Source organism: Camelina sativa, chromosome 5 (assembly GCF_030686135.1).
Source record: "Camelina sativa cultivar CO46 ecotype springtype chromosome 5, ASM3068613v1".
In the NCBI taxonomy this organism is placed as follows: Eukaryota; Viridiplantae; Streptophyta; class Magnoliopsida; order Brassicales; family Brassicaceae; genus Camelina; species Camelina sativa.
Window position 1 is genome coordinate 25,831,299 of NC_141884.1, and position 139,939 is coordinate 25,971,237.

Below are 139,939 nucleotides of genomic sequence, written 5' to 3' on the forward strand. Positions count from 1 at the left end.
TTTTTTCATACCTCAACTTTGATACCATGCAAATTATCGTCTCAACTCAAAATTAATTCAAATTTCCTATCTGAACTCCATCAAGAAAATGATTTTTTTTTCTTTAAATTTTTAAAGTGAGATCGAAGAAGAAGAAGGATGGAAGTGTTTTTATATATTTTTTTTTTACATTGACAGTTATTTTTTTTCTCTTTTATTTTTGTTATTAGTGATTTTTTAATTAAAATATCAAAATTAATCATATGTGGCACATTTCTATTGGTCAAGAGACTTGTGTTTTATAGTATAAAGGAAATGATGTATGAAATATACAAAATAGAACTTATATAAGACAAATTTAAGTAATAAAACTAAATATGAAAGAACAGTCAATTAACAAAATCAAATATATTAACAAATATGACATTTATTTATTGCTATATTGTACATACATGTGTATGTGAAAAGTGTATATATATACATTACATGTAAGGAGAATAAAATAAAATAACAAAGATGGGGAAAACTCTAATATGCTTTTTCTTCTTATTTTTCTTTTCTATCCAGAAAATAGACACTATTCTTGTATTTAGGAAATTTAATATTGCAATTTGGAATCATCTTTCAGGTAACAAAAAAACTTATGGTCAATTGTAGACAGGGCCAAGATGAAGCGTCCAACATTTTTTTTCTTCCCTCCAATGTTGAATGGACGATTTACTTCACTGTTTACCCAAGAACTTTGATATGGTGCAACATATGGAAGGTAATTCATTTTAAAGTTTATTTCTTTCACATTCTTCGTGTGTCTAATGTTGCTACAATATTTTCTTATTTAAAATACATATCATTCAGGACCCGCTTATGTGCAACATGCACATTTTAACGCATTTATCGGGAATGAAAGCTTTATACATGATGTATGTGGAGGTAGAAAGCCTAATTTATGTTTGTGGCAAACACAAGAAAATGGAGTATATTTACAAAATAATGCAGTCGGAAACTTTAAACTTATCTTTAAATGGGATACAAATAGTTCGACAAATATTTTATTCTAATTAAATATTTTTTCTTAAGAAATGTTATTAGTTTACCAATATCTCATATATTATATATATAATAAAATGCATTGAGAGTTTAAACAAAGTGCACCACTAATTATTTACCATATTTTACTTGGTTTTAAACAAAAACTGTCTCCTTTAAAAGAACTTTAATTACTTTATTTACATTTTTTTTTGGTATTCTTATTTACATTTTATTTGGTTCGTAAACAAAATGCACCACTATCAATAATTATGATGATTGGTAAAATGTGTTGTTGTTTGATGATAACTGTAACGTGAATAGCTAAAGCTCCTTACCTTATATGGGCTGCACCGCGCTGAATGATACTATATAATAAGAGTTGGTTAAGGCGAGAGCTACTTTCATCGCAACAACTTTTATGTGCTTACACAGTGTAAATGTGTTATTGTTTGATTGAGAATAAAACTTTATTTTATTCATGTTGAAAATAAAATAAAAATATAGAAAAATTAATGGACATTGAAATTTACATTATTTTATTTTCATGTCAGCAGATCCCTTTTCCACTTTCAGTCTATGAACCACCTTCTTTAACGAGCTTCACGTCATTTCACTAGGTCCGTGAGTCCACAAATACCTGACAGTCGATTTGCTACATTTGGAAAGCTTTAAAGTCTTATTTACCGTCCTAATTATATGACTAAAACACACAAAAAATAGCTAGGTAACATATGTATTTAATTTAACCAGAGACTAGATTTTAACCCGTGGTATACCAAGTGTATTAAATTTTAATTATTATATATATTTTATATTATTTTTTTTGTTAAATATTGGATGTTTTATAAATAAAAGAATAACTAAATTTCCCTACCGTTTGTGTGGCTAAATATTTTTATTAATATTTTAACCCGTCATATACTTCATGGTTATTTGTTTATTACATTTTTTTTTGTTTAGTACGTGTTGAGATTCTATTTTGATTTTTAATTATTATAACAAAAATAAGGGATCTAAATACATAGTAAGTCATTTATATGCTATAATTTTTTTTTAACTCTGGATTTATTATTATTGATTGCAAATTATGAGAACTATTACATATGATTCTACCATGAACAATTCCTCCGACCCTATTAGATTCACTACATATACTCTTGCTCTCCTGGCTCCATGTTCTTGATGAACACCTCCTCCTTCTCTATGCTCACCTTCAGTTGTATGTAGAATCACAGCGAACAGTGATAATTATGCATCACTGGAGATCGTCTGTAAATTTGCCTCCATTAATCTGCACAAATAATAAATCGCATTATCCGGGGCTAGACCCTCAGACCTCCTGGTGTAGAAGCATTAATGAACCCTAGGCCAACCATTGGGCCAAGGGGGTTTCCACAAACGCTATGATTAAGTCAAATTTTTTCCTAATGATTTAATTATTTTACGCAATCTTAGTTGGATCAATTTAATTTTTATATGTCAAATATTCTAATATTAATAGTATTGATAAATAATAAAATAAGGATTTAACCCGTGTTAGCATAAATGATATTTATTAATTCCAACATGTCCTTTTTATAATTCATCTACTATATAACCATATTATATAGTATTTGAAATTTTTTTAATTTTACATATTCGTAATATTTTAAAATTTTATTAAGTTTATATATATATATATATATGAATTATAATATTTAAATAAATATGAATCGAAGTTTTTCTTACGTTAAGAATCAAAGCTCACAGGTTTTGGAAAACAAAATAGAAATCAAATTGTTGTTTTCTTTGTTTGCAAAGGATTTAAAGATAATATCTTCAATACACAATAGAAGTTGTTGTTAAATATATCATAGTTTTTTTTTACATAATGATCCTGCTGTATTTTTTTAGTTGGAATGGTTTTTAAAATATTTAGAAAACAAAATCTGAATTAATGCTATTTTTGGAAAAAAAAAATTGAAATTAACTTTGTAAATAAGTTTTTAAATAAATACAAATAAAAAGATAAAACTCAAAACATACTTAAAAATGTATATATAGATAAACCGACCGGTAGCACGCCTCTCAGGAAAAATCCAGCCTTCGACTAACCGGTTAATGTGCAACAAAAGTAGTCTGCCTTGTGTTCGAAGCAATCAAAAATAATTATGTTGTATTCACCCATCTTCTTATAACTAAAAGAGAAGTACAAGTTAGAAAATGTCCAAAATCAGTAATTTTGTTACTGAAATTATTCCTTTTGACGAAATAATAAAATTTGTCTTAAAAAAAAATTGTTTTTATTTTCGGCAGGAGATTCCAACACCACTGCTCGATCCACCGGTGCAATCAACAGTGTTTGGATTCAGCAACAGTAACTAGATTATGTCCAAACTTCCTGAGCCACCAGAGTAAACACAAGCATTGCAACTTGTTTCAAGAAGTGATGTCGTTCTATATTTATCTTCTCCACCAACCACGGGCATAGCCACTCCTGGTTTCGCCGGATTCTTGAAATCCTCTCTGTACGTTCTTCCTAAAACACCCTCCGCGTTCTTGGACAACTTCAAGAACCGGAACTGAACCTCAAGATGAGCAAAACAGTCATTCTCCGGTGTCCCGTATTTATGGATTATGTTGTCTTCCTTTGTTACTGGAACCACGTTGACCCAAATCTCTGCAATGTCTTGTAACGTGACCAACACGGAGTTTATGTCTGAGGTTCTCTCGATCTTTATATAGTCTCCCGAAGGAATCCACACAGATGCATCTCCTTTTGGTAAAGAGATCTCTTTTCCCTCGAAGGAAAAACGGAGGCGGTCGACTTGGTCGTCCCATTTTGCAGCCTTTGTGGCCTCGAGTGAGAAGGTTTTGCTGTTGGAGCCGAAGATCAGACCCAAGGATTGGATCCATGTGAAGTCTCTGCTACGTCCAGAAGGTCGCAGACCAATGAAACGTGCATTGACTTGGAAGTCAACGTCGGAGACAAGTGCGAAATGCTCATCGCGTTGGCCGTGAAAGTAGAAGACAACACCATCTCCGCCGATGAAACGTGGGTCTAAGCATGCTGATCCTTTTCCATTGCAATTAGGTTTCCGATCTGTTACGGTAAATTAAATGATATTATACTTTCATCGTTTAAGTTAAGAAAATTTTATTACAAGTGGTGTTTTAGTTTTTTTTTTCACATGTTAAAATACTACGTAAATATCTACTGTATATTTTATATGTGTATTTGTCTTTCTAATTAATAAGCTAAAAAGTTTAGATTAATTTAAAAAATCTCTATTAGAAATATAGTGACTGTGAGAAAAAATGTCTTAAAATGGGACTTATTACGAAATGTTATGAGTATTGTTACATACTTCGGCAAGTAGCTTTGCATATAGGGTTAAAGCAATCGATGATGCAGGCCTTGGAGCTTCCTGCTGGAGGGGAAAACGAAGGGCATTGCTTTGGACAAGTTTGCTTCTTAAGGAAACATGGGCTCTTCCTTTGGAAACATGTCTTTGTTTCCGCCGCTGCTTCGAGTTGTACGTTGAACGTAAATGCATAGAGCGTCACCACCAATCCAACGTAAAACCCGGTTTTTAGATCTTCATTGTTTTACTTCTCTCTTGGGAAATTAATTTATTGTATCCCAAATGTGATCTCCTTTTATAGAAAGCATGCATGCTTGTCAAGTTGGAATTTTCATAGTTAGGAACAATTTAATTCATTTGAAAGTTTTATGTATACACACCGACACAAACACACACACGTTACTTTCTTCTAAACCAAATTTGAATATATTTATTGTAAAGTCAATCCTCTAAGATGTGTGTATTGTTTCGATGGTGGTGACAATACTACGTCGAGTGGTTATTTTATTTATTCAATATACTAGTAGATCCATCTAAACTTATACATTTTACAATTTTAATACTTTGATCTAATAATGTTATCATTTCATGTCGATCACTTTTGTGAATAGCGATAGATAAATCTTTTGGAATTGACAATCTTGAATCCCTTAACAAAAAACAATATTATTACGTTTCATTTTATTGGAGCACTTATCTTATTTTATCTGTTAATACGTGCAAATGACACGGCGTCATTGGGTAAGGTACTTCGCAACTATGCACATGTTCGTGTATGCGTAATCGCGGATCTAGGGTCAAAGATATTAGTTTACTATTGAAGTGGAACTACACCAAATCTAATTTAAGCACTTCTTTATTTGCTATTCCATATGTATAATAATCTTAAGATTTGATATATCTTAATCGTATAAGCCAAAGTTTAAATTAGAAAAATCAAACTCATAAAGTTTTAAAAGAGATATAGTCAAACATTCTAACGTATTGTTTACAACGTCGATTATTTTGTTGCAAAATTGATAACATAAATTTATTTTCGTATATCGGATTCAGAATCTGAATTTAAGTAGGGCAAGTGTATATATGTTATAGTTCCACTTACTTGGAGTCAATGTTTTTTTTCTTTTCAAAATGGCATGTGCTATTCTTGTTGACTATATATATATATTAAAGTTGATGGTTAAGTTAGACGTTTGGCAATCGTTTGACTCCCTTCATTGATTTTACGTCTCTCTTGCGAAATGAATAATTGTATTTGTATCCCAAATGAGATCTCCTTTTATAGAAAAGCATGTATGCTTGGCAAGTTGGAAATTTCTTATTTAAAAACAATTTAGTATTTTCGTCGTAAGTTAGATTTATGAATACACCGACACAAACACACACACGTTACTTTCTTCCAAACCAAAGTATCCCTATAAATTAATAGAAAAACATTTTGTTGAGAATGTTGATGTGTCGTTGCCAAAGCGATTTGAACATTTAATTGCAATTAAACATCTCAAAGTAAACATATTTATAAAAATAAATTTTCTAATTTATTAAATATATCATTAAAATATATAAGGAAATCTTTATTTTATTATTATTTACATAAATATATCATTAAAATATCTAAAGTAATGCTTTTTCTATTAGTTTTTTTAAATGAAAGACTTTATCAACTATTTAAAAAAGAAAATATAGTTAATAATTTAAATATCATTTTCATAACATATTTAATTAATAGTATAAATTACATTTCATAAACTATTAAAAAACTTATTCATCTATTTAACTTTTTGAAATACAAAATTTATTCTCCGATTTTAAAAAATTTGATGACTATTCAAGTATTTTCTTTGTTTAACAATAAGTGTCATTTTAACATATTTCATACAAATTAAGAAAATATTAAAATATACATATATGTCTTTATTTAATAAATGTTTAATTGGTTAATTTAGTCATAGATTAAGGGTAAAAATCTAATAAAAAATATACATTGAAAATATAAAATAGTGCACTGGGGAAATATAAAATAAAAATAAAATTCTAAAATAACAAGAAAGTATATATTAAAAATAAATTATGTAAATTGTGTTACAGTAATTCTGTATAATGTCGTTGTAATTACTCTTTAAAATTAATGGAAATCTGATTTACTGAAAAAAGATTAAAAATAAATTATTACAATAATCTTAAAAATAAATAACATTATCACAATTATCATAATAATTAACATTATTTACATAAAATAATTAAATATAAATTTAAATAAAATAAAAAATTATGTGTAAAATTATTAATATAACATTTTAAATTTCAAATAGTAATTTTACTTCTAATAATTTTATTTGGTCAATTTTTCCCGTATATAATGCAGATTGTTATCTAATAATATTGTAAAGTCAATTTTCTAAGATACGTGTATGTGTATCGTTTCGATGGTGGCGCTATTTCATCGAGTTAATTTTAAATATTTAATTTGCTAGTTGAATTAATGTACTTTAATATTAGGTATAAATTCTATAGGATAAACATGAACTATTAAATTATATAATAGTTTTTGAAAAATTCTATACATATTGAAATTGTGAAATCGAAATAATATATAATCATGTCTAAATTAATGCTATCTAAAGTGGGCATTAAATAGAAAGAAAAAAACGGTGAAGTGGGCATTTTCTCCGAATCAGATTCACAAAATTATCACACATTCGTGTGCCTCTTAGTCTTAGCTTGCCTTTTTATTTTGATTTGCATTTAGATTACCGGATTACGTACGCATTGTCAAAAGAAGTTTAGCTCACTAATCTTTCCTACTCGGTTTACACAATGTTGACCTTTTACTCGCATTAGACTATAGATAGACATACACACTAATCAATTAATGTAACTACAACAATGAGAGTTGTATCCAATGCAGTGTCGAAATTTTCCAAATCTCAAATATTAAACAATCAGTCAGCGGAGGAAACTGCTTTTTGGAGAAAACATTGTTGTAGTATGCAATGATCCCTACAACAAAATTATATGAAGTGAAGAACACGACGTGGGTATGACATTAATTGGATGCACAATCTCGCTCCTCTAAAGACGGACAACTTTAGTTTAAAAAATCAAATACACAATTGAATAGTTTGTGCTGTCACCATGTAAGATTTTTGGGGTCATCGACATGCCTATATAATTCATTTCTGTCTCGAGATAAGATATTGCAGGGTTCTATGCTTATAGAGGGGAAAGGCCCAAAGTACTATCGATGTGGAAGTCTTTATTACAAGATACTTTTGATAGTTCCACCATACTGACAAAAGGTCGTACTCGACACATTACTAACATATACATGACTTAACAAAAGGTCCCTAAACCCAAAACAACATTACAACTTTTGTCACCGTATGTAAGACCTTAAAACGTTTATAGACTGTAGTGTCTGTTCCACGCTTACGCATTCACCACAGCTCCTCCTACACAAACAAAACATCACAAACAATAAGTTGAAAGAAAGCTACCCACTTGCATAACCATCATATTTAAATATATAAATCTGTATATGGAGCTATACCGTTGGGGTGGAGAACTTGACCGGTGAAGTAGGAAGAGCAGTGGTTACAAGCCAAGAAAACATACGAAGGTGCAACCTCAACTGGCTGACCCGCTCGTTTCATCGGAACCTCAGACCCGAAATTCTTAATCTTTTCCTCATTGAAGGAGGCTGGGATAAGCGGAGTCCATATCGGACCAGGCGCCACACCATTGACACGGATTCCTTTCTCAGCAAGCTGAAGTGCAAGACCTCGAGTAAACGCCACAATGGCTCCTTTTGTAGCAGTGTAGTCCAGAAGTGAAGCGTTTCCCTTGTAGGCGTTCACTGATGTGGTGTTGATGATGCTACTTCCTTCCTTCATATGTTTTAACGCATGCCTAAAAAAAAAAAAAAAAAAAAAAATCAATTACCTTCACACGTATATGTGTCTTTATGAGAACCAAAACTTGCACGTGTTTGTTGCCTTGTGAGGAAGAAGTAAGAGAATATGTTTGTACGGAAGACTCGCTCAAGTCTAGGCTCATCAATCTCTTCGATCGAGCTGCTCTCGTACTGCTCTGCTGCGTTGTTAATCAAAACATCAATACGTCCAAAGGCGTTAACGACCTCATCAACGACCCTTTTGCAGTTCTCGTCGAATCCTAAGTCAGTGGGAATAGCGATTGGTTCCTTAGCATCCGATGTTTTTGCCTTCTTCAACATTTGTAAAGTCTCTTGCGCATCTTTCTCCTCTTGACCCTTCACATACGTGAAAGCTACAGTGGCACCTTCGAGTGCAAAACAGTATCCCACAGCTCGACCAATCCCGGAGTCTCCACCAGTTATCAACGCCACTTTTCCCTGATTGTACATTCATTTGTTATATAAATATGTATAAAATATATAATTATGAACATGGCTCTTATTAAAGAGTTACGAATATGTCATATTTTGATATCAAACTAATGAAACTATAGGTTATAAAGATAATTACACGAAGCTTGTTGGAGGGTTGGTAGTCTGAGCTAGAGAATTGTGGGGTTGTTTCCATGACGTGTTCCTTGCCAGGTTGGGCATGTTGTCTTTGTTTCTCAGACGCCATCGCTCTTACGCACAAAAGCTGAGGTAATCTTCTATTCTGAGGTAGAGGTTTCTTGGTTTTGTTTGGAATTTGAGCTAACAAAAGCGTAACGTTCGATGATAAGACTCTCGACGAAGTGAACACTCGACACAACCCGTTCATGGCCATATATACATGCACACACGTTACATGGAAGCTAGGATATATCTCAACATGGGTTATGACACGTAGCAGATTAAGGAACATGAACTGCCAGAGGATGATACACGTGTTGGTGAGTGGAACCGGATTTGTGGTAAACCATAAACGGTGATCCGTGTGACATGGACAAAAATTGTTTCTCATTCACACACTAATTTGTTAGAAATATTTATTTTATTTAATATGATCAGATTATATCTTACTAGTTCTTTTTTTTTTTGGGTAATTGTATTTGTTCTTTTGCATGCATGACACGTGAAGAGGATGTGCATTAATACACGTCGTCTTTTGGCAAAACGAAACCTCCTCTTTGCCAAGTGTTAGCGACTTTAACAGATCTTATCAAGAACGGCTAATTTTAGAGCTGAAGATACTATAAACAAATAGAGTACATGTCCAACAAAATTACATTCTCTTTGCCTTTACCTGATCTCTAACTCTCTACTTTTATTACCAGAAGAATAAGAATAAGAAATTGTGTGTGAAGAGGAATGGTCTTGATTACCAAGATGTCTATATCCATCTACATCATTCGTCTTCTCATTTTCTCCTTGATTTCCACATGTGTTATCTGCAACCGTAAACGCTCTTAACCTCTCTCTCTTAGTGTAGTTTATGTACTGTATAAACTTGTACTTGAAATTTATACGTGTTTAGACTTTACATATGTGTATAATAGTAGTTGGTTGGGTCATTGGTACTTGGTGATTAGAGTTCATGATATTGGAGTTACAATTGATGTAATCTTTCTCATATATGGATCCTTTTTTGTTGTGTTTGTGTTATTGTAGAGGCGGAGGATAATCTTCTTCAAGGCCTAAACAGCCACCGAACTGCTCAAAAAGTTCCACCTTTTACAAAGAACGAGAAGGCTGATTGTGTGGCCGATGAGATCGCCGACAAGCTCGAAGATCAACCATGCACAAACCACTCCACAGCAGGCACGGTTACTCCTGGCTCGGTCCCTCCGCAGTTAACTAACTACCAAGACATTCTTTCTGAGTGTAAAATCGACCCAAGCACTACCCGTGACGGATTGATCTTACCAGTTTGTATCCCTAACCGGATACCTACTCTGGCTTTAACTAATTACACACAAACCGGTTATGCTAAGTATCTGAACGATTCGAGGTATGTTGGGGCTGGTGTTGGGTCGGAGAAAGAGTGGATGGTGGTTGTGTTGACCACAAGCACTCCAAGTGGAAGTTTTACTGCTGGTAAGGCGAGCTCTGCTGGTAAGGCGACGTCTGTGAGAGTGATGACTGGTTTAGTACTAATTGGCTTGTTGTTTAGTTGCCTTGTTCTTTTCTAAGCGTACTGATGCTTGTGTTTTGTTTGAAGACTCTTTTTGTTTCTCTTTTACGCTTTGTGTTTTGAACGGATAGCATAAAACAACACATCGTATTTACAAATTACAAGGCATAACAAAATTAAGTCCATAACATGATGTCAAATTAAAAAATATATATATATATTTGCCTGGCAGAAGCTTTACTATGATGCCTGAACACTTGAACAGAACAACAATATAAAGCCAGTTTCATCGCAACTTAGAGTAATATGTTATTTTTGTGGTAAGTTAACAAGAAGATGAATCTTGTTGACAAGGTAGTTCTCCTATCTATGAAACAAAGATACCAGGTGGTAAATTCGGGGGTAAAGTTTTGGTTGATAGTGAATTTTGAAGATGCTATCACAGAACTTATGCCCCTCCAGAACCCAAACTTTTGAACAGTAAGTACAAGACAGTTTTGTCCCCAAGGCAATTCAATCGGCCGCAGCACAATACAAAGTAAAAACAGTCCAAATTTTTCCAACCATATCATATCTCCGATCTGTTTTTAATCAGGCATAATAATTAAGTTTCCAAGTTTACGAAGCAACATCAACTATTCAACAACTTTTCTAATGGCAATGAAGCTAACAACAAAAACAAAATCCTACATAACCTGCAATGATTCTAGCTTTACTTTAAAGCTCCAACAAATCCATCTCCATTTGTTATTTCTGTTTAGTCTTCGTAGTACAGCTTCTTCACTACACCCTCAAGTACACCATCTGCTCCAAAATTACCGTTAAATTCTTCATTGCTCACAGGACCCGGAAGCTGAAAGGAGATGGTGAAGTGGCCTGGAGGGCATAAGTTCTGTGTTAGCATTTTGAAGATCTGATTGTTTTTGCAAACTGTCATCTCCCCCGTAGTTGTTGTTCCCTTTATCTGAATCTTACCGTCTGGTTCTATTTCACAGCTGAAGTCCTCTGCATGTTCAACATGTCACATTCAGTAGAAGACAAGTAAAAGCACAAGATACATATACTCTTTGTTCATTCAGAACAAATATCTTTCACAAGATTCGAACTAGAAATCTAGAAACAATAATTTGGCATGTCAATTGTAAAGATATGGAAACACCAGGTAATGAAACACGAAGATGAGTTCAGACTTACTCTCATCTCTTGAAACACCAGGTAATGAAACACGAAAGTAGTACGAGTCCTCGGATTCAGCAATATCAACCAAACCAATCGTTGGTCCAATCTTCCCCATGGCTGCACTTCCCGTAAGAGCAACTCCGGTTTTCGTTTGACTGATAAGGCTATTAAACTCTGGAGTTGATTCAGAAGGCAGAAATATCATTGCTGGCCCTCCTACTCTCTCTACATTCTCATTCGCCCTGTTACTCGACATGGATGCATGAGTTACTGGACCGATGTAAGGCAAACTGTTCAATGGAGTCACTTCAAGAAACTGTGGGTTCCTTGTGTTTTCCGGGTAACTGTTGTTCTCTCTCATCCCGTTTTGACCACTTGAAGACCTGAAGAAACAACAATTCCTTTTATTATACACTAACACTAGACTCTGATCTGCTACCAAACATAACCAATTGCCAAAAACTACAAAAAATATATATATATATATATATATATATATAACAGTAGTTGCTGCTATTGACTAAAAAGGCTAAATCTTGAGGTATTATGAGGCTATTGAACCAAAGAAACAAGAGGTAAACAGAATCCGTAATGCTTAATGCTTACCAAACAATGGCAATGGTTAGATTCAATAGGCAAGTAAAGTCTTTGTGATCTATAACCACTATCCCTAATGCTTACTAGTATCCATAAAAACGAAACCTTTGTATACTTTTATGACCACAAACGAAGAGCCAACCTAATGTATAACAGGGGTTTAGCTAAGAACGAAGATCAGACATGAAGATTCTATAAAAAAAAAAAATCATACCTTTTTAGACTAAATTTCAAGTTTTGAATCTTAAATCTAAACAAGTTTGGTCAAAATTCCAATTTCGATGGTGTTGGCTGTCGGCCACACAAGCATTTCATCAAAGCTTAAGGCTTTGAGCCAAAAATAACCTAATCAGTTAAAATGGGACAAATCCCCTAAAGAAAATTTTAAATCTTTCACAAAGAACGAACCAAAATACAAAAATCTGGGTTATACACGAGCAAGAGCAGAAACTAAATTGACCAATTTTTTCAAAGAAAATTTTACCTCATCGGAGAGTGGTTTCAGAAGTTGCCGGAGAAGCTTTGTTGGGTTATTTTTTTTATAATTTTATTTTCTCTCTTTAAGAAGAAGAACCCAAAAAAGGGGAGAGAATAACCGGCACGTGGCCCAATCACAATTGAGTAAGTGAATTCCCAATTTACCCTTTTTTCTTGAAGAGTCCCTTTTACTTGAGAGTCGCTTTCTGTGTTCCTCTGATGAAAACAAATTCACTTAGTAGAACCCTAAATTACACTTCTGGTTAGTAACATTTTCATCTCAATTTCAGCTTGTTTACTTACAATTTGTGTTTCTACTGTTTCAATTTCTATAATCTCGTTAAAAGGTTTCGTGTTTTTTTCCATGATTCTTCCCTCATTATTTTGATGCGAATTTGGTTGCATGTTTAAAATTTTCAATTTCACTATTAAAGCTTCTATCTTTTTGATAGAACACTCATAAAGAATCAACCTTTTTTTTGATTTTCTATGTTGTTTCTTTAGGGTATGAGTGATACAATGTGTGAGTTAGCAGCTGGAAAACAAGAAGAAAGAGTGTTGATTTCACTTGACATTGAAGACGACAAGTTGTTTCTCTTACATTTCATCATTGGAACTTACTTCGGACCAGATTTAAGAAAACGTAAGCATCCAAAGCACCAATCAGCTTTTCAGATTCAAGCGTCTAAGATTCTCGTAGCAGCAGATGAGTTGAGTGGCTCACTTATGAAGAGGGCTGAGGTAGAACGTGTGTATTATCACATTCTCAGAAATGTTGATCAGTCTCTAGTGATAATGCCGAGAAAGATTCGTGATTATTTCAATGAAAAACGCAATGCTTCGAACGGGGATTACCCTCTTTTCGTGGATCTTTATCCGGAACAACTCCACCCTGAAACCCGTCTTAGGAATAGGTTTAAGTTTATTCCGAGCATTGTGTTCATTAATGATCCAGATACTTCTTGTATGAGACAAGAGTGTGTTGAACGGTTTAAGCGGCTTACGGGATTGGACAGCTTTGCTTTGAGCATTACTGTTGATGTAACTGAAACTAACAGCGATGTTGAAGCTAATGAGGTTGAGAATAAGATGGATGAGAGCTTGGAACCATTGAAAGAGGTTGAGCATGTTCTGGAAGTGCCTAAAACATGTAATGGCAATGATAAGGCGGGTACCTGCATCAGTGGCGAAGAAAGTGATGTTGCTGCAAAACCTGAGGCAATGTCTGAAGCTCAGGGTGGACTTATGGTGGGACTGATGGACATTGGTGAATGCGATGACGCTTATCTCTTCCGTGTATCTCTTCCCGGTGTGAAAAGAGATGAAAGTGAGTGACTCTACTGTCTTCTTTCTTTTGCTTATTTATGTAAAAGCACTCATCCCACTTAAACCAATTTATTGCAGGAGATTTTAGCTGTGCAGTAGAAGACAATGGCAAGGTACTAATCAGAGGAGTCACTACAACAGGCCAGAAGCAAGTTCAACGGTTTTCTCAGGTGTTTGAAATGCAAACACAGAATCTCTGCCTGCCCGGTCACTTCTCTGTCTCGTTCCGCCTCCCAGGTCCTGTCCATCCGCAGGAGTTTTCTGGCAACTTTGGAACAGATGGGATTCTTGAAGGAATTGTAATGAAAAAGTTGCAAAAGCAAACTGTGTAATCGTAGTAGTTATAGTAATCGTATGGTGTATTGGGTAGCGACGTAGCGTAGAGAACAGACTTGTAAAACTAAAGCTAAGCTGAACCAACTCATTTTGACAACCTTATGTGCAAGTATGGACTACTATGGTTACAATATCTCTGCAGCTGTGAACTTCTAAGTGATTCAACTTTTTATAAGTTCAGTTTTCAATTTCATAGTTTCTTGTTATACCATCTACTTATGTAATCCTTAAATTGACTGAAAAAAGATCAAGAAAAACCAAATTGTATAACAAGAAATATATCCATGGATCATAAAACATACATAAATTATTCCACTACACCAAAGTTTTATGTCTGAAAATTATCTATTAACATTCTTCTTCTTGGGTAGATCCACCGGATAGAGAGGTTCGAATTAGAAGGCTGCTGGCTCTGCAGAAAAACAAACAAGAAGAAATGATATCAAGTTTTGTTTCCATGAAAGGGATATATATATATATATATATATATAGCACAAATCAAAAACAAAAGACTCACAGTTTCATTAGGCAAAGTTAGTTGTCAGGATCCTGCTGCTCAGGTGCTTGCTGTTGCCACATTGGTTGACCCATATACGCGTTAGGCGGATATGCACCAGGGTTACCCATAACCATTCCAGGGTTCCCAATAGGAGCAGTTCCAGGAGGCAAGTAGCCATACGGGGGGTAACCCGAAGCAGTGGCGGCTTCAGCACCAACACCACCCAAGACTTCATCACGAAGATCCTCCCTAGGAACAATATCCACAAGGAAATCAAAGATATCAGTCCTAGTCACAGCAGCAGCGATATCGTTCTTCTGCAGCGTCCTCCTCTTGTTCTCCTCAGTGTGGTTCCACGACCTGAGGGTAAGCTCCAGGATAAACATCTCGCAGGCCCTGGCGAACACAACAGGCGCCTCAGCGGAGATCATCCTCACGTCCTCATCAGCTTTCATGATCTTCTTGATCCTGGCCAGGGGAAGGCTATGGTTCTTGAAATCAGTGGTCTTCTCAATCTCTTTGAATTGAGTCTCCCAGAAAGACTGGAGCTGTTGAGTGAGCTGCTGCTGCTGTTGCTGGTGGATCTGGTGGTACGCAGGATGGTCAGAACCAGCTGGTGCAGTGGTGGTCATTGGGTTGGTTTGGTATGGGTTAGAACCGTAGTTCATAGCTGATGATTGTCCTTGTTGATCCATTCTCTCTACCAAAATTCAAAAACAGACAACAATAACAAACCTAAAAGCTGATTTGGTGTTCATTCTCTACTTACATAAAATAATCAAACCAAAAATATCAAATTTGAACAAACATAACTTATTTACATGAAATCAGAGAAATAGGGTTTGATTCAAAACCTGATTTTGAATATAACCCAGAAAAATGTTGGGAAACTTAGAAAGTGAAATAGGTTACCTTGAGAATCTGGAGAGATTGATTGAGAAGAGGAGTGTGAGATTTTTGTGGAGAGCTTTTGATGGAGGATGGGAGAACTTTTGAGATCTGGACTTCTTATGGGTTTTATCGCCTTGGATGGATTTCTTTTTTTTTTTAGGGGTTTTGGTTTGGTTTACACTTTCCTCTAAAGTACTAGTATATAGTAATTGAATAATAATATAAGGAAATAGAAGACAGATGGCGTTATTAGCAAGAAGAGGAAAGGGTTTTAAAAGGTAAATAAAGATGTCTTTCTAGTTTCCAGTCTATTACAAAAATATATATATATATAAATAAATCATTTCAGCTTACGTCACATTACACCTTTTTGTTGTTTGTAAAGTATTATTGAAACCATTTTGTTTGTAAAGTATTATTGAAATCACAACGGCCCATTAAGTGACTAGCCCGTTGAGCAGACTTTTGATGTCCAAGAAGCTCAACTAAGGTAAGAGAGAGAGCTAGCTACTCATTCAGGGCCTACCAATGCCTTCAAATTTTGGCATTTCTCGAATTTTCAACCTACTACAATAATATCTCAGATTCATCTCCACTTGGCCTACCAATGCCTTCAAATTTCTCTCCTGAGAGTTTTCTACATCCTTTTTTTTTTTTTTTTTTTTTTGTCAGTACATGTAGCCTTACAATCAGAGATATGTTTTTGGATATCCGAGTGATCTTCCACAACAACACGACTCAATATATAGTCCCTGGATAGCAAGGCCAGCTGACGGCTGCTCCATCCAATTTACAGGATCATTTGAAGCAACCTCGGCCATCCTCCTGGCAAAATACGTAGGATGACAATACCGCATTGTTTCCAAGTTTGCCCAGTCTCCAAGTGATTCATCAGAATCCGAAACATAATCATCGTCTTCATCTCCATCTTCTAGAACAGCAACCCATTCCTCATCATCTTTGTCTTCTCTTTTATCTTCATCCCCCTTGGTTTTCATCCTCTACTTCACTTTCACCATCATCGATTTCTTCAATCTCGAAACCAATACCAGATGGACTGCTCAGCTCCATATCCTTAATCATCTCCATCGTATCAAACCTACTATTACTTGCATGCACATAATTGTTATCAGAAGCAACAACAGTTTGCATTTATGTCCTCATTTTCTTTTACTTGAAAGTATATATTTTCATGCTGATCTGTTACATAAGGTATATTCAGCCAGAGAATATTCTCATGAACTCCAATACCAAGTAAACCTGAAAGCATCAGGGTTCCTTTTTTTGTTCACCTAAACAAGACACACTCAATGATGGTTCTAGCAGTTTCAGGAGGTGAAAGCCTAGAATCTGCAGGATTCTCTGGCAAATATGCTCTGATATCTTTTGAAGGATGATAACTTGGCTTCCCAGTTGGCTTCTTAGGATTTGAAGTTGAACCCAAATACTCTACTATGGCTTGAGTTCTATTCTTCCGCAAATATTTTCTTGTAAAATAGTCACTGTTACACTTGAGAAATCCACTCCCAGAACAAGTGTTGAGGCGGTGAGGATGAAAGAATCGGCAAGGCGCGACATGGAAGCAGCCTCCTCCTCCCTCCTCTGTTTTCGATACATGACAATGCCGGAGAAGCGCCGTGGAAGAGAAGAATCCTGGTACGGCCATGAGCGAGACTGCGAGAGAGAGAGACACTCGAAGAAAGCTAAGGAGAGAGCACCTCCGAGGCCGAAGCAAATACTGGAGTCAAATTTTCCTTTTTTTGTACTGTGAAATATTGTAAAATCATCCAAAGTTTATCATAAAATCTCACAAAATCACATTTCATTTTCTTTCTTTTTTAATATAAAACTCTAAAAATAATCAAATCTTCTAAAAACTCATTAAAGTCTTCCAAAATTCTAAAATATTAAAATCCTACAAAATCATTTAAAAATCAAGTTCAATATCCCCTTCTAAGTAATTGTCACAAGACAACTATGTTTCTTGTTCTTCTTCTTTATGATCGTTGCAGACACGAGAGAGAATGATGGATGAAAGATTTGTAATCTAAGCCAATAAGCAAGGTACTTATATATTGGTATTATAGCTCATGGACTCATGGTTCACAGGAGCAAATTCCTAGAAATGTTAAGTCATATATGTCTTTGACAATTAAAAAATCAACATAGAGAAGTTCGCTTTATAAGGTGATTACACACTGGAGAAAAAAGATCACCGCGGATCTAGAGATTCATGGACTTCACGATGCATTGAAGGATGAAAAACAAGAGGTCTCAAATTAAAAAAAAAAAAAGAAAAGTGTTACTTTAGGTTTAAGAATCATTATAGTAGGTATACAAATGCTATCTCTCAAAAAAAAGAAAGGAAAGTTATATAATCTACCATATTTCTAAGTGTAGGTTGTGTGATATGTGATCATGTGTGTTAGAGAAAAGATATTGATTATTATAGAGAAGACTTGTTAGCATCTTAAAGAGCCTTGACTAGTGTAAGAAAAGCTGTATGGACTCCATAAATTTTACAAAGATAAATGGATTCATTTATCTATACAAAGATACAACAGTAAAGATGATCTCAACTTAAAAAGGGAATATAATTACATTAAAACAAAGTAGTGTCATGGCATAATATCATCAAATGACAAGCTTTCTCGACGGCTAGGAAACCGAGAAGAATCAGAACTTTTGTTGAAAGCTTTAACAAGGGGAATGAGCGAGTGAACAACGTCCGTCATCAACGGTCTGTAACTTGCTTCTGGTTGCACACACACTGCTGCTATGGCTGCTACCTGTTTTTATAAAAATCCATCACAACTCTTGCCCATACAGATATAGATATACAAATTAGCGTAACTTTCCATGTCACACAAACAATTTTAGTCCAATGGTTTCATAAATGTTGTGTTAGATCAATCAACTGTATGGTAGTCTAGTGAGTGAGATGTCACATCCACTATGCTTCCAAATTAATAACATTTAACACATTTAATAGCAAGAAAAATAGAAAGTAAGTGAAGAATTCACACCTGAATAAGATCTTTTTGTGAGTATTGACCTTTCATGGTTGGATCCACCATTTCACTAATTTTTTCTCTATTGGTTAGCCTTGGAAGAGCCTGAAATTATATGCCACATTTTCACTATGAATATCAAGCTATATAAGTAGTACTTCTAAACAATTGTAGGCAAGTTACACATGTTCTCGTGGAGGTATTGAGTAATTCAAATATATAATATGCTACTGAACATACCCATGAGACAAGGACATCTTGTCCTCGCGGACGCCTTGAATCGATCGGTGTACGACCCGTTAAGAGTTCTAGTAACACAATACCATAACTATAAACATCTGATTTTGTAGTAAGCTTTCCAGTAGAGGCGTACCTATCTCAACACAAATGATATGGTTATGTTTTGGCTCTATATAGAAATTTAGTGATCATAATCTTTCTAATTCATGAGTAGCACACTATGGGTAGACAAAAATTACTATCATATTCCATATTTGTAGGTGACATGGCATTTATTTTTCTTGGTTACAAATTGATTTTCGAACTCATAGGCCTAATGGATCAAGCCACTTTGTTATTACTTCTTTTTTTTTTTTTGGCAAAAGTATGAAAATAATTAATGTGAAATGTTACTTACTCTGGAGCAAGATATCCCGTGGTACCAAGTACTCTTGTTGAAATCTCACCATTTAGTTTATCAGATGCAGTTTTCGCCAACCCAAAATCCGAAACTTTAGCTCGATTATTTTGATCCAATAAAATGTTGGTACACTTGAAGTTCCGGTGGATCACAGTAGAGACTGTATTTTCGTGTAGAAACTCTAGAGCTCTGGCACAATCAAGAGCGATCCTAAGCCGGGTTCCCCAATCTAAAGGTTGAGATTGATCCTTTAGATTCTTACAACTGTGATCGTGGAGATGATGCTCCAATGTACCATTAGGCATATATTCAAATATTAGGATCCTGTGGTTTTGATCGGCACAATATCCAAGTAACTCCACCAAATATGGGCATTGTAATCGACTAAGAAGATCCACCTGCACCATTAAGAGATTACATTCGTTTATGTAATTGTAAACTTAAGGTCACAAGTCAACAAATGCTGATAATGTAGTTGTGACGTTTTAATTACTAGTTAATAAACAAATCCACTTGTTTATTTATTGACTATTCCACAAAATAGTATTGAATAGTGGTACTTTCTTTACTAAATATATAGGCACACGGACCAAATTCTTATATCAAATGATTTGAACTTTATAAATCCCAGCACATGGATGCCAATTGCCAAATAAAACAAAAAAAAATCTGAAAGGGGCATGTCAATTAGAGGAATCCGATTTCAATTGTTTTTTGTTTTTTTTTAGATTACGTTGTATTTTAGCAAATACAGATATTGGATAGGAAAATATTTAAAAAAATAATTTTTTTTTTTAAAAAAACAAAAAAGTTACAATCATGTGATCTATTTTAAAACTCTTAGTTATTGTTCTATAGAAATCTAAATCATGGATGGTAATTACCTGACTGTACAACACAGAGAGTTATTGGTCAACATATGTATTGTAAAAAAAAATTCTTTTTTTTTTCTGTCAAACATGTATTGTTGTATAATCCAGGAAAGGATATATGTATTACTATACGATCTATTGGATTTATAATAAAAACACGAACTTTCTCATCTATAAAATGTTGTTTACAATAAATCTTCTAAAATATTATTTTAAAAATTATATCATCAACTTTAAAAAAAAAAAATGCAAGTTTACCTTCAACTTCCAAAAATAAAAGCCTAAATGGAGAAGTCGAATTAAATCCGTAGTATCTCAAACGTATTTCGAAAAACCTTTACGGTAATTACCGTATTTTACATGAGGATTTAAAAAAATTATTATCTTATTATTTTATCGAATTTTGTTAATTTTTACACTGACCCGACTTGGGACCAGCAAAATTTATTAATTTATGGTGTTTATTAATTTATAGAGTATTAATTTATAGAGGTTTTACTGTATATTAAAAGTTTCAAAGATTTCAAAATTTACAATGCAACGGTAGATTATTCAAAATTTTCAATATATATACTTTTTATAATACCAGTATATTAATTTCATGTGTTGATAACATGGAAACAATAAATAAGCACAAAAAGGGTAGATAAGAAAGAATGGATAATAAATGAAGTGGGCACGGGAACGACTAACCTCAATCCTAAAGGACCGTTCTTCATGCTTTTGGTTACTAGCATTATCATTAAGCATATGAAGCTTTTTAATGGCCGCAAGAGTTCCGTCACTTAGTACTCCTTTGTACACATCTCCATATCCACCGCTTCCGATCTTCTTCTCTTCGCAGAAATTATTAGTTGCAATCTCTAGTTCCTTATATGTGTACGCTTCTACTCCTTCTGCTCGGCTTCTCCTACAACTTTTTGGCTGTGGTGGCAATTGTCTGAATGATGTTGGGTTTCTTGAATATAGACAATCTCTCTTGATGTCATCTAACAAGAAAATTAGAGTTCATTGGATGTGGAAGTGATTCTATACTAGTACAAAAATACAAGATTTTTCACTCATTGCTGATTGATTTTGAATTGAAAACTCACGAAGTTTGGAAAATTAAGGAATTAATGTGTATATATGTGTCTTACCAGGGCTAGATGTGTAGCTGTAGTTGGTTGAAGTTCCACCGTTGTTAATGTTACTAAAGCTCTCTTTGCAAGATAATTGTTGTGCTTTGTCTCTTGCGGATTTAAGCCGATGAAGTAAAAGGATTATAAGGAGAATTGCAAAAATTATGAAGAATGAGATGATGGAGATACCAATGATGATCATGGCATTTATTGAAATGAGGCCATGCTGGTTCTGCTCTTGGCTGCTCCGGGATGGTGGATGATGGATGTGGTGGTTGCTATGGCTTTTGTTTTCCATTTTTACAATGGAGTTGTTCATTTATGAGAGAGCTGATGGGAGGGGGAGAGGGGAGTGTAGGTTTGGGAAAGAGTTGAAGTATATTTCTCTATATATACACATATATGCCAGATATGTATTGAGTGAAATAGATGAAAGAAGACATCAGAAAAAAAAGAAAAAAAAACATTGGAAACACAGGCTTATAATATTACTAGTAGTCACTTCGTGCTACGTACGGATTTAGTTTACGTTGTTTTTAAATATTTTTTTATCATCAACATCTTTCTTTTTTACCTCAAAATACCGGTTCAAATAGGATAGCCTCGTGAGCTTACCATTTCGGAACCTGCGGATTTACATAGGAAAAGAAAGATCCTCGTGCTCAAGCCCTTTTGCAAGACGAATGACACAGACATTGTTCAATCTATGTATACATCCAATAAAAAACATAGAAAACTTTCTTTGATAAGACGGTAAAGAATCTAATTCCAAAGCAAACGCGGGCCTGTCTTTTGACTCATCTATGACACTTAAAATCTCTTGACAATCTGTCTCAAAATGAACTATATCATATCCCAGAGAGAGAGAGAGCACTTTCCATGGCCCATCATAGAGAGAGAGAGCGCATTTTCATTGAAAACCTAAAACAACAACTAAATTAAAACAGAGGGAGTATTTCATTGTTATAGGAGTCACATAAACTTTGTGAGAGTTATAGATATTACATATTAATATATTTTCTTATATACTCCCTCCGTTTTTTATTACTTGTCGTTTAAGGTTGTTTGACACAGATTAAGAAAACCATTAAATTTTCTGTTTTATCCCTTTTTAATATATTTTCTAATTTTTTAGTGGTCAAAACATTAATAAAGCTTGATAGAATTGGAATTTTTACCAAAAATTTGCATTGGAAATATAAAACGACAAGTATTGGGAAACAAAAATTTATCTCTAGAATGACAAGTAATAGAAAACGGAGGGAGTATGTAATATTTCTAAATACTATTATTAATCATTCATTGCATTACTATAAATATTATGAAAGTTACGAAAATGAGAGTTAATTAGTACAACATATGGGATTGATGAGACATAATAGAAAAGTTAATAAAAAATGTGTCAGGTTTATAAAAATACATTATGTTGAATTAATAACTAAAGTTGTCTATTGTTTTAAATATATATTCAAAAGTTATATATTATAAATATAGATCTATGAACGGGCATTTTAGCTAATCAAATCATGAATTTAAATATATATATTCACTTCTCTCTTTAAACAGAAATATATACAATTATCTCCTTATCAAAAAAAATATTCAATTCTCATTTAGTTATTTAGATATTATATATTAAAATATACTTTAGTTTAATTTAAATGGATTTAAAATAAAATAAAATAATGTAATATCAAAATCATGTGAATTATTTATATTAAAGTGTGAAAATAAAACAGCTAATTATTAGTTGACATTATCCTATACAACCCAAATATATATATATATATATATATATATATATTATAATCTTATATCTGTAAACTATTTAATCATCAAATGATTTGTTAAGTAAAATTTTTATTATGTAAATTCAATTGAATAAATTTGTTACACTAAACATTAAAAGAAACAAAATGACACTTGTGAAAGAAGAGAACATCAAATGACAATCTTTTGCAGCTTTCCAAAAGAAAACTTTACTTTATTATTAGATGATATAATATAGTAAGAGTTCTTTCAATTCCTACTCTAAGAATCTGACGCCCAACATCATTATATATTTCTTTTAAAATCAAATACACATGACATTATTTATTTTCTTTTATAAATATTTTAAAATGATTGCATAAATCATCAAAAGATGAACAATAGAAAAAATAATTTACATTTTCGGAAAATATATTCAAGACATAGTAAGACAATATTTCTTCTAAAGTTAGGAACTTCCGGAAAATAGATGATACGATACTATTGTTATCGGTGTTTTGTTGTTCGTTGGAGATTGAATCGAGGATAGAATGGAAAGTAAATGTTTACCGGTGTAAATGTTTCGTTGAAGAGGATGTATTTGTATGGTAATCTGTTGTTTTTAGAAAACTAAACTTTATAGAATGTTTGAGCCTTTAAGAAGGAGAAGGGATTAAAATAAAATATTAATTATCATAAATTCGCAAAGTGTTTCAAAATAATAAGTTAAAAAGAAGAAGTAATATAAACAAAAATGAAAATTGAGGAAATAGTGGGTATTATTTCAAATCAAAACATAACTGATTATATTCATAATTTATTCTGAAATTCCTAATATGAAAACTTCTAAATTTTATGTAATTAAAAAAATACATAACGTTCTTCAATAATAAGTGTGAATCGAACAATAGAATTAGATCAAAACCATCTCATAATCTTACGTAATTTTTCAGAAAGTAAGCTCAAAATTTTAATTTTACATAAACAATTTTTTAAAAATTTAAACTAATTTACTTAAATAATACCTACCCACCATCTTACTTAAATTTGATTCTGTGCCCGTGAAAATTATATAAGATCCAAACACAGAAATTAAACCCAAAAATTCAAACCTATAAATTTAATTAAATATTGGTATATAGTTCCAAGATGAAACCAACCACAGACTGATATAAGGTGGCTTTAGATTTTTGGGGTTGCATATGTTTCTGATAAAAGAAGGAAGAAAATGTAGATGTTTTTTTTTTCTTTTGGTTTTATGGACCTGTAGTTAATTAGGTCAAAACTATAGTTAATTAGCCCCAAACAAAAAAATACATGTGTCAGAAATATAGTAAACCAAGTGTCATCTGCTTAACAAAAATTGAAAAAAATCTTCTCATATTATATAAGATTTTTAGAGAAATAAACAATAATTTAAAAACTAAATTAATTGGCAAAGTACACATTCTTCTCAACTCAATGGGTACGGTAATGTGTAGTTTCAGCTGGTTCTAATATTAGAAAATATGCATGTTGCTGTTTTGAAAGATAAAAGCCATTCATGCACCAATTGGGGTCTTCAAGAAAATGTAAAATTTTGTGTGTTTGATAGTTTAGATGTAATATTCACGGTCAAGTTGAAAAGATACAAGAAATTGTAATGAACGACCCCAATCGGTGCATGAACAACCTGCCAAAATATAGGATAAACTCTTAATTATTCCAATACTTGATGATGATCATGCATTAGAAAATATACTGGTAAATGAGGTTACATCATTGCAATTTTTATATTATGATAGTGTATATGATTTTTATTTTACAGAAAAAATAATGTTTACCTAAAATATAACAATGCGTTTGTTTCTTAAATAAGTTTTCAATTAGCGTGTTTAGTCCTAAATATTTTCAAAAACAGTTTATCAACTAGAAGAGAGACAAACTTAATGATCTTTGAGATAATATGAAGAAAATTTAATTAACAAAATCAATTGAAAATACCAAGCATTTCTTCAATAACAATTAACAACTATGATATCATAATTTCATATGTCGGGTGAAAAAATATCAAAACGTTACCCAAACCAAAACTAAATAAAACAAAGGTAAAATTGGAGTTGAATTATTTGCAATTTGGTATATCAACTTCTAGTGCATCGGAACTTTGTGTAGGTGCGTAATGAAAATGACTTTTCTTTAAGCTAATACAAAAGAAAAGACGAATTACAAAAGCACCAACACGAGCAATTTGTTTTCCTCACGAAATATAGATAGATAAGTTTTATTTATGGCCATACACATAATGTGAAGGAAAATTCCTTTTTGGATTTTTTGGTTTCTCTTTCTTCTAACATGTGTCGATGATCACTTGAACTACTATGTGTTCTAGTTCTTTTTTAAAAAAATGTTCTTAAATTGTAGAACGACTTAATCTTGTCTTTTTATATTTTTGTTACGAAATATACGTTATATAGTTGAACACCAAATATTATTTTATATCTTATCTTATATTTTTGAATATTTTTATTTTATTACTTTTCAATTTGGTAGTTTAATCGTATTGTGTAGATATATATAGAGATATACCCCTAAATAGTACTAATCTATGTTTTTCTTCCAAAGTTAGCACCTACTCTCAAATATTCCACATTTAGCACAAATTTAATATAATAAAATATTTTCAATTTAAAAAAAAATCTAAAATATCACTATCTCGATCTCTCACTTCTCCGCTTTGTTCTCGTCGTTGAAGACCACCTCCTTTGCCGTTCTTTGTCACCGGAGTCTCCAGCTCTTTCATCTTCATGGATCTAAGATACCAGTGGCTGCTTTGGCCATTAACTTTATGAATCTCCATGGCTAATCGCACATATCGTGACGGCTCAATTTGGAAAAATGATGGACGAAAGCTTAGTACAGAGAAAAAGCTGAACGCGACGGAGAATTGAGTTGCAGAGATGGAACACGAATGAGATCTGGGTCTTAGTTCGCTTAACATAGAATTGGATCTAATTTCAGACATTTAGGAAGACATTCATGAACTTCAAGGTCTTCTTCCTAAACGTTCAACAAGGAAGCTTATTAAAATTACGCTTTTCATAGTTTCAGGTCAAGCTTCAAAAGCTTACGACCAGCAAAGCTTACGGCCGGCGAAGTGTGCGGCGAAGCTTACGACAAGTTTTGAATTGGGGGAGGGGGGACCGTTCGTCACCGTTTTCTTCTCAATTGCTGAGACCACCACATAAGCTGCTAAGTGTGAAAGAGGAAGTGGAAACAAATGTGTTGTGCTGGATGAAGTAGGTAGACAAGAAGTTCAAGCATCTCCAATCTTAATTGGTTTTAGGAATTTGATGTTAAACGAATTAGTAAATTGTTTGGAAACTAGTCTTGAATTGTATCTTGGTTGTATACTGCATTTTTGAAGCTTAAAGTGCAATTTTGTGTAGATTAGTTTTCTCATATATTCTAAGTGATAGGCAAAACTGATTCATGTGCTTTTAGTATTTGTCAGTGCTTAATCCTTGATTTTATTGAGCTTTGAGTATTTGTGATTGGTTAAAATGCAATGCTCTTTCAATTATGGTTACACAGGTTGCATCACAACCAAAGAGCTGGGAACAGTTATGGGTTTACTAGGACAAAACCCAACAGAAGATGAGCTCCAAGACATGATCAACGTCGTTGATGCAGATGGAAACGGCACCATCGACCTTAGGTGTTGACTACATAGGTGTTGGTTTCAGACATTTAGGAATACTTTCATAAAATTCAAAGACCTCTTCCTAAACAATATGAAATCCTTCCTAAATTTAAAGAAATGAATTTTGATCATCTTTTATTTATGTTTGCTTCAATATAACCCATATTACTCCATTTAGTGAGGGATATTGATATTGTTTTGTGCACATCATGAGATATACATACATATATATGTAATGATTTGATTTTGTTTCTTTCTAAATATTTGTGAAGACTATCCTGAATTTTAAAGTGTTATTCCTCAATATTATTGAATCCTTCCTAAATTTAAATAAATGTGTTTCTAACTCTCTTTTTGATGTTTTACCTCAATATGTCAAAGATTACTGCATTAGTAAGGGGTATTGTGCATATCATCATGTTGTTTACCAATATCCAGACTTTCTATAAAATTCATCATAAAATTCAAACTTTTTATGAAGGTCATCATGAAGCTCAAGGAATCCTTTCCGAATTAATGGAATCCTTCTCAAAATTTCAAGGACTCCTTGAAATTAAAGAACACTAGAATGTGATCCATCATCTACAACTATTGTAACCTAGAAGAACCTAAAGTATAATGGAACCTAACTCATTTGTATGGCCATCAACTTTAACAAGCTTCTACTTCTTCTGTATGTTCCAAAACCTCTTAGGCTTGACCTAGTTTACTAATGTCCTGACTTTTTATGAACACCATCATAAATTCCAAACATTTTATGAAGATCATCCTGAAATTCAAGAAAGCCTTTCTGGAATTTTGTGGAATCCTTCCTAATTTTCTTGAAATAAAAGAGAACTTGTAGCAAACTCAATCACAGTTACCTCAATCACTATTAATTTGTCTAATAGAAACATATGACACTCTTAAGTAGCAAAGCAAAGCTAGTACAAATGGTCAACTCATAACAATAAAACAGAATATGCAACAAGCACTTGATATACCCGGCAACGTGAATGCCTTGCCAAACCATCAACTCCAACAATGTTGTCATGGCCATCCCCAGAATCTGCTTCTTCTTCTAAGAAAGACGGCAAGAGGTCGTATACCAGATTTCCAAATAATACATACAAACAAAAAACAAACCTGCGAATGAACAAAATAATCAAAATCCTTCAAGATTTTAGCTGTAATCCTTACCTTGAAGTCTTCAATGTCAAGAATCACAGGAGCAGAGTTAGCAGAAGACGATATGGGTCCTCTTGTTCTGATTCCTTTGTTTGAATTCATAGTAAAGCAGAGAAATTCATATTTATAAGCGCAAAACCAAAAAAACTATACTCTTCAAATCTCTACATACAAATTTAAGAGGAGACAAAAAAATGAAAACTAACTAGAACTACGCTTCGCCCATCTTGGAGATGTCCTCGTTGGACCCCTCTTGTTCACTTTCTCAATCTTCTTCTCCATCAATATCTTCTCAACCAATTTTGATTTAATCAATTTCTTGTTGGCTTTATTGGGGCGTTGTTATCTTTATTGACTCTTATCAAAATCATCAGAGAGTTTTCTCCTGATTTTAACCACACCTTCTTCTTCAGATCCGATCTTCTCATCATCAGAATCGTTCAGATCTAAGTACCTCCTTCGTTTAACAACAGTGGGAGCCAGAGGAGGAGACGCAGAACCAAATCTCTTCTTCCTCTCGGAACCTCCGGATTCGAGTTTCACGGGGCTAGATTTCTCAAACTTGATAACGAATTAATTCTTTGATTCGGCTAGTTTTCTAAAGCTGGGCACGAAGCTTGTTGATGATTAGTGCGTTTGACCATCAATTTTTATTAATTTTAATAATTCTCTTCAAAATTTAAGATGTGCTAAATTTGGAATTTTGAAGAGTGTATGTTAATTTTGGAACAAAAACTTAAAATAGTGTTATTTTGAGAATCTTCCATATATATATTAATTTTTTTTACATAGATTAATCATTTTTGTACTTTTTTGAGAATTGTCCTATTAAAAACTACAACGATTGTCTTTACAAAGCCAAATCTTCCATTTTTAATTAGCAAGCTTTAAGAAGTCAGTGGTTGAATGCATTTTTTAATTTTGTATGATCATCTACAAAAATTGTTAATAACAAAAAGGTTATATAAATATTAGGATTGATGACTGCTGTTTGCTGTTTTCAACGGCTTTTTATATTTCCGCTTTGTGTTTTCTTTTTATTATCGCGTCTTTAAGTTTGCTGAATTTGAAGTATACAACTACTGTGATCTCAAATATAGTCGACGGAAAGATGAATTTGCCCTACACACAAGAAGTAATTGTTAAACAAATGGAAGACACGTACGAGAACCGGACTTCTAGGACTCGAGTTCAAACGGGATACATGACTTTCAAAGACGTAGGAGAGCTGACCACTCAAAACTCCGAAACCTTTCGTTGACATCGTAGAGGTCCATCGTAACTAGTGGAAGCCCAATGGTTCCTCATCCTCTCCAACTGTATCTCTTCTAGCAAAATGTTCACGTGTGGTTTGGTTTGGTTTTGTTGTCTTTAAATAGTAAAAAAATTGACCCCATATGTTTCGAAATTATTTAGATGCTTGTACGTAGAACTAAATGCATACTTTTTTATTTAGATATCTTGTTTTACTTGTTTAGATGGTAATTAAAACAAAAATTAGATGTCAAATAAGAGTTGATAATAGTTATAATATTCCAATCCAAATGATTGGGTTTCAAGAAGGTCACATGTTCCATATAAGTTCACATGTTCCACTTACTCACCACAAGTCAACGTCGTGTTCTTCAAACTCACATGTAACCAAAGACCGTTAAACACTAGCTATTAGAAGATTATAATTAACATGATTGCAGGTTAGACTAAAATTAATATTTTAAGAAAACCATTGAGCCTAATTCATGTAGGGACAATTTACCATTCAGGTTAGGAAAATACATGAATAATATGCTCATAATTTTTTTTCGCATATTTGATAATTTTTACTTTTTTTTTGACTGAAATACTTTTTAGTTGACAGAATTCACTATTTATGCTATACTATCTGAAATTATGCTAAAGACCAACTAGAAGGAGTCAATTAATGTTTGGTAACTAATGGTTAACATAGCACTTTATGGTGAAAACATGTAGAGTGTAGACTATAAACTTTCTAGCAAAGTAAATGTGGTCGTAGGAAGCATGAGAGAGCAAGTTTACATAACCTTTGAGGCAACAAGAAAACTCACACAGATATATATGTGTCTTTTACACCAATCACTACAAGAAAACACGCCTATTGCGATGGAAGAATTCATAGCAAATCCCTCGCAAATAGGCAAAAACGAGGGAATTGCAAGGAACACACTTCCCTCGCAAATCGCTTCTCGCAAATTGGTCAACGTCGCAAATCCCTCGCAAATTTTGCGAGGAAAAATTTGTCCTCGCAAAAACAACGCAAATTGCGAGGGACAATATCAATAGCAGATTCCTAGCAACTTCATTCAAGCAATTCCCTCGCAAACTTTGCGATGGTTTTGCGACTTATATGTCCGTCGCAACATGATGAATTATACATTTTGTAATTATGATTATTTTCAAATTATGCAAATTAATTATGATTATTTTCTAATTATGCAAACTAAAAGTCATAATTAGCCAAAAAACTTTTAATTAAAACTGAAAACAAACTTGTAAATTACAAAATATTGTTAAAATTACACAAACATAAGTTCAAAACATAAATTGAAACACAACTACAAGTTCAACAACAAGAGACCATCACACAGAAGTAAAGTTCAAGAACAAGAGACCCTACGATGGTCTCGTGGTATCTCCTGCTCCGGTATCAATGGTGGCATCAGTCTCAGGTCGGGGAAATCTTGCAGCAAATTCAGGGTCCTTCTCAGATAGATAATCGAAGTAGGCATCGTAGCAATGCATCTTCTGAGTATTTTGTTGCAACTTCAATGCATAATCTTCTAACTGAGTAGACTGACTCGCAAGAACAGCTTCGGCCTGAGAAAGCTTCTCAGCTAGAATGACTGGATCTTCAGTCGGAGTAGGCGTGAGAACAACATGAGCTGAAGATGCTTCAGTTTGCATATTACCGACTCCATATATCCTGTTTTTCTTCTTCGGAGCAACCTGCAAACAACAAAAAACAGAGACACAATGTAAAGTTCAAAGATATGAAACAAGTGAAAACCAAAACACAATGTAAAGTTCAAGAATTTACCTCAGCAAAAATTTGGTTCTTCATACTAACTGACAATCCGCCAGAAGCACTACTCTCTATATTGTCCCCTGAGCATAGCCCAGTTTCAGCCTCAGTTATCCTCGATGACACTTCATTGTATACCTTCTCAGATAGTCCATCCACAAACGACCCATCAGGTTTCCTATGAGTATCTTCTAGGACTTTCAAGAAATCAGGAAGTGCCTCACCAGTCATCTCCGACTAAACAAAGATATGAAACAACAAAGTATTAGACTAAAGCAAGAATTTATAAGTAATTGTACTAAATAACTAACTTAACATACTTACATGTTTTCGTGCACGGGCTTTAAAAGAGGTCTGACCAGACCGGTGTTTATGCATTCCATTGCCATCAGGATCACTGTATCGAGCATTTCGACTGTTGATACTCTTTTCCTCAGATTTTGGTTCAGACCAAAACTTGACCAAGCCTTCCCATACTTTAGGATCAAGCCACCGGCATTGCATCATCACCTTTTACTCTCCACTTAGACTTCCACCGAGACACTTGATCAGTCATCCGGGTCTTCAACTTGCTTTCAAACTCGGCTCGAACTCTCCCATTGATAGAGTGGTCCCAGTTATATGTTTGCTTGTAAAAACATAACATGAATCAGAATCATAATCAGAATCAAGTAAGTAAAAACAAAATCTGTAATTTAAACACATCAACAAACATTTAACTTACCGCAAATGTTTCAAACCACCGGTTTACAACCGCACCTGGTGTTTGGGTCCAATTGGCATGAACTTCTTTGAAATCTCTTTCAAAGATGGCCCGAACAGTAGCAGCAACCTGAGGATCCTGGGCAAACCTACAAAACACAAGAAAAAAGGGAATGAGGATCAATGAAAATAGATCTAAAAAATTAGACAACCCTAACTACATTCTTACCATAGAGTACCCGGAGGGCGTTTAGGGTCCAGTTTCTGTAAGCTAGCACGACCGGGACTTGCAAGTAGCTCTTCCAAAGTAAAAGAAGAGGTCTGAGGAGACACATCGTTGACACGCGAAGTCGAATGCTGTGGAGGAAGATGATCTTCCACCACCGGTGAGGTTCCTTGACGATTATCTTGGATCACCGGTGAGGTACCTTGCGAGGAGGCGGGAGAAGCTACCCTTGGAGCAGAGGTAGAAGAAGGTAACCTTCGAGAAGGGATGGGAGGAGATAGCCCTTGAGAAGATATAAATCTTCTGTAAACGTTTTGGCCACCAGAATGATTTTGGTTCTCTTGAGAAGACATCTAAAAAACAATTCCAAAAAAACTAAATTAAAACCCTCAAATTCGATATAATTAGAACCCTAAAAACAAATTAGATTAAATCCTAAATTCGAATTAGGTAAAAACCCTAAATTCGAATTACATAAAAACCCTAATGTTGAAACCCTAAATTAAATAACCCTTAAAATCAAAATTAAACCTAACCACTAAAACCAAAATCGATTCAAAAATTCAAAACCCTAAAATTGAAACCCTAAAATTCGAAACCCTAAAATCTAATTAAAACCCAAATCGAATCCCCAAATTGAATCCCCAAATTCGAAACCCTAAAATCTAATTAAAACCCAAATTGAATCCCCAATTTTGAACCCTAAAATCGAATTAAAAACAGAAGAAAGAAGAGACAGAAGAGATCGGAGAAGAGAGAAGAAATCAGAGAAGAAATCAAAACCCTAAAACTGAAATCAAAACCCTAAAATCCTAAACCTTTGTCTCGCAAACAGATCTAGCCGACATAAGAAGAGAGAGGAGGAGTAGACTAACCGAGGACGAGGAGATTAGCCGGAGAAGAGAGAGGTGGAGGATTTGAGTAACCGGAGAAGAGAGGTGGTTAATCGGAGAAGAGAGGTGAAGATTGATCGGAGAATAGAGGAATTAGGGTTCGAGGGTTTTTGCGGCTGTGGATTAGTCGAGGTTTGAGCGAAGCTCAAACTAGGTTTTTCTATTTATATAGGAAAAACGATGCGTCGCAAGTCTCTCGCAAAAATTGCTACGGATTAGCTACGGTCCCTCGCAAATCCCTAGCAAACGTATTAAAATATGTAATTTATATTTCCAGAAATTGCGAGGGAATTGCTATGAACTGAGACATTTGCAATAGATTTGCGATAGATTTGCGATTTATTAAGGGTTTAGGTTCAAGGGTTCATTTGCGAGGGAATTGCTATGACGTAAGAGATATGCGATGGATTTGCGAGTAATTTGCTATGCAAATAGCAAATCCATCGCAAATTTGTCGCAAACCTTCAATCTCTAATTTATAAAAACCATCAAAAATGATTTAAAACAATTAGTCAAACAAACTTTCAAGTATATTATGTGGTCCAATAGGCTCATCATACTTTTTTCTATCATCAAACTTTTTAAAATTGTCCAATTTTGCATCTTCCTCTAATCATTAACTATCTTCTAACTATCTTCCTATATATGTTCATTACATTAAAACAAATATTTGACAAATATTCCAAAATTGTCCAATTCTCCAAATATTTTGTGTTGCACTGCCCTATCTGTGATTATAAGTCTTGGATTCATATTTTTAATCATTAATAGTAATGTAATTAGTCTTTAGGGTTTAGGGTTTAGGATTTAGGGTATAGGGTTTGAAGTTGTAATTTGCGAGGGAATTGCTATGATTTTCTTAATTTGCGATGGATTTGCGACTAATATGCTATTTATCTAGCAAATCAGTCGCAAATTTGTCGCAACCTTGTATATTTAATTTATAAAAACCATCAAAATAATTTCAAAAGTTAACAAAATTAACTTTCAAGTATATTATAAGGTCTAATGTCTTATCATACTCTTTTCTATCATCTTTTTAATCATTAAAAGTAATGTCTAATTATATTAAGTTTTGTAATATTAAAAAAAAAAAAATTCCTCATTTTGCAATGGATTTGCTATGGCAATCGCAGTTCACTCGCAGATCGGTAGCAAATTTGCTATGGATTTTATCTTGCAAAAGGCGTGTTTTCTTGTAGTGAATGAATCATCTTGCTTAACAACCTCCCTCATTTGATATTTACAGAAAAATATATATGTTAACTAACACTAATAAGTAAGCTAGAACCATATTGAGCCCACCTTTTTTATACAATAAAATCGATTTCTTAACATGAAAATCAAACCTAGACCTCTAAAGAAGAAGAGGAAACATGTTAAGTTTTTAAGTTTCTCATTGCAGACTTTTTACTATCTTTGAATAACTTGGTAATTTATCTCTGTTGCAGAGTTATTGACAGAGTAACCACAGATTTGTGGCAAATCGTAGGAAGATGTTTGACACAAACATTAATGTCAAAGTAAATAACTTGAACCGGTTAATGTATATATCTGACCATACAAAATGGTATAACAAAACATGGGGGATTAAGTTTAAAGATCACCAAAAGAGATAACAACATTTGTCTTTTACACCAATGTATCATCTTGATCACTCCACTCCTTAACGGAAATAAAAAGTGCTATTCTCAGAACTGATCATTTTCTTTGCTGAAACATCCCCAACGATACTTTTCAGCTGCAAAAAACCATCACATGGGATCCAAACAATCAACACTCATCAGAACTCTCTAGTCCAGAGCAGAGATAACAATTAGTTTGTTTCACAACTAAAAAATATAACAACTGCAAGCACAACCAACTAGAGATTTACGTAGAGAAAAGAACCTAGACTTAGCAAATAATCATCTCTGGTTGATCTCTTAGCTAATATATTACTCTTGTATAAGTATATCCTAGGAACTAGTACTATTTGAATCAATGGAGGACAGAAAACAATGACTAGGCATGGCTCAGTGTGTAAAAACCATCAGAAGATTGTGTAATCACCTTGACTTTATCAAAACGAGAAAAAAGCACAGTGGACACCATGTCATGTGGTTCTTCAAGCATGTTCGCGGATCTGAAACCCGGGAAAGCCGACATCGATGATCAGAAATCAGAACAGTACGTAACTCAATCATTAGAACATGAACAAAATAAAGACCTGGTATCTCCAAAAGAAGTATGCTCTCTCAGTGTAAAGCATGATCTTTTTTTTCCCTTCAAAGAACTCTTGTCGTGCACGTGATTTCTCCTTGTTACTAGCATCTCTGGAAAAAACACGAGAGTCACGATGAAACAAATCCAGATAACAAAACGAGACGGTAACTTCAAAATAGGGGACAAAATGGTCTCACGCGTGAAGAGTGCATAAAGAGGCATTTTGCGAATTCAATAAATTTCTAAGCATGAATAACTCGGATTTAGAACTGATAAAGATCATTACTCCTCCCTACAAACATGTTATAAAAATATACGACAATCAAGCTCCCAAATTTACGTCATAACAAAGACTGTCTTTCATTATAACCACTCCGATGTTGTTGTACCTGAACAGAATCTCTAATCCTTGGGAACACCTGTACCAAGAAGAAAAACAGAATCAGCAAATATTATTGTATATACTTCGTAATGCCGCAATGCATAACATCACCATTAATGTTGTATTTTACCCATGAACATGGTAGCTATTACTTCAGAAATCAAAACTAGACCTTTTTGGTAAAATATTCAAAACGTGCACGCTCAGCTTGGACCATGGAGTCTGCATCAAATCTTTCATAATTCTACAACAACAAAGACAAAAAGATATAAGATGTCTAGAACGTTTATGTTCTATAACACAAGATGATATTTTACCTGAATGACATTGCCCAACACTTTCCGAAGAACACCTTTATATTCAGACTCCAGCTTCATCTGCATTGATTTAATGCAAAGTGAAACGAAAATATATCCGCAATGCATATTTTTTATAGGTGTATTAAAAAAAAAAAAAAAAAAAAAAAAAAAAAAAAAAAAAAGAATGCATATGCCCACCTTTCCTTTATAGTTCAAGCAATGGTGATTGAATAGAGTATTCATCTCTGAAATGAAATATTATTCGGGTTAGTACGACTTTGGAATTTAGCCATATATGGGAAAAAAAGGCAATGGGCAGAAACAACACCTGCGGTTAAATAAGAACTTAGAAATATCGACTGTCGATAGAACCGTGCAAGTCCATCCAGATACCTAAACATAAGACGAAATTTACTGAGAGATTCTAACACATAAATTGTATTAGAGCAAAAAAAAAAAAAAAAAAAAAGCCACAAGAAGTATGTACAATGGCCTGATTCGCATGACACTGGTTTCATGTGGTTTTGATGGCAATCTGTTTAATTGTTTGACGACTGTTTCAACGTGCTTCCAATTCTGCATAGACTTTACGTCTGCGTGATCGATAATCAAAACCTCGATGGAGGATAGATAATCAACATCTAGTTCCTTGTTTTCTTCTGCTTTACCAATGGCCTTAATTACTATCCCAACGGGTGAAGCAATAATCATGTCCGATAAATAGAAATCACTATACAGCCTAATGCTCTTCTTTGTATGCTTAATGCCTATCATAAAGATATCATCATCGTTCCCCTCACCAATAAGCGCTTGCCAATCAGAAGGCTTTTCTGATTTCCCATATTTGAATGTCTTCACATCACCGTCATCACATCCAAATTCCTTATTAAACCGGTCAAGGTTGTCTACATTAACCTGAAACAAATGAATGATATATGAAGAGAACATAAATAACTCGAGTACATAATCAGCAACCGAGACCATATCAATTCACAAATAATTCTACGTAATTTTCTAGTTAACAATAAAACTAGTACTTATCTGTTTGATATCTAAGTAATCAGAGAATAAGCCATAAGGCAACACAGTCACAAAGCAGATACCAATTAAAAAATATTAAATGACTGAAAAAATTCATAAATTTGTATACCCTTTGTGCTTCTGCAGGAGTTAATTGTATCAGCCTCTTCACAACGCGGAATGCAATACTCTTGTATGGTAGTAGAATCAGTACCTAGATATACATAAAATAAACGTAAGACAATTTTTCAAATGCGGGAAACAATATATTTAATTTTAACACACCAAATCGGTCACCTTTGGACGAGTAAAACATTGGTCTAGAAATCCACCATCCGAAAGAACTTCCTCTTCAGAAAGTTTGGAAATTTTACTTTCATTCTTCTTGATAAGATCTCTAGTTCTAAAAATGTGATTCAACTACATAAGAAGAAGACAAAATGACTTCAATAAATCTTCCTGAAGTGCTAAGTAGAATCTAAAATGATCGATCTTAGAAAAAAGAATGCATGCACATACAGAATGCATAAGGTATGCGTCCATGTGACTTAAGTCTTCACCAAGGCCTTTATTGTAAAAGGGTCTCTTGTTAGAATGCAAAAAATCCATATAGCTGTTGCCTAGAAAATCAAATATTATAGTCAGAAAAAAAAAAATATATATATATATATATATATAAGAATATCGTACATTGTCTGTTCTTCGTAAAACATTGCGACTGATTCGTCTTCAACACGTTTACACTTCTTCGTATCCTGTTTCCTATGGATATTTTCATGTGGCCTGTGCCTCTTCAGCGTTAGATTTAAGTTTTGAGCCATCGAGGGAAGCTAAGTGAGAGAGAGAGAGAGAGAGAGAGAGAGAGAGAGAGAGAGAGAGAGAGAGAGAGAGAGAGAGAGAGAGAGAGAGATGAATTCAGGACTAACGTACTGAACCTCTTTAATAGAAAACCCTAATTTCAGTTAAGGCTTGCAAAACCATAACTCAGTCCGGTTTAATATATATACCAAGATTGAATCTTTCTGGTTCGGTTGGCAAGGAGGGAAAAATTCCTAATTAGTTCTTACCACAATATACGTGAAATCATCTTTGGCACCTAAAACAGGAACACTAGTCGAATTCTCTATTGGTTTTGGTACTTATGAGTCCTCCAAAGGAATTACCAATAAGATTTGATTCGATGAAATCCCAATCTCAAGCATCTTTTTCTCTCTAGGGCTGTTTTTCAGCATTTGCCATAAGTAGAGAGGTCGAATTGAACCTCAAGTCAATAAAAAACATTTCTTTCAGAATATAATTCTTTTAATTTGGCAGCTTATTATTATTATAAATTTGGAGCCTATACTTATAAGAATATGTTTAAAACTTTAAATTCACTATGATCTAGTTAATATTTTGATTTGAGAATTGAACTATCGATTTTTTTTTTTTTGTTGTTGGTAGATTTGTTTCGTTTTATCTTAATTTAAATTTATTAATACGATTAGTCTCTCAAATTGTTACTTGAATAAATTATTTAGAACAGTTGATTAAATATATTGTGTTGGTAATTAATTTTTTTTTTCAACCATTGGGTCACAACTGGCTGGCCCATTAGCCAAATTCCTATATTCGTAGGAAGCGGGACTCAACCCCTGGTGTGATGGTGCATTCTACCAATGGACTTACCTCCTGCCACTATACTAAGGTCACTTCACTTCGCTTCTCAATTAACTTTTTATATAGTCAATGTAAAGTTTAAACCATCTTGCGTGCTGAATAGAGTTTGGATAAAGATGAACACAAATATGAATAGAAAAAACACATATATAATCGCAAACCAGTGCTGTCTCATTTGCTCACAATAAGACAAACCGCATAAATGGACGATCATATGTTATATGCATTTTTGTGTACTGAACCGGCCGAGATAGTTCACAGTCAAGTCCCGGAAAAAAAAAAACAAGAGCGTAGCTAGGAATCATACAAACTTCCCCACCTGTTGCCCATTATTAGCTTATAGCTAATTACCCTTTTTAATAGTCCAACAACCTGAATAGAGAATACATCTCCCTTGGAGCAAACTCCCAAACTATGCTTTTCACGTGCAACAAGCTGTAGAACTCGTTCCCCCTTTATAAATTAATACCGTGTTGAGTATCAATCATCTCACACTTATCATTTATTTCACTTTCATTCTAAACTCCCAATGTTCGTTATCATATTTTAACACCTTTTTTTTTGTTTATCTATTCTTATCAAAGAGTTACTTTCCTTTTAAGACTAAGAAGGCTAATGGCTCTCGAGGGTGTGTTTTTGCAACACGACAACATCTACAGTTATAATGGCAAAGAAGCTTACTCTAACCTTTACATAGAAGATGAACCACACTTCTATGATCTCCAAGCCTCTCTAACTTGTCTCGATAACCAAACCGAAAACTACAGCTCTACTTTTCTACAAGAAGATCACTACTATGAGAATACTACTACTACATTCCTTCATCAACCTCTTCCTGAAATTGCTATTAGTGATGAAGCAAATATTACCCCGAACGGAAACTCCTCTGGTAGCCCGAACTACGATATGAGGTACCACCGAGATAATGAGATAAACACTTCGGGTAACAAGAAGGCAACACGCCGCAGAACAAGGGTGAAGAAAAACAAAGAAGAAATCAATAATCAACGTATGACTCACATTGCAGTGGAGCGTAACCGAAGAAAAATGATGAATGAGTACCTCTCTGTTCTCCGCTCTCTCATGCCTGACTCATACGTCCAAAGGGTATTCTTCTAAGTCTACATTCATAAATATGTAGCTAGTGCATCTATGTATTTTTTTTATATATAGACTAACAAAAAAACATCATATTTTTCACGTTCCATGTTTTTAGTTAATTATTAGTTTTAGAAATAAAAAGATTACATAAATAATCTACATCTTTAGAAATTTTAGGAAATTAATTTGAATAGTAAATAAAAGTGAAAAAAAAAATACTTTATCTATCTGAAACTATGTTCTTTATACTGAATATTAAAAGTTAAGTTAACGTTAATATTTTGTTTCTTTTTGATATCCCAAGATGGCTAGGTATCATACCAACTTTAACAAAAAGGATATTTTTAGACTTTATTACATGCATAAGTTTTTGGTTATTATTATGAGTTCAAGTGTTTTTTTACTTTCATGATTTTAGTGTGACCAAGCATCAATAGTAGGAGGTGCCATAAACTTCATCAGAGAACTCGAACACCGTGTTCACCACCTTAGCATTAATGGCGAACAAAACGAAAAGTCCTTTTCAGACGGCGAAATCGATATCTCATCCGCCACACCTTTCTCGGACACCTTCAAGCTTCCCCAGTACTCAATGGGTTCATCTTCTGTCAGCGAAAACGTGGTTGTTGAGAATGCATTGGCTGATATTGAAGTAAGCCTCGTCGAGAGCCATGCAAGTCTCAAGATCAGATCAAGAAGGAGACCAAAGCTTCTTCTCAACTTGGTCTCTGCTCTACAAAGCCTAGGGTTTATCATTCTTCACCTTAATGTCTCCACTGTTTCTGAGTTTATCCTCTACTGTTTCTCCACTAAGGTACGTTTCTGTTTTAATCTTTAATCACTATATATTTACCCCTGAATTGACAAAGTTACAGTAGTAAAGAATATTCTAAAAATAGCTGTAACAAAAAAATAAACTAGATTTATTCCCAAAAACACAAAACCCAAAAATAGCTGTAAGTTAATTGTAAATCAAATGCTAGGCCTAGCCTTAACCTAATTGTTTTTCTCTTGTCGCCTATTGTTTTATTAGTTTAAAAAATGTGATTATCACTAAAAAAAATCATTATAATAATCCTCAGTCTCAAATATAGGTTTGATTATGAGGATAATTAACATGTCAATTCTGGATCCTTCTGGCAAAAACAGATATACTTAGTTGTAGCGCATTCACATGCAATTCTTATATGGTCAATACAGGTTTCGTTAATTTAGTCTCTAATATAATTAAAAATTAAATACGATATTAAATGATAACTTCACCCAAAATATAATTATTCTATCATCTATCTGTTATATATTAGTAATTTGTTATGTTTTCATGTTTTGAAGTTTCATTTAGCTAATCTTTTGTTGACAAAAATAAAAAGTTTCATTGATATAATTATGATATATATATATAGACACGTTAAATACAAAATATTATATAAATAATATAAAAATTTAACCAAAGTATCACTCCTCTACTTTAACATAATTTCTTGGTTTGTCTTTTGTGCTAAGATATTATTTAGCTAATTAAACGCTTAGTGTTCCAACATTTTTTTCAACATTTTCTCATTACATTTTTGTATTATTCTATTTTTTATCATAAAATTTTATCTTTTACAAATGACACCCATCTACAAAATTCTCTATATATTAATAAAATAGTATTTTTAACAAAATATTGATGTATCGCCGTCAGAAAACTCGAATCACAATTTAACAAATAACTCTCATTAATTAATATTAATTACATCTATGTTATTATAGATTTAAATCAAAATTCATTACATAAATTAAAACTATTTGTATTCATTTGATTTGAATTTATATTTTACTTCTTTTAAAAACAGAAAATTAATTTCTATTTATCTCATGTTTTGTTAAAATAAAATCCATACAAATTTTTCAATCACGTTAAAATTATTTCCATGTTCAAATATTTACGGATGAAATGTATTATTACACAAAATAAACGCAAATTTGAATAATAATAAAAAAACAAACTTTAGTTACACATTTTTTTACACAAACGAATATTAGATCCCAAATAATAATTTTATTTGAATCGATTTATTCACACTATGTGCAGGTTGTTACCTAGTCTACTGTAATATGGTTCAGTTCTAACAACTTAACATAACTGACTATTTGTAATCCTTGTGAGAAATTCAGACCGAAGTAATTAATATAATTTATGTTATGCAAATGTAATGTCATATGAATGAAGCATACATTAAGGCCTAAAGAATGAAACTATACTTATCGTGGGAACAACAAATAACCAAAAACAATTTACTCAATTTTTCTCTGCATGTGAGAACGTACTCAACATTGGAAGAATAACCATTTTATGCATAGACAAACAGACGTCGCCAAATTACTTACTATTTATAGACTCCGACAGCGATTAGATGTAAAAAGCACTTTAAACAAAACCATTTTCATTAACATATAAACAATACCACAACTTTTTAGTAATTTCTTTCTTTTTTTGTTGCTTTTTTCTCAAAATAATAACAAACAATTTTTTTTTCCGTAAAACCCAAAAATTTTTATATATTGAAAAACACAGTTGCCATATATCCAGTCTTCATATAGTGGTAATTTAACAAAATATACTTTCAGTTTAATTATTTTTCTTTCTCAACTATGCAGATGGAAGATAAGTGTACGCTTACATCAGCGGCTGATATTGCTACCGCAGTGTATGAAATGCTCAGTATTCAATATTCATGATGATGTTTCCCAACAGTAACCCTAAAGTAGACCGGTTTGCAGAGTCAATGTTAGCATTATATCATCCGGGTTGGGATATTTCGCTACGAGTTCATATAAATGTCCTTGATAGTACACTTGATTTGGTTGTCCAGTAGTTATATTTAATATTGTGTACCATTTTATAGATGCTTCTGCCCATTGCACTTCCCACACATTATAGTAGAACATGGACGGTCCATTTTTTTATTTAAGTTCTTGACAAAAGTAAATGGTAACAGCTGGAGATAATTTGGTTGTTGGATTTGGTTAATATTCGTAGAAAACATTAAACAAACTTTATTTTAAAAATTATAGTTGTGTAGGCACATTTTAAACATAAAATCGAGTGGTCATTCTCGACCAATCTAATCTGTCTCACCAATAATTGCCACCGTGAGGTCCGATGAAAATAGTTTGTACCAAACTTTACAAAACCAGGAACCTATGTTTTTCAATGGGCCATGAATCCGCCGAAACCACCTTTCTATATCTCCTTAACACTTTTGCTATTTTATATTTATTATATCGAGAATACAGTACAAAATTATAATTAGTTCGAAAATAAATAACAGTGTATGTCAAAAACTATTAAGCAACATTCTTTCATTCCCTCATAATAGAGTAAATAACTTTATTGGAAGATATGCTTTCGTTTCCTATGTTTTCAAGTTTTTGTATATGGCGTTGGTTTGAGGTGTGCTCAATCTAGACTTATTCAAATGTAAAATTGTAACTCTCAGTATATATTATAATTTGTTGATCAACATTTCAACAATTTTTTTTATCTTTCTATATATGTACAATTTTTAAGGGAAAAGATCTCATTCAAGCATATCATCAAAGGTGGGAAAGAAATGGTTAATGTAAGGGTAAGAAACTATTGTAAGAAAACTTTGCATATCATCAAATGTGTTCGTGTGAGTCATCATATAAATATATACAGAGATAGTAAGTAAGACTTGCAAGCGAGATTCAAAGCAACAATCTTGCTTGTATAGTGTTTTCCTCTTTCCACAATTTAAAGCATCAACACATATAAAAAAGACGTGGACAAATAGAAACTATAAATCTCAAAGCCAATTTAAAACAACAAATAAAGAGCTCATGAATATAACTAAGATGAAAATCTTCTATGTCATCCTATTTTTTATCATGTATATACAGAATTCAAACTCTATTGATTTCAATTATCTTTCTGCTTTTAATTTTGGAGATTCCAATTCCGATACCGGTGATCTAGTTGCTGGCCTCGGCATTCGTCTTGACCTTCCTTACGGACAAAATTCCTTCAAAACGTCTTCTCAAAGATTCTGCGATGGACGTCTCCTTATAGATTTTCTAAGTAAGTCCGATCCTTTCTAGTTTATAATGTCTCTTTTATAATAGTATTCAACAATTTAATGTACTGGATATCGTGTCTTCTTACACCAACTTTATTTTAACCAGTAGGTACACGTTGAGTTTACATATTCAGGTTACTCGGCCATGTAGTCATGTTGCACCAAATTTTTTGTTAGTTTTGTAAAAGGAGAGAGCTAGATAGAACTCATCAATCCACTAATTTGAAGGGAAAAAAAAAAATCCGTTTAGATTGGATTAAAACATAAAATCTCATTTTTTATATAATTAAAATAACATTTGCAAACCCGAACCGTAAGAATGAACACAAATTATAAAATTTTCATATCTATATGTTTTAAATAAAGAATTTCTTGTTCAATTATATACATTTTTTTTGGGGCAAAGTTTGATTATATACTTAAGTTTATAATGTACATGGTTATTGTCATCGAATTGCAATCCACCAAAAAAAAAAAAAAAAAAAAAGCACAATCTAACTCTCTCATTAGCTAAATTTTATGAAAACTCAAGGACACTAACGTACGAGTCCAATTTTCTTCGTTCGGTACCAAACGGTCCAAACTAATGATGCCTCTAATTTAATCTCGATTTTTAAAAACAATTCTTTCTTACGAAGCAACGTTGAAGCAATCTTATATTTTACATTTTTGAATCGGACCTGCGTTCAAATTTAAATAAAATATTAACGAAAAGTTTCAAAGTTGTTGTAGACAATTTATATCGTTGGCTTGATTACAAATGATATGGGTGTTTGTTTTCATCCCAATGGCTCCCATAGTAAACAATCTCTCCATTGTACTACTCTTCATCTTCATTTCCTTCTTGCCCTCATCTCTCTCTACAATCCTAAAATATCCGGCAATCATCAACTTAGGAGACTCGAATTCCGACACGGGCAATCTCATATCCGCCGGGATTGAAAGTGTTAATCCTCCCTATGGTCAAACTTACTTCAACCTTCCCTCGGGAAGATATTGTGACGGCCGTCTTATTGTAGATTTTCTATGTATACATAATGTTATTCTTTCATTGAAATGGCTTCTTTGATTTGGCATTTCTCTTCATACCATATGTTTTGATATGCGTTTTTCCTGTTTTGTGCAGTGGATGCAATGGACATGCCATTTCTAAATCCATATTTGGATTCATTAGGTTTACCAAATTTCAAAAAAGGGTGTAACTTTGCAGCAGCAGGATCCACCATTCTTCCGGCAAACCCGACATCGGTCTCTCCCTTCTCCTTTGATCTTCAAATCTCTCAGTTCATCCGGTTCAAAACTAGGTCACTTGAACTACTTTCTAAAACAGGTGGGGTTGATTCGAAAATATGTTGTTGGTGAGATGTGACGGATGCGTATACATTATATGAAGTGTAAATGAAGTAAATATTGTTTTTGATGATTTGGTAGGAAGGAGATATGAAAAGTACTTACCACCACTTGATTATTATTCAAGAGGACTATACATGATTGACATAGGCCAAAATGATATAGCTGGTGCCTTCTACTCCAAGTCTCTTGACCAAGTCCTTGCCTCTATTCCTTCCATTCTTGAAACTTTTGAAGCTGGACTCAAGGTAAATCACTGTTTCTTGCTTTAGTTTTCCTTTTGATAAAGCGGACCGATCTCATCCAAACCATACTAAATAAATTCTGAGTAATTTTGAGTTGAATATTGCCAAATTTGGCAGAGGCTGTATGTGGAAGGAGGCAGAAACTTCTGGATACACAACACAGGGCCCTTGGGATGTTTGGCTCAAAATATTGCCAAGTTTGGGACAGATCCAACAAAACTTGATGAGTTTGGTTGTGTTAGTTCCCATAACCAAGCAGCCAAACTATTCAATCTTCAACTACATGCTCTGTCCAACAAATTTCAAGCCCAATTCCCTGATTCAAATGTTACCTACGTTGATATCTTCTCTATCAAATCTAACCTCATCGCTAATTATTCCCGATTTGGTAAAGCATTTTTCGCTATATAGTTTAAATTTCCAAACTAGATATAAATCTTCACCATCTTGATTCTTGAGGATGTTGGTTATAACAAAAAAAAAAAATTTGATTGTTTTTAGGTTTTGAAAATCCGTTAATGGCGTGTTGTGGAGTCGGAGGGGCGCCCTTAAACTACGATACCCGCATTACATGTGGCCAAACTAAAGTCATAGATGGGATATCAGTAACGGCCAAAGCTTGCAACGACAGTTCTGAGTACATTAACTGGGATGGAATTCACTATACTGAAGCCGCAAACAACTTTGTGTCATCTCAAATATTAACCGGGAAGTATTCCGATCCGCCGTTTTCAGACCAAATGCCATTTTTTCTAAGCTTAAAATTTTAGAAAATGCTGTTGGTTTCCATTCATTCTTTAGTTTTCTATCATTATTTACTTTATATTGCTCAAATGAACCAAATATATCAAGAAACCCGTAACAAAATAACCTGAGTTCTGACCTGATCGGTTTTGGTTTACGAGAGTGAACCTGAGTTACTTTACTTCTTGGAGACATAAGCAAAGTACTGTGCCATGGGAACTACAAAGGCAATTACAAGTAATCCTCCAACGACAAGACTGAACTGTCCTCTCTTCTCTTCGGTTTCTTCTTTCGTCTTGAAATTTGATTCTCTCTTGTTATCCTTCACTGCTGGACCCCCAGGATCCGGGAGACCATCTATTGCTGCAACCAACCTTTTTGCGCTGCTGTATACCGCCTCGTTGTATTTTTCGTCCGTTGCTAGTACTGCACCATCATACATTCAAATTCTAATCAGTTCCAACTCAAATTCAACATAAAACCAAAACCATTCCAAGTGATTAACTAGACTCGGTTCTACTTTGGTTACTGTTATTTATAAACCGAAAAATCTGAACCAAAACCCTGATTGAAGACGACTAGTTTTGCTAGTTTTGAGCACTAGATGCTGCATCAAAATTCTAACACTACACTATATTACTACACTAGACCAAGAACCAATCATACCGGGAAGATTTTCAGAGACGGTAGCATCAAGAATGTTTTCACCAACAGCTTCAATAAAAGCAGGACCACCAGTAATAGCTCCTTCCTTCTGACTTGTGATCAAAACAACAATACCCTTGTTGTTACCTTGTTCAATCGAAGGATACCATTTCTCCAAAACCTGGTCTGCATACTCAAACGCATCTGCTTTACTCTGCATAATTTAACCAAACCGGTTCCAGTTCAACTTCCGGTTTACTAAAATTTTTTTTTTATAGGAACAAGAAAAAAAAAAAACTCACAGTGAGCTTTCGGACAGTGATGAAATTGAGTCTCAGTTTCTTTCTGTATTCAAGATCAGACAAAAGCTTCTTAAGGTCTGACCTCGTCACTCGACTTAGAACACCAGCGTCGTCCACTACGTAAGTTTCTTTTGGAGGACCGTCGTTGAGGATATTGAACTCAGAGGCTAAAGCAGCGCCAACAGGTGAGAAACTGAGTGTTAGAGATAAAGCTAAAGCAGCTAGTCCTTGCTTTGCATCTGTTAACCAATTTCTCGATTCCTGTTTAGTGAACCGGGTGAAGGAGAGGTGTTTAGGACCGGGGAATGTGGTGGGTTTTGATGAGAGAGACACGGAATGTGAAGTGGGTTTTGTCTGGAGAGTGGACGAGGGTTTGGAGTTGAGAGGAGGAGAAAGTGCACGAGGGGAGAGAAGGGTCTCCATTGAGTTTCAGAGATGAGTTTTGAGTTTCAGAGATGGAGATTTTGATGCATTTTCTTGTGTTCTGTTTTGGATCGTCAAAGGAAGTGAAGGATTGGTCGAAATGTTAGATTTTCTGGATAATGTTTTTATTTCCACCACATTTTTTTGTGCCAACAGAACTTAACTATGCTCCTACGTGGCGCTTTGTTGTTGACTATTACTAAAGCTATCAAATCATAAAAACTTTAAAAGATATATAAAACCACCCATGAAAATATCATCAAAAATAAATTATTTTGAATAAACATGACATGCCATTAGAAATTTTTTTGGTTAATCCTAACTCGAGAGACAAAAAAAGAAAAGAAAAGATAAATACGAATCAACCAAGAAAACGAGGAATTAGTTTAGACTCTGCAAAGAATGTGACCAAATCACTTGAGAAAATGCTACAAATGTCTTACTAAGATCACTTCTCTAACAGAGCAGAAAACAAGATTACTTACAGCAGAATTAAGAAGAAGAAGAAGAAGAAGAAGAAGAAGAAGAAGAAGAAGAAGAAGAAAGTTAAAAGAGTCGGTGGTCACATTTCAGACATCATCGTGTCTTCTCTTGGACTGAAGAGCTAAACGAGCGTCTCTCTCTTTCTCAAACTGTCTGTAATCAGCTCTCTCCAAGAAACTGACTTTGTCGAGATACTTGTCTGAGCTTTTCTTGTACTTATCTAGCTCGTCTTCGACACCTTTGTTTTCCTCCTTATACTCTCCCCAGTCTTTCTTCGTCTTGTCCAAAACACTCAGCTTTTGTTTCTTTTTTATCTGCTCAAGAACCGCATCAACCGCTGACGGCGCCGCCGAGGAGGACGCGGAGGAGCCTTTGTTTCCTCGGTCCAGTGCTTCTTTTGAATCTGCTTCCACTAACCGCTTTACTTCGATTTCTTGACCCGCAAAGTCTTTGACCTCGGTAATCTGGAAGTGATCGAGAAGAACAAATACATTAACCAAATGAATGCTCCCCAAGTGCAACTAATTAGATTCTAGTCCAACACAATCCATCTTCCTAGTTCCAAACAGCTGACAATGAACACTTAGATCCTATCAATCCCGAACCAAAACACAAACTCAAACAAAAAGCAAGTTTTTATTTATGGATTGCAAAGGTTCAACAAGATATTCTAGTCCTCAGTCCATCTTCTTGCTTCCAAACAGCTGATAGAATCTTAGATTCTAACAATACCGAGCCAAACACACAGATTTTGCTAAAAAAACAAACTTCATCTACGAATTGCAAAGGTTCAATCAAACTACAATATAACTCGAGACAGAGACTCTGTAGGGCAGAATTCATCTTCCTAGTTCCAAATAAGTAAGTAATAAGAACTTAGAAATTCTAGCAATACCTAGCCAAAACAAATTCAAAAAAGTTCAATCAAATTAGTAGAGTTCAACTTGACACAGAGATTTAAATCCATCTTCTTGCTTCCACACAGCTGAGCTGATAGGATCTTAGATTCTAACAATATCGAGCTAAAACCCAGATTAGTTTTAAAAATTACGCATCTTCCTAGTTCCAACCAAACAAGTGATAAGAACTTAAAATTCTAACAATACCGAGCCAAACACACAAATTCGAACATTAAAAAAAAAAAAAAAAAGCGATCTTTAACTGCGGATCAAAAAGGTTCAATCAAATTACAGTTTAACTTAACTTGACACAGAGATTTCACTCAATCCATGTTGTTAGTTCCAAAGAGCTGATATAAAAAAAGATTGAGCCAAAACACAAATTGACACAACTGACCTCAATCTTTCCACGGCTGGAAGCAGCTGCAGCGGTCGCAGTAGCGTTTCTCACAGCAGCTAAAGCAGCTGCAGCAATACTCTTAGCCTCCTCACTACAAGTATGATTCAAAACACTATCTTCCTTTGCTACATTCGAAACGCAATGATCCTTCTTCTTCTTCCCATCCACGCCAAGATAACTTTTCCAATTCTACAATCCAAAAAAAGATTCAGAATCCCAAAACATATACTATCATTCAAAACCAACGCAAAAGAGAGAGAGAAGAAATCTCACGTTATTAGCTGGTTTTGTAGCGGGCAAAGCGGTTGAGGCGACAAAATTGAACCGCTTATTCGGAACTCCTTCGTTCATCCGCTGCCAAATCTCAGAAACTTTCTTAGATACAACACTGCTCGTACCACTTTGCTCCGCAGATTGCTCATGCGACCCCATGTCCTAGATTCAAGATACGCCTCTGGGGAAAAATTACAAATCAATTCGTATTCGATATATTTAGGGTTTTGAAAGGAGAAATCTTCGAAACTGTATCGGATCACCTGCAAGTGCCGGCCGACGAAAACCCTAATTGATGGAACTGTCTACAACAATAGACGGCGGCGTCGATGAGGCAAAACTTTTTTCTTTTATTATATAATTGACCACTATACTTTAAGATAATCACCAAAAAGCCCCCAAAACTCTAAGATATGTTACATTAACTCCTAAATTAAGGATCCTGATGGATTAGAACAATTCTTGGGTGAACCCCTTTGTTCACTTCTCAGTTTTTTTGTCAATGGGAATTTGACATGTTATAATGTATTTAAGAACCTATTCATTCACATTCTTATAAAATAAGGAAACAAAATCTGTAAAATTAAAAACTTAAACTGCTTATTTATAATCCCCAACCGATATATAATTTCATTCTAATTTGTAAAATCTAAACCCTAACCATCTCATTTGTAAACCCAAACCGATATATAATTTTGTTTTAATTGTAAAATCTATACTCTAACCACTTCATTTGTAAGCCCAAACCAACATATAATTTCGTTTTAATTGTAAAATCTAAACCCTAACCACTTCATTTGTAAACCCAAACCGACATATAATTTCCTTTTTTTAATTGTAAAATCTAAACCCTAACCACTTCATTTGTAAACCCAAACCGACATATAATTTTGTTTGAATTGTAAAATCTAAAACCTAATCACCTTATTTGTAAACCGAAACCGATACATCATTTCATTCTAATTGTAAAATCTAAACCAAGCCAATATTTAACTTTCCTTAAAAGAAATTATACAGAAATTGTTTCCTTAATCTGTTTTGCTTTTTTATTTAATTTTGATTTATTTTTTAAATAAAATAATGTATAAACAATTGGTTGAAAAAGAAGTTTCACCCTAGGAGTGAACCTAAGTATTTTCCGATGGATTATATAGAGTAGAGCAGTGGACCAATGATCATATAGGGCATTTCTATTTGGTTCATATGTGAGTTTAAACATATGACATATAATCTAGGACTCAATTACAGCAGTCTTGCTGTAACCATTGTCCCAATTGGTAGCTCTAGACAAGGTTTGGTTTTTTTTGTTTGGTTTGGATATACTACATGACATAAAAGCACCAGTTTCAATGTTATTCTCACTTATCAAAAGCTGTAACCAATAAGAACACAAATCCTTTTTAAGCGAAGCTCATAGACAACAAGAGTCGTTACAACCGTAAGGTGAATCTATAGCACCACCACAAGAAAGTGTGTCCAATACTAATGATCAAAATAGACAAATGTGTCCCAAAACTATGATCATACACTCTAACAAAAGTAACTCAGTTCCTTCTTTGCTTTGTGTTCTTGGATTGGTTTCCCTTTTTCTTCCATTTCTTATTCGTAACAGCTCTACTCTTCTCCTCAATCTCCTTAACTTTACGCTTCCTGTGAAACCATAACCAACACAAACACATTCACTTAGCAAAGACTCTCAGCTACAACATCTCAATTCTCAAGACACAAATTCCTATTACACTATTTGAATAGATAACCACACACTTATACTAACAGTCTAACACCTATCATAATACTTGACAGAAACGTAGGCAATATCGCAATCCATTAGCGATGGAAGTGAAACAAACATTATACACACCATGACAAGGGCTAAAAACTTCTAAGATTAACATAGCCACATACTTCCAATTCCATTATCAAGTCCAGAGCTAGAAGAATTTAACTCAAACGTATTACAAACTAAAGGTTTTTGCAACCAGTTAACAGAAAACGACACGCTACTGTTTACGTTTATGATACAGGATTTAAGCTTTTTCCTATACATTGTTTTTGAATTGACAATGGTAGTAACTAACCTGTACTGAGAAGCTTTGGGATCTGACAGCAACTCATCAGCAAGAGTTGCTTTTCTATTCTTCTTTGTCAATCTATTATGGTACTCTGCAGATGGTTCAATTACTGTGCCAATCTGTGTTTTATTTTTATTTTTTTTGACAAATAGGAAACAACAAGAGTTGGTGTTAAGACAAAAGCCGAAACAAAAAATTCATGTCTTTGATCTAGTTTGCCGTTCTTGAAACTTACCTGGAAATATTTCTCAGCTATTTTTGACCGCGTAACAGCCTTCTTGTAGTGTTGAGCAGGATCCATTACAGTTCTCAACTACAATAATATTAGAAAGGTGTTAGGACGTTGAAACCAAAATAGAAAAGAACAACAAGAAAAAAAGCAAAGAAGCTATTTTACCTTAAGCAACTGAAGATCTCTTTTCAACTCAGGAGTCATTGTCGGAGCAGGCATATCAAACCTATGCACAGTTTGAAAACACACAAAATTAATCACAAACACAAAAAGGGTAAATATAATCAGAGTGGGTGGAAAGCAAAGTTACCAGTCTGAACCAGTAGTGTCTTTGAGTTGTTTTCTAATCATCTTGTTAATCTTTTTTGGATCAGTAGGTGGAAGACAAAGACCATCAACAAGCTCTGAGTTAGACGTCCAGAGAGAAGTGCTTTCAGCTCTTTTGCTTGAAGTGGAACCAGCAGTTTTCAAGTCTAAGGATAAGCCTGGAAGCTTTGGTTCCCATTTAAGACCGATCAATGGTTTACTAGTCTCTGCCATTATTCTACATTGACAAAGTAAATTTCAGAAAATATGAACCATGAGGAAATCAATACGAGAGCTAACCCGATGAAGGTGTTGTCATGCCATGATTAGCATCATCATAATCAAAATAACATCATCAACAGATAAATGTCAAAGTTAAGTAATTCAAAACGACCTCCATCGAACTTGGGCAGAAAAAAACAAAGAAACCAAATTTTGAAGTTCGAAGCAGAGCAAAACACAGAATAATATAATCTGAACCCGGAACTGGAAGCGTGAGAAGACAAGAGAAAACAATTTGGTTTGCTACTCCAGAAACAAAAACTCAGAAACTTGTCGAGAGTTACCTCAAATCAGCTTGTCGAGAAATCTTTCAAAGGGGTTTTGGCCGATGCAAAAGCTGTAGAAAGTGAACGAGGGATTAGTAGATTTAGTGTTAGAGAACAATGGAGTTCACTGGAGATGGAGACTGGATTTTTAGGGTTAGAGATCGATGAGATTGGAGAGAATGATACAAACCGGAAGTGTAGAGAGTGGGCCTCCGTGGGCTTTGTGTTTAAGCCCAATTTGCTCTATATTGTCTCGTATTTAAGCTTGTCTTCTTCTTCTTTTTTGTAAATCTTTGAGAAACTACTACTATATTTATCATTGAAAAAAGATGAATATCAAAAGTTAAAAACTTATAAATATTTATTAGTTTTGACAGTCTAATGGTAGAATTCGTAATAAGAGTTAAAAAGTTAAATTAGTAACAGTCATAATTCTTGTCACTCTAAACAAAATTTATGATTTACTGAACTAAGCTCGTTTTATAATGCGATAGAAAATATGCAACATCTCGTTGTAGAAGAACAAACCAGGGCATCGATCAGTCTATAAATGAAACGAGAATTAGTTGATGCAGGAAAAAACCAAGCAAGCAGAAATGAAATGATCAAAGAATAAACCTGTTAGCGAGTCGAGAGTTGAAATTACAAAGCCAGAGACAGGCAAAAACATCTTGAGGGACAGAAGATGCAAGTTCAAGAGCCTGTCGTACCTGTAGAAATGTATCAAATCAAAGTGACACTATAAAAACACACTCTAAACAATATTCAACCATCCAAAAAAAAAGACACCAACCCACTGAAAATTAAACAAGAACCAAGAGACTTATCTTCTATTTAACAACACACAAATATATACAGATTAACATAACATAACACAATATATTGATAAATAAACATAACAGAAACAGTGATAAAACAACACAATACAAACGTTGGTAAAACAACAAAAACACAATCAAACTGAAAAAAAGCAGTGACATCAGTCAAGGATTTTACAACATGTCAGTCATTAGCTTGTTCTTTAAAGTCATTTCTACATCTTTAAGTGGTTCTGTTTTTGAAAGGAGAGTGTCTAACAAGTTGCGCTTATTAAGGTTCTCCTTCAATTCATAGTTCTTCTTCTTCGATTCATAATCCTTCTGTTTTATTTCCCATGTCTCTTGCAACACTAACAAGTTTTGTTTATTAAGCTTCTCCATGCTTTTTTTCTTCCATGCCTTTGCTAGTCTTTTTACCTTTGGCCTTTGACACCTTATGTAACACCCGTGTCCTGCAATCCTTAAAGGGGCAATTTGTTTTAAGGAAAATGATATCTAGATGAGCTTAAATAGCTAAGCTACTAACACAATTAGTTGGAATAGAAGTTGAAGGAGCTCAACAAGCTTGGTGAACCAGCTAGAAAATCTAGGTGAGCTACACCAGCTGGAATACTAGCTAGCTCAGCTACGTAAGCTGGTCGACAGCTCAACTAAGCTCGGTGAGCTGATCGAATGCTGACCCAGCTGGATGGTATGGGCAGCTAACAATCGAGCTAGTGGACTGTGGTAGCTCGGTAGTATGAGCGCTTGCCATCGAAAGGGTGCGACTCTTTGAAGAGATGCGACCCATCGGAAAAGGGCGAGAAATGTGCGTGTCAATACATGAAACACACCCATTGTCGTCCTATATAAGGGATAGACGCCCACACCATTCCACACCATTCCACACCATCATCAATCCATCATCCATCAACATCTAAAAAGAAAAGGAGGTGCGGCTCGGCGAGTACATCGTTAGTCGTCTGAACTGATGCGCATGCTGCCACTCTATCAAAGGCGATGGGATGACTGACGGTTCAATTGTAGAGTCGAACTGAAAGGATGATCAACAGTTCGATCGTAAAGTCTAATGGTAGAATTCGTAATAAGAGTTAAAAAGTTAAATTAGTAACAGTCATAATTCTTGTCACTCTAAACAAAATTTATGATTTACTGAACTAAGCTCGTTTTATAATGCGATAGAAAATATGCAACATCTCGTTGTAGAAGAACAAACCAGGGCATCGATCAGTCTATAAATGAAACGAGAATTAGTTGATGCAGGAAAAAACCAAGCAAGCAGAAATGAAATGATCAAAGAATAAACCTGTTAGCGAGTCGAGAGTTGAAATTACAAAGCCAGAGACAGGCAAAAACATCTTGAGGGACAGAAGATGCAAGTTCAAGAGCCTGTCGTACCTGTAGAAATGTATCAAATCAAAGTGACACTATAAAAACACACTCTAAACAATATTCAACCATCCAAAAAAAAAGACACCAACCCACTGAAAATTAAACAAGAACCAAGAGACTTATCTTCTATTTAACAACACACAAATATATACAGATTAACATAACATAACACAATACATTGATAAATAAACATAACAGAAACAGTGATAAAACAACACAATACAAACGTTGGTAAAACAACAAAAACACAATCAAACTGAAAAAAAGCAGTGACATCAGTCAAGGATTTTACAACATGTCAGTCATTAGCTTGTTCTTTAAAGTCATTTCTACATCTTTAAGTGGTTCTGTTTTTGAAAGGAGAGTGTCTAACAAGTTGCGCTTATTAAGGTTCTCCTTCAATTCATAGTTCTTCTTCTTCGATTCATAATCCTTCTGTTTTATTTCCCATGTCTCTTGCAACACTAACAAGTTTTGTTTATTAAGCTTCTCCATGCTTTTTTTCTTCCATGCCTTTGCTAGTCTTTTTACCTTTGGCCTTTGACACCTTATGTAACACCCGTGTCCTGCAATCCTTAAAGGGGCAATTTGTTTTAAGGAAAATGATATCTAGATGAGCTTAAATAGCTAAGCTACTAACACAATTAGTTGGAATAGAAGTTGAAGGAGCTCAACAAGCTTGGTGAACCAGCTAGAAAATCTAGGTGAGCTACACCAGCTGGAATACTAGCTAGCTCAGCTACGTAAGCTGGTCGACAGCTCAACTAAGCTCGGTGAGCTGATCGAATGCTGACCCAGCTGGATGGTATGGGCAGCTAACAATCGAGCTAGTGGACTGTGGTAGCTCGGTAGTATGAGCGCTTGCCATCGAAAGGGTGCGACTCTTTGAAGAGATGCGACCCATCGGAAAGGGGCGAGAAATGTGCGTGTCAATACATGAAACACACCCATTGTCGTCCTATATAAGGGATAGACGCCCACACCATTCCACACCATTCCACACCATCATCAATCCATCATCCATCAACATCTAAAAAGAAAAGGAGGTGCGGCTCGGCGAGTACATCGTTAGTCGTCTGAACTGATGCGCATGCTGCCACTCTATCAAAGGCGATGGGATGACTGACGGTTCAATTGTAGAGTCGAACTGAAAGGATGATCAACAGTTCGATCGTAAAGTCATACCAATCAAAGGGTTATCAACGATCCGTGCCATTGGGTTGATCAATGATCTAACCACTAGTCAGATTGGGTGAATGAATAATCAATGATTCGAGCTGTAGGTTGGATTGATCAGTCAGGTGGTCGACAAGTCGTTCAAAAGTATTGGTCTGGTCAGCGGATGATCGACAATTCGATTATGGGTCGGATCAATCGATCGGACCTGGGTCTGATAACAAGACCGTCAAGTCATTGGAGCTTACGATGGATGGATTACCGTGAGTCCATCGACTGATATGACTGAAAGGTTATCAGTGTTACGGTTGAAAGGCTATCGGCTGATACAACCGACAGGTCACCGAAGGTCAAGAAATGACAACCGAGTCCGGGAAAGACTATGGTCGGGGAAAACTATCCTAGTCTAGATTGAACTAGGACGGCAAAAAACTTGATCTATCCGGAGACTAACCGAGGTCAAGGAAAAATAACCAAGTCCGAACAGAGAAATATTAGAAACAGATCAAGTCTTGAGTATACAAAGGTCAGAAACATCTATGCCCACCGAATTCAAAAATAAATTCATTTTAAGAGGGGTAGAATTGTAACACCTGCGTCCCACGATCCTAAAGGGGGCAGTTTGTTTGAAGGAAAATAATAGTTAGATGAGCTTAATAAGTTAAGCTACTATCTCAACTAGCTAAATACGAGCTGAACGAGCTCAACAAGCTTGGTGAACCAGCTAACAAAGCTAGGTGAGCTACACCAACTGGAATACTAGCTAGCTCAGCTATGTGAGGTGGCTGTTTGCCAACTAAGCTCGGCGAGCTGATTGAGTGTTGACCCAGCTGGGTGGTATGAACAGATAACACTCGAGCTAATGGTCTGTAGGTAGCTCGGTAGCACGAGCAGTTACCATTAAAAAAATGTGACTCTTCGAAGAGATGCGACTCATCGGAAAGGGGCAAGGAATGGACATCTCCTTACATGGAGCACACCCATTGGTGTCCTATATAAAGGATGGGCGCTCAGGCCATTCCACACCATTATCCATCCATCGTCCATCATGATGAGGACATTGAAACCACCTCAACTGAATCTGAATAAGAGATTATGAATAAGCCACCAAGAACTAGATCAGGCACAAGGAAACTAAGAGAAGGAGTTCAACAATTTTGTAGAGAATCTCATTGTTATCATAGAGTTTGAAGAACTCCAAGAAGACGAGATCAACAAGGAAATGCTAGAAATCACTAAAGAGAAACTCAAGACTCCGACAATTGTGTTCCTACCAATTTTCCACAAAATCAAGGAAGCCACTTTGTTCACCATTTCAAGTGCTGGAAAACCTCCCAATTTAGAAGATCTACATTGCTACAATAAAATTTGAAACCGGCCGCTACTCGTTCAAACCCTCCATGATGACATTAGGCAAAAACCAGCCAGTCTGACAGACTGCTCACTACCCGGCCAGTTTCAACGAAAACACAATTATTTATCTGAGGTATGATTTTCAAGTTGAATAAATGACAATTCTTTTCTTGTTTTGCAGGATTATTACCGTTAAGAGTTTTTAAGAGTCTTTTCTTTTAAGTACTTTTCGAGTCTGTTGTTTTTGCAAGTTAAGTCTTTTTATTATGTAATATTTTCGACCATAGAAGCTCACCAGCTGCTGGTCTAGTATATAAAGTGTCTTCTCGGCTATGTATCCTTTAAGGTTGAATGAAATAAAATAAGTTTTTTCTTAGGTTTTCTTCTGAGATATAAGCAACCACCCTCTCCTTCTTCTTATGTGTGAATCCTTGAAGCTTGAGAGTTATCTGACTTATCATAAATCCTTTCATAGATATTTTTGGCCTCTATCAATCCACCCTTCAATTCATTTCCATCTCAATTGAATCTTTTGAGAGTTCCCTTTGGCCAGCGATAGTTTCACCATCTATCCACTTCACTACATCATCTATTCACTAGAATATTTAGAGAGTGCCCGTCGGCCAGCTATAGATTCTCCATCTTCCACCACACTTATGGATCCATCCCTTTGGTTCCTATATAACATCAACACCAAAGAAGAAAAGGGGGTTTGGCTCGGTGAGTACATCGATACTCGTCTGAACTAATGCACATGCTACCTCTCTATCAAAGGTGCGATGGGATGATCAACAATTATATTTTGCTGCGTATAAGGGTTTACAAAGCAAGGTTGCTAGCCAATGATAAGTAAATAGGGGAAATTGTTGGTTGTTCGGACAGGAATGAGGCGAACCGATGCCCGTGATCACGGACGCGAAGACGTCCAGGTTGGGTATCACACCTTAACACCAGGAGGACGAGCCACTGCTTCATATCTATGGCCAACTATATTGGCGCTTGATGACGTTCCAGAATCTTAAGACCCAGCTTCTCACTTTCTTCTTTTTGACTTGCCATTATATGTAATAGAAGAAGTTACACACCATTTCTAATCATGGTGAACCTCCCTCCAACAATGTTCAAGTGTGAACTTGACCCTATGATCATTATGGTAGATTTGGCCCAAAAGCTTCATTACATCATTCTTATTCTGGCCACTTGACTGTTGCTTTGTTGCAGTCTCTAAGCAGCCAACAAACTTGCATACTTGGTCATTTATCTTCCTCCACATCTTCTTACAGTAAACAGCCTCTCTCTTTTGCATACCAGCAACCTTAGGACTTGCAACAAAATAATCTGCAATGTGTTTCCAAAAGGCTTCAGCCTTTTGCTGATTCTCAGTCACTGGATCCTTGCTTGTGTTCAACCAGTCACTAATGAGCACAAAATCTTTTGTGGGTGACCAGTTCCATCTTCCTCTTATGTCCTCAAGTGTGTGTTCAGTTTGGCTTGGATCTTCACTCCATTGGGAACTAACGATAGGAACTGATGGTGACAAACTCTCATACTATTAGCTATTTAAAAGATCCAAAACCCCTAAAGAGTGATCCATTTCTTAGTCTCTAGTGCTTATTAAGAGAAGAAAGGAAGAAAGAAAGAGAATGATGAAGAAAGAAAGAAAGAGAACAATGAAGAAGACTATCGTTAAGAAAATAAGAACCACAGAGAGAATGATGAAGCAAGAAATAAAGAGAGAGAATGATGAAGACTAGATTGATTGAGATTCTAGACTACACTATTTGTATTAGAATTCATGATGTTTTAGGATTTTCACCATGATTAAGAAAACAATTAATGATGTATTGTTGTTAACTCAAAATAATAAATGATGTACTACATTTGGTTTTTGGTGATGTGATTTTTTATTTTTCGTGCCATTTGACTTTTCCCCAACAATTGTAACCACTAATATATTAAATGTCTCATAATTATTTTTAGGGTCTTTTCACATTTCTTCTACGTATTACTCCTCAAAAACATTTGAATTAAACTTATGTTTACAATTTTAATGATAGCTTTTAAAAACAAAATTTTGTTTAAATTTTCAAATTTAGAGCCAAAACTAAATTTTTTCTGCTAAGTAGTATTCACCTTCTTCTCCATGATTTTCTTCTCCATGTTTTTTTCTTGTTCCATTTTTATTTTGGGAAAAGGGAATAAATAAAAACAACACATGTTGGTATTAGATAGAGTGAGTAAAAGGTGAACATTAATTTAGTTTTGACCTGGTCATTTAATTGCAATGTTGCATGTATACATTTAATAGTTATGTATTGTAAAAGTAAAAGCATTAAATAATTATTTGATTTTGAAAATAAAAATGCAAATCATACAGTAAAACATTATGTATTCTGATACAGAGGGAGTATTATATATAGAAATCATTATCATAGTCATTAAGTCTTACCTAATCTTAAACTACCAAGCATTTATCATAGAAACCACAAACAATAAATAGTCATTAAGTTTGATGTAGACAATCTAAAGCTACCAAGCATTAATCAGTCTTAACCTAACCAAGCATTGATCACACAACATGATCATTCACCAAGCATTGATCACTCAGCAATATATTCAGCTATCAAGCATTTAACATACACTTGTCTAATCAAAAGCTAACAAACTCATAGATGAATTACCTTCTTCATTACTGAAACAAGAACACAAATCAGAGCTCGACGAAAATAGGGAATGAGAAGAATGAAACAAGATTGTACTCTTTCATCGAGAACCACACTGTCTCTTTCTTCAACCTGAAAATGAAACAAGAACCACACTTAGAGGCGGCTTGACAACACACCTATTCAATCAGAACACAAACAATGATCAACCACACTTAGAAAATGAATTTCAGATCAATTAGGGATGAACAAATTCAAGGTTTAACAGAACATAACACAAACAATTACACTCACTCATAACAGAACACAAACTTTGATCAGAACACAAACATTGATTAGAACACAGAAAATAAAATTCATTCATAACAATTAAATTTCCACGCCTTTACAAATCAGAACAATGTATGAATCAATCAGACCTATGAATGAATCGAAACTATATATGAATCAACAAAGAACCCTACTTTTTCTAAAATCACATAACCCTAATTTCTATAACCTCAAATAAAGAAGAATGTATAGCATGAGAAAGAGCTTTGTACCATGAGAAAGAGCTCGATGAAAGAGACACGCTGATTTGGTGAAGAAAACTATCCGATTGGTGAAGGAAAGTCGCAAACTGATGGAGAACTAGAGTCGCCGATTTGCTGAACCAGCATCGCCGATCGTGACTGCATCGGTGGAGATGAAGTTCATGCGGATAGAAGACTCGGACGACCCAATTTCTCCTCTGTTTGCTTCCGATTGAATCAAAGAGTACAATCGTCGTAATACGGGAGAGAGCAATAGAGAGATAGTACGGGCAAAACTTTTTTTCTTGTCATACACTTATCCCAACCAACAACAAATTGACACGTACGTATGGTCACTTGAGAAGATCCAAAAACCCCGAAACTAAACCCGGTTCCATAGTTTTTTCATCTATACTAACATTTTTGGAATACAAATTTGTGTCCTCCTTTTTGTCACCCGGGTCGGGTTATTTACTCCTTTTAAACCGATTCAAAAAATTGGATTTTTCCTTTACTTATCACATGGGTCGGTTTTTTTTTTAAAACATTTAATCCGCTTATGAAAATCAGATCTTCCCTAAAAATCTATCTAATAAAATTTGCAACATCCCTAAAATATCAAAAATACACAACAAATTTGGTAAGTGGTTATACGTATATTAATCATAAACGATCCGTATATTCCTAATATATGTGCGATGTTTTATTTTAAACTTAAATAGAGATTCATCCCTAAAATATAGAACTAACTAAAACGGAAATCTAATTAAGAAAAATAATAATATGCAGTTAATCAAACATAATCTCATCAAATTAAATCATGATGGTAAACATCCCAAAAATATAGCGTAAACTAACTATATAGAAAATAAATCATTTACTTTTCCTAAGATATCGCAATCATTTAATCTGCATTAATCATCATAATTCAATATTCCTATATACTTTATAATACTTATTGGCAACCAAAACTGTTTTCAAATGATAGAAGAAGATACAATTAATAGACTCCGTTAGATAAGGTAAGATGATTTCAATTTCCAATTATAAAATCTTTTCACAAAACATAAAAGCACACTAATTCCAAATATAGTTTCCCGAAATTTTTATTTTTAAATCAAATTAAAATCTTCTAAATTTGCTCATCACGATTTTTACGAATCCTAAATGAAAAACTCTACAATCTTACCTATACACTATAAATACTTTTCCGTCACTACACTTTCAAGCACCAAACTCTTCCACTCTTCTCTTTAGAGAAAGCAACTAAACTATGGCTTTCATTCATCTCACCTAAAATCACTAAGCTCGACACCATTATTCTAAACCACAAGCAAACTAATTAATTGTGACAACTCCAATGGTTCGCTTTCTTATACTTCTACTCTGATGATATTGTGTTATATGAAGTCCTTCTTTATGTTGTATCAAACATGTCTTATTTTTTAAAAAATGCAAGTGACTCATTTTCAAAGTGGGTGTTGAATATATTACTAAGCAAACTTCAATTTTTATGTAAGCTTTCATTGATAGATACAGAAAACTATATATTCTAACCTTTGTCGAGATTGATTGCTAATGCCTTAGCTTCTTCCTTTTTTTTTTGTTTCATAAAGTGTCACCTACGAAGCAACACATATGTATATATATATATATATATATATATATATGAAATTGTCAGTTCTAAATTCATTAAACAATCCAAATCTTGCTTTTATTTTCTTCCATACATAATTGATAATCCTGTAAAAAACTTTTGATTAAAAATATAGAGAAGGATTACGATACTTGGCGAATGTGTGGAATAAGGGAATTTGCAGCGGAAGCCACTAGGAAGATTTGTTGGAATCTCATATGTGATTAATCATATGCTAGAAAAATTAGAAAAGAGGTGTGATAAGATGGTGAAGGTTAAGTAAAGAATTGTAAACAGAAGAAGAAAAGAAAAGAGAGAAGAAAGGTCTATAACCCGAGTGCTAATTGGGTTTGTTTTGTGTTTTTGTATATTATCTAATCTCATATATTATAGATTTGTAATCATAGATTAGAATTAATGAAGTTACAAATTATATCCATATATGTTATATGGACTACTAAATATTATACATATTAACAATTTTTATTTTTGAACAAGTAATTTTTAAATGAAAAAGTTTCCAAACAGAAATATTTTAATTTGTATTAAAAAAAAGGATACACACTAACCTACCATATATTATTCTACAACACACAAATCTATAATAAATTATATATTATCCATTAAAAAGTTTTATAATATTTAAATTTTAAATCATAAACATATAAAATATAAGAAACAATAATATATTTTTTTCTGTTGTGACACGGGTCCAAACAAGATATAAATTAAACCTTACTAAAAACATTCAAACTTAGAAAAGGTATAAAATACTACCAGACAAACTTATATGGTAGGATGGGTTTAGATGGATATTCATATAAATTAGAAAATTTTAATATGGTGCTACAACATGGGTAAATCATTTTATTCGGTAAAATTTTATTCTTTTTCTAAATTTGACATTTTATACATTCAATAACACATACTATTAATAACTGTCATAACACACATATATATATATATATATAATATTGTAACATTTATATTAAAACTCAGAAAAACTTGATTTACTTATATATATATATATATAAGTATTTCTATATAAATTGCCCGTGGTGTACCACGGGGTCAAATCTAGTTATTGATTTATTTTTTGAACACTTATTAGATGGAACACTAAGTTAAAGCCCCCCCCCCCCCCCCCCATCGGAGACGATCTTACACTATTAATCGCACAACACATTTATAGAATATCACATGTTATCACAAATTATTTTATTTATTTATTAATATTATTTTTTTTGTCAACAAGAGATTAGCTCAAACGAACCAATGTGATGGAAAATTGTTTACATACAAAATACTATGCGCAGATGTACGCGCCTGGCGTGCCAAATAATCCGCTTTTACATTTGCAGTTCTAGAAACAAAAGATATGGAAAAGGTAGAAAACTCCTCCATGTCTATTTTGATATCTTCAATGTATGTCGAGAACGCCGGCCAGTCATGAGGCGAAGACACCATCTTCACCAAATCTGAATAGTCTGAGTTGAACGCTACGTCGCGATAATCATGCCCGATCATACATCTCATGGCCCAAACGAAAGCTTCGACTTCGGCATGTAAAGGGGAAAGACTCCGCCGGAAATTAGCGGCTCCCATACGTGGTATCGTATCCTGAAACTTGGTACAACTCCATCCTGCGCCTGCAAACGAATCCTCAGCTTTCCAAGATCCATCAACGAAACAGCGGTAACCTGAAAAGAACATGGGAAGTGTAGCTGCGGCCACCCTCGTCCGAGAGGTGGGTTCAATTGGGTCGGTTGTGGAAACCACATCCTCACCCTCCTTCTGAGCCTGCTGCCATGTCAGCGCCTCCCCTTCTGCCACCCTAATTATCACCTCCGGCCGCTCACATTCATTCTCAAACACACGGCCATTTCACGCTTTCTATATATACCACAAAACCCACGGAAAGGTCGAGGCGTGAGAGCCCGGACTCTTAGGGCCCAAAACATGGTCCATATTGGCATACACAGATTCCATCGGAAAGGAATGAGGTCCTACCGGTACCTAAGATAAAGCCCAAACCTGACGCGCCGGTGGACACAGAAACAAGGCATGATTGACCGTTTCCGCATCAGCACCACAACAAGCACAACCCAAGTCACAAGAAATACCACGGCGTTGCAAATTTGCCGAAACCAAAATACACCCTGACAGCACTTGCCACATAAAATGTTGTAGTTTTGGCGGACATCGAACTTGCCAGACACTGGCTAAGAGAGGGGTAATCTCCGGCCCACCACCAAGTGCCTGAATAGGCCTTGTAACCTCCATACGTGCCGTATGATAACCAGACTTAACCATATACTTTCCATTTTTTGTAAAGTGCCAACCGAGAGAGTCCTCCTGCAGAAAATTTCCTAAAGGTAAAGCCCTTATTAATGCAACATCGATGGGATCAAAATGCTCAGTAAGCAGATCCATCCGCCACGAGTTCGTTTGACGATCAATTAAGTGAGAAATTTAAAGAGAAGGATCCTTAAACAGACCCTTACTTAAAGCTGGTCTCGGGAATTGAATTGGGATCCAGGGATCAGTCCATATAGAGATGGATGTTCCAGACCCAACCCGTTTAATAAGCCCCTTATTTACCAGAGAACGAGTAGAAATAAGACTCCTCCACCCATATGAGGGAGAGTATGAATGAATCTGTTCCATGGGATTTGAATTCCTGTAATACCTACCTTTAAAAACCCTGGCGAACAAAGAATCCGGTGCTTCAATTAGCCGCCATAATTGTTTAGCCAACAGAGCTGAATTAAAATCATCAATATTCCAAAAACCCAAACCGCCCAACTGTTTACTACAACATAATTTCTCCCAAGCTAACCAATGCATACCTCCTGTCCGTCCATTTGTACTCCACCAAAAATTTGCCACTGCACTGGTAAGTTTGGACGCGATTGTCTTTGTTAGCCGAAAACAAGACATCACAAACGTCGGTACAGCAGTTGCAATTGACTTAATCATCACCTCCTTTCTCCCCTTAGATAGCAACTTTGCTGACCAGCCAGTCGTCCGACTCTGCAGCCTATCCCGAACAAAGGAAAAAACCTTTGTTTTAGACCCACCTAAACTCTCAGGAAGACCTAAATATGAACCCATCCCGCCCAAGTTTGTTATGCCAAGGACCCCCTGGATCTCCGTTTTCATGTCCTCATCCACCTTATGACCAAACTGAATGGAAGATTTTGCAAAATTAATCTGCTGACCCGAGACAGCCTCATATTTTCGTAGGATTTCCAAAATTTCCTCACATTGAGCTTTTCGACCTTACAGAAAAATAGACTATCATCCACAAACAAAAGGTGCGTAATTGGCGGGCATTTATTTGCTACCTTGATCCCTGTAATCAGCTTATCCTCCTCCGCTTTCCGAATATTTGCAATTAACACTTCTGTGCACAAAATAAACAGATAAGGAGATAAAGGATCCCCCTAACGTAGCCCCCGTTCCGGAATTATCAAACCATTAGGTTGACCATTCAGAAGAACTTTATACTCAACCGAGCTAACACAAAACATGACCCACCCAGTCCATTTATCTGCAAATCCCATTTTTCGGAGTAACTTTTCAACAAACACCCACTCTACCCGATCATATGCCTTGCTCATATATGTTTTGATTGCCATAAATTTTCCTTTACATGACGGATTAGTCCGTAAACCATAGAACATCTCCTGAGCTATCAGGATATTATCCGAAATCAATCGGCCGGGTACAAAAGCCGACTGAGTTTCTGAAATAAGTTATGGTAAAAAAGTCTTAAGCCGTTGGCACATGTTCTTTGAAATAATCTTATATCCCACATTACACAAACTGATAGGACGCAACTCTGTCATCCGGGTTGGCTTTGCCACCTTAGGAATAAGACAGATGTGTGTTCTATTTAAACACTTACCAAAAACACCCTCTTCAAAAAAACCATTGACCAAAGACAGAAGATCCGTTTCAACAACCCCCCCATGCTTTTTGAAAAAACAATGCTGTCATGCCATCCGGACCAGGAGCCTTATCCGGATGCATCATAAATAAAGCCACGCGAACCTCAGCCTCTATGGCCGGGGCTATTAACCGCGCATTGTCCTCATCCGTAATGACATTGTGTACCTCACCTAAAACCTCATCAAAATGTGTTGGATTAATTGTTGTAAACAGATCCTGCAAAATACGACACTGCTGTATTACAAATATCATCATCCTCTGTAGACCAAACCTCATTCTTGTCAAAAAGCCCGGTTATCCGATTCCGGGCCCGTCTTTGCTTTGTTTGAGCATGAAAATATTTTGAATTTTTGTCCCCCAACTGCATCCATCTATTACGACTCTTCAAAAACCAATATACCTCTTCATCCCAATAGGCCTCCCTCAAACGGGTATTCAAATCCGAGATTACCGACAGAGGGGTCGCATCATCCGCTTGAGCCACTTCCAATTGTCTTTTTAAATCCTCAATTGTGTCCCTACCGAAAGGGACCTGCGTCTTACGCCACCGAGAAATGGCCCGCCTACAACTCACAATTTTGGCTACAAAATTGGATGGGCCCTGAGATTGTTCACCATCCCATCCAGCCGAAATTGCCTCCATCAACCCTTCCTTCCCCACCTAACGACGATCAAATATAAAACTTTGCTGCCCCTGCGGTCTTTTGGCACCTATATTAACCACCAGAGGCTTGTGATCAGAGGCAATCATGGGTAAATATTCCGTGACGGTGTCCGGAAACAACTCATGCCAATCCTCATTACCTAAGGCCCTGTCCAACCGACAACGAATCGGGTTTTTATCCCTCCAACCCCGCCAGGACAAATAGTCGCCAAGAAAAGGGAACTCCAAAAAAACCTCAATCCTGAATCATTCCATTAAAAGAAAGAAACGAAGAAGCATGGCGAAGTTTTCCCCCTCTTTTTTCATGATTGCCGGTCAACTCATTAAAGTCACCCACAACGAACCAAGGAGATGATCTAGACACTCCTAACTGCAATAAGCGCTCCCACACCAAATCACGATTTTTGGGAACAGGGTCGCCATAAACAAAAGTTAAATAAATTAACCGTCCTTTGTAAACTGCTTCAACATCAATTAACCGGTTGGATTCGAATAAAACAGAGGCTTGAAAATTATCCTTGTTATAAAACAACGTCAACCCACCACTACAACCAATAGGATCAACCGTTGTTAAATTCTTATACCCAAAGTGACCTACAAACTTTTCCAAGAAAGTTAAAGATTTTTTTGTCTCCATAAGAAAAAAAAAGTCTGACCGATGTGTTGTCCATAAGTCCCTAAGATTTCCAATAGTAGCCTTATTAATAAGACCTTTACAATTCCAACTTAAAATATTCATTTAAAAATTGTTAAGAATTGTGATAGAACACCACACAAATCTATCCTTTCCATCCCGTGAAAAGATAGGCGAGATACTATACCCAAAAACAGGTCCAAAAAACGTAATGTAAACCAATGAACCAAACTTAATACAAAAAGGGGGTTATCAGTACAAACTATCACCTCCTGTCCCTCCCGATTAGAGAATAAATTAAATCTCAACCGAGAACCATAGGTAAATGCATACTCCAAACCCAAAGAAATGAAATACGTGAAAAACCTGACCGCACCATAACAACTAAACCACACCAAAAACTTTACCAAATGAGAGAAAGAACCGCTGAACCAAATAAGAAAGTGCAAGCAAGGTTTTATTAATTCTCTTACAAGGAAAATACAACCGCAAAAGCAGCAATCAGAAGAAAACAATAACAAAAAACGACCAAAACCAACCGGAACAGCCGATGGTGAATTATTCAAACAAAAACTCTGGAACAACACTAGAGAAAGCAGGACAAACCAGAACCTAATAAGATATGGCAACCCCATACCCCCTTGCCAACACATACCCATCACACACATTAATCAGATGACTTAGGTGGAGGTTTTCCTCCATACTGAGGACCACCTTTCCCAGACGGTCCAATTCCCTTCGTGATAGCCTTCTTGCGAGGCGATGTGAGAGTAAACATATTCCGCTTCTTAGTACTAACCCCCCGGCAGGACACCCTTATTCTTGACTAACTTAGACCTGTGAGGTTGAATCATGCCCCCAGCATCCTTGTCCTGTGGCTTTCCCTCAGGATCACCCTCCATAGAACCATTAAGTTCCCCATCTAACGTAAGATCAGAAAGGTCTGCAGCACTTCTTCCCTCCTCCACCGAAATTGCCTCATCCTCCCCAGCAACTTCGGTAGATTTGTCTTTATCATGAGACATCTCAGTTCCAAAGCATTTATCCTCCATTAGTGTATCCATAAATCCCATCGACTGGTTATCCTCAATAGGAAATTCCTGAGCCAACAAGTCACTCAGATAATCCGCAAACATAACCTCCTGTTGCAGTTTCTCCATCGAAACCATATTGGCACCACTTGCTTCCTCAGATCCTGGAAACAAATTCTTACACACCCTGATGTGACCCGGAGACGCGATAGCGGTACGGACGCAGCTAGAGCTCTCGGTCAACTTTCGATCGGTGAAACTTTCCTCGGCAAAGACTCTTGGATTCGGATCTATGGAAGATTCAAACGGGGGAAACAGAGTTTGAAGCGATTCAAACGAGCCGTTAAGGAAAACGAACATGAAGCCTCGATCAGGACGGCTGGACGGCATGGACGCGATAGCGAGTGAACGGACGGATGCGATGGAAACGACGATGGAAGCGAGTCGAGATGGTTCGATGGAAACTCGAGGTCGTGCAAAAGAGAACTCGAGGTGTCGAAGGGGAAAAGATGGTAATGACGCGAGATGGAGATGAATGGATCGAATGACGACACAAGAGAGTTGGTTCTTCTCTTGATACGGTCGCTAACAAGATCAAACCCGGTTTGAGTCTTGTTAGAGTTCTCTCACTTAGGCAATCCCGGATTGGACTAATGAGAGGGTGGAGACAAGTCAAGAATCTCTCTTGAGAAAAGGTTTAATTTTCATTCAAGTCTAAGGAGAAACAAAGCTAAGAGAAAGTTTAAATAGATTAGGTCAAGTGAGGGCTTAGGGACACGCGGACTCTTAATGGTCCGCACAATCGTCCTTAGACGTGTTTCCCTTGTAAATGGAACACGTCGCCTCTATTGACTTTCAACGCTAAGCTCTCAACGTTCAAAAAGCGAAAGGATCAAAGGAGAATATTCTCAATGTTCAAATTTAAACCAAAAACTAAGAGGGAAAGAGAGATAACCGCCTTGGCTTTGCGCGTGAAGCAACTTAGCCTTTAGGCGTTTTGCACCAAGCTCCATGCCTCGTTAAAACCTCTCCGGTAAACCCATTAAGAAAAACCCGGAGTAGGGAAAAGAGTACACTTCCTCGCTGTGGTGACTTTGGTGTCTTCACTCTTGAGTAAGAGTGAAGACTGTGCGGTCCGAGTCTTCGAGTTCTGCTTGGGGCGTTGTTCGAGGGTCGAATTAATGTGTGACAAGCTGCTCAGCGGATACGACATCTTTGTTGAGTTCCCTGATCGGTTGGTGGTTTTTCTCCATCGCGTCTTGGGGGCCTTGGTCGGGGCTCCGTGGGCTCGTCGTGACTCCGGTGAACTCCCTTGAAGCTTTGGCCGCGTTCTGAGTAGGTGTTCTGTCCTTGGCCGGTGCATCCTGATTTGGCATCTCGGGGCTGCCTTGTGCGTCTCGGCGTTCTCGGCTAGGCTCCGTCCCCACGATCACATCATTCCCTCCCCCTTGAAAAGGTTTTGTCCTCAAAACGTTGTTGACTTCACCTGCATTGAACACGACAAGATCAGTAGCGTCAAAACGAGTAAGTGTTTCATGCTTACCTCGGGGTTCGGATTAGGAGGCGTGATTTCTGATCTCCTTGTTGACTGGGCGTGGGCTGCGATGTCCGTCTGTTGCTGGTTGGAAACACGCCGGCTTCAAGTGCGACTCGATCCAATCGCTCGCATTGGGGAGTAAACTCGCCAGTCGTGCCTCGCCATGGTCATTGCCGCATGGTATAGTGTTCGCCATCTCCGTCAGCCTGTCCAGCAGAACCCTTGATCTGTCCTGGAAACGTCTAACAGTTTTGCCGATCAACTCCGGTAGTGCTCCTATAGTGCTGTTAAACCTATCAACCACAACATCTTGAAGACTAGTCAGTAAGACTTGGTTTGAGTCCTTAAGGGACGTTCTAGCAATATAGGGTCGAATTAGGAGGTTCGTTTTACAGTCCTATCTTTAGACAAGGTTGATTGCATTTCACAAACTTGCGCAGGACTCAAGGGTTTTAAACAAATGCGCATATTGTCATGGACAAAGGAGTATTGGTTGGTGTGACCACAGTGAGTGGTCCTCTTGTCAGACTGCCAAGGACGCCCCAATAGGAGGTGGCCAGCCTGCATAGGAATCACATCACATAGGACTTGGTCCTTGTATGGTCCGACACTAAATGGGACAGTGACTTGTTCCTTAACTTGGATCACAGCCTTATCATTCAACCATTTCAAGCGATAAGGACGAGGGAGGTTTTTTGTCGCTAGAGACAATTTCTTGACAAGACTGGAGCTTGCAACATTCGTGCAGGATCCTCCGTTTATAATCAAGCCACACACTCTACCACTTACAGTGCACTTAGTGTGGAAGATGTTTGCGTGCTGGTTGGTGTTTTCTTCGGCCGTCGTGTTGGTGCTGAAAACGCGTCTGATCATTAAGAGTTCCCCAACCTCTGGCTCGGCTATGGTGACTTCAAGTTCAGCCTCGCCTTGAGCTTTCTCCTCAATCGCCTCATCTTCAGACTCGATCTCACTGGCCTCGGTGAGGATCATCGTGCGGGCGTTCAGGCATTCGCGAGCGTAGTGTCCTCTACCTTGACATTTGAAACAGACTATGTCACGGCTCCGGACGTCATTGATATCACGTCGTGGGTCTTGTCGCTCGATGGTGTTCGGCTCCCTTGCCTTGAATCGTGAATCAGCACTGACTGCCTTCGGTTTCTTCGGCAATCGGTTTGAGGGAAATGCATTAGGATTCCAGGTTGAAGCTCCTTGAGTGCGAACACGTGACGCGGAGGTTCTCTTCTTCTTGATCTGGCTCTCTATTTGTATCGCAAGGTGCAGCAACTCTTCGAACACTTGATACGGCTGGCGCTCGACTTTGTGTGCAATACGCTCTTGCAAGCCATCGAGAAATTGAGCCATGAGGGATTCCTCGGAGTCATCGACCTGCAAGCGGCTGCGCAAATGTTCAAACTCCTCATAGTACTCTTCAATGGATCGTGAGCCTTGAGCGACTCGCCGGAACTTCTTCTGTTGTTCCCGACGATAATGCTGCGGCACAAAGCGTCGGCGCATCTCCACTTTAAGAACATCCCAGTTGGTAATAGGCCGTTCTCTGTTGCGGCGTTGCTCTGCCTCGAGGCGATCCCACCTAGTAAGGGCGTGATCGGTGAACTGAGCCACGGCGTACTAGACCTTGCGTAGGTCAGGATAGACGTGAGAAGAATATAAGTGTTCCATGCGGCTCTCCCAGTCTAGGTAGGCTTTGGGATCAGATTTTCCAGCGAACGTGGGCGCAATCATCTTGTGGGCTGGCTCATGGTGCCTTGGTGCGTTGTCATAGCGGTCGTCTCGCCGGTAGCATTGTCTAGGCCTTGGTTCATAACCTTCTTCGGATTGATCGCTCTCCGTCTCTTGTCGTTGACGCCTCGCGGGTTGAGGATCTTCCCTCGGAGGGTTCAACAGCTCAAGCCGGTTCATGCGTTCAGCCAGTTGCTCTATGCCGTTGCACAGGGCGGCAAGGGTAACTCCTATTTTGGGTGGGGGAAGCGGATTCGCTAGTTGTTGTTGCTCGGCCATCACTCGTACGGACTACGACGTGTCGCGTGTTGCGTGTTGCGTTTGAATTTGAACCTCGCAAGACAAAATGTAAACCACAAGACGCGTGAGTTTCACTCGTTCTAAGGACCACACACAAGCTATATAATTGAGTTGTCAACAAAAGAACGTTGCTGACAGCTAAGATGTAATCAACCTATGACTAAATCGAAAAGCAAAAGTGAAAGCGCAAAACAACAAGACTACTTTATGACCGGAAACAAAATTGCGTAAACAAGAACACACTCCTAACTTTATCGATCTAAAAGTAGACTCACAAGAACATGAACGAACAGAGATAAGAACACGAAGAACAAATACGCAAACTAACAACCTAGTAAAACAATGAACAATCGCAAACATACACCAATTTAAACCAAATGGCTAAACGGGACCTAAGAAACTAAAAGACGCGAACTTTGCTACTAAAAACTCAAAGATTGAAGCTTTAAACAAAATAAGAAAGTTCTGGAAAGAAACAACCTCGTAGGAGCTTTAAAGCTCTGATACCAAGCTGATGTGACCCGGAGACACGATAGCGGTACGGACGCGGCTCGAGCTCTCGGTCAACTTTCGATCGGTGAAACTTTCCTCGGCAAAGACTCTTGGCTAAACCCGTACCATGGCCGTTCCCTACAAGAGACCCATGTTGAGACGCCCCTGAAGTATCACCATTGAGAACCGTAGCATTCCCACCCTGAAGTCCATGAGTGACCGCGCCTTTGAAGCTTTGTAATTTATCATCACCTAGCGGACTGGACCGGAGTTCCACCTTCTGCTTCCCTTTATCACCAAACAGAGGACACCGTGAGACATCATGGCACAGGCTGTGGCACCTTCGACAGAAACCATACAACCGTTCATACCGCAAGGAAACAGAGGTCTCCTCCCCACTATGAAACTCCACCGAGGTGTCAAAGATCAAAGGCTTGAAGCCATCCAACAAAACCTTCACACGACCATTATTAAGATCAACCTCCACTACCTCTCCCAAGTCAGAACCAATGCTGCGGAACGTCTCGTCAGCCCAAAAATGCAAAGGAATTCCCATCACCCGGACCCAAAAAGTGATAATGAATGGATACCGTTGATCCACCACTGGCTTCCAGCAGACCAATGAGAGCATCCAGTGATCAAAATAATATGGTTCCATTTTCAGAACCTCCTGAATGTCCTCCTCATGGTCATAATCGAACTGGAACCTTCCCAACCCTAGATCAGCACCAACCACCTTCTCTTCAATCTTCCAAATCCGAGGCAACATAAACAACAAAGCCTTCATGTCCTGCATCGCAGGATTCATGCACCGACCAATGAGAGTCTTTGAATAACCCTCAATCAAGGCAGAGTTATCAAATTGTGGAACCTTGATCTTAAGTTTGAGACCCGACCCCGAAGAGCTCCCATGAGAGACCTGATTCAATAACCCACTTTTAGTCATGGCTTCCACAAAGAGCCAAAAAACCAGAATACAAATGAAACACGAAGAACTAACTCTCGGAAAACACCTAGACAAAGCCCTCTTATAGATTAGAGAATAAAAAAACAGAAGCGATATGAGATAGAAAAATCCAACCGACCTGAAAAAGAGTTTATACACAGCCCCGTAAGTCGAAGAAAGCTTGTCACTTAATTCCACAACCACATAAGGAAACATAATCCCTTTCACAGAACAATCCCAACCAGAAATTCCCGATCTGCAATCCCAAGTCAAAGCGTGAGGCAATCCAAAGAAAGAAGTAACAAAATCCTGGAAATCCCTTGGAGCCAGAACCGGAATCCCCTTAATCAAGTCCAATCTACACCCATTAAGCCAGAACAATATCGAACCAAGAAGACCATAATCAACGCCGGAAACACCTGGAACCGATTGAAATCTCAGAATGAGACCTTTCCCCCTTACTCTCGCCCGTGAATCAAGCAAAAGATATGGTGAGAGAGGAGAAATCACCAAACCAGAAACCCTTAAAACCATAATAATCCATCATAGATCCAAAAAAACTTGGCCCTTAGATTCAGAACCCACTAGGATGAATCTCGAGTCGAGATCCACCGCCATAAACCAAAGATCAAATCCAAATCAAAGACCGACAGAACCAGAAAACATCACGAGGAGAGAGAGATTTTCTCGACTTTATGGTGTTTTTTAGTGGAATTAAATTTGTAGATCTACATATGGATTCTTGATATTTTAAGTTATCTAAATTCCTAATATGTAATGTGATTTCCAAAAAAAAAAAAAAAACAGTAATTTTTAGTTATAATAGTTAGAAAAGAAATTAAGACTTAAATTAATGATTTTTAATGAGAAATACCCTAAAATGACACACATTTGGATTTTTGTACCAAATATCGCACACATGCTGTAATGTTCCAGAACTAGCATTTCTTAATATTGAGTAAATTAATAGAGAGAAATATTATTATTTAAAACTAAAAAAAATCAAAACCCGATCTCTCTTACATTTTTCTCCGGCGAAATTCGATGAGTTTTCCGATCAGAGATCTTCATTTCTGATCTCAGATTTTTTCCGTCAAGCTTCAATCAGGTACTAAATCCGTTGGCTTATCTTTCAATTTCTCTTTCTTCTTCTTCGATTTCAAAGTTTGAAATTGTTGGGTTATCTTTCTTCTTCTTCGATCAATAGCTTCAATCATTGATTTCAGAGTTTGAAATTGTTGAGTTCTTTGAAATTCAAGAAGAAATTGTGACTTATGGCTCTATATAGATGAATTGGCAGATTCAGTAGTTTTATTGTTATGTGATTTTGGTTTTGTTGGCTTGATTGTAGAATGTTGGAGATATACTCTGTTTTTGGTGAGTGGAAACTTAATGACAAGCTTCATTGGAGATTTTTCATCGATACAAACAAAGGTGGATCACTTTGTAAAGTTGGTGAGAATATCACATACAAGGATTTAGTTAAGACTGTTTTGAAGATTTCAGACTTGATGGTCTAGTTAAAGAGATTTCACCCAGCTATGAACTTCCAAGGATGAAATTAATGGTAGAAGATTCTCCTCCTATATTCATTCGCAATGACCGCCAAGTGTGCACTTTCATCAGAAAGATACAAGAAAATCCTGAAATAGGACATTTGTGTGTATCGGTAAGTACATGACTCTTACTTTTGTTTTTACTGTAACTTTCTTATACTTAATTCTTCATATTTTTATAACTTAATTCTTGTTATAGGAATTTGATCAATCATTTGGTAGTGACATCTTAGTTTCTAAGCCACATGTTGATACATGCTTAACCGCTGAAAAAGCAAAGACCAATAATTCATTTGCTTTGCCTGCTGCTCGAGATCCTATTCTGATCTCTGCAGGAAGTTCACATACGACTGCACATGAAACACACAAGGTTAGATTCCTTAATATAAGTTTTTAGACAAGATTCATATATTTTTAGGAAACCCTTCCTAAATCACATAAATGATGAATATCAAGAATTTTAAGGATGAACTCTTTAGGAACGGTTCAAGAATAAAGCTATAGTTACTTGCAAATGTTATTTTTCATTTACTAATCTATTTATTTTTCTAGGAACTTGATCTTTCTATTGGAAGTGATGTTTCTACGACACATAATGATACCGAGATCTCAACAGCTGAAAAAGGAATAGGATCTTATTTAGAGAATTTGGTTCCTACTCCAGATCTCCTTCCTATATCTATTGTAAGTTCACATTTGACTCGAGGGGCTGATGATATATATGTGGACAGATATTTCAAGAACAAAGAAGAGTTGATGTTCAAGATGAGAAACTGGGCAATTGAATGGAAGTTTGAGTTCAAAGTTCGATGGTCAAACAAAACGAGAGTTATTCTGCGATGTGTTGATGATAAATGCAGTTGGAAATTGCGTGCGACTAGGCTACAATCATCTGAATTCTTTGTGGTGAGGAAGTATTGTCATGAACACAATTGTGACACAACCCACAGGAATGCCAACCATAGACAAGCAACTGCAAAGTTGCTTGGGAGTTTTTACTGCAACAGCTCTGGAGAAAAGAAAGTTGGTCTGAAACCAAAACAGATTATGGAGTTGGCCAGAAAAGATCATGGAGTATATATACCATACAAAAAAGCCTGGACAGCAAAAGAGGAAGGTCAGAATTTGGTTAGAGGCACTGCTGAGGATAGTTATTTAAATCTAGCGAAATGGTTGTACATGGCAAGGGAAAAAAATCCAGGAACTGTTGCTTATCTTGAGTTGGATCCTTTGAAGAATTTCAAATACGTATTCATCTCATTTGGCCAGACGATTAGAGGTTTTTCTTTAATGAGAAGAGTGATTGCTGTTGATGGTACATTCCTAAAAGGAAAGTATAAGGGAACTTTGCTAGCAGCTACTGCACAAGATGGAGATTATCACTTATACTAGATAGCATTTGCCATTGTTGATTCAGAAAATGATATTGCATGGAATTAGTTCTTTAGGTGTTTGCTCACTATCATCCCTGATGCCCTAGATTTGGTATTTGTTTCTGACCGTGCTTCATCCATTGAAAAAGTAATCTCAGAATTGTATCCAGCATCCCATCAAGGCATTTGCAAATTTCATCTCAAAAACAACATCAAAGTAAAGTTTAAGAGTAAAAGCTTCTTGCCTCTTGTCGAATCAGCAGCTAATGCTTTTACGTTTCATGAGTTTGAAGGTGTTTTTAGGGATATACAGAATTCTAATCCAAAACTGGCCAAGTATTTAGAAGAAGCTGATTTCAGGAAGTGTGCTCGTTTTTATGCACCATATAACCGCTACAATATTATGACAACCAACATTGCTGAGTCATTGAATTCTATGTTAAAGGATCATCGGGAGCTGCCATTGATTTCACTTCTTGAGAAAATCAGGATAACCCTTACATCATGGTTTCATGAGTGACGGGAAAAAGCTGCCAAACACAACAAGCGTGCTACACCAAATGTTACAGATGAGATAATATTAAGGTTCAGTAAGGCAATGAAACTAGATGTTTTTCAAGTGGATCAACATGAGTTTGAGGTCAAAGATGATAGGAATAAGTTTGTTGTTCACCTAAATTGTACATGCCATTTCTTTGACATTGAAAGGATACCTTGCATTCACGCCATTGTTGCTGCAAAGCGTACAAACATGGATGAATACAAACTGGTTGATCATTTCTATTTGACAGATATTTGGGCTAAAACATATGCTGAGAGCATTCATCCAAGTGGAGATGTGAAGAATTGGGTATTTCCAGATTCTGTAGCTGAATACTTCTGTGCTCCACCACAAACTAGGATAAAGAGTGGGAGACCGCCAAAGAAGAGAAAGAGATCAGTTGGAGAGTTTGGTATACCAGGTTCTAAATGTCAAAGTCATAAGTGCAACAGATGTGGTAATGAAGGACATAATAAAAGTACTTGCAGATTTCCAATATGATAATTTTTATGCATTTAATTTTTAACAATTGTTACTAGATTTATCCAGGAACACTCTACAGTCTACAGATGTAAACTTCATAGCATACTGATATTCGTAAGACAGTTCCATGAAGGGTATCCTGAATTTCAAGGAGTCCTTCCTGAATATTATAATTTTTAAACAAATGTGTTTCTCAATCTCTATTGTGTGTGTGGTGAGTGTTTCTTTCTGGGGTGTGTGTGTTTTTTACCTTAACCATTCCTTAATACCATTCAGTCTTTACCTAATCCATTCTTAAATATTTCATGATATATATTAAAGGTTATAATTAATTCTCGAATAACAGGCATTGGCCTACTGGTTACTCTCCCACTTGTAATTAGTCGATGTTGCGTGTTTGAACCTTCTGGATGGCACACAGGAATGCCATCCTCATTTTTTATAATCTCTTCCTATATGCCATAATTGATATGTCACCATATATACTAAAGTTTATAACATATTCCCGAATAACAGCCTTTGGCCTACTGGTTACTCTCCCACTTGTAAATTCGCGAAGTCACGGGTTCGAACCTCCGGATGTACATTTGAGGAATGCCATCCTGATTTTGTAAAAACCATTCCTGAATATCTCACCATATATTTTAAAGTCTTACAACAATAATCAAATAATAGGCTTTAGCCTACTGGTTACTCTCCTACTTGTAAATTCCCGATGTCGAGGGTTCGGACCCCCTGGATGCGCATTTGAGGAATGCCATCCTTATTTTTTGTAATCTCTTCCTAAATGCCATCATAAATGTTTGACCATATATATTAAAGGTTATTATTAATTCCGGTATAACAGGCTTTGGTCTACTGGTTACTCTCCTACTTGTAAATTCCCGATGTCGAGGGTTCGGACCCCCTGGATGCGCATTTGAGGAATGCCATCCTTATTTTTTGTAATCTCTTCCTAAATGCCATCATAAATGTTTGACCATATATATTAAAGGTTATTATTAATTCCGGTATAACAGGCTTTGGCCTACTGGTTACTCTCCTACTTGTAAATTCCCGATGTCGAGGGTTCGAACCCCCTGGATGCGCATTTGAGGAATGCCATCCTTTTTTTTGTAATCCCTTCCTAAATGACATCCTAAATGTTTAACCATATATATTAAAGGTTATTACTAATTCACGAATAACAGGCTTTGGCCTACTGATTCCTCTCCTACTTGTAAATTCTCGATGTTGAGGGTTTGAACTCCCTGGATGCGCATTTAAGGAATGCCATCCTTTTTTTTTCTTTTTTTTTTGAGGAATGTCATCCTAAATGTTTGACCATATATATTAAAGGTTATTACTAATTCCCGAATAACAGACTTTGGCCTACTGGTTACTCTCCTACTTGTAAATTCTTGATGTTGAGGGTTTGAACCCTCTGGATGCGCATTTGAGGAATGCCATCCTTTTTTTTCTTTTTTTGAGGAATGTCATCCTGATTTTCTCTAAATCCTTCCTAAATAACTTTCATTCTTTCCCTAATCTGTACAAATACCATCCAAAATAAGAAAAGTTTAACAAAACACACCATTTACTAATTATCTTTAACATTCAAATCAAAATACCAAAACACACAACATATGTTTCCAATAAATCCATTGTAAGTTTATAAATCCAAAGAAAAGTCTAAAATCTGAAAACAAAAATCAACCTTTAAACATCTCAAAATCTTCATAAGTATGATATCATGATAGATATCAAAGCATAACTTGGCTCTTATATCTTCTGAAATCTCTTCTTGAAGTTTACTCATCATCTCTTCTACGCCCATTGAGTGACATTCCACCATTTTAAGAATGAATAATCCAAAGTTTGCATCAGTCTTAATGCGACAAAAGAACCTTTTAGGGCACAAGACTGTAAATGGAGACAGATCAACTGTTCCTCTGTTTCTTTCAGTGCCTAAGAGATAAGGTATCATCTTTGCAATACACACAAATAGTTATCAGAAATATATCATAAGCATAAGATTCACATCATAATCAAATAAGTTCTTACCTGCAATTGGCTTAACATGAGTTTTCATCAAGTTACCTTTACTCTCATGAGTTCGACAATCAAAAAGAGTAATCTTCCTGGACTTGAAGCTTATTTCTATACCAATGACTGTTTGTATTTAGAGTTATAGGCAATACCATAAACTCCATCGAGATCCTGCCACTTCTTAGTAGGAAGACAAACCGAAGGCAACTTCCCACTCACAATATAAGTGACTTCTTTTGGAAACACATATTGTGATTTAAAGTTATCCTTCTTGAAATTGAAGTATGCAGCTTTCAAAATTGAAAAGAAGTATGGCCTCACAAAGGTTGACTTGGGAAGTCTCTTGTTGTGAAAATAAACAGGATCCTGGTTTATTCTCAACCAAAGTAATCCCAGAGCTGCATCAATATGCTACATTTAAAAGAAGAAAAAGACTTTTAGTGTATTAGTTGATATAGACACGATTATATTTGATAATCTGACATTCATAGCATTCATGACATTCAGGATAGCATTCCGAAATTACCGTTTCTTGCAAATTCATCTTTGGTCTTCCCAGAAAATTTAACCAATGTGAGGTGAATGGTTTTGTATTTGTTATCACTCTGAAATTATCAAAATGACGATAATTAGATGCAAGAAAATTGACGAGAATTGACGAGAATTGTTAAAACATCACACTAACCCTGGTCTGATATTTGAGCTCTTCCAAGAATTTAATTCTTCAATGTCATTGAAAGTTGGAGAGAGGAAAGGGTTGAACATTGGATGAATAGCAGATGTGGCAGGGTTTCTTGGTGCTTTATATGGAGTAACGGTTGAAAATGATGGAGTTGTGAGCCGATTGCTTCTCCTTGGAACATGCTTCACACCATCACCATCAACCCTTTGCTTTTTTGTTGGAATAACAATTTTATCTTCCTTATCCAGCTTTCTCTTTTTTTCCTGAAATCAAGATGTAACAAAGAAACAAACTTATTTTTTCAAAAATCAGCAATTATTTATACATAAAAAAACAAAAACTGAATTAAATTAACATACCTCAGGTGAACTAAAACACTTAAGATCGAATGATGGATTCTGTTGCTCTTCTTCTTTTTGATCAACTCTATCATTTGGGCTTACTCCTTCAGGTACATGATGACTTTGTTCGTCATCTTCTTCTTTATCAAGTCCATCATTTAGATTCTCACCTTCATCCACATGATGACTTTGATTGTCATCTTCCTGAGGAAGGTTCTCTTCATCACCACCTTCATGAGGAAGGTTCTCTTCATCACCCTACAAGCAAAAAATGTTTTAGAAACTTTATTAGCTTAAGAAGACTTTCCTAAAAAATTAAATAACAGGAAAAAGTTGTATAATAAAACTTACATCAACAGCTGAATCGAGCTTCTGGGTCATCTGAGCTTCTGAATCGAGCTTCTGGGTCATCTGAGCTTTTGAATCGAGCTTCCGGGTCATCTGAGCTTTTGAATCAAGCTTCTGGGTCATCTGAGCTTTTGAATCGAGCTTCTGGTTCATCTAAGTTTCTGACTCGAGCTTTTCGGTTTGGGTGACCTCCTCCGTTTGGTTTTCGCTTGGAGTAAAGAACTGGAGATGAATTATTTCACTTGTCAATATAATGTGTTAGAATATTTTTAAAAAGTTCTAAGAATCATTACATTTACCTCAGCAGTTAAAACTTCTGGATTTGGTTCACCTTCCTTCTCTTTCTGATTTAGTTCACCTTCATTTTCTCTATGGAAAAACAGTATTTGTTCTTTTCCAAAAAATTCATCTTTCTTTGATTTGTCCATGAAACACCGATTCCTGTATCAAGAATTGCTCGCACTCTTCCTTTGCTCCATTTGTTCTCACACCTAACTTCAACTTCTTGCAGCAATTGTACACACTCAATCAATGATTGCTGAAAAAAACATTAGAAGCTTTTAGTACATTGATTAAGAATACTTTCCCGATCATTCAAAATACAAGTACCAAACTAAGTCTTACCTCCTTAGGAATCTGAGTCTCAGAAGTCAGAGCCACATGCACTGTTTTTTGTTCAGTGGTAGACCTGTTAGGTGGTCGGATCCCATCACCACACTGCAAATATAATTCATTTTTTAGGAAGCTTTAGTGCATATTAAATATACTTTCCCTAACATTCAAAATACAAATAAGAAACAAATTCTTACCTCCGTAGGAATCTGAGTCTCAGATGTATATTGTTCAGTGGGACAATTGTTAGTCGGACGGATCCCATCACCACTCTGCAAATACAAATCGTTTTTAGTAAGCATTAGTACATAATTAAGACTACTTTCCCTAAAATTTAATTTACAAGTAAGAAACAAATTCTTACTTCCGTAGGAATCTGAGAGTCAGATGTATATTGTTCAGTGAGAGAATGTTACTCGGATGGATCCCATCACCACTTTGCAAATACAAATCGTTTTTAGGAAGCATTAGTACATAATTAAGACTACTTTCCCTAAATTTAATTTACAAGTAAGAAACAAATTCTTACCTCCGTAGGAATCTGAGAGTCAGAAACTTGAGTCACATTATATGTATTTTGTTCAGCGCATGGAGAACTGGGGAATGTAGGGTTTGTAATTGGAGAATTGGCAAATGGAGACATTCCACTATCTTGGTGTTGCTCCTATAACACAAAACGAAAACGGTTACCAGTTGATAAAGAGGAAGCTGGAAGTTAATAAAAAAAATGTTTTACCTGATCTTCTGTATTGGTAGGTTTATATCTTCCCAGACTCTCCTCTATTTTCGATAACCGACAATTGATATCTCTGAACCCATCCGTAACCATGTTGTAATGTTTATCTAGCTTCTCCATTAGTGACTCTGCAGAAGAGGATGGCTTTAGTGTCTCCTTGTTACATAACTGGTAAGAATTGATAGCAATATCTTCCATCACTGCACCAACATCCAATGCTTTTTTTCTCCAGTCTTCAAGTGTCAATTTGTATCCCTTGTTAAGTACATCTGTTAACATACTCAAATCTTGATCAGGAGTGTCTTCCAAGAAGAGTGTATCTTCTGTATCATCGGGTATCGATGGTAGTATGTGAATAACCTTGAGCTGCACAAAATAAATATTTGAAAACGATATTAGTCCTTCTTACGATCGTGATTATATTTGAAAACGATTCAATATTTGAAAACAATTCAGTCCTAAATTAAAGAGAATAACTTACATGGTCTGATGCTTCAATGTTCTCCACTTGAGCAATCGATGGATTAACTGTATGTGTGTATTTCACAGAGATATGCTGATGGTAGCTCAATTACACTCAATGTGCTGAAAGATGACTTTAACATAGGAACAGACTCTAGAATCCACAAGTGCAGTGCCAACAGATATCCATGTAAGTCATATTTATGCTTCATCAGATTTGATGGGACATTCTTCTTTACTGACTTAATCAGAAGATTATAAGCATCTTTCCCCCACGGATAATTAGCCAAGACATCCAGATGCTGAGCTCTCTTAAGGTTTTTTGCAGGAAGCTTGTTACCTTTGTACCTCTAAAAGAAGATGCATTCGATAAGGATCAGCATCGCAAGCGAGAATCTTTCATCTGCTGCCTCTGGATTAGTTTCTTGTAGAATATCCAAAACATCTTCATATGTGTGAGCATCTTCAGTGTTAGCCCAGTCATAATGATTCTGCCGTTGATCTTCACCACCTCCCCATTCAGTGCATTTCAATCAAGTGACCATATGGAATTCTCTTATTGGGAATCTCATTGGTTGTCCTCCAAAATGCATCCATAGTTCATTTTCCTTTGATACCTTTAAACTCCTGCTCAGAAAACAGTGCACCATCTTCCCAGACATCATCAGTCCTCTGTTGATAACCTTCAAAATAGGTCCCAGGAACGAATTCTTGATCCTCTCATACTCCGCAACTGAGAGGATGCTTTTTACTTTTGTGACGGCATCGTAGTTTGGAAACTGGTTTATCTTCACTTAAGATCTTGGTTCCTCTCCAATGTTGAAACAAAATTCGGGAAGTTTGATATCTATAGGGAAAGAATCACCCATATCCTGCAACATATAAAAGAAAGAGAAGAAACGCATATCATGTCAGAAAGTGTTCCTAAATTATATTGATGCTTTCATGAATTTTAAAAAAAACTAGCATCTCAACGGAAGTCATTTCCTCAAACTCAACAAATGCATAGCAAACACCTAAAAAATGGTCTATCATTTTCGAACCGAGAATAACACAATAAAAATCATAAAAGCAATGAAACCTAAAAACTGAAATAATCTACAACCCACAACAATTTCAAGATATTGTTTCATGAAATCCACAAAAACTCAAAAACAACAAGAATTGAATTGAAACCCACAAGAATCTTACTTAATTTTCCATCGAATTGATTTAGGGTTTAAGAAAATCAAAATTAGACACAAATTAAGTCAAGAAATATAATCAGACTTGAAATTCGATTTCTTTCATCACTAACCCTATCAATTTACACGAAATCAAACACATAATCACATATAAAATCACACAATTTCTACAATAGAAGGAGAATAGTAGAAATTTACTTAATTTTAGGAAGAACCCACGAGAATTTTCTTAATTTTGCATCCAATTAATATAGGTTTTTTAAAAATTCAAAATTAGACACAAACATAGCCAAAAAGAACCGCAAATCGAAATATGTTGAGAGAATGGTAGTTACCTTTTAATTTTCTAACCACGACGAGAAGACAAGATGAAGCGTTTTGGGTTTTTGTTGCGAAGAGGAAACTGAGAAGATGGTGTATACGGCGACGCGATTCAAACGATTGAGAGCACGAAATGGCGGAAAAACAACAGCGACGACATACAGCGACGATATAGGTCGGTAAAGCGGCGAGCTTCCGGTAATAACCGTATCAGAGTTTTGAAAGAGAATGAGGCGACGGAAGGATATGAAGAAGAAGTCGATTTCGAGAATGATATCTTGGGCTTTAAATTTTATTTGAGAAAAATAAAACTGGACTCTAGTTTTTGTTAGCCCGAAACTCTTTCTCTTCATTTTAACTTTGTGCTAATTTTGTCATTTTTAAGAGTCAATGCTAACTTTAGAACAAAAACCTGAATTTGTGCCATTTTTGTCAATTGCCCATTTTTAATCATCTCTGTGTGATTTATTTTACATTATTTGGAATTATCATATAAATACATGAAATTAATAAAAATGTAAAAAAAAAAAAATCTACATAAGTGTAATTCAAATTTTTGAAAGCAAAGATATATTGCTCAATTATGTCTCACATCAGTTAAAAGTTTTGGACAAAGATTGAGAGTCTATTATAAAGAAAACCTCTGAAATGATTACATATCCAAATGAGTAAGAAATTTGACTTATCAAATAATCAAATTTTTAAATTTTATTTGGTATAATCAAGTTCTTTCGATGAACTAATAATTTTACCAAATATGAGGAATATTTTAAATTTTCAATATTTATACTTTTATAAGGTTTCAAATATTTTGAATGTTTTAAATAGTGATAATATATAAATTCTATACAAAGTTTAAAATGTATTAATAGTTATGATTTACAAGATTATAAAATATCAATAATATTAAAACACTATAAATGTGTAGAACAAAGATAATAAAGAGAATATTTGTGTGTATTATTTCGAGGGCATTACATTCGTTTATATACATGACACAATAACCTTGGCAAACCCTATACAAAACTTGTCGGCCAAGCTAATAACAGAAGACAATAACGAGGCCCATAGATGGCCTAATACTCCCCCTCAAGTTGGAGGTCGGAGTGCCCAACTTGGACATTAGAAGACTAAACTGTTGAAAACCGAGAGCTTTGGTGAGGATATCGGCCAGCTGATCCTTGGAACGTACATGAGCTGTCGAATGACCCCGTCTTGAATGGCATCACGAACAAAATGATAATCCCGTTCGATGTGCTTTGTGCGTTCGTGAAAAATAGGATTGGCAGCAATGTGTAACGCGGCTTTATTGTCACAAAACAACCGCATTAGAGCTGGTTGAGGAAAACCAAGATCTTTAAGCAACCCGCGCAGCCAAATAACCTCCTTCAATGCATCAGCCATAGAACGGTATTCAGCTTCCGCCGAAGACCGTGAAACTGCCTTCTGCTTCTGAGTTTTCCAAGAGATGGGGCAACCACCAAGGGACATAAAATATGCACTAAGCGACCGACGAGTTAAAGGACATGTGCCCCAGTCCGCATCACAATATGCCGTGAGAGTCAGCTCCGTATCAGACGGCAGTAAAATACCATGACCAACCGATCCTTTGAGATAACGAACAACCTGTAACGCAGCATCCCAATGTGCTTCATGTGGAGCTTTCATAAACTGGGACAAAATGTGTATAGGATAGGTGAGCTCCGGACGTGTGACTTTTAAGTAAATGAGACGACCAACCAGCCGGCGGTAACAAGCAGGTTCAAGAAAGACGGGACTTGTGTCGATAGCGAGCTGGTGATTTTGAACCATAGGGATCTTCGATGGGTTGGAGCCTTGAAGCCCATACTCAGAAACAATATCCGGAATATACTTCCTTTGAGAGAGAAAAATTCCCTCCGTACTGCGAGCAACCTCAATACCAAGGAAATACTTAAGATTCCCTAGATCCTTCATATGAAAACAACTGCTTAAATATGCTTTGAACTCGGTCAGAGACGGAAGATGATTGCTGCATATAATGAGATCATCGACATAGACAAGAACACGTAACTCAACTGCTCCTCTTGTTAACGTAAACAAAGAATAATCCAAATAGGATTCTTCAAAACCAAACTCCACCAAAGCGTTCGCTACTTCCGCAAACCAGCACCTTGGAGCTTGCTTAAGACCATACAAAGACTTATGTAAACGACAGACTTTATTTGGATACTTGTGACGAAAACCCATAGGTAGCTGCATATAAACTTCTTCCTCGAGATCCCCATGAAGGAAAGCATTGTGAACATCCAATTGATGTACTTCCCATCCTTTAGAGGAGATAATCTGGAGTAAACCACAAACTGTGGACATTTTAGCAACAGGGGCAAATGTTTCCGCAAAATCGCGTCCCTCAACTTGTCTATTTCCAAGAACTACCAACCGAGCTTTATACCGCTCAATAGACCCGTCCGCATGAAACTTGAGCTTATACACCCATTTATTTCCAAGAGCTTTCCTTCCCGGAGGTAAATCAACAATGCTCATTGTCTTGTTGACTTCCAAATCATCAACCTCACAAGACATCACCTTGTTCCATTTTTCATCTTGGACAGCCTCGTGAAAAGATTTAGGTTAAACACCCGTTGTTACGGCTGTGAGGAAAACACGATGTGGAGGAGAGAATAAATCATCAGCGATATAATGAGTGAGGGGATACTTTGTGGTACCTGGACCCGTAGACGAGGACTTGAAGACGATCGGAGCGAGGTGAGCGTGATGAGTATTGTCTGCAACACAAGCAGCGTATGTGACATAACCAGTGAGTCGCGTGGAGGGAAACTTCTCTCATTTGCCCCGTCCTAAAACTGCATCCTCATCAAGAGGAGAGACAACAATAGCGACGCCATCACCAGTTGGACGAGCAACTAGTTCATCGGTGAGAACCGGAACAACGATTTCGTCGGACGGTGAACTTTTGACGGTAGAGTCAGCACTTAGCAAATTCGTATCAGTAGGAGGCAAGTCAGGACTAGTATCAGCGGAAGCAACCACAGGTGGGTTTTGTGTCACTGGATCGGAGAGATCAAAAAACATCTCACCACTCCCCCTTTCAACAGAGCCAGGTTGTAAGACCCATTCGTTATCAACAGGAGACGGACTTTCCAGTATGGACGGTGACTTGCCATGAAAAGGAAATACATTTTGTGAAACACCACATCACGAGAAACAGAAAATTCATTGGTCTCCAAATCATAGACCCGCCAGCCTTTCTTGCCGAAGGGGTAACCAACAAATATACAATGACGACTACGAGGACCAAACTTATCCTTATCACGAGCTCGCAAATGCGTATAACAGGAAGAACCAAATACCCGCATTTGTTGATAATCTGGCTGAACACCGGTCAAGACTTCATAAGGTTGCCGACCCTTATGAATCTTCCAAGGAGTTGGATTGATCACATAGGCAGCAGCCAGAACTGCTTCTCCCCAAAATGAAACCGGCAGACCCACTTGAAACAACAGAGAGCGAGCTACATTGAGAATGTGTCAGTGTTTACGTTCCACCCGACCATTCTGTTGAGGTGTGTTAACACAAGAGGTTTGATGTAGAATACCTTTACTCGCAAAAAACTTTGACAAACAAGTAAACTCTGTACCGTTATCACTACGGACTGTCTTGACTTTCTTATCATATTGACGTTCCGAATAGGCACAAAATTTTTTAACCACTCGTCGAACCTCAGACTTCTCAAGGAGTAAGTGTGTCCATACAGAGCGTGAAAATCATCAACAATCGTGAGAAAATAAACTGCTCCACAAGAAGATGCAACACGATATGGTCCCCAAACATCTATATGAATTAATTCAAAACATTCCGTTGTTTTATTAATACTCTCATAAAAAACATCACGAGTTTGCTTAGCCCGATAACAAACGTCACAAGTATGAGAACTAGAAGAAACTGAAACACCAGAAAAAATAGGCAACAAAGAAAGCACAGAAAACGCCGGATGTCCCAACCGCTGATGCCACATGGTTTGATCTTCAGAAGCTGCCACTCTAGTCACATTAGCTGTCGCCACATCCGTTAAATAGTAAACCCCATCACGCTTTTTACCGGCTCCAATCAGAGTCCTTGTGAAACGGTCCTGTAAAACACAAAGAGTATCGGTAAATAACGCAAAACAGTTTTTCATCTGCTTGAGTATGTGAGAAACCGAGATTAAAGAGCAATTTAAGTTGGGCACATAAAGAACATCCAACAAGGATACACGATCCGTGAGGTGCAAAACTCCTTTACGTGTAGAAAACGTAATACTACCATCCGCAAACCCAACCGAACACGAAGGCATATCAACCAAATCAGAAAGAAGAGATATATTCCCAGTCATGTGATGGGAAGCTCCGGTATTGATTATCACATCACCAGGGATCTTACCGGATAGCTTGTCAGGATTAGTGTTCATCTTTTCGGTAGCCAAGAAGGAGATAGCCTTCCACTGCTCGGGAGAAAGCCGTGACATTCGGTACTGTAGTGTGAGCAGCAGTGACATGACCACGTCCTCTTCCAGCACCTCTTCCTCCATTCGAACCATGACCCCGACCAACAGAAGCTCCTCGCCCATTCTGACGCGTATTGCGTTCTGTAAACCACTCGGGGTAGCCAACCAGCTGCCAACAAAACGCCTTCTCATGACCAGACCGGCCACAATTGGAGCAAAGCAAACTGCGGTCTCTGCTTCTATCACCGCTAAACGAAACCGAGTTCTCCTCACGGTGATCAGCTAACAGCGGACCAACAGTGATGGAGTCTCTTCAAGCAACAAACCCAACAGGATCATGCGAGTGCTCCTGTGTTTTAACAGAGGAGAGCCTTTGTTCCTCACGAATCACACGTGAGTAAGCCTGCTCCAAATCTGGAGAAGGATCATCATTAACAATGGAGGTGATCACGTTTGCAAATCTGGATTCATCAAGACCCATAACAAACTGGTTCACCTTTTCTTCTTCACGCTCCTTGGCCACTGTTTCATAAACTCCACAAGTACAACTACCGCAAGAACAAACAGGAAGTGGTTTGTATGTGTACAACTCATCCCATAAACCAGCAATTTTCCCGTAATAATCAATAACAGGCTGACCATCTTGGCGACACAAAGCAATTTGAGAACGAAGGTGGTTAACATGAACCTTATTCCCGATGGAGAATCTCTTTCTCAAATTTTCCCAAAGCTCATGTGCATTACTGAGAAAAGAAACAGTTGAGCGTACACGCGGTGCAATCGATGTACGCAACCACCTAATGACCATGGAGTTCACCGAAGTACATGACTCCAAGTCGGAGCTACCAGCCCCTGGTCTCTTCAACGTACCATCGATAAAACCCATCTTCTTCTTAGCCCGAAGTGCGTTGATCATCTCAGCAGCCCACTCATTATAATTGTCTCCGGTCAAGGTAACTGCAGTGATCATCGCCCCTGGATTGTCATTAGAAGAAGTGGTGTATGCCGTCATCACCGTGTTATCTCCACCAGCGGGGCTGACTGCGAGAATACCGGATGAAGTAGATGATTGTGTGCTTGCTGTAGCCATAGCTCACAATAACCACACAAAAAAAAAAAAAAAAAAAAAAACAGAGTATCCGAAAAAAACAAACGATCCAACCAAATCAAAAGAGATCTCGTCAAGAGATTCAAAAACACGAAACAAGAGAACAAGAGATCTTGAAAAGAGATTCAAAAACAAGAAGCTAAGATCAACTGATCGAAAGAATAGGTTTCAGGACTTTGTGCTATGATACCATGTAGAACAAAGATAATAAAGAGAATATTTGTGTGTATTATTTCGACAGCATTATATTCGTTTATATACATGACACAATAACCTTGGCAAACCCTATACAAGACTTGTCGGCCAAGCTAATAATAGAAGACATTAACGAGGCCCATAGATGGCCCAATTAAACGCTTGTTGAAAGTTGTTGGTTTGACTGTTGTTGTAGGCCTTACCTTGAATAAGGATGTGAACTTGCTGTAGAACAAGCTCTCGAAATTCCAATCAATCATCTTAAAGTCTATAACCTTTAACATCAAACCATTCTTTGTTTCTTGATCTTTTTCTTTGAACTCTGGAATGAGAATGATTTTAACTTAAATTCTTTTTTGATCTTTGCTTTATAAAGTTAATTATCATCATACAAAGATTAGAATTGTATTAATAATTGGTCGATAAATAAGTCCTTAAACTTTTTGAAAATAATAAATCGACTATCAAATAAAGATGTACCCACTTTTCCAGAGAGGACATGGAGCCTGCTGAAGGTGGATGTCGAGACGTTAATTACACTTTTACATTTTCGTTACTGAAAAGTTTCATAGTTTATTCTCCTTTACTTAAAGCTATCCTACGAACTTAATCAATTCAGGTCATACTAACGTTATTTCCTCTTGCCAACTCCAGCTAGTTTCTCACTTTTCTTGTTGCATTTTAATGTCTTTCCCTGGCTTTTGTTTTCTTCTCCAAATTCAGTGTCTTCGTATCTCAACCCATAAACTTCACTTCAATTCACAATCGTTTCAAAGAATCCTAAAAACTTATAAGTGTATGCATTGTATCTTGGGGTTATATGTGTTGTAAAGCCCTCTGAGCTGTCGATTGTGGTGGGGAATGAGAGTCCATAAATGCTTGCAGATCCCGACAATATTAGTGTTCCAGTTTTCAACAGTCGGGTATGGACAACGTCACGCGTATATATATGAATGACCAACAATAATTGGACCGATAAGCAGTAAGACTCATTGACATTCTACGTACATTTGCCTTTTGTTTCTCCACCTATGTGTTCCTTTTCTTTTCCTGATTACGAGGGTATAAAACAATTTTTAAACATGATGTGTCAATTAAGTTTGCTTCTACAACACTATATGATAAATTTACAAAATAGAAAAAGTTAGTCAACATTAGATGATTAGAATAATACAGTATAAATATTTAAAGTTGTAACAAGATGTTTCAAATGTGGAAGGCATGCATACACATAAGCATTTTACTAAACAAAAGAAAGTCATATATACATAAGCATCCCAAAATGAACATATACACTCACACGCTATCATATTAGACCCAACTTTGACTTTTCGAATATTTTTAAACTTACAAATTACAAAGCTTCCAGAATAAAATAGCTGTCCCTTTTTTTTGTTTTTGATATACTTTTTATTCTCTTTCAAGCCGCCACGTAAAACATTGATAACTTCACCTGGTCTTCACGTACGCCCGGGTACATAAATGCATGTTATTGTTACTATTATGATGATGGTATGGATGAATATGATGATGACGATTGTTCTCATTATGGTTCATACTTGCCACAATCTTGTACCTCCATTCTCTCGTGGCATGGTCATCATGGAAATGTGCAACATCATTATCACTATTCACCGAGACCTCCTCATGGCTACTTTTACAACTCAAACTTTTTGTACCACTATCATCATTGATCATAGTATATAGATCCACCACTTGATCACTTGTAGCATCATTGTCTTCTCCATTGATCTCTCTACCACATTCAATATCAGATCTACTTATCTCTTCGCCCTCATGCTCATTATCTAGACCCTTTGGTTCATCTTCTAACTCCACAATTTCTTCAGGACCACAATAAGCACCATCGACAAGATGTAATCTCAACCGTCCATCTTCTCGGGAAGCATGGAAAATCTCCGGTCGATCAATCATAACTTGGGTAAGTTCCAATCTACCGTCTTTCCTCACCGGCCGGAGATAAAAAGACGGTTGCCCTAGGCCGTTCAACGACGGGAGAGGAGGAGAAAACTCTCTTTTCTGCTCTCGCACCACATTCTCCTTCGTCTTTAACCTCTTTGTATCGACCATCTTGGTCTCTACCTCCGCATGACACATCATCTTATTGTGCACCTCGTTCTCGGACATCCTCATGTCGTAACTCTCGAACCCTAGATACTCTGTACACAACATTAAACCATTCACCTCGTCATGGGCAAGACCGGATTCAAACGACATCTTTGTGGTGCTGGTCTGGTCGAGGAAAGAGTGAAAGCTTCTTTTGTAGAAGCTCATCTTGGGTAACAAGAGAGAGAGAGGGTGACAAGATAGATACCTCCCTTATTTTTTGTAATTATTCTGATGATTGATGAATAATTATTACACCTTTTTGTCTATCTGAGAGAAAAAGAAAATGAAAAAGAGATGATCGAAAGAAGCGGTGTTTTGCTTGGTGAATAAAGGTGCCACCGAACCATATGACCTGTAGAGATTAGAAGCGAACGTAATCTATGTCCCACGTCAGATTTTGCTTCACAGTTCAATCTCTTTCACTTCTTTTTATTGGTTTCATTTTCTTTCCTTATCTTTCTTGTTTTTAAAAAATAAAAATAAAAAGAGGTTGACCTGTTTGTTTTACTTTTCGCCCAAAAAAAATATCTAAAAAGATTGATTATACAAAACCCACATATATCATGTGTTTTTGGCTATTTATAGGTGGAGAATTGGTTATTGTGCTTTGTTATTTTAAGTTCAGGTTTTATCTAATACGGACATGTTTTGTAGTTATCAACGGCGGACGATAAAATCATTTGTTAAAAAAACTGAACCAAATCGTTTTACCCGTTAAATCTAATTTACTTAGTTTTAAACCCACACATTCTAATCTAAGTTTAGTATACAAACTTCACACTTGTGTCTTGATTGGATGAAAGTTGTGAAACAAACGCAAATCAAAATGGTAGGAAATATAAGTTTGACAAATAGGCCTATTTGAAATCTACAAGACCTCCACTATCTATCTTGAGAAAATTTACACAACGCTAAAGCGTCTAGAGACTGATACAATTGACAGAAATAGAACAAGGAAGAAGATTAAGACTTAGAACTTCTCTCTTAGGTGCTCTCCCTCCCGTTCTTTCTTCTCTACTCTCTACCTCTAGAAAACTCGAACCTCTCTCTTAGGTTTTGGATTTGCTATTTAAGCTTTTGCAAGACCATAGATGAAATTATTTAAGCTTTATAAGTTTGTGATGTTTTAGTGTTTAAGTTAAATCCTTATGTGTCGTTTATCTTCTTGTCGCAGGTAGACATGGAGTGGGCTTAAACTGAAACTAGTCCAGCTTAAATTCATATTAGGCCTAAATGACTGAGGTCCATTAACTGTACAAGTCGCCAACTTTTAATCCAATGGCTTCTCCTTCGATAAATCACCTCTCTTCTCTTCTTTGGCGAGCATCTCTCTCTTGCTTCTCGCTTCCTTTTAATCGAGCTTCTTTCTCTATATATGGTGCTTAGCTACAGTTAGAGGTCACAACTTTCATCGTGATAAAGAAACAAGTAACTCAACACCAAATCAGCATTTTATTCAATCGCTCCACCAAATACAATCCAACCGAGAAATCAATGTTTATAAAACAAGGAAATCTCAGATTCACCTTAAAAGAACTTCAAAAGAGAAGAGTCCTTCGTAGAGGATGAATCAATCGCCCAAAACCAGAGGAAGAAAACTTTTTCACAACAATACGATAAAAAAAAAAATGTTTGTTTTTGGTTTTTAACAGTCGCAAGGTCTTCGGAAAACAGCCAAAATCAGTCCTTCGAACCTGAGAGGCATTGTACGTTAAACAGGCTCCTTAACCACTCGGACACATCGGTGTTTCAGATTATCAAGAACAAAGATATAATATATTGGTTTCCGTCTTTCTTCTTCTAACTGAATCTTTTTTACAAAATCCAAAATCGAAAAACAGAGTAAAATGAATATTAGGGTTAAGCAAAAGAGGGATAATCTCAGAAGTCCCTAAATTTTTTTGATAAATCTCCTATCTCTTTCTCCATTCTTCATATCCCATTTTTTTTAATAAGAGGTGGTAAGACGATTTTACTCTTCTAGTTTCATTAATTTAGATTAATTTTTTTAAATAAAAAAAAACCAGCTGCTGTTTCGACCCGAGAAATCCGACCTCGTTACTCACCTCTTAACCCAGCCGCCGGCGATTCATCCGTCGTCGGAGCTCCTACTGCTGTCGTTCTTCACCAACTCGAGTTGAATCAAGTTGTTTTTCAAAATGCAGGTGCATTACTTCACATTAGAGTAGCTTTTGGTTGAATTTTTTTTTGAATTGTAAATTTAGAAATTCAATTGGATTTAGATCGAAGAAAGCTTAGCACATTGGATGTTTTACAAAGGTTTATGGGTCGATTGAGCTATCTATTAGATAAGAAAGGGATTTGGCTTTCGATTTCAGTGAATTAACAAGATTATAACTCGTTTACCATTCGATTCGATTTTGATAGGAGGAGAGAGAGAAGGTGGTGAAACTGGTAATAATGGTATATTTAGTAAAACTAGTAATACTGATTCATGTAGTACAACTCTAGTAAAAGTAGTAGTAGTACTAATTTAGATTTTTTTATATTGGTTGGTTTGGCAGGATACAATATGCAAGAACGTCAGCCTACATTTTAATTTTGAAGGTCGCATATATAGTATAATGTTCAAGAGGAATATAACATTGTTGATGTTAAAAGCAAGGATATACAAGAAGCTTGGGTTTGTTGAAAGTAACATTCAGTTGTAGCTGAGCTATAAGCCACTACTGGTAGAAACATTGGAGCATTGTGAGCTTAATGATGATGAGGATGTTAATGTTTATCTAGACTCCGTTTATTATGAGAAGCGAAGATGTATGTTGTTTGTGAATGTCATCCCTTCCGAGCCTCAGCCTGAGCAAGTTTCCATAGTGCCCATAGTGTCCACAGTGCCCATAGTGCCCATAGCGGACCAAAGTTATGTTGGTATGAACTTTGAAAACCAACATGCGAAGGATGGTGAAATCGGACCTAACACCATTGTTGTCTACATAGGCAAAGAAAAGGCTGTAGAGGGTGATTCTAATAAAGAGGGTGAAGTTGTATCACGTGATGAAGGTGATGAATATACTGAGCCACGTCCTGTTGTAGAACCGTGTAAGTATATTGAACCATGGAATGATGGTTTGGGTCTAACTAAACTTCAAGAATTTCCAAACAAGAAGGCATTGCAAGAAGTGGTGGATAGAGCTTCATTCGCTAACTGTTTTAGTTTTGAAATAGTAAAGTCGGACAAGGTGCGTTATGTGTTCAAATGTCCTAAAGAAGGATGTAACTGGGGTTTACGAGCTGGTAGGATTTGAGATACATATATTTTCTCAATTAGAAGGCACAACAAGATGCATACATGCTCTCGGGCTAGTCAAAGTTCAAGCAACAGTAAGAGACAAGGCACTCCACAATTAGTTGCTTTTCTTTTACATGGTGATTATCCAGGGCAAATGGAAACTCCACCTCCAAAAATTATCATGGATCTTGTCAAGAAAAAATTAGGTGTTGATATATCATATTCCTTGGTGTTGAGAGGGAAAAATCAAGCTGTTACTGATTTGAAAGGTAGCCCAAAAGAAAGCTACAAGATGCTGCGATGTTATCTGCACATGTTAGAGAAGGTTAATCATGGTACAAGATCATATGTGCATTGCAATGAGAATAATAAATTCATGTACTTGTTCATAGCTTTGGGAGCTAGCGTTGAAGGATTTAAAGTCATGAGGAAAGTTATAACTATGGATGCAACTTTTCTAAAGAACGGATATAAGGGTGTTCTTGTTTTTGCGTCGGCTCAAGATCCTAACCATCACCATTATCCCTTGGCGTTTGGTGTTCTTGATGGTGAGAATGATGCAAGTTGGAATTGGTTTTTGGAGATGTTGAAAACCGTTGTTGGGGATTCTTCTGAAATAGTATTTATGACTGACATAAATACAAGTCTCATAAAAGTCATAGCTAATGTGTATCCTCTGGCTCATCATGGTTTTTGTATATGGCATTTATCCCAAAATGTGAAAGGTTATGCTCGTAACGTCAACAAAGACGTTGTTGCATGGAGATTCATGGAGTGTAGTAGGTTTTACATAGTGGCTGAGTTCAACATTGCTTACGTTTCTTTTACGACAAGATATCCTTCTACTGCCAAGTATCTTGAAGAATCTACCCAGAAAGAAAGATGGGAAAGATGTGTTTTTCCAGGAGATAGATACAACCTAGACACAAGCAACTGTGTTGAATCGATGAACATCGTATTTAAAGATGCAAGGAGGTACTTCTTGATACCCATGCCTGATGCAATACTTAAAAAAATTCTCTGAATGGTTTAATGAACATCAAAAAGATGTTGAGTCTGGATCAGTCGCAAATAAATTGGTGCCTTCAGTGGAGAACTACTTACATGATTTATGGGCAACTGCTGAGAAACTAAAGGTGACAGAGCTAAACTAAAGGTGATAGAGCTAAATGGTTTCAAACTTGAATACGATGTCATTGACAGTGACGGAAAGCCTTATTTGGTGAAGTTGTGATTGAGAAGTTGCAGTTGCAGGTTTTTTGATATACAAAAGTATCCTTGTGTGCATGCATTGGCGTCTTTCATTACATTCCAAAAATATGGAGGTAAGGATATCGAGTTACATGAGTTGTGTTCTAAGTATTATTGGACGGAGCTGTGGGCAATTGCATATTGCAGGACAATTTATTTAGTACCTGATAAGTCTCGATGGGATGTCCTAGAAGAAGTCCAAGATATGCAGATCATTCCTCCGAATCGGAAAACCAAAAGGGGAAGAAAGAAAACAAAAAGATATGCATCTGCTGGGGAAAAACGACCTAGGACGTAGAATAAAAGGCGCCGGAGACAAGGACTCCAATGGTTGTTATTTGGAGATTCTTGTAATGTTCATGTTTGATTCATGTATAAATTGTGTTTGGTTTGACTACTCTCTACTTTTTTATGGCATAAAACTTAATTTGAAACTTAATTTGAAGTCTATTAATGTTTTCTTCTTTCAAAAGATGTGTATATAAGAGAGTAGAGCTGGCACAACTAAGATAAAACTGGTAAAACTGGTAAAATTGGTACTACTGAAAATAATAAAATTGGTACTACCTAAAACCAGTGTTGACAATACATATTGTATAAATGTTCTACATAGGTTTCTACTATAAATGAATAACTATCCAAAATATATTAATTTTAATTTATTTATGAAAGAATCTCAACAAGTGTTTCCTTACACTTTTAATGTCACTTTGTAAATAATAACCAAGTAAGGATGAAAAAGTTATAGAATTACAAGTTTTAACTTATGAAGTTGCAAAAAGCTTGTAATTGTATGTTAATTAAGTTTAATCAACTGTAAAACTAAAAAAAGTAATGCTAAGGTTTAGTATAACTAATTAAACTGAGAAACCTCTAAAGTACAACTATGTGCAAGTTTATTGCAACTGCATTAATCGGTAAAACTGTGTGTGAACACGCAGTGTGAACGCACACATGTTTTACACGTGGCCAGAATTTCCTTTTTTCTTTCTTCACCACAGCCCCGAAGATTTTTCTCAACTCAATCACTCTCATCCATTGTCTTCTCTCTCCTCATTCTCATCCATTCATTCATTTTCTTCGAAACTGAAAGTCTTCTCTTCTCTCATCTTGAAAGTCGAATTCTAGATCTATAATTTCTCTCTTCTCAAACTATGGAACAATTTGAGGCCGACCCATACTATGCTGATCAGAAGAGGGCGAGGAAGTTAGAAGCGTTGCGACAAGCCATAGCCGATGGTTATTTGGGCATGCCTCGAATATGCCCGTGTGACGAACGAATCGTCTAAGAGATCTTTCCAACAGAAACATAGAAAAAGAGATGGTTTACTTGCGTTAAGTAAAAGGTAAATTAAATTAAATAAAATAAAATTGAGAGATCTGAGTATGATGTCTGTTCGCTGATATATTTTTCAAGATGATGGATTGCACAGACAGAAAATTTGGGCTGATGCAATTGAAGAATAAACAAAAAGCGTAAGAAAGGATGTTGATAACCATTGGGAGAGATTGAGGGAATTTAAACCCCATCATACTCAGATCTATAATTTGCAGATGCAGCTTCAGGAGAAGAGTGACAAGATTTCCAAACTAAGGGAGGTGGTGGCGTGTCTTTCCAGTCGAGTCGATCTCCTGGATAAATTGCGTTATGATTGATATTATGTGAGTCGATCTTCTACGTTGGTTTAAAACTTGTTGAATCAGTTTCTTATATTTTATATGAATTCTCTTGTTGAATCATGTTCTATATTTTTCTATGAATTCTCTAGTTTTATTTAGTTTTACATAGTTTTACCAAAAATACGAACGGCAAATCCAAGAAAATAATGTAGTTTTACATAGTTTTATTAGTAATACCAATCTCAAATCCTTAAGAAAATAACATAGTTTTACTAGTAATACCAATCGCAAATCCAAGAAAATAACGAAGTTTTACATAGTTTTACTAGTTTTACGATGACAAATCAAAGAAAATAACATAGTTTTACTACTTCTTAGACCTTTTTCTCTTTGTTCCTCTTCCTCCTGCTTGCGAAGTACTCGGTTGCTCATCATCTACAAGCGCCTGACATGAAACCAAATATTGTTAACACCTTCTAGTATTACCAAGTATTACTATAGTATTACGAAGTATTACCTTTGATTTCTCTTGCTCTTTCACATATACTTCCAACGGTTCGATCCTTTTTTCAAGCCCATCAATCTTCGCCGAAATGTTATTGAACTGGGTTTTCATATCCTGCTTCATGGTGCTTAGAAGATCCACCAACTCAATAGTATCTTCTATCGGTTGGTAATTCGCATCGTTTTGTCCTGACTGAGAAGCCACATCTGCTGTGTACATCTCCTCCAAAAGTACAGGTAGTCCTCTACGAAGGCGCCACATCCAACTGGAAACAACGACATCATGGGTATCGTCTTCCTCAGCTTCTTCCATGATTAAATTGAGAAGAAGAATTTCTTCATCAATATGAGGGATCACACTAGCAATTGCCTGTGTAAACGACCTACTTTAGATACATTACAAACCAATTTATTCAAATGATAAATAATTTTACGATAACTAACCGTTGTTGTACCAAGTGTATCACCTATATCCTTTAGAGGAAAACCTTTCTGACCGGTATTCTTAAATTTCCTCCTGCATATCCTAGGACAACTTTCATCCGCCTCAGGAATTTGGTCAATGTAAGTGTTCCCAAAAATTGGAACTGCCTCAAATAGTAAAAACTACACAACACAAAAAAAAACTAAAATCAGCTTCACTTATAAGAAATATCAACAATGAAAAGACTTCAAATTTTAAACTAACTAACCTCCAATGAAATACAGAAACCTGGAACAGGCCATAACGCACCCTCTTTATGCACGACCCCATTAAAATGCCTCATTGTATGGGAAAATCTCTTTTAGCATGTTATCGAATGACAATCTCCCCCAAGGAAAAGACACACAAAAATCTAGATCATTCACTGCTCTTACAACAAAATCATCGATACCCGTAACATCTTTCCCCGAGTCTTTTGTATGGCCTACAATGATGATTCCTAAAAAGTAGAGAACCGCCATCTTTAACCTATCACGAGTACGACCTGGTTGCATTACCATTAGCTTTTCCCTCAAATCTTGAAGTCTAACCTTTTTTTTTCGTAAAAAATACTTCCTTCGAAACTTGTCACTGCCGGCTTCCTTGTAATCAAGTGGATAGCACCGACAATCTAATCCAGACATCAACGCGTGTTCTCTCAGACAATAACGGATTGGAACACCATTCACAACAAACCATGCTTCCTTCTTTTTTTCAATTTCTGCCGTTCGAAGAAAGAGCAACCACATTCCCATAAGCTTGTGGGTTGGGTCCCTTGGCATGTGGAAAATGTGCTTGAATTGTGGATGTTTCTCAAACCAATCCCTCTCAAAACTAGGCAGTGGATGCTCTAATTCTTCAAGCGTTGTGAAAGTTTCAAAAATATGACACCTTGTCGATAGCTTGATTTTCTTGTTGTACTGACTAGGATTGAAGTGCATTCCTAAAGGTTGCATCGCTTCTGTTTCCTCCTCCGATTCCTGCAACAATATCAGTTTTACATGAGTTCTACCAGTTATACACCAACTAGTTGACCAGTTCTACTAGTTCTACACCCAATAGTTGTACCAGTTCTACTAGTTCTACACCCAATAGTTGCACCAGTTCTACCAGTTCTACTAGATCGATTTCAAATTCCAATTCAATTCCAAATGACACAGACTAGTTGTACTTACACTTGCATCGCTGTGCTCCTCGTTCTCCCTCTCACTTTTGCTTGTACTCCTTCTCGAGTTACCTGCCGAGTTCGAACTTCCCTCCTTATCTTCTTCTCCTTCATCGTCTTTTTCTTCTCCTTCTTCACCTTCTTCTCCTTCATCGTTTTCTTTTTCCCCTTCATCGTCTTTTTCTTCCCCTTCTTCACCTTCTTCTCCTTCATCGTTTTCTTCTTCCCCTTCATCGTTTTCTTCTTCCCCTTCATCGTTTCCTTCTACTTCTCCATCGCTTGATTCCACAGAAGTAGATGTCTCGTTATCTCCTCCTTCTTCATCATCTTCTTCTCGATTACTTGATTCCGGAGTACCGGATTTTGCTTTCTCTCCTTCGTTCGTATTTTCTCCTTCGACCACCGGATTGGGTTCCTCCGAAACTCGAGTTTCACTTTCTTCCGCCACCGTACTCAAAGCTCTCTTTCTTCCTACTGTCACCGGACTCAAACCCGACAAACCTACTTCCGACGAATTGGATTTTGCTTTCGAACCATCATCTCCTTGTGAGATCTTCTTTTCTTTCAAACGATCACTCCTCCTCACATGACCCCCCCTTGTTTTCACCATCTTCTTACTCGATTTTTGGTTGATGGAAAGAAAACGAGAAAACCCTAGTTCTACTTAATTTCACCCAAATCGAATCGAGTTTCCTGAAGAAAGAGAAGAGTGACGAGATATAGCGGTTTTAAACATCAATTTTATAGTTTTTTTTTAAAAGATACCGATTCAGTTTTCCGATTTTCGGGTCTTAGATCCGATTTCTTTTGGTTGGGTGGATACTCCCCAGGTATTTTTTGTACATATCTTAGTTTCCTTTGGACAGTAAAACATCACTTTTTCGATTTAAAAAAAAAATCAAAAAGAGATGGACTTTTGAAATTGTCAGAAATCCTTTAGGGACTTCTCATATGAAAAACAAAACTGATAATTGTAGACTAATAAAAAACCTCCTCTTCTTCTTCCTACTACTTGAAAGAATCTAGGGTTATTTATACGGTTGATTCATCTCTCATATCACCTGGGTTCGAGTTTTTATTTTGTGTTTCTTCATCAAGTTCTATGAATTTTGTAAAACCCAGATCTAGATTTCGTAATTTTCGCTCTATTTTTTTTGTTGTTGATTATAGAGCGTTTGCTAATGTATGAACAAATTATAGCATAATCTTTTAATAAACGAATCGATTTATTGTTCTCAAATAATATTGATCTCTTCAATCTATATTTTTGGATTTTGGATTTTGAAATCCAAATTCATTTGATTTTTGCCCGATTTTTCTCTCTCATGTCATGTTCACCGAAAGTAGAGGAGGAAGAAGAAGAAGGGAGACAGACCTGATATATTACGTCTTTGTTCATGATAACCGACAATATCAACGTGGTTGAGTGGTTAAGGACCTTGTTTGACATATTGTCCACCCAAGTTCGAATCGTGGGTTGAGCATTACTTTTGTTTTTTTTGTTGTTTTGATATGCCTCAATACCGTCAAATGGTCAACTAACACCATTTAAAGAGAGGTTGAAATCTGCTAAATTTTATAAAGTTTAGGTAGGAAATTTAAAATTTTATTCGGTTCAGGTTGATATATGTAGAGTATCATAGTTTGAGTATGAAAAAGCGTTCAGCAAATAGTCTGGGTTGATTTTGGCTGTTTTCCCCAAGATCTTCCTTTCATCTCGACCGTTGCTCATCTTTTACCGACCATGTGTCTCTTATTAATATTTGCTATATCAAATCTCTCTTTCTTAAACAACCATGTCCTCATGGTTAGAAATCATGATACTTATGCAGCAAATCGTAAAGAAATTCCCAATTAGCCTTAGATTCATCTTCATTAGACCACCTGAACCAAGACTTTAGTTACAGCACGTCCTTGTCTATTCACCATCTGATGTTCCAAGATCCTCCAAGGCTCTTGGACAATGGAGGGAAACTGAGTACTCACCATAGGACCTCCAACCCACAACTTTAACTGGGACACATGAAACACCGATGAACAAGTGAGCAGGATAGCAACTCCAACTTGTAAGCCACCTTACCACACGTATTTACCACTTTATAATGACCAAAATATTTGGGGGTCAATTTCTGATTTACACGAAGAACCACAGACCCTTGGCGATAAGGGTGAAGGTTGACATACACCAAATCACCAGTGCGAAAGATCCTCTCAGATCATTGCTTATTATCAGCCTGCTCCATACGACGTTGAGCTCGCAATAAGTGAAATTTGAGTATCAAAAGCATGTTTTCACGTTCCTGTAGACTCTTAGCAACCATAACTACTTTAGATTCACCCGGTAAGTAAGGCAAATGTTGAGCCTTAAGGAGGTTTCTGGCCATAAACAGCTTCATAGGGTGTCAACTGAGTAGCAGAATGAAACATTGTGTTGTATCAGTATTCAGCAAGAGAGAGAGAGCCACTTACTCCAGAGCGTAGGTCGATTACTACACATGCATGTCAAGTAAGTTTCAAGACAGCGATTGATCATCTCGGTTTGGCCATCACTTTGAGGATGGTATGCACTAGGTACTTGAGTTCCACCCCCTGTAGAGTAAAAAACTCATGCCAAAAGTCACTAAGAAACACCAAATCCCTGGCTACCCATGCAACTTGAAAACAGTATCCAAGAATGCTTGAGCCACTGTCAGAGCAGAATACGGGTGACTTAAGGCCATGAAATGTGCAGATTTTATGAGACGATCCACCACCATAAAGATAACACTTTTTCCATCCGAAGGTGGAAGGCCATCAATAAAGTCCATACAAATTTAGGACCAAATTGAAGTCAGAATAGGAAGAGGTTGCAACAGACCTGGAGAAGCAGTAGAATCGTATTTGCATTGTTGACAAACTGAAAAAATGCGTATATAAGCATGAATGTATGTAGTCATCCTCTTCCAATAGAACAAGCTCACACGCTGATAAGTAGCCTCTCTCCAGAATGACCACCAACTCCACTACAGCGCATCCACTCAAGTATAAAATTATGCAGAGAGACATCATGAGGAACAACAATTTTACTCTTCTTGCATAAAAGACCTTGAGACCACATAAAATTCTTCTTTGACCCCGGCTTTGCTGTCAATGCATCAATCAAAGATTGAGACACTACATCCGAAGCATAAACCACCTTAATCTTCTGGAAAAAATTACATTCCAAGACCGATAAAGCCATATGAAAAACCTGAGAACCTTCCAAATTCTCTTATCCCTCCTTGTATTGGATATCATAATCAAACTCCAAAAGTTTGGGAAATCATTGTTGATATATCATGGTTTTTAGGTGTTTTTAGCCATGATATAAGTTCTGTTTATAGAGTCATTTTGGTGTTTTTGGAGTTTTTTTTGAGTCTTTATAGGATTTAGCATGGATGGGAGCATAATGGAGCTAAATAAGAGGATTTAGAGCATAATCAGGTGAAACACATGTTTTGTATAGGTGAAGTGATATGATGAATGTATGGAATGATGAAAGATGAGATGAATGGATGGCAGGGTGTTTCAATTCCCCTTATGCAATTGTAGTACAAGAGGTGTCAATCCAATCTGAGAGTTTGTGAACAATCAAGATGTGTATATGAGCCTAAGTTAAGCCAAGTATGTAAAGGATGTTTGTCACTAACAATCCTATTATGAAATGTAAAGTGCAGAAAGTAAAAGCTACTAGAACTAGATGCTGAATGTAAATGGAACAGAATGATTATGACTAATATGAAGCTAGAACAGAAATAGAAACTATGCTAATGAACTAATGCAAGGTAAGTAATGAACAGGACACTAAGTAAATGCAACAGAAATGCAACTAGAATGAGACAAGAGATAAGCCAGGACAACTACAAATCATAAACCAAAGTTCTGGGGATGAACTCGAGCAAGCACTCGATCGAGTGTAGATCGAGTGCAGGGTCGAGCTGGACAAATCCGTGAAACAGAGCAACACAAGAAAAACAGAGCAATACACAAGCAAATCTAACAACGATCAAACAGCAGGATTAAGACTTAGAAATCAATAAACAAGGAAGGCCTTGAGGAGGGATTCATGGGCTGGACTAATGATTGAGGTCATCTAACTTGGTCAACAAATCTCAAACAACTTGAGCTAATCTCTAGACATATAATTCTAAGACATGTTTAATCCACTCTCATGGCAAGAAACAATCAAACTCATGCATCTCTAGACTTGTTCTCACAAAGTAAAGAATCTACACAAGCAGGCATTAAGCAATATATCTCATACCAAACAAGACCTCTAATCTCTTAGCAAGCCTAATGGTAAGCTCTAGATCTAGCCTTATCTATGCTTCTTAAACATTGGTGTGATGCTAAGATGCTTGAAATCAAACCCTACCCTCTCAGTTATAGGATCAGCATTAAGAACATCTAGCCTAGAAGAGATTCTACCACAATCAAGCTTGACCAAATCAAACAAACCTCAAACACAATCCAGCCTAACCCATCCTCAAGATCCTAAGCAACTACTCACAAGAACACATGATGAACATCAAAGTCATAAACCCAGAAAATACTGAAACTTGTATCAAATGAAAGATAAAGCAAAGATCTACAATATTGGAGAAAGAATCAAACTCGAATTCTCAATATTCTGAAAGTTATGGAACCAACAATATTGAAGAATCTAGTGTTTTCTCCCTTAAAAGAAATACAAGATTTAATAAAAAAGAAAGTGCAAAAGGAATAATTCCCAAAAGGGTAAAAACTAGGTTTTTGACAATCTGAAAAGCTGGACTCTTTGGGTGGCTGCTGGTACAAGCCCTTATATAGAAAAAGTAGTGGAGGCCCTAAAAATGCTAAAAGACAAAATAGCTAGGCGGCTCAGCCAACTCGATCTGGTGCTCGGTCGAGTTGGCTTCTCTCGTGCATCTTCCACTCGGTCAAGTCCCTCTCTGCACACGGTCGAGTGTCTGGTCCAGTGGGCGGTCGAGTGGGACTCTGGACCTTGTTTCTTCAGCCTTAACACTCTTGCTTTCTCCTCTTGTTTGCTTCACTTCTCCTCAGCATTGCTTCCATGCTCCTTAAGCTCCAAAATCACTTGATTATGCATGAAAAGATGCAAATGCAATGCAACTATACTCTAATGCATGATTGGTCCTAAAGCTATGCAATAATGGTAAAAATGGATAGCAAAAGATGAAAAAGATGTGAATATACTAAGGGAAAACAGGGTAAAATATATGAACATCATCAGGCATTGAGGCTGAGCTGCAAAGTTGGGAGACAAATTTAGAGGATGCATCGACCGATGCAAGTGATGGTGTCGATCGATGCATCATCCAACAGACAAATTGGAAATTTTTCCACAAGTTTTGAAGATTTACAAAGCTGTCCTGAAGTTTTTCATATTTGCATCATTAGTCCCTAGACGTATTTAGGAATATAAATAGGATTTTTGGGTCATTGTTTAGACCTAAAACTTATTTTTCCCTGCAACTTTTGAGAGAGAACCCTGAGATATTTTTTAGAGAGCTTTTGGAGAGAAGAATCAAGACTCCTTCAGAGAAGATTCAAAACTCTTTTCCTTTTTCTTTCAATCTCTTAATGCTATCTATTTTATTCATGATTTGTGTTCTTACAATTATGTCTAAGTAGATCTGCCTATTAGGTTTAGGGTTTGTCATTAGGGATTTCATGGATCGTTAGATTGATTGATTGTTTGGATTCATTATCTTTCTTGTTCTTCATCATAGGTTGTTCTTAATGCTAGATCTTTGATTAGTCAAATGGATTTAGATCTTAGGATTATTTATTGATATGAGAATATAATTGATTTTCTTGATAAAACCTTTGGTGAGCAAAATTACTTTTTGTAAAGAGATTTGATTTAGTAATTTTGTGAACTTATCTAAACTTGATTTTATTGCTGGGTTTTAACTTGAATTTTGCAAAAAGATTTGGATTTTCTGGTTTTAAAACTTAGATAATATTTGCAGTGAGAACTGATTTATTTTATAATTGTGTTTAGAGTTCAAGAACGGTGCTTAATTATTGAATCCTGCTTGCTTAATAACTTGATCTAATTGTAAAGTGACCTTAGTGCAGTGGCAGGAGGTAAGTCTAATTGTAGAAGGCACCATCACACCCGGGATCGAGTCCTGGTTCCTACGAATGTAGGAATTTGGCTAATGGGCCGGCCAGTTGTGGTCCAATGGTTGACAAAAAAAAAAAAAAAATTGATCTAATTTTTCATGATTTCCTGAGAATTTCACTTTGCCTAGCATTTATTCCTATTGATTTACAACTCTTTTATTTTCTGTTTTATTTTGCAATTTAATTAAAATATTTATGTTTAGCATAATTAAAAGATTATTAAATCTATTGTGTGAGTCTAGAGTTCTTGTGGATTTGATCCCTAAATACTACATTGATCTCTTAATTTTAGAGAGTAGCTCTAGGGTAAATTTGAGCATATCAAATGTTGGTGCCGTTGCCGGGGACTCTTTTAATTCACCATTAGATTAAAGTCTTTATTTTTGTCTAAATTTTTCTTTTTCTATTTTGCTCACACGCTTTTGTTTCTTCTCTCTTGTGTGTTTCAGGTACATGCCTAAGCCTAGCACCAGGAAAAATCCTAGTGGTCCAGTTATTAAGCTTACAAACCAAGAGTTAGGACAACTAGAGCGTGATAACACAAAAGCAGCCAAGTAAGCGAAGATGGCCAAAACAATCATACTGAGACCTGATGAGGCTGGAGTTTTGAGGGTCATGTATGCAATGAACAAGGCCAAAAACTTGATGCTGACAGACGGGTTTTTCAGGAAGAACTCGACGTGGTTGATGAGAATGCATGTTGCCTCGACCAACGCAACGATGGCATCGATCAACGCAACCAGGAAGGCATCGACCGACGCAATTGATACTAGGATTTTTGTATCTCCCATCAGGTTCAATTAACCTTATGTAGTTGTAATACTTTGTAATACTTAAGGTGTCAATCCAGTTGGGAAACTTTACTAACAATTAAGATGCAATCAAGAAATCACAAGTCAAGCCAATTCAAAGAGAATGTTTGTCTAACAGTCCTAGAATGATGACAATACAAAATGGAAATGAGTCACAAAACTAGAAACGAGAATGCATGACAAGAAGTGAAAATGAATAAGAACATAAACGAGTCTAAGCATGAACTAAAAAGCAAGAAACGAAACAGTCTCAAGAATGTAATAAAAATCAGAAAGAAAGAAGTCCTAAGGATGGGAGTAATTGATGTCGGTGGAGTAATTGATGTCGGTGGAGTAATTGGAAAAATAACTCAATTCCCTACAACTTTAATGAAGACGTCAAAAGCTAAATCCCACTCGAGTGGAACGGCTCGAACGGATGGCTCGATCGGGGTTGTGAGATTGGCTCGAGAGAGGGTTCCGGGAGTGTTGTGAGATTGGCTCGAGATACGGTTCCGGGAGTGTTGTGAGATTGACTTGAGAGATGGTTCCGGGAGGCAATCTAGTAGTCCTATCAGCCAATATTAAGCGGATGTTGCATGACTTGTATTCGTTGAATCCTAGCCTCTGAGCTATAGAGAGTGGCATGAGGCTTACTGAAGCACCAAGGTCACATAGGCACTTTTTGAAGGCCAATGGACCTAGAGAACAAGGCAAGGTGAAAGAACCAGGGTCCTCTAGCTTCTTTGGGATAATCATCTTCTGAATAACAGCCTTGCATTCATGAATAACCCCACCTATGTTATGCACTACCCTCTCATCTTCCAGAGCCTTAGCTTGAGCTCCTTTAGCTATCTCCTTCTTCTCTTTGCTCCTTTCTGTTACAAAATCAGTTACAAACTTTTGATATTGAGGCACAAGTGCAAATGCATCAAGCAAAGGCATCCTAAGTTCAATCTCTTTGACTTGTTTTTCGAACAGAGCTTTATACTTCTCAGTAAACTGCTTCTTAAACCACACTGGAAATGGTAGAGGTGGCTTGTATGGTGGAGGAATGAATCTCACAGGTTTATCCTTGGGAGCAGCGGGTTCTTTAGTAGCTTCACGATCAGATTGCTTGGCTGACTTAACTGGATCCATGAGCACCTCGACAGGATCCTGTATCTGAACTTCATCTTGAAGAAAATCCTCCCCATCTAAACTCTCTGTGTCCTCAGTGAGCCGTACATCTACAGCTTGGGTGGTGATGGCATGCATAGTAGCATAGTCCTTGGGGTTTTGAACTGCTTTTCCAGGTAGTTGGCCAGTTGTTGGGGTAGAAGTAGAAACAGTCTTGCCTTCCATATACTTCATATTGGAGTTAAAAGCTTCAAACTTTACATTCAGATCATTGTAAGAACATTCCATCCGCTGACTGAGTTCAGCAAACTTCTTAGCAGTATCCAGAGAACCACTAGCTTTACCTTGAAGAAGTTGTTGCAGCATGTGCTTCATATCTTGATTTGGAGCTTGAGTAGGTTTAACTTGTTGAGGTGAAAATCCTGGTGGTGGTCCGGAAGGAGCGTGATAACCTTGCTGGAACTGTTGCTTACGCACGAATCCTTGATTGTAAGGAACAAAAGGTATTTGCGGGCCTTGTTGTGGCTGCTGAGGAGGGTACACCTGATCTTGTGGATTTGCAACATTGGTTCTCCGGTAAGACAAATTGGGGTTCGTCTTGTAGGGGTTATAACCCTTGTTGTATCCACCATGATTATGGACGTAGTTGATTGCTTCAGACTGCTCACCCTTCCCAACCTGAACTTGAAAAGGGTCATCTTCAGATACAAAATGGACAGTCTGCTGCTGACTTAGCAAGAGGCAGTCAAGCTTGTCATTGACATTCTTAAGGTCCCTCTTGTACTTCTCCTCAGACCCAGAGTCGCCGCAAACTGTGCGGTCATAGTCCTCATTGTAGTTGCGGTCAGACTGAGCGAGATTCTCTACCAGTTGCCACCCTTCCTCAACGTCTTTGTTCAAGAAATTACCGTTTGAAGCAATGTCAAGCAGCATACGTATCTTTGGTAGTACACCATGGTAGAGAGTGCTCAGCAATGACTCGTTGCTGAAACCATGGTGTGGATATTGGCTGTGGTAACCCTTGAAATGCTCCCAGGCTTCACAGAATGATTCTGAGCTCTTCTGAGTAAAGCTAGAAATCTCATTCCTGAGACGTGCTGTTCTGGAGTTGGAGAAGAACTTCGCCAAGAATGCTTTCTTGCAACCATCTCAAGTGGTGATTGATCCCTTGGGAAGGTTTTTCTCCCATTGATGAGCTTTGTCTCCCAGGGAGAATGGGAAGAGGCGCAACTTGTAACCATCCTCACTCACGCCGTTGATCTTGGTGAGACTGCACAGACGGTCAAACTCGTCCAAGTGGTCGAGTGGATCCTCCATAGGCAACCCGTGAAACTTGTTTCCTTGGATCATGGAGATCAGACCACTTTTGATTTCGAAGTTGTTGTTCTGCATGGCGGGAGGGACGATTACAGCACGCTGAGCATGAGTGTTTGGTGTATCCCCAGCACCAATTTTTCACGGTCCCAGATTTGGTCCATTCGGTTGTTCTATAGTGACGGGTGCGGGATGATCAGTGAGTTGACGAGCTTGTCGTGGTCGTTGCAACCGATTGATTTTGTCGATAACAGAAAGGAGATTTTGATGCCCTCTTGATCTGGTGTGCATCCAAGGTTGCAATCAACAAGTACTTGAGATGAAAAACAAACAAGCAGACAACCAAAGCAAGTCAGTACCCAGAATGATAAGTGTAAAACATAACTTAATCTTGCAAAACTTCAAATCTTAAATGTAGCAGAACCAATACCAAATGGCAACGGCGCCAAATTGATACTAGGATTTTTGTATCTCCTAGCAGGTTCAATTAACCTTATGCAGTTGTAATACTTAAGGTGTCAATCCAGTTGGGAAACTTTACTAACAATTAAGATGCAATCAAGAAATCACAAGTCAAGCCAATTCAAAAAGAGTGTTTGTCTAACAGTCCTAGAATGATGACAATACAAAACGGAAATGAGTCACAGAACTAGAAACGAGAATGCATGACAAGAAGTGAAAATGAATAAGAACAGAAACGAGTCTAAGCATGAACTAAAAAGCAAGAAACAAAACAGTCTCACGAATGTAATAAAAATCATAAAGAAAGAAGTCCTAAGGATGGAGTAATTGATGTCGGTGGAGTATCCTAGTCTATAAAGTGTTCAACATGCCACAAGCAAACCATCCCTAAACAATGAACATCACTTCTTAGCTAATCCAATCTCTTCACAAAAGGTACTCAAACTCAACAACTTCCAAACCTAGCTCTCGCTAGACAAACATGATTAAGCATGGCATGAAAAACAAGTTCATTCACGTCAACGAACATCCTAGACAACTAATCTCTTAGGCTAGGAACGTAAGTCTCTGGCACTAGTTGGTCAGACATTTCATCGTACACCTTTTGGGTGCGGAAATGTCTAAAACCTAGTTCCAATTGATCAGAGAGAAACTAGTATTTCTAAATCTAGTCCAGAAGGGAATCATACAATCAAAGCTTAAACACTCTATATCCTAAGATCCTCCACCTAATCTATCCCATCCTCGAGAACTACCACACTACTCAGATCCGAAAATCATCGTCAAGGATGCAAACACAGAAAACATTGAAACAAGCATTATTAGGTAGATAAATATAAGATGAACAACTTTATATAAGGAATCAAATGAAAATACTAAATAAACTCAAAGATATCTGGATACAAAGTCTGAGAACGTTTTTGGTGGCTAGGTCAACCTTCAGGAAAAGAAACAATACGAGATAAAAGATCAGATGTCTCTGCAAAGACTTAACAAAATGTATATATATTAGTCCAACATGGAAAGCCCTAAAAATTAAAACGACAAGGTAAATAGTCAGTTTTGGGAATTCCCTGAAGCGTGTGAGACCAAACGTCTTTCTTCCTGACATGTGCGATCGAATCCGTGCGCGTCGAGTGGAATGCAATGTCATCGTGGCTCGACCTAGGTGGCTCGAGTGAAGACGACTCGAACGGTGATGGTGTTGGCTCGAGTGAAGCCAGCTGGAGTGCGTGGCGAGTGAGAGTGGCTCGGACAGATGGCTAGAGTGCGTGGCGAGTGAGAGTGGCTCAGACAGATGGCTGGAGTGCGAGGCGAGTGAGATTGGAATGCAATGTCATCGTGGCTCGACCTAAGTGGCTGAGTGAATTCGACTCGAACGGTGATGGTGTTGGCTCGAATGAAGCCAGCTAGAGTGCGTGGCGAGTGAGAGTGGCTCAGACAGATGGCTGGAGTGTGTGGCGAGTGAGAGTGGCTTAGACAGATGGCTGGAGTGCGTGGCGAGTGAGAGTGGCTCAGTCAGATGGCTGGAGTGCGTGGCGAGTGAGAGTGGCTCGAGCGTGGTGAGTGAGAGTGGCTCTAGCGTGGTGAGTGAGAGTGGCTCGAGCGTGGTGTATACGCATCCACTAAAACAATGATAACTCTTGAACCACACCTCCGATTGGCTTGAAATAAACTGCGTTGGAAAGATAACTCAATTCACTACAACTTTTATGAAGATGTCAAAAGCTATATCCCACTCGAGTGGAACGGCTCGAACGGATGGCTCGATCGGGGTTGTGAGATTGGCTCGAGAGAGGGTTCCGGGAGTGTTGTGAGATTGGCTCGAGAGACGGTTCCGGGAGTGTTGTGAGATTGGCTCGAGAGATGGTTCCGGGAGTGTTGTGCAATGGATGGGTCGAGTGATGCGTTCCCGACGTCTCCTAGATACCTGAAATACTCCGAAATGCGTAATGTATGCAAGGATGATGCAAGAACTACCTAAACATGAAAAGTGTATAGAAAGGACTAGAAAATGAAGCAAAACAATGAGTTATCCTAGCTAAATGCATGATAAATATATGCTAGGGAGAGACAAAATATAGATATATCAGCAATGCTGGCTTCGATCGACGCAATGCCAGAGCTGGTGCAAATGGTGCAGATTTGGACGGTAATGACCAGCAGATTCTTCAGGGCAGACGGAACAACAATGGAGAGCTTGTCAAGACTCTTGCGGACTTCAACAGACCAGACTTGTTCTATGAGAACCGATCCGCCATTGTCCTTCCTCCATTTCCAAGGAATGATTTTGAGCTGAAGCCTGCCTACTTTGCTCTTGTTGGACAAAGGCCATTCCAGAACCTGCCTTATGAGAAGCTTCTAGACAATATTGAGCACTTTGAGGATATACTCACAAGCATCAAAGCTAATGGAGTCACAGAAGACTATCTCTACTGCAAGCTTTTCCCCTACTCTCTTGCTGGGGAAGCTTCTCATTGGCTAAGGCAGCTCAAACCCAGATCTCTAAAGACTTGGAATGATATCAAGGTGGCATTCCTCAATTACTTCTATGATGATGCAATGTCTGATGAGCTGAGGATTAAGCTCTCTACCTTTAGACAAGGACCAGCTGAATCTTACAAAGCTGCTTGGGTGAGGTTCAAAGCATACCAGAGGGACTGTCCACATCATGGTTTCTCAGAGGTGCAGTTGATCAATATCTTCTTTAGCGGGATTGACTGGAGGTATCAGATGGCTTTGGATGCTGCTAGTGATGGGAACTTCAAGACAAGGTACCTAGATGACACTGAAAAGCCGGAGGTGTATGCGTAGCGGGTAGGCAGTGGCTAGCGGAAAAGAGCACATGAAGGCCATGATTCAAATCAGTTTGCTATAGTGAATGCTAAGTTGGATACAGTGCATAATCTTCTTGTGGGAAAGAAGTCTGTCCATTTTGCTGAAAATGTTGAGACTTTTGAGCCAAAGCCAGAGATTACAGAAGAAGATGTCAACTATGTGTATGGCGCTGGGTATCAAAATCAAAGATTTGGTCAGAAGAATTCCTTCACAGGAAATCCAAACAACAACTTCACTAGGAACTATGGTTCTTCTTCTTACCAATTCAGAGAGCAAGATGGAATCAATGCTTGGACAGATTTTGGAAGGTCAGCAGAAGTTAACAGTAGGCTTCAATGGGAAGATTGATTTTGTATACACGGAGCTGACTGAGAAGTTTGATGCATTAAACACTCATGTTAAGAAGCTGGAGAATCAAGTGATTCAGACTATTGGGTCTGTTAAAAGACAAGAGGAATTTCTTTCTAGAAGAACAGAGTCGAACCCCAAGCATGCTTGTAATGCGATTTTGGTGAAGGAAAGAGACGATGATACGGTAGTGGAGCCAGCATCGACCGATACACAGTAGCATCGATCGATGCAACCACCATCCAGTGTCGATCGATGCATCACAAGCATCGATCGATGCATCACAAGCATCGATCGATGCATCACAAGCATCGATCGATGCATCACAAGCATCGATCGACACCCCCCACAAACAGCTTCAGTTTCTCTTCCTGGTTCAACCATCTGATTCACAACAAGCCTACAAGCCTAAGGTTCCTTTTCCTAAGCCTAGGAGGTCCAAACAGGAGATTGAAGAAGCTAGATGCAAGGCCATGATGGACAAGGTGATGATAGAGATGCCTTTGATTGATGCTGTCAAGTTTTCTCCTGGGATTAAGCGATATGTGAAGAGGATGGTCACTAATGGTTTGAGCCCCGAGGAAGGAGCTGTGCTAACCAAGGATGTCAGTGCAGTTCTGTTGAACCAGCCTGCTCAAAGGAAGAAAGAGAGGAAAGATAAAGTGGTTGTCTCTGAGAAAGTGAGTGCAATGATTCAGAGTAGGATTGCAGAGAAGTTACCAGATCCAGGAAGCTTTGTACTTGATTGCTCTGTCTCTGCAGAACGGTTTCGTCACTCTCTTTGCGATCTTGGCTCTAGTATCAATTTAATGCCACATTCTGTTGCTGTGAGACTTGGGATGAGAGATTTCAAACCAACTAAGATCTCTCTTATCTTAGCTGATCGATCCAGAAGGATTCCTGAAGGTGTCTTGGAGGATATTCCAATCAAGATTGGAGATTGCATGATTCTCACTGACTTTGTGGTGTTGAAGTTTGACAAAGAGCCTAGTGATCCTCTCATCTTAGGACGCTCATTCTTGGCTACAGCTGGTGCTATCATAGATGTAAAGAAGGGACACATATCTCTGAATGTGGATGATTTGGTCATGAACTTTTAGATGGACAAGCTGAGAAGAGCTCCCACTATTGATGGTCAAACATTTTCTGTGGAGATTGCTTCTGATGATGATCCACTCATAGAGCCTCATCCCCTGTATATTAAAAGAAAAACATTTTGGTGAAAAAGCTGATGTGTCAGCATTACAGAGCTCAGTGCACCATTTAGCAAAGTCCCCTCAAATTTTCTAATTAATTACATCTTTGTGCCATTGTTTTTATTTGCAAAAAAAAAACCCATAAACGAAAACCCTACACATGCCTATCCTAACCTATATATACATTCTTCGAGCGTAATAGCCAGAGCAAACAAAAAAAAATCCATCTTCAATAATCACATGCCTTCTTTCGCCAAGCTTTACGTAAATCATGGTCTCATCATAGTTCGAGCATAATAGCCAATACCAGTCATCTACCAATATAATTTATGATGAACATCCTCGTAAGTTCGTTTATAACGTGATGGAAAAACAGTGACAGAAAAAAAGAAAAATAAGATATTTTACCAATTGCGAACCTTTACTCGGTAAGTATTCAAAGTTTTATGATGATCAAGCTGTCAGTTTAATTTCTTTATATATCCAACTCCTACATTTGAATAGGTTTCAAAAGTGGTATGTCATGAAGCAAATGACCAGACACATAAGATGAAGATTATGTTTCAGTATTTAACCAAAGGAAACAGTTTACCAAATCCCAGAAAGAAAATCAAAATAACCCATGAAGACTACATAACTACTTCTTCGAAAAAATAAAGGATTTAATTTGTATTAATATTTTGGGATAAGCAGGATAATGTATAGATTTTATTATTAATTGTATTTCATTCGAATAATTAAATAATTTGATATATTTCGTTCTATTCCTCTTAATAGTTAATCAAGTACAAAGTTTTAGTTGGATTTAATATTGACAATATTCAAATCTTTTTATTCATCACATAATTTTTTGCCTCACACCTATAATTATATACTTATACCGCTAAATATTCTGTTATTTTAAAAATTCACCCTATCACGTAATGTCGGGAACGAATGCATATTAATTAGTTCTAATAAGAAAATATATCTATGGTGATGATTTTGTAAATCAGTACTTATGCATGACATACTTACACATAAATTTGTTGATTGATTCACTATTTTTGGATAATTTTTCCTATGATACTTCGGAGATTATCAGCATCAATTAAACAGACAACAAATATTCAATTACTAAGAAACTGCTAAATTCACTAGAAAAAAAAGGAATAAAATCTGACAGGCTTAACAATTTAATTTTTTAAATTAAGATGATAATAACATTTTTCTCCTATGATATAGGGGATTATCAATCAAACAGAAAACGAATATTCTATTCCAAATTAACTGCTAAATTCAGTAGAAAAAAGGACGGAAATAATATCATACAGGAAATAATATCCAAATTAACTCTCTATCAATTTACTATTTTCAATTAAGATGATAATTGCGTAATTTCCTAGATTATAGATGTAAATAACGTATGATTGATTATTGCAATATTAAAAAATAAGTGCGATTACTCTAATTGAAATTAACGTTTCCCAAAAAATCAGGACATAATTAATCAGATATACTACAAACCAAAATAAAATCAAATCGACCTAAGTTAATTCTTTGATTTTCCATTTAAAAAGGAAGTTAACTGAAAACACCCTCACCAGAACTAAATTAATTGCGCCTAAAAATCCAAAATTATTTACCTAATCTAAGATTTTGTTTTTTCAATTGAAACAATTTACTTGGAGGGAAGTGAAAAAAAAAAATATCTTTTTCTGTTAAGAATCAAACTTATTTAACTTAGCAAGGTAAAAGAAACAAAAAAATTTGGGATTAAGTTTGGAAAAATATTGGTTAGATATGAGATATTTCCATATTTTCTTGAAAAAAAAACCAGATTAATAAAAAAAAAATCAGACCAAATTTGAGTCTTAGAATTTAAATAGATATCCATAACAAATAGATTTCCGTATTTAAATTCGAATAAAACTCAAAGAAACATTAATTTTAGAGCTTAATTATAATTCAAACAAATTTCCATAATCAACCATTTAGAATAATAGATACTGATTTTATTTTAAATAATAATTTTCTAATATATTTAAAAATCCTAATTTCAGTATTTAATATATAATTTCCTAATATATAGGACGACCGTATATTAATGATTTTCTTAATCTTACAATTAACATATTATCAAATTTTTGAGATTTTTAAAAAGATCTAAACAAGAAATTTGATTTAACATTCTGAAATCAAACGAAAATCACAGTTAAAATATTCCAAAATTAAAATATACAATCTCAAACAAGTAAACAGTTATTAAAATCACGGTTATAAGATGGAAAACATGATATATATATAAGATGGGACGAGTTTTCTATCAAGAAATAGATATACTACTTTTCTCTTACTTTTTTTTTTTAATGTATTTATCTTTGCTCATAATAAAACAAATCCAATCATTTTTTGACGATTAAAAACAAATGGAATACTAAAGTGGTATGAGTTTTGATTATGAATTGTTAATAAAATTCCTAAAAATTTGGCTTGGGCATAAAAACTATACCCGAATACCCAATCCGGAAGCCAATCCGGTAAACCAAGTTTGGGTTGGATACAGATTTACCTATAAAATCCTATTGGTTTCTATTTTCTAATGCATGTGGGTTTGGGTTAGGGTCTGATAATTCTGGTATCCGTCCAGGTACCCATCAAACCAATATATATAAATATATTTAAAAATATTTAGAATATTTAGTATTAATATAATTCAATTACCTAAAATTATAATTGTAATTTTGAATATTTTAATTAGTTTTATACCTAAATATTCAAAATAGTTAAAGTATCTAAAATTATTTGTTATATAAGTCAAAATTTAGCTAAATTATTTAAATTTAATTAATTTTAAAGATTTTTTCTGGGTACTCGGTAGTTTGGGTATCTCAAATTTGTAACTCGAACCGACTCGAAGTCGATAGTACTCGAACGAAACCGAATCCATATATCGAAAAATATCCAATAGATTCTATTTTTCAAAACCCGTTTGCTCGAACCTGATCGGTTAATATCCCAACTTGAACTGGTTACCCAAATGTTTAATCCTTCTAAAAATAGCTTTAAAAAAGATAATCCGTATATACATTATATATTGCAAATCTGATTACTAACCTAGTGGAGACAATACTGCTGGGTATGTCAAAGAGTTGGAGACTGCTGAGAAAGTGAGCAAGCAAGCTGTTAAGCTTGAAGATTGGAGTGAAGATCATCTGATCAGTACTAGAGACCATGATGAGGTTCTGATCCATGACAAGTCGCTGGTAGATGATGTTTTTGTAATGGAAACACGGATTGCTGAGGAAAGTTGCAGAATCTTTGAAGAAAAACGAGTTACAGGCTCAGCATCGATCAATGCAGATGTAGCATCGATCGACACACCTTCCAGAGCCAGTTCGGACTTGTCCAAAACCGAAGATTCTCGAGTTGATTCCTTAGCTGCAATTCCTAGACCAGTTGTAAAGCTGAAATCTCACCATTCCACAGTCAAGAACCCACAGGTAAGGCCAAGGTATGCATCTTCTTCACCCAAACCTTCTCCATTCATCAATAAGAATTTCAAATGTACAAACACTGTTTTGTAGTTAACCAAACCACAAGATTATCGTAGAGCACTTGTTGATTCTATTGATGATTTTGCAGGACATAAAAGAAAGCCACCCATATCTCAGACCCGCCCTGGTCATGTTCCTCATGTCCTTTGTAGACCTCATTCATCTACTGCCTACACACCACCTTGGATGATGAGACATTCCTCTCAGAAGCATTCATTGCCATGTTCTGATCCATCGGATGCCTGAGATCCGACACAGTCAAGCTAATGACTGAAAACAAGCGCTTAGTGGGAGGCAACCCACCGGTAGGTTTTTCTTTTTCATTTTTCTTTTGATTTTCATTTATTTTTATTTTATTCGCCAATCTCTTACTTGATAACTCGGGAAAATGACCATTTCATACCCGTACACACCCCAAAAGTGCGAATTGCTGCCTGTACAAACAATGAGTGCCAATTTAGACATGTACCCTAATACATTTCAAATTTCATACATGTACTCACAAAATGGAGCCAATTACAAAGTCCACGCTAACGGATTTAAGTCAACTGTTAGAGATGCTGACTCAGAATCCACGTGTGTGTTGACGTGCCATCGAAAATGCAAAACGACGCCGTTTTGATATGTTTTCTTCGCAAAAAATTGTGGAAATTCCACACTCTAGAGATTCGAACCCATGGTCTTGAACATTTAAAACGACGACGTTTCATTTAATTGGGACTTAGATATCTTTTAGGTTTATAAGGATAAATTTGTGTGATATAACCGAGTATTGTTGTGGGATCAATTGGTTACGTCCTATGCTATTAATATCTGAGAACGCGGGTTCGACCCACGGGAGTGTGGATTTCCCACAATTTTTTTCGATTTGGATGCTACTTTAGGTTTCTACGAATGTATTTGTATGATATTATCGAGTATTGTAGTGGGATCAACTGGTTAAGTCTTACGCTGAAAATGTTAGAGTTCACGGGTTCGAATCTCCGGAGTGTGGAATTTTCACAATTTTTTTGCGAAGAAAACATATCAAAACGATGTCGTTTTGCATTTTCAATGGCACGTCAATACACACGTGGATTCTGAGTCAGCATCTCTAACGGTTGACTTAAATCCATTAACATGGACTTTTTAATTGGCTCCATTTTGTGAGTACAGGTATGAAATTTAAAATGTATTAGGGTGCATGTCTAAATTGGCACTCCTTGTTTGTACATGCAGCAATTCACACTTTTGGGGTGTGTACGGGTATGAAATGGCCCTTTTCCCTTGATAACACTGGGGACAGTGTTGTTTAAATCTGGGGGAGGTAGTTACTAACTACGTTTTTGTTTTTGAGAGTCAGAAAAAAAATTGTTTTATTGAGTCAAAATTTTTGTTGGGAACTATGATTTTTCTTTTTAGTGTACTGCCTTGGTTGATTAATGCTGCAGATTGAGTCCAAAATCCGACTAATGAAAAATCCAAAGGCTGACCAGTGAACCAGAAACATCCAAATTTCCAACAGAATCCACAAAAGCATGAGGTAATTTCTGCGCTTTTCTTTTTACCTCATCAAGGAGATAGATGTTCATAGGGCTTGACTCCTTGTTCATACCTAACAAGTAAGATTTCAGAAAAGAAAAAAATTGGTACTCCTCTCCCTTATTTAAGTTTAAAAGATTTTTCCTGAGAGCATTGTTTAAAAAACCAAAAAAGAATAAAAGATGAGATGATTTTGATCAGTTTAGAGGGATAGGTAAATTACCTGTAACCCCATTATTCTACTCTTGAGTCAAATGATCACACAAAGCTTGGAAGCGAGAAGTAGGTAAATTACCGATGACCCCATTATTCGCCTACACCTTTGAAAAAAAAATATAATAATAATAGGAAAAAAATAAAATAAAGCAAAGCTCAAAGGAAGATTCAATAGAATAAGTCTGAGGGAGAGAAAGAGTACCACATGTGTTAAAGATATTGTCTTCCTTGTTATGGTATCGTACAGGAATGAGTCTAGAAGGTTCTTGACATTGATCAAATTGATGAGACCCATCAATGAAGGCTTAATGGAGGATGTTGTGGAATTTGTGATGCTACAAATGCCAACGGAGAAGTACATGGTGGTTCGATTTGGATTTATCTGCTAAGCATATGGATTATGGTATGGATGATCATGGCATTACTTTAAAAAGAAAAGGAGTTTCGTGTTTTCAAACCTTTTCCACATATGAAGTTCTTGATTTGCTTGAGGGCAAGCAAATGCTAAGTCTGGGGGAATTGATATATCATGGTTTTTAGGTGTTTTTAGCCATGATATAAGTTCTGTTTATAGAGTCTTTTTAGTGTTTTTAGAGTCTTTTTGAGTCTTTATAGGATTTAGCATGGATGGGAGCATAATGGAGCTAAATAGGAGGATTTGGAGCATAATCAAGCATTGAGGCTGAGCTGCAAAGTTGGGAGACGAATTTAGAGGATGCATAGACCGATGCAAGTGATGGTGTTGATCGATGCATCATCCAACAGACAAATTGGAAGTTTTCCCACAAGTTATGAAGATTTACAAAGCTGCCCCAAAGTTTTCCATATTTGCATCATTAGTCCCTGGACGTGTTTAGGAATATAAATAGGAATTTTGGGTCATTGTTTAGACCTAAGCTTTATTTTCCCTGCAACTTTTGAGAGAGAACCCTGAGAGATTTTTAGAGAGCTTTTGGAGAGAAGAATCAAGGCTCCTTCAGAGAAGATTCAGAACTGCTTTCCTTCTTCTTTCAATCTCTTAATGCTATCTATTTTATTCATGATTTGTGTTCTTACAATTATGTCTGAGTAGATCTGCTTGTTAGGTTTAGGGTTTCTCATTAGGGATTTCATGGATCGTTAGATTGATTGATTGTTTGGATTCATTATCTTTCTTGTTCTTCATCATTGGTTGTTCTTAATGCTAGATCTTTGATTAGTTATCTGGATTTAGATCTTAGGATTATTGATTGATATGAGAATATAATTGATTTTCCTAATAAAACCTTTGATGTGCAAAATTTTGCAAAGAGATTTGATTTAGTAATTTTGTGAACTTATCTAAACTTAATTTTATCGCTGGGTTTTAACTTGAATTTCGCAAAGATATTTGAATTTTCTGGTTTTAAAACTTAGATAATATTTGCAGGGAGAATTGATTTATTTTATAATTGTGTTTATAGTTCAAGAATGGTGCTTAATTATTGAATCCTGCTTGCTTAATTAATTGATCTAATTTTCCATGATTTCCTGAGTATTTTCCTAGGTCTAGCGTTTATTCCTATTGATTTACAACTCTTTTATTTTTTGTTTTATTTTGTAATTTAATTAAAATATTTCTGTTTAGCATAATTAAAAGATTATTAAATCTACTATGTGAGTCTAGAGTTCTTGTGGATTTGATCCCTAAATACTACATTGATCTCTTAATTTGAGAGAGTAGCTCTAGGGTAAATTTGAGTATATCAATTGTTCTTGGATTGGCATATTTAGTCGTTGATCTAACAAGTACTTCAAGCTACGCTGATCAGTTTTAATGATAAAATGATCATTCAACAGATAATGTTGTCATTTCTAGACCGCAAAGATCACTGCCACTTCACTCCTTCTCATATATGGACAAGTGAAGTTGTTTTTCCCTGCAATGACGACTAATATAGGCTAAACGATAACCATCCTGCATAAAAAACATCAATGCCATGACTCCACACATCCGTTTCCACCACGAATGGCCTATCAAACAGAGGAAGGGCCAAAACAGGAGCAGAACACATAGCACTCTTCAATTTGGTAAAAGTCACTTCAGTGTCTGCGGACCAAACAAAAGAATCATTTTGTGTCAACAAGGCTAAAGACTAGCAATGGTTCCAAATTTTCTCACAAAAGCAACGATAATAGTTGGCCAGACCCAAAAAACCTCGCACCTGCTTCAGATTTTGAGGAACAGGCCAATCTTGAACTGCTTGAATTTTAGCAGGGTCTATGGAAACACCGTTTGCATCAATAAAATGGTCCAAATATTCAACTCTTGTCGTAGCAAAAGCACACTTACATTGTTTATCGTAGAGCCATTGCTCCCCCATGACATAAAAAACTTCTTTCAGGTGAAGAACATGTGAATCTTCCTAATCACTATAAATCAGGATGTCATCAAAGAACACTAAAACACACTTCCTCAAAAACTGATTAAAAACAACATTCATCAATCCCTGGAAGGTTGCAGGAGCATTAGTAAGCACAAATGGCATTACTCTGTATTCAAAATGGCCACTGTGTGTCTTAAAAGTGTTTTATAAATATCTCCAGCTCTATCAGCACTTGATGATACCCAGCTTGAAGATCAACCTTGGAGAACAAATTGAGTAGATCTGCTTGTTAGGTTTAGGGTTTCTCATTAGGGATTTCATGGATCGTTAGATTGATTGATTGTTTGGATTCATTATCTTTCTTGTTCTTCATCATAGGTTGTTCTTAATGCTAGATCTTTGATTAGTCATCTTGATTTAGATCTTAGGATTATTGATTGATATGAGAATATAATTGATTTTCCTGATAAAACCTTTGGTGAGCAAAATTACTTTTTGTAAAGAGATTTGATTTAGTAATTTTGTGAACTTATCTAAACTTGATTTTATTGCTGGTTTTTAACTTGAATTTCGCATAGAGATTTGGATTTTGTGGTTTTAAAACTTAGATAATATTTACAGTGAGAACTGATTTATTTTATAATTGTGTTTAGAGTTCAAGAACGGTGCTTAACTATTGAATCCTGCTTGCTTAATTAATTGATCTAATTTTTCATGATTTCCTGAGAATTTCCCTAGGCCTAGCATTTATTCCTATTGATTTACAACTCTTTTATTTTCTGTTTTATTTTGCAATTTAATTAAAATATTTCTGTTTAGCATAATTAAATGATTATTAAATCTATTGTGTGAGTCTAGAGTTCTTGTGGATTCGATCCCTAAATACTACATTGACCTCTTAATTTGAGAGAGTAGGTCTAGGGTAAATTTGAGCATATCAATTGTTCTTGGATTGGCGTATTTAGTCGTTGATGTAACAAGTACTTCAAGCTACGCTGATCAGTTTTAATGATAAAATGATCATTCAACAGATAATGTTGTCATTTCTAGACCGCAAATATCACTGCCACTTCACTCCTTCTCATAAATGGACAAGTGAAGTTGTTTTTCCCTGCAATGATGACTAATGTAGGCTAAACGATAACCATCCTGCATAAAAAACCTCAATACCATGACTCCACACATCCGTTTCCACCACGAATGGCCTATCAAATAGAGGAAGGGCCAAAACAAGAGCAGAACACATAGCACTCTTCAATTTGGTAAAAGTCACTTCAGTGTCTGCGGACCAAACAAAAGAATCATTTTGTGTCAACAAGGCTAAAGGACGAGCAATGGTTCCAAATTGTCTCACAAAGCGACGATAATAGGTTGCCAGACCCAAAAAACCTCGCAACTGCCTCAGATTTTGAGGAACAGGCCAATCTTGAACTGCGTGAATTTTAGCAGGGTCTATGGAAACACCGTTTGAATCAATAAAATGGCCCAAATATTCAACTCTTGTCGTAGCAAAAGCACACTTACATTGTTTATCGTAGAGCCATTGCTCCCTCATGACATAAAAAACTTCTTTCAGGTGAAGAACATGTGAATCTTCCTAATCACTATAAATCAGGATGTCGTCAAAGAAAACTAAAACACTCTTCCTCAAAAACTGATTAAAAACAACATTCATCAATCCCTGGAAGGTTGAAGGAGCATTAGTAAGCACAAATGGCATTACTCTGTATTCAAAATGGCCACTGTGTGTCTTAAAAGTGTTTTATGAATATCTCCAGCTCCATCCGCAGTTGATGATACCCATAAGAGGAATGGAAAATTTATCCTTTACTGTTAACCCATTTGATCATCTATAATCGAGACACAACTGCCAAGTACCATCCTTCTTTTTGACCAAAACCACTAGAGATGCAAACAATCTAGAACTTGGTTGGATTGTCCCTCCATCCAACATGTCCTGCACTATCTTTTCAATCTCATTTTTCTAGTGGATAGCATACCTATAAGGTCGCAAATTTACTTAATTAGCACCATCAACAAGTTGAATCGTATGATTATGGTTCTTCCTGAAAGGTGCTAACCCTTTCGGCTCCTCAAAAATATCGTCATATGCATTAAGCAAAGTCGTTACAAGAGATATAACTTTAGTGACAAGGATGACAACGACCACGACACAACCTCTTCTTTGTGAAAAACACACAACATAGACAATTGAATGGATTCCTCTTGTACCTTATTGAGCTTCACAGCTTTCATGACCCTCACAGACTCTGGTTTGATGCCATGAACTACAAATTTCTTTGTGCCCCATTTAAACATCATAGTCAACTCAGTAAAGTCCCAAGTATTATGACCCAAGGGTTTAAACAATTGAACCCCTAAGACTCCGACAATCTCAGAAAGGGGAATAACCATAAAATCAGCAGTAAAGAGAATGTTATGGAAGCACCACTCCAGTTTTTTTTTTTAATTCTAGCCAACACCTTCAGATCATTACCATCAGCCACTTTCACACGAGCATTTTTCCCAGGTAGTAATTTGCACCCCTAATCTTTCGGCCATCTTATTATCCATAAAATTGTGTAGAAGCTAGAATCTACCAATAAAAAGAAGGAATGTTTCTTGTTGACTCTCCTTACTCATAGTGTTATAATCATAAATTCCGGAAAGAGCATGAGCAGAAAGTTGAGCAATAATACCAACCACTACAAGAAAACATCACCAATTTTGACAAAATTTCTGACCGATATAATGGTCGGTTTATATTACGAAATATTCCAACCGTTAATCGACGAATATAAAATTTGGTTGGTAATCGGTCGGAAATTACCGACCTATTTATACCGTTAGGAATCGGTTGGATATTACCGACGAAACTTCCAACAAATATATCTGGTTGTAAACGCCAACGGCTTCACAACCAATTTCCGAATGGATTTTAATACTCGGTCGGTAGTGGTTTTATGTGACCGGTCTAACCGTCGATATAGTTCTATAATTTCCAACTGATTAATGACCAACATATTGTGTAAAGTCTTTAATGGACTACTAGATTTGGACCCGCACGTACGTGAGGGATTGATTTCAAAAATTTAAGTTATTATTAAATTTACAATGTATTATGTATGTGAGGAGTTATGTTTATAAACAATTTTTTAACAAATATTATTAACATTTATAAATCTAACTCTTATCAGTATAGCATTTGATATGTTTTTATTTTCTTTTAGACAACAGAATATTTGTTTTGTTATCAGTATAAACAACTACAATAATAATTAAAAAAAATAGAGGAAAGAATATTTATTTCGGTACAGAAAAAATCTGTCACGTCCCATAAATGTCATGTATATTCTATTTCATAATCATTATTTAAATAAATTTACCTATTTGATATTGTATATTTTGGTCCAACGGATAAAAAAATAGGTAGAAGATTTGGATGTGATACTCGTATTTCATGTACTTTTTGTTTGGATATTTAATTTTTACAAATTAGTGGAGATTATACAAATTTTATTTATATTTCTCAAAAATTATCTATCAAAATAGATAAAATCTTCCATAATGATCAAAACTTTCTAAACTCGATAATCTAAATTGTATAGCATGACAAACCCACATTAATAGGCTTATCTCATTATGATTTTGCTATTTTTTTACCTGTGGAAAACTCGTCCCCCCAAAACCACAAGAGCAATGTCTGCATTCTTCCTGTTAAATTTGCAAAACCCGTGGATATCATGTATTTCAAAATTTTTAAAATTCTAATCTATAATATATTTCTTAAGAGATTGGGTAAGAGATTATTTTTTATGTTATGATAGTCACAAACTCTCTAAAAGTTTTTAAAATACTCAAAAGTTTTTCCATTCCAAAGTTATATATTTATCCATTCCAAAGTTGCTCTTACTCAAGTTAGATTTTGAAAATAAAGTATGGCTATTAAAAAAAAAAGTTTTTGCCTGTTACACAAAATTTTATATATTCACGTGTGAAAAGAAGTAAAACTATTCCCGTTAAAAATTGATATTAATTCATTGGTATTTATTAATAAAACTTATCCTTATGCGTTATTGTAACACCCGCAAACTAATTTTTGGTATTTTGGTGAGGGTGTCGATCGACACCACAGGAGGTGTCGATCGACACTAGTTGTAGCCGGTTTGGTCGGTTTGATTTTAATCGTCTGGTTTGCGTGGTTGGTTTAGGAAATCCCTAAAATCGAGTTGTAAAAAGGGGAAAACGACCTAGGGTCGTGTTTTTGTGTTTTTTGGCCGTTTTCAGAGAAAAACAAAAGAGAGAGTTGGTTCTTGAGCTTTTGAGAGAGATTGGTGAGATTCCTTGCTGTTCTTGGGAGATCTAAGGCTGGGAAAGTGCTAGAAGCTTGCTAGGAGTGATGGAATTCGTTCTTATTGGTCAGAATCTTTCTGCAGGTTCCTACGGATGTATAAGGCTTGGGTTTCGAGTATTGGACGATTTGGAGGAGATTTGGGAGTGAGATTCGAATCTCGACTTCGCGCGGATCGCAGTTGCAGAAGGAGTGTCGATCGACACCACTTGGTGTCAGTCAACACCAGCAAATTGGGCATCGATCGACACTGTGGGGTAGTGTCGGTCGACACCAAAGCCAGTGTCGGTCGACACTAGGCTGGTGTCGGTCGACACCTCCCTTCCAGCGAGACAATGTTCGATTTCCTGGTTTGTGTGTTTTGTTTGTTGCTTGTTTGGAACTTTGGAATCATTGTTGCTTGTGTGTATAGCCTAGTAGATGGGAGGATTGCCTCACTGAGTGTTTATCAAATACTCATGCATCTCAATATGTGTTTGTGGTGCAGGTAAAGGCAAAGTGTGATCGTGGAATCAAGGTGATGAAGAGGAGGATGTTCTAGTGGTTCGCTTGGTTGTCTGGCTTCTGTTAGGTTGCTAGAGTTGAGTCCTAGAACATTGTTTAGGATTGCTGGTTATTTGTTTTATGTTGTTTGGATCATTAGTTTGTGACTGGAATTAATATTGGATATTATTTTATTGGTTATTGGTTTATTGGATATTTATTGGTTTGTTATTCCGCTGTTGATTGTGAATGTGGTTAGATGGCTAGTGGGTATGGGACCACTAGTTGTAGTTTATTATTTATATTATATTATTATTATTATTTATTATTAAAAAAAAAAAAAAAGAGGTCTGTGTGATTTATCACCTTACCATTGTATATACCATAGCATTTCATATGTTGTGTTTTGTTTTAAGTCTTGAATCCTCAAACAAATTTCTTTCACACAAGGGACTGTGTGATTTAAGTTTGGGGGAGGGTTTGAGATAGCATTTGATGTTGTGTTTTGTTTTCTTATTTCAAAATAATCATGTTAGCACTTGCATAAGCATCTAAGGCATAGCAAAACCATAAAAATTTGAATTTTTTTTTGCAAAAATCTTTATAAAAAAAAGAGTGTTCATGTAGTTTGCATTGCATATTAGGATCTTGTTTAGCATGTTTCATGTAGAATTGCATAATATTTGCATTAGGGATCTATGATGAGTTTTTCCTTGTTAGTTTGCTTAATTCACTAGACTAGGATCAATGCCCAAGTTAATAGTACTTTGATGCTAGTTGAGTAGTTAGAAGCATAAGATTGAACCAAGCCTTGAATTCCTGCATTGCATTTGGTCTAAATTGAAGCATGTTATGATTTGATGCCATTTCCTATCTATAAGAACCTAATATTGACTATCAATGTATGCATTGCTTTAAACTCATGGATACCATATACATATTTGGATCATCTTTCTCCTTTTGCCACTCTTGTTGATCCAAGTAGCTGATTTTACTTTTAAATCAGTTTCCCTACCCCTAAACCAAACCTTCTTTCAAGCCTTGTTTATTCTTGAGTGTGTGAGGCCTATTTTTGGGATTGAGCTTGGTAGAAAGTGTTAGGTTTGAACTGACAAGAGTAAGACCTTGTGTAGTTCTAGTTTGCATTTTTCAAACTAGATAGGACTAGGTGGTTCACTTGTTGGGTTTGGGATTTGGTTGTCTTGAAAAGAAAAGAAAGAAAAGAGAAAGAAAAAGGGTAGAGTCTTTAGGAGGGGATTGTGTTTAAGCAAAAGCTAAAGTCTAGTAAAAGGATGGGAAGTAAAAATTGTTATCTAAGATGGTTCTAGTTAAAGAAAAGAAAAGAAATCAAAGTGAAGTTTAGCAAAAAGCCTATATGTCTTAAGAATAAGAAGAAAAGAGAACCATAGCAATAAGAAAAAAAATTCCCATTCCACTAGAAAGATCAATTAAGAAACCTCTCCTAAGACTTGAAAATCAAAAGAGAATAGGGTTAAAATGAAAAGAAGAAGTTAAAGGGTAGCACTAGGATCATTTGGGTTAGATTGCTAGGATAAACACTTTGGGTACCCTTGGGTACACAAGGTTTTATTCTTATATGTGTCTAGGTGTTCTTACCTTTAGCATTCTTCTAAAGCTTAATCCATTTTTATGAGAGAACCTTGATATTGACAAGCCCCACTCTAAAAAAAGAGACCATCATTGTCTCAAAACCCTTTATTACCAAGCCAAATGAGTTTAAGCATTGCATAGAATTGATTCATGTTCTTGTTTAATGAATGTTAAAGGAAATGGTTGATTTGAATGCATGTGGATATCTAAGGCTCAAATCAATAAAGGTTGTGAAATGCTTGTCTAAATTTTTTAATTCCAGCTCATTCAACTTGCATCATAGTATTAGTAACTTGGACATTGATTCTAGATGGTCTAATTGCAAGCTTTAGGAGCTGAGATCCCACTTTCAAACCTCATCTACCTTCTTATGTCTTGCTTATTTGCTTGAGGGCAAGCAAAGACTAAGTTTGAGGGTGTTGATGTTCATATATTTTACCATGTTTTCCCTTAGTTTATTCACATTTTTTGCATCTTTTGCTAGCCATTTTCATCATTATTGTGTAGCTTTAGGACTAATCATGCATTAGAGTTTAGTTGCATTCCATTTGCATCTTTTCATGCATAAACAGGTGATTTTGGAGCTTAAGGAGCATGGAAACAATCCTGAGGAGAAGTGAAGCAATCTTGAAGGGAAAGCAAGAGAGTTAAGGCTGAAGAACCAAGGTCAAGAGTCCAACTCGACCAAGCACTCGACCGAGTGGGTAGATGGACTCGACCGAGTGGAGTGTGCACGAGAGAAGCCAGCTCGACCATGGACTCGACCAAGACAGGGTCGAGTTAACCGAGCCGTTGACTACTTTGACTTTTTCTATTTTTAGGGCTTCCACCTCCTCACCTATATAAGGCCTTGTACCTGCAGCCACCAAAGAGTCCAACTTTTTAGATATTCCCTAAACCTAGTTTTTACCTTTTTTAGCTTTATTCCTTTTGCATTTTTATTTTTAAGATCTTGTACTTCCTTAAGAGAGAAGACTAGATTCTTGTATTTTGTTGGTTCTATAACTTTCAAGATATTGAGAATTTGAGTTTCATCCTTTCATCAATATTGAAGATCTTTGTTTAATCATTCTAATAATGCAAGTTTCAATATTTTCTGGGTTTTTGACTTTGTTCATCATGTATTGTTGTGAGTAGTTTGCTTAGGATCTTGAGGATGGGTTAGGATGGATTGATCTTGTGGTTTGTGTGATTTGGTCAAGCTTGATTGTTGTAGATCTCTTCTAGGGTAGATGATCTTAATGCTGATTCTATATCTGAGAGGGTAGAGTCTGATTTCAAGCTTCTTAGCATCACACCAATGTTTAGGACGCATAGATAAGGCTAGATCTAGAGCTTACCATTAGGCTTGCTAAGAGATTAGAGGTCTTGTTTGGTTTGAGATGTATTGCTTAATGCCTGCTTGTGTAGATTCTTTACTGTGTGAGAACAAGTCTAGGAGATGCATAGGTTTGATTGTTTCTTGACCATGAGAGTGGGAGAAACTTGTCTTAGATTTATATGTCTAGAGGTTAGCTCAAAGTTTGCTTGAGATTTGTTGACCAAGTTAGATAACCACAATGATTAGTTCATCCCATGAATCCATCCTCAGGACCCTCTTTGTTTATTGAATTTACAGTCTTAATCCTGTTGCTTGCTTGTAGTTTGATTTGGTTTAGCATTACTCTGTTTTTATTGCATTGCTCTGTTTTTCCGAATTTGTCTAGCTCGACCACTCACTCGACCTACACTCGGTCGAGTGCTGCTCGAGTTCATCCCCAGAACTTTGTGTTTCATGATTTGTGATTGCCTTGTTTCATTCCTGTTTCATTCTTGTTACATTTCTGTTGCATTTACTTAGTGTCCTGTTCATTACTAGTCTTTCATTAGTTCATTAGTAGAAGTTTCTATTTCTGTTCTTGCATCATTACTGTTATAATCATCATGTTTCATTTGCATTTAGTTCTTAGTTCTTGTAGTTTACTTTCTGCATTTTACATTTTCATCTTAGGATTGTTAGTGACAAACAATCTTTACATTTGTCTTAACTTAGATTCATATGCATATCTTAACTGTTCACAAACACTCATTGAGGATTGATACCTCTTGTACTGCAATAGCATAAGGGGAATTGAAACACCCATCCATCATTCCATTCATATCTCACCATTGCATACACATCCACCTTTCACCACACAAATATTTCTGTTTCAATTTGGCGCCGTTGCCCATTTGAGTGTGTTTTGTGACATTTAGGATCCATATTAGTCTAAGATTAAGTTCGTTTATACACTTGAATCTTCTGTTGCTGGGTTGAAGTTGAATTTCAGGTGCCAGCTCGACCATCAACTCGACCACCACTCGACCGAGTCGTGATCGAGCACCTGATCGAGTCAGACGCCGGATCTAAATAGATAGCACTTCCGAGTCGACTGGACCATCAACTCGAGCCTGTGCTCGACCGAGTGTCTGTTCGAGTCAGTAACCATGTTTCAAGGCAGTGAGTTCTATTATGCACCCATGCACCATCAACAAGGTTTCCAGACTCAATGGTGTCCCACTCCAATGTTTCAGACCTACCAAGCCCAAGAACCTGACTTAAGCACTATGCTGCAACAATTGTTGCTTGGGCAAGCCAATAAGCAGATTGAGGAGGCAAGGAAGTTTGAAGAGCTGAACCAAAAATTGAATTCCTATTCTCATGACCTGAGTCACCAGCTTGAGATTCTAACCTCTTCATTCCAGTGCATGGAGAGCTCCATTTCTTCTACTTCGGCTCCTAAGCCACACCAACTTCCTGAACAAGCCATTCAAAACCCAAGGGAGATCACTATTAAAGCTGTCCATTTCCATGAGGAATATGTCACTGAGGACAGTGAAGTTCACGGTGGGGAGGATTGGTCACTAATTGAAGCCCAGAGTGAAGGTCTTATTGAGCAGACTGAAGCAGAAAAACTACTCGACCAGGTGCTCGACCACACACACGATCGAGTACCTGATTGAGTGACTGATCGAGTTGCAGACATAGAAGCTGTTAAGCCTGCTAGATACATTCCTCCTGCTTACAAACCGTCTCTACCATTCCCAGGACGTTTCAAGGCTCAAAAGATAAGGGAATTGAGGGAGATCATTGAGAAAAAGGAGAAGATAGCTTTGCAACAAGAGAAAGAGAAAGCTTTGAAAGAAGAAGCTGTGGTTGTGAAACAAGAGGAAGTGATGGCTTTGAAGGAAGAAGTAGTCATTGAAAAGAAGGAAGTAATGGCCATACAACAGGAGGTAGTCATTGAAAAGAGGGAGGAAGTGCTTGCTTTGCAACAAGAGGAAGTGAAAGCCTTGAAGGAAAAGGCTGTTATTGAGAAGAAGGAGGTGATGGCTATACAAGAGGTCATCATTGCTTACCAAGAAGAAGAGAGAGGACCTGCTTTGGAACAGTATGCTCCATACCCTCTCTATCAGGATTTGTTACTTGAGATGTCAAAGAAGAGGGCTAATGACCAAGATATGAAGGATTTGAAAGAGATTGGGACAGCTATTGTCCCAACAAAGCTTGAAGATCCAGGCTCATTCAATTTACCATTAGGCTTGCTAAGAGATTAGAGGTCTTGTTTGGTTTGAGATGTATTGCTTAATGCCTGCTTGTATAGATTCTTTACTGTGTGAGAACAAGTCTAGGAGATGCATAGGTTTGATTGTTTCTTGACCATGAGAGTGGGAGAAACTTGTCTTAGATTTATATGTCTAGAGGTTAGCTCAAAGTTTGCTTGAGATTTGTTGACCAAGTTAGATAACCACAATGATCAGTTCATCCCATGAATCCATCCTCAGGACCCTCTTTGTTTATTGACTTTACAGTCTTAATCATGTTGCTTGCTTGTAGTTTGATTTGGTTTAGCATTACTCTGTTTTTATTGCATTGCTCTGTTTTTCCGAATTTGTCTAGCTCGACCACTCACTCGACCTACACTCGGTCGAGTGCTGCTCGAGTTCATCCCCAGAACTTTGTGTTTCATGATTTGTGATTGCCTTGTTTCATTCCTGTTTCATTCTTGTTACATTTCTGTTGCATTTACTTAGTGTCCTGTTCATTACTAGTCTTTCATTAGTTCATTAGTAGAAGTTTCTATTTCTGTTCTTGCATCATTACTGTTATAATCATCCTGTTTCATTTGCATTTAGTTCTTAGTTCTTGTAGTTTACTTTCTGCATTTTACATTTTCATCGTAGGATTGTTAGTGACAAACAATCTTTACATTTGTCTTAACTTAGATTCATATGCATATCTTAACTGTTCACAAACACTCATTTAGGATTGATACCTCTTGTACTGCAATAGCATAAGGGGAATTGAAACACCCATCCATCATTCCATTCATATCTCACCATTGCATACACATCCACCTTTCACCACACAAATATTTATGTTTCATGTAATAAAATCATATGCTAAATATGATGGCTTGAAAAAAACACTTACTTTGTAAGTTTTATATTGTTAATGATTTTAGATAAGTATTCGTGCTATAACACAGATTAAATTTTATTTTATACAAAATTTTGTATATTTTATATTTTAAAATAATATTTTAAGATATTGTATTAGTTTATGTATGTGAAATTATTTCAATAATGTATATTCTACATCATGACTTGAATCTCATTATGAGACATAATTTTGAAAATTTTGTTTTTATAAAGCAAGTTATTATATTATGAGTAATTTAATATATGTTATACTTTTTGTATTGATATACTTGGTTTCTTGAAATTCTTTCATATTATAGTGACATATTATTGACCATTGCTATAATAAATCAAATTAGAGGGTTCATAGTTTCTAACTTTTTGATCTATTAAATGTTTATGATATTCTTCAAAATATCAAGTTTCAATATTTTAAAAATCTTTCAAAATAAATTATTTAAAGTTTATTATATTATATAAATTATAAAATTCAACAAAAATATATGAAATTGAATTTATATATTCAAATTTTGACCCATTACTCAATAATTTTTTTTAATTAAATAGATAAAACAATTTATATTTGTTTTTAAAAATTTAACTTATGGTATATCCGGAAATAAAACTATTTTTAATTATAATAAATAATATGATAATTTATTTGTTTCACAAAATAGACTCATATATAAAGATGAGAGGTGAAGTATAATGATAATTATATGGTAAGTTAGATATCAAAGGATTTTATTTGATGAATAATTTAATAAAAAAAATTAATATGGTAATTTAAATGATATCAGATGATTGTTTGGGATATTCTTAAGTGTATTTATATATCCCATAGATTGACCAATTAATCTATAATATTTTTTTTGTAACCAACCTATGTTTAATCTATAACATATTTCGTAACCAACCCGTGCTCTGAGAAACCATTGTCATTTTTATATTTTTGTGAATATGAGAAATGTATTCTGGTGAAAGGAGATTTGCATGTTTTATATTGAAAGTTTGGAAGATTGTCGTTAAGATTTTATTTTTAATTTCAGAATAAAATCTCGGAGATGTGATCATCTTGCGCAGATTTTCTTCCTTTTTTATGTTTCATAGTATAATTTTATTATATTTAATAAGTTGGTTAACAATGTGGTCTAGCAATAAAATCTGCCGAAAATAAATTTGTAATATTGTGTTTATAAATCTTTGGAAACAATGTGCTGTAGCAATAAATTCTTCCAAAAATAAAGATTTTCGGAAGCAATTAAGGTTTTATCCCATGCTTTGATCTTCTAACCATTAACTTGTAACCAATCAATTATGAATTTGGAATATGCTCTTTAAGATTCTCGAAAACAATTAATGTTGCACCCACTATTTAATTTGTAACCAATTAATATATCAATTAATCTATAATATATTTGTAACCAACTTATTAAAATTATAAAGTCTACAAAAACAACGTTGTGTACTTCCGTTTTATTATAAAGGAGATATTTTTGTGAATATGAGAAATGTATTCTGGTGAAAGGAGATTTGCATGTTTTGGAAGATTGTCGCTAAAATTTTATTTTTAATTTCAGAATAAGATCTCGGAGATGTGATCATCTTGCGGAGATTTTATTCCTTTTTAATGCTTCATAGTATATTTTTATTCTCTTTAATAAGTTGGTTAACAATGTGGTCTAGCAATAAAATCTGCCGAAAATAAATTTTAATATTGTGTTTATAGATCTTTGGAAACAATGTCCTGTAGCGATAAATTCTTCCAAAAATAAATATTTTCGGAAGCAATTAAGGTTGTATCCCGTGCTTTGATCTTCTAACCATTAACTTGTAACCGATCAATTATGAATTTGGAATATGCTCTTTAAGATTCTCGAAAACATTTAATGTTGCACCCACCATTTGATTTGTAACCAATTAATATATTAATTAATCTATAACCTATTTGTAACCAACTTATTAAAATTATAAAGTGTACAAAAACAACATTGTGTACTTCCGTTTTATTATAAAGGAGATCACTTTTTTTTTTATCAACAATTGATTATCAATCATTTAAAATGTATATTCTTCATGATTAAAGTCTTTTGACAATACTCTTACATGTATTCTCTTTGACACCATATGTGATATATCATGGTTTTTAGGTGTTTTTAGCCATGATATAAGTGTTAATTATAGAGTCTTTTTGGTATTTTTAGAGTCTTTTGAGTCTTTATAGGATTTAACATGGATGTGAGCATAATGGAGCTAAATAGGAGGATTTGGAGCACATTCAAGCATTGAGGCTGAAGTTGCAAAGTTGGGAGACATGTTCAGAAGAGTGCATCGATCGACACAGCATATGCATCGATTGATGCTAGGCCAAAGTCGAAATCGGAAGTTTTCCTCACAAGTTTTGAAGATTTACAAAGCTGTCCCAAAGTTTTCCATATTTGCATCATTAGTCCCTGGACGTGTTTAGGAATATAAATAGGATTTTTATGGTCATTGTTTAGACCTAAGCTTTATTTTTCCCTGCAACTTTTGAGAGAAAATCCTGAGAGATTTTTAGAGAGTTTTTGGAGAGAAGAATCAAGACTACTTCAGAGAAGATTCAGAACTCCTTTTCTTCTACTTTTAATCTCTTAATGCTATCTATTTTATTCATGATTTGTGTTCATACAATTATGTCGGAGTAGATCTGCTTGTTAGGTTTAGGATTTCTCATTAGGGATTTCATGGATTGTTAGATTTGTTAATTTAGGATTCATTATCTTTCTTGTTCTTCACCTTAGGTTGTTTTTAATGCTAGATCTTTGATTAGTCATCTGGATTTAGATCTTAGGATTATTGATTGATATGAGAATATGAAACGACCGACCTTTTTTTAAAAAAAAATAATAAATAATAAATATAATATAATAAATAAACTACAACTAGTGGTCCCATACCCACTAGCCACCTAACCACAATCACAATCAACAGTGGATTAACAAACCAATAAATATCCAATAAACCAATAACCAGTAAAATAATATCCAGTATTAATTCCAGTCACAACTAATGATCCAAACAGCATAAACCAAATAACCAGCAATCCTAAACAATGTTCTAGGACTCAACTCAAGCAACCTAACAGAAGCCAGACAACCAAGCGAACCACTAGAACATCCTCCTCTTCATTGCCTTGATTCCACGATCACACTTTGCCTTTACCTGCACCACAAACACATATTGCAATGCATGAGTATTTTATAAACACTCAGTAAGGCAATCCTCCCATCTACTGGGCTATACACACAAGCAATAGAGTATCAATAACCAACAAACGACAAATACCAAACCAGGATTCAGCATCGACCGACACCAACATGCATCGACCGATGCCAAATGGGGAAGCATCGATCGACACAGAAGCTGCATCAACCGATGCAAGTGTAACTTGCATCGACCGATACCCAATCCGCATCGACCGACGCATGCTCGATGTAACACGAAAACCCTAGAGTTTTACGAGCCGTCCTCGCACTTGCATCGACCGACGCAAGATATGCATCGATCGACGCAACGTCGAGCACCGTGTTTTCCCCAAAGCTTCTCGCTGGATCTTCGTTCCTACAACCATAAAACTCGATCCCAAGCCACAAGAAAGCTTCCTAACGTCCATAGCAACGATCTAACAAGTCTAACATCACACAAAAAACAGATTAAAGAGTCCTCTAGCTTAGATAAGCCATGGTCATGCACTTACCTTTGCCACAAAAGAATCTGAACCTCTAACAAACAAGAACAAGCCTCTAGGAAGCTCCTACAACGATCCCAGCTACAGATCTCACCAAGAAACGCCACAAATCTCCAGAAATCACCAAGAACTCTCAATAACTCCAACTGCATCGATTGATGCACACCCTAAACTGGGATTCCGGTTCGCGGGTGTTACAATTCTCCCCCACCAAACTAGATTCGTCCTTGAATCTTGAACAACCATCAGCCAAGGACTCCCGTGCAACCATCTCCACGGCCCGCACTCCTCCGACCGATCTACAGATGGTCACCTCTAGGCGATAGACTCACGTTCCAGGCGTCATTTGCTCTCGATTTTTCGACTTTCCTTTACTCATAGGCCTAGACCTTGAGTTCTTATTGGCTCCTCATCAGACCTAAGTCTGCATGCCAAATGCTGGCTCCTCATCGAGCCTAAACCCGCATGCCATAATATAGAAGGAAAAATCCAAACTCGTCTCTCGGGTCCTCACCCTACAGACGCCTCCGGACCGTCGTCCGAAGTCGATATACCAACCATACTCCCAAGCCACAAAGTCTCTGAATATGGCAGTACTAGGAGAACCTAAGTCCTCCAAGAGCCGCGAGCAAACAATTTTGAACACGTCTGAGTCCTATCCCTATCCAGGTTTCCTTCCCGTGGCTCGCGTTAAACATCTCAATGTCCTACCAACCACATATCCCCTCACTGGAATACCTCATGACCACACAAGGATCATATACATGCCACAAGGGCTGCCACAAAGGCCAAACAAAATGTCCTAAAGAGGACCGCCACCAAGGCCAAACAAAATGTCCTAAAGAGGACCGCCACCAAGGCCAAACAAATGTCCTAAAGAGAACCATCACAAAGACACTCTGGCTAAACAGTCCGTCACAAAGACCATCTGTCCCGAAGGACCATCACAAAGACCATCTGTCCCGAAGGACCGTCACAAAGACCATCTGTCTCGAAGGACCGTCACAAAGACACTCTGGCTAAACAGCCCGCCACAAAGGCCACACAATGTCTAAAAGACCGCCACACACTGGCACACTGACTCGAAAGTCCGCGACTAAGGCCACACACAAGCCCCTCCAAGGTTCTCCACCGCTAAAATGGAAAAATTCTAACCCCCGTAAAACTTTCCATATTTAGCACTTTCCATTTTTGGAAACTTTCCACTTTTGGAAACTCCTATTCTAGGAAACTTTCCTCCAGAGACCCCGCCTCACGGAAACTTTGTACCCCGAGCACCACCTCATCTTGTTACTGAGTCGCACAACCAACCACCCCAAGCGACCGAGTAACAAGAGAGATGGGCTGGAATACTCCATTCCCGCTCCAGCCATGGATTACAGATGGAATCAGGCTAAACAAGCTCAAGTCGCGGCTTGTTTCTCATACCACTTCTTGAACCTTGCTTTCATCTTTGCCTCAGGTTCCCAAGTCTGCTCCGCAACGACCGCAACCAACTTCTTTTCTCGGCTCGTTCTTGACCGAAAACCGCATCTAGCTCTCGACCTTCCTCGATTACTATCACCGGTTCTTCTCGATAATTCTTCGACACAAACTCCGTCTACTCTCGACAAACTCTCTGATAGAGCTCTCGACAAAGTGATAATTCTCGTCGATCACCCTCTCGTCTTTCTTCGGCGATCTCTCTCTTGCAATAACCTTCTCTCCTCGATTTCCTCTCGACACAGTGTCGATAAGTTCTCTCTCTCGACCTCTCTCTCGACTTCTCTCTTGATCTTTCTTGATTTTTAAGTGAGAGAAGAGAGCTTAAGACATAAGAGAAATTTGAGAAATGAGGAAAATGAAAGAGTGAAGCCTCACACCCTCTATTTATAGGCTTGAACTCTTCCTCTTCTCCCTTAGTGCTTCTTGACAAGTGTCTTCCTCATGGCTTGCATATTTAGCGTGATTAACACCCCCCAATCGTTAATCGCCATTAAGCCCACTAATTCCACTCTATTAGTGCATCTAAATCTTTTTATTAGTGCATGCGATTGCATGTAATCCGATTGGCCAGATTTTTGAGAAAATAAAAGTTTTATTTTTCTCGACCAGATTTGTCTCTCGGTCGAGGTTTCTCGGCACTCCCTGTCTCTCGTCCGACGTTCCTCGGTAAAACCCGTCTCTCGGTCGACATTTCTCGACAAAGCCCGTCTATCTGTCAACATTTCCTGGCAAAACCGACTCTCGGTATTGCTTCGACAACTTTTCTCGACTTCTCGGACAATTCTCTCGACCATCCCCAAACTTCTCGATTTTCTTCAGTCATCTTGACCTCTTCCCGGACATTACCCGAACATCCCTTGAACGTCTCGGTATTCTTCCTCGGTACTTACCCGACTTTCCCGCGGATGCCGTTTCTGCATAAACCATTAATTTTTGATTGATTTTAAGGCCTCGATCTCACCTCTGGTCATTCCAATCTTGGCTTGGTCATTTCCCGACTCATGATTATTTTCTCGGACTTCTTCTGGTTTTTCTTCTTCGTTTTATATCTCCTTTCTTTTGAAGTCTTTCCCGAGTCATTTCCTTGAAATTTTATTTTGGGATTTTTACCCTTGGTGAGGGTCATTACAACGACCACATAACTTTTCCACCATGCGCTTCATCTTAGGCCAATAGAAATGCTCCTTTAGAACGACCATTGTCTTGGCCATGCCAAAGTGACCCGTAAGCCCACCTCCGTGTGCCTCCCTCATCAGTAACTCCCTCATCGAGCTGCTTGGGATGCATAGCCGCCTTCCTTTGAACAGAAAACCGTCATGCACAAAGAACTTTGTGTAGTTGCCTTTGTCGTGTTCCCGATAACACTTCGCATACTCAGGATCGGTGGCGTAAACGTCCTTGATGCTTTCAAACCCGAGAATTCGCGCGTCCATGGTGGTGATCAGCGTGTGGCGTCGGGAAAGGGCGTCGGCGACCAAGTTTTCTTTTCCCTTTTTATATTTGATAACATAAGAGAAAGTTTCAATAAACTCCAACCACTTGGCGTGCCTCTTCTTAAGGTTGGTTTGCCCTCGCAAGTGCTTCAACGTCTCGTGATCGGTGTGAATGACGCACTCCTTGGCCAGGAGATAGTGTTGCCAAGTCTCCATGGCGCGAAACTTAGGCGTATAACTCCTTGTCATAGGTCAGATAATTAAGCGTCGGTCCGCTGAGCTTCTCACTGAAATACACAATAGGCTTGCCTCCTTGCGTCAGAACTGCACCGATGTCTACTCCGGATGCATCGCACTCTACTTCGAACGTTTTGTTGAAATCGGGAAGGGCCAGTAGTGGTGCTTG

General features: G+C 36.5%; 18 protein-coding genes, 2 long non-coding RNA genes, 2 other non-coding genes and 6 pseudogenes across 25 annotated transcripts; 10 read left to right on the top strand and 18 right to left on the bottom strand.

Annotated features, from left to right (window-relative positions):
* The first annotated feature begins 495 nt into the window (after positions 1–495).
* Positions 496–1,037, top strand: LOC104789462 (S-protein homolog 8-like; annotated as a pseudogene).
* Positions 1,038–3,092: 2,055 nt separating this feature from the next.
* Positions 3,093–4,596, bottom strand: LOC104789461 (uncharacterized; the record flags this gene model as incomplete). Its single annotated transcript, XM_019245350.2, has 2 exons — positions 3,093–4,090; positions 4,356–4,596. Coding segments are annotated over 2 exons (963 nt in total), but the record flags the coding sequence as incomplete, so codon positions are not given.
* A 2,992-nt stretch (positions 4,597–7,588) lies between these two features.
* LOC104787353 (NADPH-dependent aldehyde reductase 1, chloroplastic) lies at positions 7,589–9,164 on the bottom strand. The gene is made up of 4 exons (XM_010512925.3): positions 8,858–9,164; positions 8,348–8,724; positions 7,903–8,261; positions 7,589–7,804 (listed from the first exon to the last, which is right to left on the bottom strand). The coding sequence occupies exons 1-4, from the start codon at positions 9,110–9,112 to the stop codon at positions 7,782–7,784; spliced, it is 1,014 nt and encodes a 337-aa protein (XP_010511227.2). The 5' UTR covers positions 9,113–9,164; the 3' UTR covers positions 7,589–7,781.
* Positions 9,165–9,503: 339 nt separating this feature from the next.
* On the top strand, positions 9,504–10,557 carry LOC104787352 (putative GPI-anchored protein At5g19250). Its single transcript, XM_010512924.3, has 2 exons — positions 9,504–9,724; positions 9,937–10,557. Exons 1-2 carry the CDS (start codon positions 9,637–9,639, stop codon positions 10,455–10,457), a joined length of 609 nt encoding a protein of 202 aa, XP_010511226.1. The 5' UTR covers positions 9,504–9,636; the 3' UTR covers positions 10,458–10,557.
* Positions 10,558–10,953: 396 nt separating this feature from the next.
* LOC104787351 (alpha-crystallin domain-containing protein 22.3) lies at positions 10,954–12,728 on the bottom strand. Its single transcript, XM_010512923.3, has 3 exons — positions 12,660–12,728; positions 11,594–11,961; positions 10,954–11,404 (listed from the first exon to the last, which is right to left on the bottom strand). Exons 1-3 carry the CDS (start codon positions 12,662–12,664, stop codon positions 11,157–11,159), a joined length of 621 nt encoding a protein of 206 aa, XP_010511225.1. The 5' UTR covers positions 12,665–12,728; the 3' UTR covers positions 10,954–11,156.
* A 60-nt stretch (positions 12,729–12,788) lies between these two features.
* Positions 12,789–14,447, top strand: LOC104787350 (increased DNA methylation 2-like). Its single transcript, XM_019245995.2, has 3 exons — positions 12,789–12,914; positions 13,157–13,979; positions 14,057–14,447. Exons 2-3 carry the CDS (start codon positions 13,160–13,162, stop codon positions 14,308–14,310), a joined length of 1,074 nt encoding a protein of 357 aa, XP_019101540.1. The 5' UTR covers positions 12,789–12,914; positions 13,157–13,159; the 3' UTR covers positions 14,311–14,447.
* Positions 14,448–14,559: 112 nt separating this feature from the next.
* Positions 14,560–16,011, bottom strand: LOC104787349 (nuclear transcription factor Y subunit C-3). The gene is made up of 3 exons (XM_010512920.3): positions 15,726–16,011; positions 14,832–15,513; positions 14,560–14,726 (listed from the first exon to the last, which is right to left on the bottom strand). The coding sequence occupies exon 2, from the start codon at positions 15,506–15,508 to the stop codon at positions 14,849–14,851; it is 660 nt and encodes a 219-aa protein (XP_010511222.1). The 5' UTR covers positions 15,509–15,513; positions 15,726–16,011; the 3' UTR covers positions 14,560–14,726; positions 14,832–14,848.
* Positions 16,012–16,341: 330 nt separating this feature from the next.
* LOC104789460 (uncharacterized protein At3g49140 pseudogene) lies at positions 16,342–17,406 on the bottom strand (annotated as a pseudogene).
* Positions 17,407–18,166: 760 nt separating this feature from the next.
* Positions 18,167–21,667, bottom strand: LOC104787348 (putative serine/threonine-protein kinase PBL7). Of its 2 annotated transcripts, XM_010512919.3 has the most exons (6): positions 21,367–21,667; positions 20,921–21,216; positions 19,353–19,753; positions 18,956–19,088; positions 18,731–18,820; positions 18,167–18,493 (listed from the first exon to the last, which is right to left on the bottom strand). In XM_010512919.3, the coding sequence occupies exons 1-6, from the start codon at positions 21,665–21,667 to the stop codon at positions 18,323–18,325; spliced, it is 1,392 nt and encodes a 463-aa protein (XP_010511221.1). In that variant the 3' UTR covers positions 18,167–18,322. The 2 variants fall into 2 exon arrangements, with proteins under 2 accessions (XP_010511221.1, XP_087306895.1); XM_087450769.1 differs by lacking the exon at positions 18,167–18,493 and having other exon boundaries at positions 18,725–18,820.
* LOC147944365 (uncharacterized) lies at positions 20,924–21,876 on the top strand. Its single transcript, XR_015557513.1, has 2 exons — positions 20,924–21,106; positions 21,370–21,876. It is a non-coding gene; the product is annotated as an uncharacterized LOC147944365 (long non-coding RNA).
* Positions 21,877–27,617: 5,741 nt separating this feature from the next.
* Positions 27,618–28,529, bottom strand: LOC104787347 (uncharacterized). Its single transcript, XR_015557511.1, has 2 exons — positions 28,153–28,529; positions 27,618–28,032 (listed from the first exon to the last, which is right to left on the bottom strand). It is a non-coding gene; the product is annotated as an uncharacterized LOC104787347 (long non-coding RNA).
* Positions 28,530–30,542: 2,013 nt separating this feature from the next.
* Positions 30,543–32,225, bottom strand: LOC104787346 (uncharacterized; annotated as a pseudogene).
* A 2,248-nt stretch (positions 32,226–34,473) lies between these two features.
* Positions 34,474–37,534, bottom strand: LOC104789459 (protein NUCLEOLAR FACTOR 1-like). Its single transcript, XM_087512558.1, has 14 exons — positions 37,404–37,534; positions 37,233–37,326; positions 37,011–37,133; positions 36,844–36,927; positions 36,181–36,608; positions 36,022–36,086; positions 35,892–35,938; positions 35,712–35,771; positions 35,567–35,638; positions 35,402–35,431; positions 35,210–35,304; positions 35,000–35,122; positions 34,860–34,932; positions 34,474–34,548 (listed from the first exon to the last, which is right to left on the bottom strand). The coding sequence occupies exons 1-14, from the start codon at positions 37,532–37,534 to the stop codon at positions 34,474–34,476; spliced, it is 1,500 nt and encodes a 499-aa protein (XP_087368684.1).
* A 1,324-nt stretch (positions 37,535–38,858) lies between these two features.
* LOC104787345 (transcription factor bHLH94-like) lies at positions 38,859–42,363 on the top strand. The gene is made up of 3 exons (XM_010512915.3): positions 38,859–39,479; positions 39,892–40,287; positions 42,117–42,363. The coding sequence occupies exons 1-3, from the start codon at positions 38,988–38,990 to the stop codon at positions 42,195–42,197; spliced, it is 969 nt and encodes a 322-aa protein (XP_010511217.2). The 5' UTR covers positions 38,859–38,987; the 3' UTR covers positions 42,198–42,363.
* A 909-nt stretch (positions 42,364–43,272) lies between these two features.
* Positions 43,273–46,020, top strand: LOC104787343 (GDSL esterase/lipase At1g54790). Of its 2 annotated transcripts, none has more exons than XM_010512912.3 (5): positions 43,273–43,560; positions 44,685–44,888; positions 44,990–45,156; positions 45,271–45,541; positions 45,655–46,020. In XM_010512912.3, the coding sequence occupies exons 1-5, from the start codon at positions 43,323–43,325 to the stop codon at positions 45,921–45,923; spliced, it is 1,149 nt and encodes a 382-aa protein (XP_010511214.2). In that variant the 5' UTR covers positions 43,273–43,322; the 3' UTR covers positions 45,924–46,020. The 2 variants fall into 2 exon arrangements, with proteins under 2 accessions (XP_010511214.2, XP_010511213.2); XM_010512911.3 differs by lacking the exon at positions 43,273–43,560 and adding an exon at positions 43,668–44,586.
* Positions 45,918–47,516, bottom strand: LOC104787344 (UPF0603 protein At1g54780, chloroplastic). Its single transcript, XM_010512913.3, has 3 exons — positions 46,845–47,516; positions 46,564–46,756; positions 45,918–46,323 (listed from the first exon to the last, which is right to left on the bottom strand). Exons 1-3 carry the CDS (start codon positions 47,265–47,267, stop codon positions 46,076–46,078), a joined length of 864 nt encoding a protein of 287 aa, XP_010511215.1. The 5' UTR covers positions 47,268–47,516; the 3' UTR covers positions 45,918–46,075.
* Positions 47,517–47,628: 112 nt separating this feature from the next.
* LOC104787340 (uncharacterized) lies at positions 47,629–49,743 on the bottom strand. Of its 2 annotated transcripts, none has more exons than XM_010512910.3 (4): positions 49,586–49,743; positions 49,323–49,484; positions 49,047–49,238; positions 47,629–48,214 (listed from the first exon to the last, which is right to left on the bottom strand). In XM_010512910.3, the coding sequence occupies exons 2-4, from the start codon at positions 49,479–49,481 to the stop codon at positions 47,837–47,839; spliced, it is 729 nt and encodes a 242-aa protein (XP_010511212.1). In that variant the 5' UTR covers positions 49,482–49,484; positions 49,586–49,743; the 3' UTR covers positions 47,629–47,836. The 2 variants fall into 2 exon arrangements, with proteins under 2 accessions (XP_010511212.1, XP_010511211.1); XM_010512909.2 differs by having other exon boundaries at positions 49,323–49,503; positions 49,586–49,727.
* A 961-nt stretch (positions 49,744–50,704) lies between these two features.
* Positions 50,705–52,677, bottom strand: LOC104787339 (rRNA-processing protein fcf2). Its single transcript, XM_010512907.3, has 6 exons — positions 52,499–52,677; positions 51,937–52,170; positions 51,792–51,852; positions 51,630–51,707; positions 51,401–51,513; positions 50,705–50,972 (listed from the first exon to the last, which is right to left on the bottom strand). Exons 2-6 carry the CDS (start codon positions 52,164–52,166, stop codon positions 50,867–50,869), a joined length of 588 nt encoding a protein of 195 aa, XP_010511209.1. The 5' UTR covers positions 52,167–52,170; positions 52,499–52,677; the 3' UTR covers positions 50,705–50,866.
* On the bottom strand, positions 52,671–60,792 carry LOC104787338 (uncharacterized). The gene is made up of 5 exons (XM_087450770.1): positions 60,425–60,792; positions 59,901–60,014; positions 54,605–54,696; positions 53,099–53,190; positions 52,671–52,787 (listed from the first exon to the last, which is right to left on the bottom strand). The coding sequence occupies exons 1-5, from the start codon at positions 60,425–60,427 to the stop codon at positions 52,708–52,710; spliced, it is 381 nt and encodes a 126-aa protein (XP_087306896.1). The 5' UTR covers positions 60,428–60,792; the 3' UTR covers positions 52,671–52,707.
* Positions 58,000–59,379, bottom strand: LOC147944366 (glutathione S-transferase T3 pseudogene; annotated as a pseudogene).
* Positions 60,793–63,293: 2,501 nt separating the features above from the next.
* On the bottom strand, positions 63,294–64,463 carry LOC147944367 (uncharacterized). The gene is made up of 2 exons (XM_087512559.1): positions 64,065–64,463; positions 63,294–63,884 (listed from the first exon to the last, which is right to left on the bottom strand). The coding sequence occupies exons 1-2, from the start codon at positions 64,461–64,463 to the stop codon at positions 63,294–63,296; spliced, it is 990 nt and encodes a 329-aa protein (XP_087368685.1).
* A 4,535-nt stretch (positions 64,464–68,998) lies between these two features.
* On the bottom strand, positions 68,999–73,862 carry LOC147944368 (uncharacterized). Its single transcript, XM_087512560.1, has 2 exons — positions 73,488–73,862; positions 68,999–73,301 (listed from the first exon to the last, which is right to left on the bottom strand). The coding sequence occupies exons 1-2, from the start codon at positions 73,860–73,862 to the stop codon at positions 72,336–72,338; spliced, it is 1,341 nt and encodes a 446-aa protein (XP_087368686.1). The 3' UTR covers positions 68,999–72,335.
* A 1,030-nt stretch (positions 73,863–74,892) lies between these two features.
* Positions 74,893–77,273, top strand: LOC147944369 (uncharacterized; annotated as a pseudogene).
* On the top strand, positions 76,856–77,390 carry LOC104789458 (uncharacterized). Its single transcript, XM_087512561.1, has 2 exons — positions 76,856–77,219; positions 77,338–77,390. The coding sequence occupies exons 1-2, from the start codon at positions 76,856–76,858 to the stop codon at positions 77,388–77,390; spliced, it is 417 nt and encodes a 138-aa protein (XP_087368687.1).
* A 13,605-nt stretch (positions 77,391–90,995) lies between these two features.
* On the bottom strand, positions 90,996–92,415 carry LOC104787337 (uncharacterized). Its single transcript, XM_010512906.3, has one exon. The coding sequence runs from the start codon at positions 92,077–92,079 to the stop codon at positions 91,234–91,236; it is 846 nt and encodes a 281-aa protein (XP_010511208.1). The 5' UTR covers positions 92,080–92,415; the 3' UTR covers positions 90,996–91,233.
* Positions 92,416–94,694: 2,279 nt separating this feature from the next.
* On the top strand, positions 94,695–96,782 carry LOC147944370 (uncharacterized; annotated as a pseudogene).
* A 12,433-nt stretch (positions 96,783–109,215) lies between these two features.
* Positions 109,216–109,322, top strand: LOC147944371 (small nucleolar RNA R71). Its single transcript, XR_015558669.1, has one exon. It is a non-coding gene; the product is annotated as a small nucleolar RNA R71 (small nucleolar RNA).
* Positions 109,323–112,574: 3,252 nt separating this feature from the next.
* LOC147944372 (small nucleolar RNA R71) lies at positions 112,575–112,681 on the bottom strand. Its single transcript, XR_015558778.1, has one exon. It is a non-coding gene; the product is annotated as a small nucleolar RNA R71 (small nucleolar RNA).
* Positions 112,682–139,939: the final 27,258 nt, after the last annotated feature.

What these genes read in the sequence shown, in the direction of transcription:
- LOC104787349 (XM_010512920.3), bottom strand. Translation starts at nt 15,508, where the DNA reads ATGGATCAACAAGGACAATCATCAGCTATGAACTACGGTTCTAACCCA.
- LOC104787343 (XM_010512911.3), top strand. Translation starts at nt 44,319, where the DNA reads ATGATATGGGTGTTTGTTTTCATCCCAATGGCTCCCATAGTAAACAAT. An exon ending in TCTTATTGTAGATTTTCTAT is followed by an intron (nt 44,587 to 44,684) that starts GTATACATAATG and finishes TGTTTTGTGCAG; the next exon opens with TGGATGCAATGGACATGCCA. An exon ending in CTTTTGAAGCTGGACTCAAG is followed by an intron (nt 45,157 to 45,270) that starts GTAAATCACTGT and finishes CAAATTTGGCAG; the next exon opens with AGGCTGTATGTGGAAGGAGG.
- LOC104787350 (XM_019245995.2), top strand. Translation starts at nt 13,160, where the DNA reads ATGAGTGATACAATGTGTGAGTTAGCAGCTGGAAAACAAGAAGAAAGA. An exon ending in CGGTGTGAAAAGAGATGAAA is followed by an intron (nt 13,980 to 14,056) that starts GTGAGTGACTCT and finishes AATTTATTGCAG; the next exon opens with GAGATTTTAGCTGTGCAGTA.
- LOC104787351 (XM_010512923.3), bottom strand. An exon ending in TGGTGTTTCAAGAGATGAGA is followed by an intron (nt 11,405 to 11,593) that starts GTAAGTCTGAAC and finishes TTGAACATGCAG; the next exon opens with AGGACTTCAGCTGTGAAATA.
- LOC104789459 (XM_087512558.1), bottom strand. Translation starts at nt 37,534, where the DNA reads ATGGCTCAAAACTTAAATCTAACGCTGAAGAGGCACAGGCCACATGAA. An exon ending in GTCATGCGAATCAGGCCATT is followed by an intron (nt 36,087 to 36,180) that starts GTACATACTTCT and finishes TCTTATGTTTAG; the next exon opens with GTATCTGGATGGACTTGCAC. An exon ending in AAGTTCTTATTTAACCGCAG is followed by an intron (nt 35,939 to 36,021) that starts GTGTTGTTTCTG and finishes ATTTCATTTCAG; the next exon opens with AGATGAATACTCTATTCAAT.
- LOC104787344 (XM_010512913.3), bottom strand. Translation starts at nt 47,267, where the DNA reads ATGGAGACCCTTCTCTCCCCTCGTGCACTTTCTCCTCCTCTCAACTCC. An exon ending in TCACTGTCCGAAAGCTCACT is followed by an intron (nt 46,757 to 46,844) that starts GTGAGTTTTTTT and finishes TAAATTATGCAG; the next exon opens with AGTAAAGCAGATGCGTTTGA. An exon ending in CGTCTCTGAAAATCTTCCCG is followed by an intron (nt 46,324 to 46,563) that starts GTATGATTGGTT and finishes ATGATGGTGCAG; the next exon opens with TACTAGCAACGGACGAAAAA.
- LOC104787345 (XM_010512915.3), top strand. Translation starts at nt 38,988, where the DNA reads ATGGCTCTCGAGGGTGTGTTTTTGCAACACGACAACATCTACAGTTAT. An exon ending in CTGACTCATACGTCCAAAGG is followed by an intron (nt 39,480 to 39,891) that starts GTATTCTTCTAA and finishes TCATGATTTTAG; the next exon opens with TGTGACCAAGCATCAATAGT. An exon ending in TCTACTGTTTCTCCACTAAG is followed by an intron (nt 40,288 to 42,116) that starts GTACGTTTCTGT and finishes TCAACTATGCAG; the next exon opens with ATGGAAGATAAGTGTACGCT.
- LOC104787348 (XM_010512919.3), bottom strand. Translation starts at nt 21,667, where the DNA reads ATGAACAACTCCATTGTAAAAATGGAAAACAAAAGCCATAGCAACCAC. An exon ending in CAGCTACACATCTAGCCCTG is followed by an intron (nt 21,217 to 21,366) that starts GTAAGACACATA and finishes TTTTCTTGTTAG; the next exon opens with ATGACATCAAGAGAGATTGT. An exon ending in AACGGTCCTTTAGGATTGAG is followed by an intron (nt 19,754 to 20,920) that starts GTTAGTCGTTCC and finishes TTAATGGTGCAG; the next exon opens with GTGGATCTTCTTAGTCGATT.
- LOC104787340 (XM_010512910.3), bottom strand. Translation starts at nt 49,481, where the DNA reads ATGGGGTCGCATGAGCAATCTGCGGAGCAAAGTGGTACGAGCAGTGTT. An exon ending in CTACAAAACCAGCTAATAAC is followed by an intron (nt 49,239 to 49,322) that starts GTGAGATTTCTT and finishes TTTGGATTGTAG; the next exon opens with AATTGGAAAAGTTATCTTGG. An exon ending in CCAGCCGTGGAAAGATTGAG is followed by an intron (nt 48,215 to 49,046) that starts GTCAGTTGTGTC and finishes GATCACTTCCAG; the next exon opens with ATTACCGAGGTCAAAGACTT.
- LOC104789458 (XM_087512561.1), top strand. Translation starts at nt 76,856, where the DNA reads ATGAAACTAGATGTTTTTCAAGTGGATCAACATGAGTTTGAGGTCAAA. An exon ending in TGGAGAGTTTGGTATACCAG is followed by an intron (nt 77,220 to 77,337) that starts GTTCTAAATGTC and finishes AATTGTTACTAG; the next exon opens with ATTTATCCAGGAACACTCTA.
- LOC104787337 (XM_010512906.3), bottom strand. Translation starts at nt 92,079, where the DNA reads ATGAGCTTCTACAAAAGAAGCTTTCACTCTTTCCTCGACCAGACCAGC.
- LOC147944367 (XM_087512559.1), bottom strand. Translation starts at nt 64,463, where the DNA reads ATGGATCTGCTTACTGAGCATTTTGATCCCATCGATGTTGCATTAATA. An exon ending in TGTGTCCACCGGCGCGTCAG is followed by an intron (nt 63,885 to 64,064) that starts GTTTGGGCTTTA and finishes AATGAATGTGAG; the next exon opens with CGGCCGGAGGTGATAATTAG.
- LOC104787352 (XM_010512924.3), top strand. Translation starts at nt 9,637, where the DNA reads ATGGTCTTGATTACCAAGATGTCTATATCCATCTACATCATTCGTCTT. An exon ending in CACATGTGTTATCTGCAACC is followed by an intron (nt 9,725 to 9,936) that starts GTAAACGCTCTT and finishes GTGTTATTGTAG; the next exon opens with AGGCGGAGGATAATCTTCTT.
- LOC104787353 (XM_010512925.3), bottom strand. Translation starts at nt 9,112, where the DNA reads ATGGCCATGAACGGGTTGTGTCGAGTGTTCACTTCGTCGAGAGTCTTA. An exon ending in TCTTACTTCTTCCTCACAAG is followed by an intron (nt 8,262 to 8,347) that starts GCAACAAACACG and finishes TTTTTTTTTTAG; the next exon opens with GCATGCGTTAAAACATATGA. An exon ending in TCAAGTTCTCCACCCCAACG is followed by an intron (nt 7,805 to 7,902) that starts GTATAGCTCCAT and finishes TTGTTTGTGTAG; the next exon opens with GAGGAGCTGTGGTGAATGCG.
- LOC104787339 (XM_010512907.3), bottom strand. Translation starts at nt 52,166, where the DNA reads ATGGCAGAGACTAGTAAACCATTGATCGGTCTTAAATGGGAACCAAAG. An exon ending in GACACTACTGGTTCAGACTG is followed by an intron (nt 51,853 to 51,936) that starts GTAACTTTGCTT and finishes AACTGTGCATAG; the next exon opens with GTTTGATATGCCTGCTCCGA. An exon ending in TAGCTGAGAAATATTTCCAG is followed by an intron (nt 51,514 to 51,629) that starts GTAAGTTTCAAG and finishes AATAAAACACAG; the next exon opens with ATTGGCACAGTAATTGAACC.
- LOC104787338 (XM_087450770.1), bottom strand. An exon ending in TTGTTTCAGTAATGAAGAAG is followed by an intron (nt 54,697 to 59,900) that starts GTAATTCATCTA and finishes ACATTTCTACAG; the next exon opens with GTACGACAGGCTCTTGAACT. An exon ending in AACTCTCGACTCGCTAACAG is followed by an intron (nt 52,788 to 53,098) that starts GTTTATTCTTTG and finishes TGATAAATATAG; the next exon opens with TAGTAGTTTCTCAAAGATTT.
- LOC147944368 (XM_087512560.1), bottom strand. Translation starts at nt 73,862, where the DNA reads ATGGTTTTAAGGGTTTCTGGTTTGGTGATTTCTCCTCTCTCACCATAT. An exon ending in TTTCTTCGACTTACGGGGCT is followed by an intron (nt 73,302 to 73,487) that starts GTGTATAAACTC and finishes TTATTGAATCAG; the next exon opens with GTCTCTCATGGGAGCTCTTC.